General features: G+C 42.3%; 1 protein-coding gene across 1 annotated transcript; it reads left to right on the top strand.

The window, feature by feature from the left end:
- Window positions 1–39,916: 39,916 nt before the first annotated feature.
- LOC111749628 (laminin subunit alpha-3-like) lies at window positions 39,917–129,606 on the top strand. The gene is made up of 11 exons (XM_023544155.2): window positions 39,917–40,002; window positions 48,604–48,778; window positions 97,554–97,671; window positions 98,378–98,496; window positions 99,647–99,817; window positions 102,939–103,030; window positions 107,358–107,473; window positions 111,778–111,896; window positions 124,995–125,085; window positions 127,335–127,466; window positions 129,536–129,606. Exons 1-11 carry the CDS (start codon window positions 39,917–39,919, stop codon window positions 129,604–129,606), a joined length of 1,290 nt encoding a protein of 429 aa, XP_023399923.2.
- The last annotated feature ends 7,391 nt before the right edge of the window (window positions 129,607–136,997 follow it).

Genomic DNA, 136,997 nt, shown 5'->3' with positions numbered 1-136,997 from the left:
CAACCCTTTGCTTTACCAAGCATGATGTCCTTCTCCAGGAACTGGTCCCTCCCGATAGTATGTCCAAAATATGGTGGACAATCACACAATACTGGGAATCATGGACTAGCCAATTTGACACATATTTTGGGGGGACACAACTCAATCCATAACAATGACTGTCTGTAAGATCAAAACTCACCAGTTGCATGTAAGAAATTCAACTGTTGCAGAGAGAACTGAAACTGTGTGAAGCAATACACGGTATCCTCAATAGTATCTTTGCGGTGAATACCTTGTTGCATTACACAGAGCTATTTTTTTTTTTTTTTTTTTTTGAGGACTTCCCTTCATGTAGGCTGACAAGCTAACATCAGCGAGATTCAGAAAAACTCAAAACAGGGCAGTTTAGGTTTAGCATCTGTGGGACTGGCTTCTAGAAAAATTCATCGACTACTGACTCTTACATGGTCCTCTATAAATACCATTTCTCTTAAGGCATTGAAGAGCTCAGAGTTTGAGGTTTGAGGTTCATTCTCCAGCAGGTACTTGGAGCACAGTTTGCTTAAGTGTGAAGTCAAATCTTGAAAACAATTAGTAGAACTGGCAATAGGATGATACTCCCCTAGTATAACAGTTAAGGAGCCTGGCATTAGCTTAAGCAGGAGACCACCCATGCCACCAGGAAGTAGGTCCCAAAAAGAACCCAAGGCAGGATGCTCCAGAGTACTAGTAGATGTGGAGTGCTTGACTACATACAGGACATCAAGTAACCATATGGCCATCAGGTCTCATCATAAGGTAAGGTGGGCCCAGCAACAATCCATCATAAGATGGAGGTGGTGCATCTGGGATCAAATATGAGCAGGATCGGAGGACACGTGCAAGCCTTCGTGAGCAGATGGTGCAGACCTGCATGTCGTCCTCCGCTTTCACACAAGCAACTCTCCCTCCGCTCACATCTGTTGTATGGGGAATCCCTCAGGGCAAGCTGATGGAGAAGGGAAAAGCTTGAGCTTGGTTCATGGCCTTCCAATTAGAATGGATTACATTAAAAATAATAATAATAATTTTTTTTTTTTTATGTATATGGGTGTAAGCTGAAAATGAATGGTGGCTGCACTACTATCCCACTCATGGGTGGCCTTGAAAAATAGAGCTTCAGGTGGAGGACCTGAGCATTTACTTTGTATAGAAAGAGAACTGGCCCAAGGTTAGACTACATATGGATTCATAGGCAGAGGTAAATGGCTTGACTTGGTGGTAAGGTCTTAGGAAGGAGAAAGATTGGAAGACTGGGGACAAGGAGCTCTGGTGTATAGTCATGCATGTAGACATATGGGTGTATAACTGCATCACCATTGTATTTTGGAAGTAGATAACTTGCATTCTAGGTTTCACAGGTTCACAGATGGAGAAGAATTTTTCCCCAGGATGGAATATATCCAGATTTGCACTCATGTCTGATGTGTAAAAAAAAAAAAAAAGGCCCCAGGGATCCCACCAGTGTGGTGGTTCGGACCTGGGAAGCAGTTCCCCAGCCAATCAGTGTTTCACAGCCTGTCAAGGAGAAGCAAAGATGGCACACAGGGCCAGGTATTTGAGAGAAAGGAGGGGGAGGATGTGAGAGATCGAGAAGAAACCAAAAGAAGTCAAAAAAAGCAATATCAGCAACAAAGAAATGGCACTGAAGGAGCCAGCTGGTGTGGACAGGGCAAATCCAAGGGGCATGAAGCTGGCGCCTCCTAAACGAGTGACTGTGGTCTGCTGGGAAGCGGTAGAGGCCAAGCAGGGGGCAGGAGGGTGGGGGGTGGGAAAGTGTGTATCACTGGTTACTGGGTGCTCTGTCTCCTGCTGGGAGCTCCGTGAAGCTGCTTTCCTGTACTCCCCTTCCGCAGCTCTCTGACAGGAGTCCAATATTTAGATAAGATTTTTGACTTAAAGTTGATGCTGGAATGAGTTAAAACTTTGGGGGTATTAGCGTTGAGTGAATATATTTTGCATGTGAGAAGGACATGAGTTTTGGGGGGACCAGAGTGTTACGGACTGAATTGTATTCCCTTTCCCCAAGTTTATATTGAAGTCCTAACCTCTGGTACCTGTGAAGTGACTTTGTTTGGAAATAGGGCTTTTGAAGATGTTATCATTTGAGTTAACATGAGTACTGGAGTAGGGTGAGTCCTGATCCAATCCGAGTAGTGTCTTCTTAGAAGAGGAGAAGAGACACAGAGAGACAGAGGGAAGAGCGAACGCATGTGATAACTAAGTTATACTAAAGCTGCATGTCAAGGAATGTCTGGGCTACCAGAAGTTGGGAGAGATGAAAAAAGGATCTTCCCCTACAGCGGATAGAGAGAACAAGGCCCTGCCAACACTATGAGTTTGGACTCCTAAAAAAAAAGACTCCTAGCCTCCAGAATTTTGACACAATAAGTTTTTGTTCTTATAAGCTACCCAGATCGTGGTATTTTTGTTACCGTAGCCCTAGAAAATTAATACAGATTTTGTAATACAGATTTTGTATTGTATGTTAATGTTCTATGGAGAACATCCACCACAAGAGAGGCACTACCAAATAGACAAAACAACCCAACCAATTGACATCAACTAGTCTCTGTCACCAGCCTCCCCAGTGCTGGCATGATGGGCACATGGGTGATGTCACGATGATGGCAGGGATGGAGGTTATGAATGGGCCCAACAGCATGGGCTCCCGCTTACCAAGCCTGATTTGGCAACTACTGTCACTAATGCCTAACATGCCAACAAAAGGGACCAATACTGAGTCCCCAGGATGCTATCATTCTTCATGGAGATCACCTGGTCACCAATTTATTTTGGCAGGAATAGGCACATATTCCAGGTGTGGGTTTGTCATTCTTGCCTGTGGGGCCTCAGCCAACGCCATTATTCAAGGGCTTCTGGAGTACAGAATCCCAAATAACATTGTTGCAGACCACAGGAGGCTCACGATCATGGTATCCAATGGTCATATCTTATACCTCGTTACCCAAAGCTGGCAACCACTTGAGTGTTGGAGCAGCCTGTTGAAGGCATAGCTAAAGCATCAACTTGGAGATGATATTTTAAAAGCACAGGGTACAATCCTCCAGGAAACAATAAAAAAAAAAAACTAGTACACAATCTAAATCAAAGACCTCTCTATTGTTTTCTATGTCTCAGACAGAAGAATTATGGGGCTGGGGATTAAAAAGTAGAAGTAGGAGTGGTCCCACTTATCATTACTCTCAATGATCACCTTGGGGAATTTGTATTTCCTGTTCCTGGAACTCTAGGCTCTCCCAGTTTAGAAGTCCTGGTTCTCAAAGGAGGAACACTTCCACCAGGAGACACAGTAATAGTCCAATTGAACTATAAGCTATGGCTGCTGCCTGGGCACTCTAGATTCTTTGTGTTTAGAGGCAGCAGGTGAGAAGAAGAGCCACCATCCTGGCAGAGTAATTGACCAGTTGATGCTGATTATCAGGAGGAGGTAGGGCTACTCTTGTACATAGGGGTAGGAAGGAATATGTGTGGAACTGAGATGCTCCATTTGGTGCCTCTTGGTATTTTCTTATCCATTTTTTGAAGGTAAATAGACAAAGGAAGCAATTGCAGCCTGAGAAGTACATAGTGACCAGGGCTCAGACCCGTCAGTGATAAGGATCTGGGTCACTTACCTGATAAGCCTTTGAGATGCGCGAAGGTGCTAGTGGTGGGTGAGGGAAATCTGGAATAGATAGCTGAGGAGCGAGATGGTGAGTACCAGCTGCAGCCTGAGACCAGCTGTAGCAGTGGGACTGTAGTAGGTGCTACCAACTTTCCTCTTCTAAGTTCCCCCTGAGAAGAGGGGCTCACCAGAATCTTAGAGGAGCTGCTCCCAGCACTTGATGAAGAAGTGGTTCTAAGTGTGCAAGGGGTAGACTGTGGGGGACACTGGGGTCCCCCGACCAGACTCTCCTTCAGAAGGATTTGTTATCCCAGCCACATACGCTTTTGGTAGATAACTCAGTTGCTAGGCCCTCCAAGGATTGCCTCAGCTGCAGAAAGCCACCTCGCCCAAGGTCATACTGTCTTCCCAGAGCCCATATCCAATGACTGGTTGACGTGGGTACAAAGGCTCAGCCTGCTTGCCCCTACTTGATACTATTCTGAAGGATCATAGTATCAGAAATGCACCTGGGGGCATCTGAGGCTATTGTTGGGTTTAGGCTACATCCCAACTTTCTCTATGCTCAATCCTACTTCCTTCCTTCTACGGTATGAATCCTAAGAGCAAGCCCTAATAAACAACTTGCATGCTAACCTCTGTACCAGAGTCTTCTTCCCAGGGAGCCTAACCTGCAATAACTTCTTTCCAGAAACCGGACACATATCTCAAGTTTAGGTCTCACTGTGTAGTAGGTCCACACATTGTAAGTTTTCTCTTATAGAAATGACTATTACATTTTAAATGTTCAAATATAGCAATTTTTATTCTAGATGATTGTCATACTCCAGAATATACCCCAAGAGGCCTTAATGACATACTCCATATAATTCAGACGTTTTAATTTCCCTTAATAACAGAAATGTGTGCCCCATATATAACACTTTGAGAGGGCCAGGGTATCACAGAACAAAGGAAGCTAATAACCACATGCTGCAAGCGCCAAACTTTGGTGAAACCTTGCTGTTGCCTGGGCACCTCCTCTGCTCTGAACACAGAGCGAGGCTCAGCAGCTGTAGGGAATACCAGGTCTGTTTAACGGGTCCACACCATAAAACTTCTCACAGTTGGCAGTTTATGTTCTAGAATCCCAGGAAGGGAAGAGCAGAGCTCTTCCAAGGCACAAATACAAAATTTGGGGGATAGGATGTGCCTAAGATCGTGGTATCTGTTCTAGGCTGGAGCTGGGTTTGTTTCAGGGAGGAGCAAGGAAAACAAGAACAACAGCAGCAGTAACAACTGCAATAACCACCACAGTGAACTGAAACAACCAATGTGCCAAAACACAAATGTAGTTTTATGAGAAATCTGGAGCATCATTACCTATAAAAAAAAAAAAAAAATTTTTTTTTTTTTTTTAGCTTAACAAAACTACAACAGAACCCCCCAGATTATCTTATTTGATATGGTAAACAGGACAAGGGAGAATCAGCAGATAATAATTACAAAATATTATCAAGCATGTCTTAAAAGCATACTGTGAGGCAACCAGAATGTTCCTTAGAAGTGAGGATGGTGAGACTTCAGCTTGTTTACACTGGACACACCATCGGGAAAGACTAATTGCTAGAAGAGGACCTCATAGTTGGTACAGTAGAGGGCCAACAAAAATGGGGAAGCCCTCAATGAGATGAACTGACACAATTACCTCAACAATGAACTCAAACATACCAATGATCATGAAGATGGTGCAGCTCTGGGCAACATTTTGTTCTGTTATACCTAAGACTGCCATGAGTTGGAGCTGGCTCTATGGCAACTAACAAGAACAAATGGATGGTTAACCTCTTCCAAAATAAATCCATCTGTGCCTCCATTTCCAGAACCTGCCGTGGTTCCTGGTATATGATAAGCATTAGGTGTGTTGCCAAGTTAAGAGCATGGACTTGGATTTCAGGCTGAATGGGGCTGGATCCCACACCTACCACTTACCAGCTTCCTAATCTTGGGTGAATTATTAGGTCGAGCCTATTTTAATTGACATTTTTGCAGGTCAAAATTGTGTACATATGAGCAGCTTCATATGGCTTAACCTAATACTTAACCTCTCTGAACTTTCGTTTCTCATCTGTAAAGTGGAAATAATAATATAATCTTCGTTGTTGCGTTGGTGTGATAATTAATTAATTTAATGCACGTAAAGCCCATAACATTATGCCTGACACGTGGTAACTAGCAGTTAAATGCTCACTATGATGATGACAACGATACACATTAATTGAATGAATCAGTGCATCTTGAATGGAAAACAACTAAAAATGAATGACATTTTTACCCTGACGAAAAGAACTCACTGTAAAGTTTTATATGTGATATTAAGGGATGACATAGTGCTGTTGATTCAGCTACTTTTTCCTCTGATATCTCAATCCATTTTTAGTCTCCTCCTTTGACAATCTATTCTTCTGCTGTCATATCTTTGGGAAAGAATGTTCTTTTGGAGCTCACTTGGGAAATTGTGTTTTTTTCCAATTGCTCATTGATTAATTTATAATAGTTGTGCATATCCTCTGCCTGCTTGCAGAAGCACTCTTTCTCCGTTTTTGAGTGGGGTATCAGGATATTGATGTCAGGCGGGGTACCTGGAGTAGGGAGTCCTTGTCTGGGTGGTTCTGTGTGAAGACTTCACTGCCCTCTCTTTCTCCAGGGAGGAGGGCCACACTAACATAGAGGAATGTTGCAACTACCCTCCAAGCAGCAAATAACCACTGGTTACCATTGAGATTTCGACTCATGTGACCCCTTGTGGGCCAGAGTAGAAATGAGCTCCATAGTGGTTTCCATGACTGACTGTTTGGAAGTAGATCACCAGGCCTTCCTTCCAAGGTGCCTCTGAGTGGACTTAATCAGCCAATCTTTCAGTTAGCAGCTGAGCGCATTAATCATTTGCACCACCCAGGGACTCCAGCAAATAACCTTTCATGCCTTTTTTACTCTTTGGATTTCCATGTGCTCAAGTAATTTTGCTTGTATTAACCATCATGGTGATTTAACAAAATGTTAGATTTCCTCCACCTCGGTGTTGGCACTGGCCCATTAAATGTTTTGTGGTTTAAAACTCGTAGTGAAGGAACAGTGGACTAACCACTGGCATAATGACGCCAGCCTTGGGAGCCTTAATCATCACCTGGTCAGTCATCTCAATCTTTGCCTGAAGTGTTTGATTTTCACTCGGATGTTTAGCATTATTGTGTAACTCAGTTTCCTTACCTTCCAACATTTGTTTAAGGAGAGTCTGGGTGAATAATTGGAAAGTACCCTTTCTTGCATCTGGCACTTGGGAGTAAAAACATCTATTATGGATTGGCTAAGGAGAGATGCATCGTAACCGAAGCTGCCTCTAGCATTCTGCTGAGTGTTTAAATATCTACGCAAGAGAATTCACTCTTAATGTACTTGGGACTCCAAGTGCTGACCAGCTGAAATTTCAGCCCTTCCGTTTTATGACCAGGCAAAAGTGTAAGTCAGCACATACGCACAGACTTAGTTCTGATTTGCAAAGCTGGCACTTATTTTGCTTAATCTCCAGTGGAGCCAAAACCATTTAAAAGAAGCTAGCTGAGTTTGGTCCTTAGGGAAAATGCAGTAGAAGACTCCCATGCTATGGAAATATTCTCAGAGCCTTACATGGGAATAAGAGTAGAATTCAAACTTAATTTTGTTTGTGGAGAAAATAGATACTCTTCCCCGGTGGGAAAAGCAGAATATAATAGTACTTTTATTGACATTTGAATCTGGGGGCCCTTGATTGGCGATTATATAGTAATGTATCAAACTATATCTCGAGTATATTCCAAGTGTCACATGAGCCTTATCCTTTTGCTGAGCGTTCCTTGGCGAGCTTCCTACAGCTCAGAGGTAAGATAGCAGCCTGGGGTTACAGGAACTCCAGTGAAGCTGAACATTAGATTGTGAGCCACATACAGTGAGAAACCATGTTTGTCTCATTGGCTCTGTGACCCCAATGCCAAGCCCAGCGCTTAGCATATAGTCAGTGCTCACAGAGTATTTTTGAATGAATCAGTAAATTCTCACAGATTATCTGAGGATCCAAGAGCTTCTCAAATATGGAATCAATCCTTCTGATGCTCTTTAATAAGATTGGGAGTGATGTTTATGTGGTTATTCTCTTATTCAGGAATCTCAGACAGGTGGCCACTAGCTTGTAAGTCAGGCTATTGGGCAGGCAATGATAAAGAACATAATCCTGTTTTTGCATGAGGGTTACTGCCTTATGGAGCAACCATGGTGGCTTCACTGAAGGCAGAGCCTCCCCACCTCATCCTCCAAAGACCTCTCATTACTTGTTCTCAACATGTGGTGGAAGTACCTGAAGGGCCTGAAAGTTATTGTTAAGGGATCATGACTCCACCTTTGTGTGTATCTGTGTATGTTTTAAATTAACTGATACTCCGTATGTGTGCGTTGGGGTAAATGGGAAGGGTTCTTTGATTTTTAAGTTGAACAAGAGAACTTGTGCTTGCATAGGACACAAAGGTGCAGCTCAAACTAAGCTCCCGTCACAGCCCTTCATTGTGCTCTACTGGACTTTTATGTCATTGCAGAATTCCCAGTTCCCTTAGCAAGTGGAATGGAGCTGAAAAAGGAACCATGAACCAAAACTGGAAGGGTGTTGGAGAGAAGTCCAAGTGATTCCTTTGAAAAGAGAAATATCAGCAGAAGCTCAAAGAAGAGCCACAAGCAAACATGGCTCCTAGATAAACCAGTTCTTTCTCATAACATCCACCTACAGGAGATGCCAATATTATGACACCGTGGTGATGTGCCAACCCCAGGAAGGGTTGTTCCATAGGCAAGTCCTGTCAGCACTAGGGCTCAGAAGGTGGCCTAAGGGCCAGACCCAACTGACTCAATCCTGGGCTAGTCAGGCTCACTGAGGGGAAGGGATCTAGGGAGTTCCCAAGAGGAAATGAGAGGAAGAAGCCCAGAGGCAGGTGCTGTGTCCAGGGGGTCTTGGGGAAGACAGTAGATGGTGGCCGGACAGACTAGAGGAACAGAGGAGCTTAGGGGCAGGGAGAGTTTCCTCCCAGACTCCTCATAGGCCTTCTAAGACCCCAGGGCTCTGGTAAGGTTAGAAAAAAAGTGGGCAGTAGGGAGCTCTGTGTAGCAAAGGAGGTCAACAGGAAGAAGCTGAGATGCATCACAAAGGACTGATGCTTAATGGTGAGAGTAAAGCAAGATTTCAGGTTTTGAGAAATCAGGATCTTAGGCAGGCTTGTGGTCAGGAATCCAGGCACAATTGGTCAAGACCTGTTACTAGAGCTGGGACATAAAAAATAACAACAGTTAGCTTTAATTGGAGACATGCTGTGTGTCAGCATTGCATTGGGTCATTTGGAATTATAACTTCATTCAGTAGTCACAAATCTTATGATATGGGTAAAATTAGCATCCCAGTTTTTCAGATAAAGAAAGTGAGACTGAAAGCGGTTAAGTATTTTGCCCAATGTCACAAGGTCACAGCAGCTAGTAGGTGGAGGAGATGGGGCTTGAACTCAGGTTTGCAGCTTTAGAGGCTGCCGGCTTAATCAGGGAGTCCTGGCGGTGCAAGTGGTTAAGCGCTCGACTACTAACTGGAAGGTCAGCAGTTTGAACCCACCAGCTGCTCCAAAGGAAGAAGATGTGACAGTTTGCTTCTGTAAAGATTTACAGTCTTGGAACCCCTGTGGGGCAGTTCTTCTCTGTCCTATAGGGTCGCTATGAGTCAGAATCAACTTGATGGCAATGGGGGTACTTGATGGCAATGGGTGTACTCCGTGGCAATGAGTTTGGTTTTGGTGTTTTGGGGCTTAACTACTGTGCTGCACTGCATAGTGGAAGCTTGGTTCCGACAGCGTGAGGGCCAGGTGAAGGGAGGTGTACTGAGCACCAACTGGGAGTGGGACCATCCTTGTGGCAGACACTTCCACGTACATTATGTCATTAATCTTTGCAATATCCTTATCTTCATTTTTTTTTCTGTTGAAGGATCTGAAGCACGTACAGACTAAGTACATTGCCTAAACTCACACAGGAAGGAGGCAATAGCCCAACTTAATGGGACTGGAGCACATGTTGGAACAAAATGAGCGGGAAGATTGCCCTGAGGCTGATGTGCCATGGGGAAGAAAGAGGCCTAGGAATTAAGGATGCGACACCTGCTATACATCCAGGTTTCCATAATTCAAAATCCTAGTTAGTAAAGGTCCTCTAAGAGAGAAATTTTGAAGATATACAACTTCAAGCAGTATTATTTCCTGACAAAGTTCAGGGAGTGGTTTTTTACCTAATATGACCCAATGATACATTTATCCTTCATAATGGATGACTCACGGATTAGTCCTTATAGTGAGTTCCTATTATTAAACCAACTACAGTACTTTGCATCCATCTCTCTGTTCAGAAGCATCTAAATCAGTAGGCCCTATAATGGAGTACGTGAAAACTAATTTTCACTTTAGCGTATGTGTCACGCCTTTAGAGTTGTCTATATTTGGGTACGATTACTCATACCAAACCAAAGGAATTAAGCAGGTTATTTCATGCCCTTTTTAAAAAGGTTTTAAAACTCTAACTTCTTCATATTTGTTACATGCACAGTCTAGTGAATGGTAAAGATTTAACATAGTATTAGGTCACCATAGCATTATCAACTATCAAGTCACAGGAAACCCTGGCAGTGCAGTGGTTAAGAGCTACAGCTGCTAACCAAAAGGGCAGCAGTTCAAACCCACCAGGCACTCCTTGGAAACTCTATGGGGCAGTTCTACTTCCGTCCTATAGGGTCGCTATGAGTCGGAATTGACTCCACGGCAGCAGGTTTGGTTTATCAAGTCACAGCCAGTGACAGATGTTTTTTGAGCATCCACACTACCTAAGTTCTGAGGTTGGACTCGTAGGTCATTTAGAAAGGTCATTTAAACCAATGTTTTTCTAACTTTCTGTGAAGAAGGACCATGCAAAAAAAATTCCAATCCATTGTTGAAGCATATTTTGTAATATACAATATGTTCACACAGTGACACATGGTTGGGTGTTACCGCAACATCAAATTGCTAATAAAGTCTCTAAGATTTTCTAAATACAATAGCCTCAATAATGGACTCAAACATCCCAAGATCATGAAGATGGTATAGGACCAGGGCACATTTCGTTCTCTTAAACATAAGGTTGCCATGAGTTGAAGATGACTCAACAACAACTAACAACAACAACCAAGTCTCTAAATACTCTCAACTTTTGTTCTTTTGTGATTGCAGCAGTAGTCCATGGACAGCAGGTGGTCTGAAAACCACACTTGGAGTAACACTGATTTAAACAAGGCAGGACCACACTCAACAGATGAAAAACTAGGTTTTGCTGCTTTTTCTTTCAATTTTTTATTCCTTATGCTTATCATGCTTGTGGATATACCTGATGAAACTACTAAGGAAGCTTTTTGCTTCAAGGTAAACCATGCTTTACTCAATTTAGAAACAAGGGAGAAATGCTTCCTTCAAAGGCCAACCTATCAAAGATACATAAAGAATGAAAGGAGAGAATATAACATATGACACCAAGCTGAGGGGGAAAAATAATGAGGCCAAGTCTATGCTTGAAAGTGAGAGTCACAAATGGTGAAAATGCACCTTCTCATAAACCTACGACTCTCACAGATGTCTACAAAAGAAGTATCTGACTGTAGAGTTCACATAACTATAGACCGGGAAAATCTATTTTTGTAGAATTGTCCTTTCTGGCACTATTCTTGATGCCGTGGCAGAAAGCATATTCACAGGAAAAAAAAATTTTTTTTCTTGGAATGAAGTTAACAGAGCACCTAGGCAAGAGTAAAAAACAGAACTTGAGACTCAAGAGAGCAAATTTCATTTTTCCCTAGATACTTATCCAGGACCAAAAGCCAGAAAAGAAGAAAAAAAAGAAGAGATAAGCTTAATTTTGTCTTCTTAATGACATGAAGTCAGGTTAGGAGCCCTGGTGGCACAGCTTGGCTGCTAAGCGAAAGGTTGGCAATTCAAATTCACCAGCCGTTCCTTGGAAACCCCATGGGGCAGTTCTACTCTGTCCTATAAAAAAAATTTTTTTTTTTTTATAGGATCTCTGAATTGACTATACGGCTATGGGTTTTTTTTTTTTCCTTCTTATTAGGACGCTAAACCAAAACCAACCAAACTTATTGCACTTAAATTGATTCCAATTCATGTAGACCCCACATGGTTCAGAATAGAACTGCAACCCACAGAGTGTTCAATGGCTGGGATCATACAGAAGTAGACCAGCATACTTTTCTTCTATGGCACCTCTGGGTGGGCTTAAAGCACTAATTTTCAGTTAGTAGCCTAGCACAAACTCTTTGTGCCAGCTAGGGACCTTATTAATATTATTAGTCCTGCTAAACCCAAGAAAACCCAAGGCAATATTCCAACATAATTGTAAAATAAAATCAGTCTACTTATGCTCTGAGAGGAGAAGAGTCAAGGCTTGTCAAGATACATGACCCATATAATAGATTAGTTTTAGGGCTTTGGTTAACTTTCTTCTTTACCACTGAAAAATTCATTATGAAGGTCTTCTTTCTCTTTCCTTATATCTAGAAAAATTACAACAAAAATAATTCTATCAGATGTATTAGTTAAGACAGCACTGCTGTTGTTTGGTGCTGTTGAGTAGAATTTTGACTCATAGCAACCCCATGTCACAGGGTAGAACTCCCCCACAGGATTTTCTAGGCCATAATCTTTACCAAAGCAGATCTCCAGGTCCTTCTCCCAAGGTAACACTGGCTACTTTGATAGATAGCTCCCCAAATCTCAGTAGCTTAATTCAATGAATGCGTATTTCTCATTTACCTAACAGTTCAATACAGGTATGTGTGAAGTAGCCTTTCACATGATAATTCAGGGACCCAGACTGGGTCCAGCTTGTGGCTCTGCCATCTCCTAGGGCCTTGGAGTCCTTTACCTCCAGGCAGGAAAAGAGATAAAGCATGTAGTATCACAGAAGAGGTTTTTAATGGACCACATCTTCTCAATTTTCATTGGCTCAAAATCAGTCACATGGCCCCATTTAGATGTAAGAAAGGCTGGGAAATGCAGTCCTAGGGCATGTAGGAACTGCTCAGGAATAACTTTACACTATGGGAGGGGAGGGGAGTACCAGTCCTTGGTAGGCAGCTAATCATTTTGATCACATTAGGCTAGATTAAGACTTTTCTGTATTTCTTTTTTTTAAATCTTCTCAAATTATTTACATACTGTTGTCTCTGAGGGAGTCCCTGGGTGGCATAAACAATTAAGCACTAGGCTACTAACTGGAAAGGTTGGCGGTTCAAATCTACCCAGACGTACCTTGAAAGAAAGGCCCGGAGATCTGCTTCCAAAAGATCACAGACATTGAAAATCCTATAGAGCACAATTCTACTCTGAAACACATGGGTTGCCATGAGTTGGAATTGACTGTTTCACTCCCATCTCCCACCACTTCCTCGGGCTCCACACAACTAGATGGTGTCCAGTTACCACCACTTACTGCTCTGACAGGGATCACAAGACAGGGTCCTGGGTGAAGCTGGAGAAAAATGTAGAACAAAATTCTGACGGGAAATAAAAAAAAAGACCAGAGTTACTGGTCTGACAGAGACTGGAGAAATCCCAAGAGTATGGCACCCAGCCATCCTTTTAACTCAGTAATGAAGTCACTCCTGAGATTCACCCTTCAGTCAAAGATTAGACTCAGTCTGGTGGAGGCTGTAGTACTTGTGGTCCATCAATCTTTTGGACTAATCAATCTTTCCTGTATGTCTTTGGTTTTCTTCATTCTCCCTTGCTCCAGACAATGGGGGACCAGTGGAGTATCTTAGATGGTCGCTCACAAGCTTTTAAGACCCCAGATGCTACTCACCAAAGTAGGATGGAGAACATTTTTTTAATAAACTATGTTATGCCAATTGAGCTAGAAGTTCCCCGAGATCATGGTCCCCAGCCTTCTGCCCAGTAATTCAGTCCCTCAGGGAGTTTAGATGTATCTCTGGAGCTTCCATGACCTTGGCAGTACAAGTTGTGCTGGCTTCCCCAGTATTGTGTACTGTCTTAACCTTCACCAAACTTACCATGTATCTATTGTCTGGATAGTGTTTTTCCCTCCCTCCCTTCCCCTCCCTCATAAAGGGGTGACAATTGGTTTAAAGTGACTTCAGAAGACAGCTTTAGCTCAAGAGTTGGTTAATTGTTTAATTGCCTTAAAGTGACTTCAGGGGATAGCTTTAATTCAAGACTAGAAGAGCAACTCAGGGCCATAGTCTTGGGACTGCCCCAGACTCAATAGGTCTAGTAAGTCTGAATTTTTTTTTTTTTTTTACAAATTTGAAGTTCTCGTTCACATTTTTCTCCCTTTTTATCAGGATTTCTCTATTATGTTCCTGATCAGAATGTTCAGTAGGTAGCCAGGCACCGTGTAGTTCTTCTGGTCTTGAGGTGGAGGAGGCAGAGGTTCACATAGGCCCTTAGTCCTATAGTCCATTTCCTTCTCTGATTCTTGGGTTTTCATCTTTCTCTTTGGTTCCAGATGAATAAAGACAAATAGCTGTATCTTAGATGGCTGCTTGTAAGCTTTTAAGATCCTCAACACTAATCACCATACTGGGAAGTAGAACATAAACTTTAAGAACTATATTATGTCAATCGACTGAATTGTCCCATGAGACCACAGCCCTAAGGCCCCAAGTCAGGAGAACTAATTTCATGATTTGACTGGTTATTTCTAATTAGTATCAGTATCTGTAGCCCCTCTTTTATTTGGTTGCTGTTATTGTTGCAGAAGCGTACACAACCTAGCACTTGCCCATTCATCCCTTTTCCCTTCGTACAGCTTATTGACATCAGTCATGCTGTGCAAACTTCTTCCATATTCAGTGCCAGCTTTCCCATTTCTATAACAAAAAGTGGCTACTACCTAAGGAGAACTTCTCTCTCTTCCCCTCGACCCCCAACCCTGGTAACCACTAACGGACGTTAGGTTCTGTGTACTTACCTATTCATGTCATTTCATGAAAGTGAGAACATGCAATGTTTTTTTTCTTCCCCATTTTTTGATTGGGTTGTCTTTTTGTTGCTAACTTGTAGAAGTTTTATGTATATTTTGGATATTAGATCCTTATCAGATATGTGATTCCCAAAGATTTTTTCCCAGTCTGTAGATTCCTTTTAATTCTTTTGTTAGTCGTTTGATGAGTACAAGTATTTACCTTCCGTGAGGCTCCAATCATCTATTTTGTCTTCTGCTGCTCGTGCGCTTATTGTTGTATTTAATCTATCATTAAGAAAGCTACTACATAGGGTTTTCAATGGCTTATTTTTTTGAAATATATTACTAGGCCTTTCTTTGTCATGACTCTGGGTGGACTCGAACTGCCAACCTTTCATTTAGCAACTGAGCATACTAACTGTACCATCCAGGGACTCCAAAACACTGTATAGTGGCATATGTTTATACTGTCTTTATCCTGCTACCTTTTGTGGTCATGGAGGCTATTAAACGTGGTTCGTATCCTTAAACTTAGGGGGACCAAAAAGGGAGAAATGCCAAAAGAATTCAAAATTATATTTTAGAGGCTGCTTTCTAATTTCTACTGCAAATCCCTGCCAAATGAATTACCAAGCTTCATGTCAAGAGATGAAGGCTCTATTCCTTAAATCCCCTCTAAGCCTGAGCAAGATGATTTAATTCCTTGCTCCTTATTTTTGCTCATTCATGAAATGAGAATGGCTTTCACCCACTTAGTACAGAGAGTAACTTTGGATTGATAGGAAAAAATTTCATCATAAAGGAAAGGTGCCATTACACAGCTGCAGGCTTTCTTTTATCCTAGCACTATTGCTTGTAGCAACACACACCTTTTGTGAAAGAAAAGACACCTCCTAATAACAAATGTATAAAATTACCTGCCCTGCCCAGTTGCATATTTCACATAAAGGCCGAACAGGAGTATATGAAGCAAGAGTTGGAGAGGAAATTCATGCAGATGGAATGTGAATTCTTCGTAGGGTCATTGGCAGACCGGAGTACCGGCAAGTGCCCTAATGGGAGAGACCAGGGAAGGTTCCAATCAAACGTGAGATCTCTCCGTAGTAAGCCCAAACACTGCATATAACCAGGCTGAGAATTCCACTCAGTTTTGGTTAACACTGAGGATTCAGAGCTCAGAAGATGAGCCAGAAACAGGCTAACAAGACAAGTGAGCAACACTACTTTGCAGACAGCCCTTAGCTCAAGAGACCTGGAGTTCAAGGACCCACAGGACCTGGAGCAGGGGGGCCACAGAGGAAGGGAATGGGGGTGAGGTACATTGAAATGCCCCATCAGGCACAGGGTTGGATTTTGGGTACCGTTTGGTGGTAGTGAGGATTTGGGCAAGCCCCTTAACCTTGATTTCCTTATTTATAAACAAAAGTGAGTAAAGTTAGATTTGGGTTTCATGATGCCCATTTTTTTTTTTTTTAGGGGCATGGGGTAAGTTTCAGTTTTTCAGAGTAACTAATGGAAACCAAACCAGCTAAACCCACCGAGTCAATTCTGACTCATGGTGACCTCGTGTGTTACAGAGTAGAACTGTACTCCATAGACTTTTCTTGGCTGTAATCTTTACAGAAGCAGACTGCCAGGCCTTTCTTAAGACCATGGCACTGCTGGGTGGGTTCAAACCACCAACTTTTAGGTTAGTCATTGAGCACAAACTATTTCTATCACCCAGGGACCCTAATAATAGAAGCCCTACCTTTGTTTAGGGTATGACAACTTAGGTTGATAGAAGCACGGTTTCTTCACTTTGGGCTAGAATGATTTCGGCTCAGCGTGGTTGTGAAGTTCTATAGGTCTTTAATAACATGGAAGACTATTTGTTAAGAAACACAGTTGGTGAAATTTTTTCAAAGCAGCAGGTCCATAGGAAAAGAGTTAGAATTTTTTTGATGATAGAATGGTTGGGATCTGAAAGATGCTTTTGGTCTTGTGGTTTTCAGTGACACTAACCAGCTGGGCAGCCGAACTTTACTTATTGTCTAGTTCCCCTGGTTTTCAAGGGCAAAGCCTCACCAGGAGTGTGGTATTACAGTAAGTAGAAATGCCTTTAGCTTTCCTCTTTATTTTTCTATTTTTTTTGGCATTATTTTTGTTGCCATTTGTGATCCACATAAACCTGTTGGTCTAGAACAGCATCATTATTTTCTCCGTGAAGTGATGATGAAAGAGAAAAACTTCTGCAACCTACTTCTAAAGTGAAACCAAGCCAAAGGCAAGTTGCAGTTTAACAACACAATTTTAAGAAAAATAGTACTAATAAGCAGGCCTCAGGACTTCTGATGAACAGAAGGAAAAGCTGTCATATTGGAGAGGGTGTATAAATAGAAGGAGAAGGGAAGAGAAACCCATGCTTTCACTTCAAGGACCGTCACCGTGGGTATAATGTTAGGCCCATGACTGTACTAGAGAGGCATTCTCGGGTTTGATTATGTTCTTACAAGACATAGTGGGTTTATCACCCTGGCATGCCTGGGCTCTTGACTCTAGGGCGATTCTTTTCAACAATGGAGTGGCAAGCTGTGTTTCTGTCTTAAGATCTAAAGGCATAGTGATGCATGAATCACTTCTGAAGTATTGGGAGGCCAGCCAACACCCAAATTCATTTGTGTGAGTTTGGGTTTGTTTACATCTAATTTTGCACGTCTGTTGCACCCACCTCTCTCCCCTTAACCCTTTGCCATCGAGTCAATTCCAACTTATAGTGACCCTATAGGACAGAGTTGATCTGCGTCATAGGATTTCCAAGGAGTGACTGATATCTAGGGCTGAGTAAATCAGTAGCCCCTCTTGTGCTCAGGACATTTCTGCAGCTGTCACACCACAGGTGGCCTCATTCAGGTGACTTTTTCCTCTGTTCCCCCAGAATCCTCCCAGGAATATGAACTGGGAATCAGAAGTCCTGCAACCTGCTTATTAATCCAATGCCTCTTAAAATGTGGGCAAGTAATTTAATTTCTTTAAACATCCTTGTAACCTGCCATTGGTCAGAAAAGACTGCCTTAAACTAGCCCAAGCCAGATTTGGCCTACCCCACATGCTCAGAAGGGCCACTTGTGACCATTAATTGACCTCAACAGAAAGCACAGCAACAGGTGGAATGAATCAGAAGGAAAATCATCACCCGGACCCCATTCTGAAGCAAGAGGTCCAACAAGAACCACGTCACCTCCTGCTTCTTGGCCGCCCTACGCATTCCTTCTAGAATTTTCCCTTCCCAGTACATCTGCACGGCTGCCATCTTGATGTCCAAATCACATATAAGCCCTGCTTTTTTTTCTCCCCATAGCTCAGGGAGTCGGATCTGAGGAACTTCCTCCTGGCTCCTTGCTCTGCCCATTGCAATGAAGTTACTTTTTCTTTCTCAAAGACAAGTGTCCAGATTTTTGGCAGGTCTGAGCACACCAGACAAGGACACACCTTCCCGGGTTCAGCAACATCTTCTTCCACGTTAAAACATAACAGCACCAATCTTCCTTTAAAAAGACAAATGTGCCTTATATTTGCATCTTGCTTTAGTGTTTAAAAGCACTTGCTCATACATTCCTTCATTTAAATCTGAGAGCAGCATTCCTCTTCCCTGCAAAGTATCGTTCTTGCCATTATTAATCTTTATATCTCCAGTGTAAGCCTGTGGAGGGTATGTGCTCCCTGGATGTTTGTTTCGGATACACAATCTTTAGAGAGATAACTTTACTGGTAATATTACCTTCAGATATGTAGTTTTTATTTGCTCATCTTTAATGCTGTTCTAAGTGGGCAAACACACTTATTCCTCTATGACATCACAAAGTTATTTTTAAACTACAATTATGATGCGAAGTCATCTGACTAGGGAATGAAATAAACACATCAAAGAGAAATATAGTTTTGTATGATAATGTAAATTTGTATGCTATGCTATTGAATGTTGCCTTTTACAGCAGAATACAAAGTGCTATAAGGAAAAAATCTTGATTTGACTCTCCAGATGGTCAGCTAGGCCTCTGCAACTTCTGATATCATTAGAATATTTGAATGAAACGGCCTGGCATTGTGCAAGAGTTACTTTCATGTTTGCGTATTAATGACATAATTTTGGAATCTTTGCCATTTGTTGAATGTTTTCCTTCAAATAATCTTGGGTTTGGAAAGACTTTGAAAAGTATGTAAATCTGCCTTACTCACATTGTCTCAATCTTCTTTCTCCAATTTATGAAGGACTACCTGAACTTGGGAAGCCCTGGTGGTGTAGTAGTTAAGAGCTACGACTGGCCGATAATCAAAACATTGGCAGTTCAAATCCACCAAGCGCTCCTTGGAAACCCTATGTGGGGGTTCTACTCTGTCCTGTGGGATCTCTATGAGTTGGATTCACCTTGACAGCAATGGGGTTGGGTTTTTTTTTTTTTGGTTTTTATCTGAACTCAGGCAGGACTATTCCAAGTAGTGCTGGGCTTTTGGTCAGTTGATTTATTAAAATATTAAAATAATTCTTATTAGGGCAAAAGCAGTATAGGTTCATTACTGAGAAATTAAAAAAATATAAATAAACAGAAAGGAGAAAATAAACAAATAAAAATATCCCCTCTCTTCATTCCATTCATTGACTCTTGAACATCTTGGTATAAAGCTTTCAAAATCTGCTTTCATACACACACACACCCACACCCACAACCCACACCCCCACACACCCCCACCCACACCCACACACACACACACCCACACCCCCCCACACACACCCCCACACCTGCACCCACACCCACCCACACCCACACACATACCCACATACACACCCACACACCCACACCCACCCACCCACACCCACCCACACACCCACACACCCACCCACACCCACACCCACACCCACACCCACACCCACACACTTAGACACCAGTTCATATATGCTTTTTATCTTTTCAGAATCAATTCAACAGCAACTGGTTCTGGTTAGTTTTTGTTTTTTTTTTTCAGTTCTTCAAAAATCTTTTTTATAATAGCTTTATTAAAAGATAATTCACATGCCATGAATTCATCCTTTTAAAACTTACAATTTTTAGTACTTCACAGAGTTTTACAACTATCACCCCTATCTAATTCCAGAACGTTTACATCAATCACTTTCCTGTGGAAAAAAAAAAAACATCAAAAAACACCAACGTCCATACCCATTAGCAGTCGCTCCCCGTTCTCCCCTCCCTCCCTCCCCTGGCAATCACTAATCTACTATGGGTTTGCCTGTTCTGGACATTTCATATAAATGGAATGTGGCCTTTTGTGTCTGGCTTCTTTCACTTAGCATAGTGTTTTCAAGATTCATCCACATTGTAGCGTTTATCAGTATTTCACTTGTTTTTTAAGGCCACGTAATATTCTGTTACATGGATATACCACATTTTGCTTATCCATTCATCAGTTGATGGAAATTTGGATTGTTCCCAATTTTTGGCTATTATGAGTAATGCTGCTATGAACATTCATGTACAAGTTTTTGTGTGTATGTATATTTTCAATTCTCTTGACGATATACCTAGGAGTAGAATTGCTCAGCCACATGGTAATTCTGTTTCATTTTTTTGAGGAACTGCCAAAATATTTTCCAAAGTGGCTGTGCCATCAACAAAGTACACTGTTTTTAGGTGTGTCAAGTTGGTTCCGGCCCTATGCAAAACAGAAAGAAACACTGCCCAATTCTGTGCCATCCTCACAATCATTGCTATGTTATAGCCCATTGTTGCAGCCACTGTGTCCATCCATCTCATTGAGGGTCTTCCTTTGTTAATTCGACCCTCTACTTTACCAAGCATGATGTCCTTCTCCTATGGTCCAGTTGTGAAGATTTTTGTTTTCTTTATGTTGAGGTGCAATTCATACTGAAGGCTGTGGTCTTTGGCCTTCATCAGTAAGAGCTTCAAGTCTTTTTCACTTTCAGCAATCAAGATTGTGTCATCTGCATATCGCAGGTTGTTAATCAGTCTTTCTCCATTCCTGATGCCACATTCATCTTCATACAGTCCAGCTTTTCAGATTATTTACTCAGCATGCAGATTGTATAAGTGTGGTGAAAGGATACAACCCTGACACACCTTTCCTTATTTTAAACCATGCAACATCCCCCTGTTCTGTTTGAACCACTGCCTCTTGGTCTACGTACAGATTCCCATGAGCACAATTAAGTGTTCTAGAATTCCCATTCTTTGCAATGTCATCCATAATTTTTATGATCTACCCAGTCGAATGCTTTTACATAGTCAATGAAACACAGGTAACCATCTTTCTGGTATTCTCTGCTTTCAGCCAAGACCCATCTGACATTAGCAGTGCTATCCCTTGTTCCAAATCCTCTTCTGAATCCAGCTTGAATTTCTGGCAGTTCTCTGGCAATGGACTGCTGCAACAAAGTATGAGCGTTCCAGTTTTTTCACATCCTTACCAATGCTTTTCATTATCTAATTTTTTTGATTATAGCTGTCCTAGTGTGCATGTAAAATGATCTCTCATTGTGGTTTTGATTTGCATTTCACTAATTTCCTAACTATTGATGTTGAGAATTTTTTCATCTGTTTACTTGTCATTTGTATATATCTTCTTTGGAGAAATGTCTATTCAAATCCTTGTGCATTCTTAAAATAGTCATTTTATTGTTGAGTTTTTAAGAGTTCTTTATATATTCTCAATATGTCTCTTACTGGATGTATGATTTGTAAATATTTTCCCCCGTTTTATGGATGTTCTTTCACTCTCTTAGTGGTGTCCTTGGAAGCACAGGAGTTTTAAATTTTGATCAAGTCCAATTTAATTTATTTTATTGCCTAATCTAAGGTCATGAAGATTTACTCCTCATTTTCTTCTAAGAGTTTTATAGTTTTAACTCTTACAAATAGGTTTTTGATAGATTTTGAGTTAATTTTTTGTATATGGTGTGAGGTAAGGGTCCAACTTCATTCTTTTACATGTGGATATCCAGTTTTCCTAGCAATATTTGTTGAAAATGTTCTTTCCCCATTGAACTGTCTTGAAACAAATTGACTATAAGAGTATTATTTTTGGACTTTCAATTCTTTTTCACTTATCTGTATGTCTATCCTTGTGCCAATACAACACTATCTTGATTACTGTAGCTTTGTAGCAAGTTTGGAACCCTGATGGTACAGTGCTTAAGTGCTCAGATGCTAACTGAAAAGTCAACGGTTTTTGATCCATAGGAGATCAAATGTGGCAGTACACTTCTGTAAAAAATTACAGCTGTGGAAGCCCTATGGGAAAGCTCTACTCTCCTATAGTGTTGCTATGAGTTGGAATCAACTTTATGGCAATGAGTTTTTTAATTTTTTTTTTTGGTAGCAGGTTTTGAAATTGAGACATATGGGTTCTCCAACTTTATTCTTCTTTTTCAAGATTGTTTTGACTATTCTGGGTAACTTACATTTCCATATGAATTTTAGGATCAGCTTGTCAATTTTTGCAGAAAAGCCAGCTGAAATTTTGGTGGAAGTTATGTTGAATTTGTAGATAAATGGAGTATTGCCGTTTTAACAGTATTAAATCTTCCAATCCATGAACATGGGATGTCTTTCCATTTATTTAGGTCTTATTTAACATCTTTCAATGATGTCTTGTAGTTTTTAGTGTACGAATCTTGTATTTATTTTGTTAAATTATTCCTATGTTTTTTATTCTTTTGGATGCTATTATAAATGCAATTGTTCTCTTAACTCATTTTGGATTATTCTTTGCTAGTGTATATAAATACAATTTGCTTTTGTACATATATATTATCCAAGAACCTTTCTTTTCCTTTAAAATATTGTAGCTTTCTAAGCCAAAAGAATACACTTCTGTAACATAATTTTAATGGCCATGTAGTATTTTACTATGTGGATACACCACAATTTATTTAACCAGTCCCTTATTATTGGACATTAAGTTTCTCTTAAACTTTTTTCTTTGTTATAATAGCTGTGATAAGCCCTTGTAAATATCCCCAACTTTTTTCCCAGATATAAATCCTTACTAATGGAATTATTGAGATAAAGGGCATGCACATTGTGAGACTTCCACTAAACACTGAAAAATTGCCCTTTGGAAAGGTTATACAATTTTTTAATCATTTTCTATAGTGGTTGTACCATTTTATATTCCTACCCACCAGTAGTGCATAAAAGGTAATATGGTTTTCTCTCCTACCAATATTATAATACTAAATTTTCTGAATTCACTTTGACCTTGAGTTTTATCACACACACAAAAAACTATGCCAATTTGATAGGCGAAAACTGAGTCTTTGTTGCTTTACTTGTATTTCAGTTACTAGGAAGGTAAAACTTGAAAAAAATGTTTATTAGTTTTGTGTCTTTGTTTTTCTGTGACTTGCTTATTAGGGTTCTTAGCCCTATGTATTCTTCTTTTTCTCAGTGTTTTATAAAAGCAAAGCTTCTACTCTCCCATTTGTTTTCTATTTTTGTTTGATATGGTAGTTTTTGATGCATAAGCTTTTATTTTAATTTTTATGTAATCAATTTTATCAGTCTTTATGGTTTCTATTGGTGTTGTGCACACAAACTATCTTTTTATTTTTGAAGATCAAATGGAAGATTAGACAGTTTTTCCTGTAACATATTCCAGTGTTTAATAAATATACCAGTTTTGTCTGCACTGTACAATTTTATCCCTATCTCTGTATCTTTACTCAAGCAGTGCTCACATTCTCCCTCTTTTTTCCTTCTCCAGCCTTCAAAGCTCAAGTTCTACTTCCTCTGAGGCACTTTGCCTGGCCGTCTTGGCCTGCAGCAATGGCCAACCAGTCGCTAGGCAAGTGCACTTCCACTTAAGGTGACCCCATGTCACCTTTTCAATAGCTGATTTTTTTTTTTTGAAAGTAGATAGCCAGGACTTTTTTCTGAGGCCCCTCCGGGTGGACCGGAACCTCCATCCTTTGCGGTTAGCAGCCCAGCCTGTTAAACATGTGCACCAACCAGGGACTGCAGCAATGGCAGCTTTCCTGTAAATGCTTAGAGGATCTTTATGGTTCTGTTTTCGTGAGGTAGGACCAAGCCTCAGCCTGGGGAAGTATCCTCTGCCCTGATACCAGCGTGGAAGCTCGAGTAAGCAGGCTGGGGATCTAAAGGATTTCCTCCAAGGTACCTTTCCAGCTTAGCAAACCACAACTTGTACAAGATTTTTTTTTTTAATGTGTAAAGTTTCGCCACTCCCAATTTCCTGAGACCTCCTTTTACCCCAATATGTGGCTGCAGTGCCATAAAGATCGTTGGTGCACTGTGTTTGAGAATTGACCAATCAATACTTTTTCGGGAAATCACAGTGTCTTTGATATTTTTTTTGATATAAGTGTTGCAGGCAGTGGCAGTTTCTTCTGCTATTTTACCCTCTTCTGCTATTTTACCCAAATTCGCTGCAAGCCTCCTTCCCGCTCGTCCGGGGTCTGGAGCTGCCTTTTCTGACCAGTCTGAGGCCGTGAGGAAAAATATCTGAGTTCTGCCCTGGCCGTGGGAAGGTCTGGCGGTCGCATTCCCCGCTTCAGCCGCAGGAGTGAAAGCGGGGAACGCCTTTCCCCTTCCCCGCCTGCGAAGTTTCCAGCGCGCAGAGCGCTTGCAGGAGACGACGTCTGCTGGCCAGGGCTCAGCGCTGTCAGTTCCTGATCGGGCGGGTGCCAGCTCCAGCTGCCGCAGGTTTTCCGAGCGCGAGCAGCCACCCCACGCCGCAGGCGCCAGGCGCGTGGAGCTCTGGAGGCGCGGCTCCGCGCCGCCCACACCCGGGGCTGCGCTCGCTCATTGCGGAGCGGGCTTCGCGAAAGGCAAGCGGAGAACCGCAGCCGCTTGGACGCTGTGCCGCCGAGACCCCCGGCGAGCGCCAGAAGCGCGCAGACCCTGCGGGTGGGATGGCGCCGGCCACGCGCGCGCCCGGCGGGGTACCGCGCTTAGTCCCGCTGTTGCTGCTGGTCTTCTGCGCGGCGGCTCGGGACCCCCGGGCCGCGGCCAGGCTCAGCCTGCACCCGCCCTACTTCAACCTGGCTGAGGCAGCGAGGATTTGGGCCACCGCCACCTGCGGGGAGCGGGCGGCCGGCGGCGGGCGACCCCGGCCAGAGCTCTACTGCAAGTTGGTGGGGGGGCCCACCGCCCCAGGCCGCGGCCACGCCATCCAGGTGAGATCCTGGGAGAGAGCGGGGCCGGGACAAGACGGAAGGGTTGCGTGCTGGAGACCGCCGGCGACGGGCGCGGCGTCCTTCCCCTCGGGTGCCACCGATCCTGGGCGACGGGGGCGGCCCTTCCCCACGCGTGCCAGCGACTCCGGGCGCTGAGTGTGGGCTCCCTTCCTGCGCATGCTAGTGACTCCGGGTGACGGCGGTTGGCTCGCCCCAACAATGCGTGCCAGCGACCCTGGCTGACAGGGAGGACTCCCTCCACCCCCGCGCGTGCCATCGACCCCGAGGGGGGCGCAGTGCGCGGGGAGTGGGCCTGCGGGTACCTGAACCTTGCTAACACGCAGCCCAAGGCGAAGGTGGGAAACGCACGCGAGGCGAGTGAAGGATGTGGTCAGGTTTGGGCAAGTAGAGAAGGTCCGAAGCTGAGCTCAAAGGCTGTAGGAAACTGTCTCTTGCCTCCATCAATAGAGGTGGCACCCAGCCAGGCCCCTGAGACTCCCAGAATTTACAGGCGCGCCGAGTTCGAGGCTGTTGTCTCCACGACCTCATTCGGAGAAGTTGGCCGCAGTTACTTTTGTTGTGTGTTTTTTGGGGGAGCTTCTAGGTTATCACCAGTATCAGTCCGATGTCACTGAAAAGATTACTTCGCTCCACAGCCTAGATGGCCACCTTCCAGGGACCTTAAATGGACATAGATAGACCTGGATCTCAGAGTCTATTAGGCTTTTGGCCACCCAAATCCTGGTGTAAATGACAAGGCTGCTGGTACTGAATCAGCCTCCTGCAGTGTGCCAGGCCCGCAGAAACAATCCTGGTATTACCACAGCTGCGAGGTGCTTCAGGTGGGGAAGTTCACAAATTTCCCTAAATCAGAAGGTGGGGCAGTCTGAATTTGAATCCAGTGCTGTCCTACGGGACCCTTTATAATTGTCTTCCTCTGATTCTAAAAGGGAAACCCTGGTGATGTGGTGGTTAAGAGTTACTGCTGCTAACCAAAAGCTTGGCAGTTCGAATCTACCAGGAGCTCCTTGGTAACTCTATGGGGCAGTTCTGCTCTGTCCTATAGGGTCAGTGTGAGTAGGAATTGACTCGATGGCAATGGGTTTGTTTGTTTCTAAAAGAGATCCAATAAATATTGCTAAGAAATTTTAAGTGTTGCTGGAAAACCAAGAAACAAACCTGTTGCTGTCAAGTCGATTTCAACTCACAGTGACCCTACAGGACAGAGTAGAACTGCCACATAGGGTTTCCAAGGAGTGGCTGGTAGATTCAAACTGCCCACCTTTTGGTTAGTGGGCAAACACTTGTTGACTACTACCTTACCAGGGCTCCTTAAGTGTTGCCAGAAGAGGGGGTAATTTTGGACCTTGAGCTCCAAAAGGGCCAGGTTGTCACTGGGAGTCTAGGCCAGTGTTTTAGAAACTATTGACCATTCATCTCCACAAGTGAAAGTTGTATACCATGCAGTGTCAATATATGTTTATTTATTTATAAATTATGTGCATGTATTACTTTATTAAGGTAGTGTATATGTTATAAAACATGCAAAAAAAAATTAAAAAGATAAAGTAACTGGCTAAAATGCTTTTTAATTTTCATTATCTACAGCACCCAAATAATTTTGCTTTCTCTAAATATTTTATTTGTGATTGTGTATAATTTTTATTAATATACAAATATACAAATGTAATTATGTGTATACTTATTTTTTGATGAGTTTAGCATTTATAATACAAACAATTCAAAGTTGATTTTAATACTTGATTTTAGTGGTTGTCAGACCTGAAAAGATACCTTGAAAAAAATGTAGATTCACATGGTAGAACTATGTCGGCTATAGAGTTTCAGTACTAGTTCTGTTCTGACTGAGTTTCTAATAGTGTATATAGGTCATTAAACTTGGGTTCACAATCCTAGATAGAGCAGGAAGTGGCCTTCTGAGGACGCTCATCTGACTGTGTTTCTAGGCCAGGGTGTAGCCTGTAGAAAGAGAATGCTATCTGGTATAATGCCTGGATCTCTCCTGAAAGGGAACCCTGGCGGCATAGTGGTTGAGTGCTATGGCTGCTAACCTAAAGGTCGATGGTTCAAATCTGCCAGGCGCTCCTTGGAAACTCTATGGGGCAGTTCTGCTCTGTCCTATAGGGTCGCTATGAGTCGGAATCGACTTGATGGCAACAGGTTTGGTTTTTTTTTTTTGGCTCTCCTGAAAATAAGGGGTGAGCAGAAGCCCTGCAGAACAAGGCTTTCTGCTTTCACAGTTGAGGTCTCAGAAAATGCACTCATTCCTGATGTGAGAGGTTCTCACCTAATGAGGAGAGATACGTGTCAGGGACAAGTGGGGGAAGCTGAGTTCCAGAGGCCAGCCTATTGGACTTCCTTCTAGGAACAGCTGGCACAGACTTGCCTTTCAGAAATGCGAGGGGTGATGGGATATGAGTGGGAAAAGGGAAGAGAGGTAGTTATTCACTTGGTTGTACCTAAGTGATGGTTGTCTTGAGTTTACTCTTGTACAGCTCAAAATGGGAAGTGGAGAAGAATTAACGAAAATATTTCTATTTCTTTGAGCTTTCTAAAAATCTTTGAGGTCAGCCAGGATTTAGAATTTCAGGCCAGTAGGGTTTCTCAAAAAAAAAAAAAAAAAGTAAAAATCATATCTTAGAATAAAACATGGATTTGTGGTAGTGATTCTATAACAATAATGCTGATACTTGGATGGTATCTTGTATCAAAAAACAGGGCCTTTTAAATGACTGAATTTTGTTTGTTGTATGAAAAATGTTCACTGTAGTTTCTCTGGACTTAAAATTCATTAAATAAGCTTTTATATTCTTGTTACTCCTCAGACATTAAGTTTTGATATCTGAGGGCTCCGTGATTCAGGGATCCTGTCTGTCTTGTTCACATCTGTATCCCCAGTGCTCACTAAGCACAGTGTAGGTGCTCAGAAAATGTTGAAAGAAGGAATGGCTGAGTGAAGATAGAGTTAAAGCCTGTGAATAATCAATGTAAAGAGTAAATGAGAAAAATATGGAAGTTAATTCTATTCTGCTGAAAAGTATGTACAATTAAAATAAGTCACACTTTGGTCTCTAATTTAAAATCTTTGCTTACCTATGAAATATAAACATTATCACTTACTAAGACATCTGATAAAAGTGATGATAAAGTGGAAGTTAGACAAGGCTGTGTTTGGTTAGCTTGGCATGAACACTGTACTCGTAAGGAATAAATGCACACATGTACCAAACATATGATCTCGATTTTGTATAATAATAGTTCAACACATCTTTTATACATATTTTCATTACCCTTGGATTTATGAATAATCTGTTGTTGTAAAGTCAATTCTGACTCATGGCGATCCCATGTCATAGAGTAGAACTGCTCCGTGTGGTTTCCTTGTTTATAATCTTTACAGAAGTAGATCTCCAGGCCTTTCTTCCACGGTGCCACTGTATGGATTTGAACTGGCAACCTTTATTTATGTATAGGAACGTGTATCTAGCCTGTATGGTATTGGTAGAGAAACGCACACACTATTTATAGCTAAGAGTGAGAGTGCTTGCTCTAAGATATAAAGCAGTTCTTCACATTTGTATGTTTGTGTAACTTGGGCTAATGGCCATAAACAGGAAAGTCAAGTTCACTAAGGTTCTGTTTATAGAACTATTGTGAATGAAAAGCACTGGTTAACTTCAACCAGAGCCTTTTTATTTGTGAAAGTGATGTGAACATCTTGAGCTGGGAAATGTAAGATATTTACTATGGTCATTGATACATTTGCAACAATTATTAATGATAAGAGTTATTTTGAGACAAATGACTATAGTCAGCAATTTAAGGGTAAATGATTATTTTTTTTTTAATATGGTTTTCTTAATTGTTCCCTGTTTATGGACATTTGCCAAAGTTCAGCAATGAAAGTTTATATACAAAACACTTCAGGAAGGGAAACGTAAGTGTTTTCCTTTGGAGAGCCAAGTTCACTCACCAGCTAAAAAATACAACATGGGTCCACACAGCAGACTCACAGGAATTTAAATTTGTTTCTCAACGAATTACAAATTGCTGGAGCTCGTGGACCTTTAGGGTTTCTGGTGAATAGTTGGAGCCCTGAATGTCGAATCCTTGAATTGCAACATTTTACTTCATTCTCTGAATTGCTGTTGCCATTGAGAAGCTGGATCCTTTATTCTGGGAGAAAGAAATACACAGCCATAGGGAAAGGGGAGGACAAAAAGACTTCTTTCTTTACAGCCCCTAATGTGTAGGAAGACTACCTAAACATTCCAGAAAGATAACTGTGTATGTTGCACATCTCGAGTTCACGTACGAATGTGAAAACGACATGCTTTCTTCACATCTTTTATCAAAATTAGGTTGAAGCACGGAAGCCACTTTTTAACAGCTTTATTGAGACACAGCTTACGTACCACAGAAGGCACCTATGCTGAGTGCAGAGAGAACCCAGTTTTAGAACATTTCCATCATCCAGAAAGTTCTCTCATGCCTGTTGCACTTAATGCCTGCACCCATCGCCAGCCCGTGGCAAGCACTGTTGTGATCTTTGTCTCTGTAGATGTGCATTTTCTGGAAATTTCATATAAATGGATTATGCTATGTAGTATTTTGTGTCTGACTTCTTTCACTTAGCAGAATGTTTTTGCGGTTCATCCACACTGTTGCATGATTAGCACAGTTCAGTCCTTTTTATTGCTGAGTGATATTCTGTTGCATGGATATACCCCGTTTAGTTTATCTATTCGCCAGTTGATGGATGTTCTGGATTGTTCTCAGGTTTTGGCTGCTACGAATAATGCTCTGATGAGCATTCATGAACAAGCCTTTGTATAGACACATATTTTCAAATTTTTTGGGTCGATTTCTAGGAGTAGAATTGCTGTTTAACATTTGAAGGAACTGCCAGTCTGTTTTCCAAAGTGTTGCACATCTTTAGTGTACATGTGAATATGAGCGAGTGGATGTGAACGTGGGTGCCATTTTACATTCCCATCAGCAGCGTATGAGGGTTCCACTTTCTCCTTATCCTGCTAACATTTGGTATTTCAGCCTTTTTTATTATCGTCATTTTAGCGGGTATGTAGTGATATCTCATTGTGGTTTTAATTTGCATTTCTCTGATGACTGAGTCGTAATCTACTCGATGGCAACGGGTTTGGTTTTTTTTTTTTTTGGTTTAATGACTAAGGATGTTGAAACATCTTTTCATATGCTTATTGTTGTTATGAGGTGCCGTCCAGTTGTTTTGACTCCTAGCGACCTCATGTGGTGGAGTAGAACTGCCCCATAGCGTTTTCTTGGCTGTAATCTTTACGGTAGCAGATTGCCAGGTCTTTCTTCCATGGAGCCACCAGATGAGCTCAAACCACCAACCTTTGGGTTAGTAGCTTATCTGTTTGCGTCACTAGGCCTTGTTATATAATTACTGGCCACTCATATATCTTTTTTTGGTGAAATACCTATTCCGATCTTTTGCACATTTAAAAAAAAAGCTTGATTGAGTTATAATTGACATGATAAGCTTCAGATATTTAAAGTTACAATTTAATAAGGTTTGACCTATGTATATATATCAGTGCAACCATCGCTACAATCAAGTGAACATACCCCTCATGCCCAGAAGTTTCCTTGTGCTGCTGTGTAACCCCTCTGCCTTGTCCCTCCCGTTACCAACCCTCTGCAGGCCAGCACTGATCTGCTTTTTGTCACTATGTATTAGCTTGCATATTCTAGAGTTTTATATAAATGGAATCATACAGTGTGTATTCTTTATTGTCTGTTTTGCCCATTTTTGAAAATTGGCTTGTCTTAATTTTGAGTTGTAGGAGTTCTCTGTGTATTCTGTGTACAAGTTCTTCATCAGATATGAGATTTACAAATATATTCTCCCATCTCTGGGTTGCCTTTTAATTTTCTCAATTGTGTCTTTTGATGTACAAACATCAGTCACGAAAGGACAAATATTGTATGATCCCACTTACATGAAATATCTAAAATAGGCAAAGTGTCTAAAATAGGTTACTAGGAGTGGGTAACATAAGGCATTTATAAAACCTATGTTAACTTTTGCTGAGCTGTCTGGAACCATCTGCCTAGTGAGGTGTACAGGGTGAAACCTGCCTTGGGAAAGCCAGCTCCTATAACCCCATGTGCCTTACAGTTTCTCAGCGTCGTACACATATTGTATCCCTTCAGTGGTTTTCACATCCTAGATGCTGAGAAAATACATGCGGAATTAATGAATGAATATTAGCTAGAGAGAAATATGGGTTTTAAGTATTATCTATGTATATTTAAACGGTGAGAGATGAGGATATGGAGCAGTTGATTATCCATTACTTTCAAGTTGCATGAGCTATTCCATGTATACTCTGTCTACAGAGTGATACCACAAAGGGGGGGCAGAATGATGCGTAGGTAGAACAGGCTAGAAACCAGGGGCGTCGCTCCCCTGCCCAGTACAGTGTGTTAATTTAACACACACTTACGTAATACTTACTGGTGCCATTCTAAAGCACTTTACACATATTGTAATCCTCACAACAGTTTATGAAGGGGGTACTATTAACATGCTCATTTTACAGATGAAGAAACCAAAGCACAGAAAGGTTAAGCCATTTATCCAGGATCACACAGCTAGTATGTGGTGCTCTGGCTGCAGAGTTTATGCTCGTGCCTGCTATGCTGTGCTGCCGCTGCTGAGCTAACCATTCCTTCCTCGGGATTCCAGGCAAACTTGGCATCGCCTCACTAACTCTACTCATCACCTTGGAGACGTTCATTTTCACATCTGTCTTTGAAGTAGACTGTGAGCTCCCTGAAAGTGAGGCTGTGTCTTCCTGCTCATGTCTTTCTCCCTTGTGTCAGCTTGTAGTACACACTTCATTGATGGTTTCTGAATAAACGTTCGGAGGGCAACACCATCATAAAATTTTTCTACCAAGGCAACACCCTGATGGAAGTGCTACTTAAAAAAAATACCTGACTTACAACCTTCTGGTTTTTGGAAGACAGAGTGTGGCTCTGATATGATGAATTTTAATCAGAGTAGAGGTATTTGAGGCAGTGGCTAAATCCAGTCCTTAACGATGGCCCATTTGAATTTGTCACAGACATCATATCCAACTGCTTAAAGCCTGAAATTAGTATCCTGCTTTTACATGTACTCAGCATAATGCAATTATAGAGAATCACACATAATAGGAAGTGGCCAGTCTTCCTCTCCCTCTCTTTACAAATTCTCATCAGTACCTACTATTTATTAGATTTTTATCAATGCAGTAGGTGTGATTGCAGCTGGCTGGACCTACAGGGTAGTCTGTCTCATTTGAAAAATGGCAGCACATTTATTTCATATTCTTTAATTTTTATTGTGCTTGAAGTGAAAGTTTACAAATCAAGTCAGTCTCTCACAAAAACTTATATACACCTTGCTAAATACTCCCAGTTACTCTCCCCCTGATGAGACAGCCCACTCTCTCCCTCCACTCTCTCTTTTCGTGTGTATTTCGCCATCTTCTGACACCCTCCACCCTCTCATCTCTCCTCCAGGCAGGAGATGCCAACATAGTCTCAAGTGTCCCCCTGATCCAAGAAGCTCACTCCTCACCAGTATCCCTCTCCAACCCATTGTCTAGTCCAATCCATGTCTGAAGAGTTGGCTTTGGGAATGGTTCCTGTCTTGGGCCAACAGAAGGCCTGGGGGCCTTGACCACCGGGGTCCTTCTAGTCTCAGTCAGACCATTAAGTCTGGTTTTTTTATGAGAATTTGGGGTCTGCATCCCACTGCTCTTCTGCTCGCTCAGGGGTTCTCTGTTGTGTTCTCTGTCAGGGCAGTCATCGGTTGTAGCTGGGCACCACCTAGTCCTTCTGGTCTCAGGATGATGGAGTCTCTGGTTCATGTGGCCCTTTCTGTCTCTTGGGTTCGTAATTGCCTTGTGTCCTTGGTGTTCTTCATTCTCCTTTGATCCAGGTGGGTTGAGACCAATTGATGCATCTTAGATGAACGCTTGCTAGCGTTTAAGACCCCAGGTGCCACTCTTCAAAGTGGGATGCAGAATGTTTTCTTAATAGATTTTGTTATGCCAATTGACTTAGATGTCCCCTGAAACCATGGTCCCCAAACCCCTGCCCCTGCTACACTGGCCTTCGAAGCATTCACTTTATTCAGGAAGCTGCTTTGCTTTTGGTTTAGTTGAGTTGTGCTGACCTCCCCTGTATTGTGTGCTGTCTTTCCCTTCACCTAAGGTAGTTCTTATCTACTATCTAATTAGTGAATGCCCCTCTCCCTCCCTCCCTCCCTCCCCTCCTCTCGTAACCACAAAAGAATGTTTTCTTCTCAGTTGAAACTATCTCTTCGGTTATTATAATAGTGGTCTTATACAATATTTGTCCTTTTGCAACTGACTCATTGCACTCACCATAGTGCCTTCCAGGTTCCTCCATGTTATGAAATGTTTCACAGATTCCTCACTGTTCTTTATCGATGTGTAGTATTCCATTGTGTAAATATACCATAATTTATGTATCCATTCATCCATTGATGGGCACCTTGGTTGCTTTCATCTTTTTGCTACTGTAAACAGTGCTGCAATAAACATGGGTGTGCATGTATCTGTTTGTGTAAAGGCTCTTATTTCTGTAGGATACATTCCAGGAAGTGGGATTGCTGGATCGTATGGTAGTTCTGTTTCTAGCTTTTTAAGGAAGCGCCAAATCAATTTCCAAAGTGGTTGTACCATTTTACATTCCCACCAGCAGTATGTAAGTGTTCCAGTCTCTCCACGGCCTCTCCGACATTTATTATTCTGTGTTTTTTGGATTGATGCCAGCCTTGTTGGAGTGAAATGAAATCTCATTGTAGTTTTGATCTGCATTTCTCTAATGGCTAATGATTGTGAACATTTCCTCATGTATTTGTTAGCTACCTGAATGTCTTCTTTAGTTGAGTTTTTGCAGTATCATGTAGATTTTAGAGATCAGGCGGGCAGCACATTTATCGTCTAGAAATTTTAGCCCCAAAAGTTACTAAACATTCTATTTAAAATTTGTGGAAGTTTCTTACTGGAGAAATCATGTGCTTTTTGAAGAAATGGGCTTCTCAAGCCAGAGATGACTTAGTGGATTGGGTTGTCTGTCTCTTCTGCAGATTCCTGTTTCATGTTCTCTTCCTGGGCAAGCTCATTCACTTGTTGTTGTTGGTAGGTGCCATTGAGTCAGTTCCAACTCATACTGACCTTACGTACAACAGAATGAAACACTGCCAGGTCCTGCTCCATCTTCACGATCGTTGCTACGTTATAGCCCATTTTTGCAGCCACTGAGTCAGTCCATGCATTGAGGGTCTTCCTTTTTTTCGCTGACACTTGACTTTACCAAGCATGATGTCCTTCTTCAGGAACTGGTCCTTCCTGATAACATGTCCAAAATACATGAGACGACATCTCACCATCCTCAATTCCAAGGAGCATTCTGGCTTAACTTCCTTCTAAAACAGATTCATTTGTTCTTCGGCAGTCCATGGTTTATTCAATATTCTTTGCCAACACCGTAATCCAAATGTATCAATTCTTCCTCAGTCTTCCTTATTCATTGTCCAGCTTTCACATGCATATGAAGCAATTGACAATACCATGGCTTGGTATTCACTTATGTGACTTCAAATATCGCACAATGTTTATGCAGATGACCTTGCTTCAGTTCCAGTGCAGTTAACTGTTGAGCTCATTTTGGATGTTTATATACAACTCAAACTCCATATATCAACCTTCCCCTGAGTCTGATTCCAGACCAAATCCTATGTGGGATCTTTTAGGCCCCAACCACAGGCAATTACAAGACTTTGCCTGCCACCCTCACAGGGGAATCTGTCCTCCCCACCCCAGGCTTGGTGGACAGTCAGTGCACTGCAGTTTTCTGGACAGAATTACAGCCTACAACTCAGGGCCCCTGGACCAGGCACGCTTGTATGCACATTTGTATTCCTAGCCCAGGTGCCTTCCTATCAGGGGCCTTGGCTGAGACACTTACCAGGCACCTCTGCTGAGACCGCTTTTTAAGAGAACCTTAGCTGAGACAGTTTTCCCCACTCTGACTCAGTACTTTTCTACTTTTAGCCCATCCTTCCTGTCCCCCAGGTCCATAAAAAGCCTTTTGTTCAGGGCTTCTCTGAAGTGAGACAATTTTCCCTGTCTGCATTGCGTGTTATATGACCTTCACCTGGTGTCACTCCATGGGGGAAATTGGGACACTGTCGTTTGCCTCGTGCCTGCATTGTTGCAGTAAGTAGATAAAGGTTTGATTGTTACTTTCAGTTTGCCTCCTTGTCCTGATTGACTGCAACATCTGGAAGCTTACTAGGGGCTGGTAGAATGTCTTTCGATGCTGATCCTTAAAGCAGATTCATGTCGTCTCAGGAAACAACTGTGCTACCTGGAGATGGATTTGTATGTGTAATTGTGTATAATATTCATCCTCTCCTGTGTTTAACAAATATTTATTGAGATCTTCTATGCCAGGCACAGAGGATGGGCATACAATGTGCTGGAAGCCATTCAGAACAAAGTAGGACCGTTGTCCTTAATGGTGCTAACATTCTATGAGGAGACTGCAATCAATGAGTAAGCAAATAAAATAATTATAGATTATTATTATGCCTTGGAGACAATAAACAGGATTCTGTGATAGAGATTAACGGGGAGAAGCTTTTCTAGGCTGAGTAGACAGGGAGATTTTTTCTGAGGAGGTGGTGTTGGTGTGGACCTGAGTGTGGAGAAGAAGCCAGCCCTGTAAAGAGGTTGAAGAGTGTTCCAGCAGATACAAGGGTCCTGAGCTGGGAACATGCCCTATGTGTTCTGGGAACTCAGAAAGCAGTGCTGTCTTAGTTGTACGTATTTCTAATGTTACCGCTGAGTGAGATCTTTCTGTTCTTTCCAGAATCTATAAATACTTCATTTTATTTTTGTGTGTATTTATCCTTATTTGGTCCTCAGAAGAGTTTAGGTGACTGATAAAATTAACAAATGATGAACAGAAGAACTAAGGGAATTGGGACAATGGAAATAAATCAGGGAGAAGTGTAATTATTTCATGAAGAGATTAAAATAATGACTAAAAGGGAGCTGAGAAGGAAAAACCTGGTTTGAGGAATGAGTCAGGTCAAGGTCAGACTGTCTCCTTGAGGAGAGTGCCTGGCTAGGTCAGTAGGTAAGCAATTGATGATTGAATGAATAAATTCTCAACGTAGATCAGTTTTCAATAAATCTAGACTTGGGGATAAAGCTCTCAAGAGGGCAGGCGTAGATGTGGCCTAGCCCACCTTGTAAATTTGAGTTTCCTTTAGAGTGGGCAGTTTCAACACAGCCACTGTTACCAAGTGACTCCTTATGGCCAGTGACATGCCAACACAAACATCACTTACTCACCTACGGACCTAGCCAGACACTGTCCTCAAGAGAATGGAGGGAGAAGTGGAAGGAAGAGGGCCATGTGGAAACCGTTTAAAAAGTGGGTTCTAAAACTTTCAGAAAGATCCAGTTCTTGGGTTCTTTCAAAAAGGGAGCAGTTGGTACTAGAAGCCTAAAGTAGATTGTACAGTGTTATAATTAAGAGCACCGACTTTGGAATTAATAGAGCTGGCTTTGAAAGTATCCCTTTCTAATGATGTAATCTTGAGTGAGTTCTTTAACCTCTCTGAGCCTTGGTTTCATCATCTATAAAATAAAAGGTGACACTAATACCTCTTAGTTCATACGGTCATACTAAGGAATTCATGAGGTAAACCACAGTGCACTTGGAGCATAGTGTTTAATAAATGGTAATGCAAATGGCAAGTTATTGGGAAACCTATTTCAGTAAAAAAGTCAAATGACAAGGCATGATAAAGGGATCAGATGTGATAGGGTGGAGCGGACTAGGAGAGGGAGGCATAGTTGCCTGGAAACCCTCTTTTTGAATGGAAAGAAATCCCAGTGAAGAAGTATGTTGTAGCCACAATAAACCAAAAACAACCCAAACCTGTTGCCATCAAGTTGACTCTGACTCACAGCAACCATGTAGGACAGAGTAGAACTGCCCCACAGGGCTTCAAGGTGGATCCTAACCGCCGACTTCTGGTTAGCAGCCGAACTCCTAACCGCTGTGCTGCCAGGGCACCAACGGTGACCATAATCCATTGTCACTGAGTGGATTCCAACTCAGAGCAACCCTGTAGTGACCATCATTTTCTTTTCTTTCTTTCTCATTTGCCCATCACGGAAAGATAAGCAGTGAAGATCTGAGAAGTCTCTGAAACTGGTGAGACTCCTTCCAGATCCGGGAGAGCTGAGTAGAGTGTGAGTGGTGCTTCTGACCAGAGCCGGCAAGGCAAGGCAAGGGCTCAGAAGTTAGGAGCTGAGACTCGGTTCTGGGGAGACCTTGAGGGAAGGAAAGATTTTTATTAGTGTAGGAAAAGCAAGTCTAGATTGAGTTAGCCTGTGCTTTCTTGCAGCTGAGTTTAGTGACACAGGTGGTGGTGTTGTTGTGTGCCGTTGAGTTGATTCCGACTCAGAGAGACCCCATGTGGCATAGTAGAAGTGCTCCATAGGTTTTTCTAGGCTGTAATGTTTACAGGAGAAGATCTCCAGGACTTTTCTTCCTTGAAGCTGCTGGGTAGGTTTGAACCTCCCATCTTTGGGTTAGTAGCCGAGTGCTTAACCATTGCGCCGCCAAGGATCCTTACTGACACAGGTATCAGTCTGCAGTTTCTTGTTTTTTTAAAGTCAAGAGTTCAGCTTCTGGCATTAAAGGCAAAAATGCGCACACACCCGCACACACACCCCCCCACACGCACACATTTATTTCTCCAGGGAGAAAGAGGGTCCGTGGCGTTCATCAGATTTTCAAAGGGGTGTGGGATCACTTCCTCCTTACCCAAGGTTAACAATTATCACTTGATCAGCTTTAACTTGTTTGTCATTTTCTAGTATATTTTCTGAAGTGAGCAGCTACATAGTTTATGCCACTTTAATGTATTAGTTAAATCGACAAATATTAAGTGTCTACCCTATGCCAGGCACAGTACTAGGTTTATAGTAGTGAACAAGATTGACAAAGTCTCTGCCCTCAGGACCCTTGTAATCCAATAAACGTGATAAAAAACTAAACCCCATTGCCTTTGAGTTAATTCTGACTTACAGTGACCCTATAGGACAGAGTAGAATTGCCCCATAGTGTTTCCAAGGAGTGGCTGGTGGATTTGAACTGCTGATCTTTTGGTTAACAGCCATAGCTCTTAGCCACTGCACCATCAGGACTCCAAAAAAGATGACCAAACCAAAAAACCAAACCTGGTGCCATCAAGTTGATTCCAACTCATAGCGACCCTATAGGACAGAGTAGAATCCCCCCATAGAGTTTCCAAGGATCACCTGGCGGATTTGAACTGCTGACCCTTTGGTTAGCAGTAAACCACTAGGCCCCCAGGGTTTCCAAAAAAAAGACCGTAAAAAAAGCAAATGAGTGATAACTGCTAAGAGGAAAAAGAGGGTAAAGGGGAAAAAAAGAGATGGGAGAGGCCAGCATTACCTTAGGTAAAGTTATTAGGGACGATCTCTCTGCAAAGTGATTTGACTTAAGTCTAGGAGAGGCATGTCCCAGGGAGAGGGAACTGCAAGCGCAAAGACCCTGAGGCAGGAACATTCTTGGAGCGATTGAGAGATATTGTGGGTGAAGTGAGTGAGTGAGGGTAAGTGGGAGGTTGTTTGTTTTAAATATGTTTGTTTATATCATGATGGGAATGATACAGTACAAAATTATTGCCATAGAGGGGAAAAATTGAGAGGGAGAAGTCTGTGTGGGTGGGTATAATTGCAGATGCAAAGTCCTTGAGTAGGCAGCCCATAGGCAGGAGGGATGGAATTCAGTGTGTGTGTGAGTGTATGCGCGTGTGAGTGTATGCGCGTGTGAGTGTATACGCGTGTGAGTGTATGTGTGTGTGGCCTCTGGAGCACAGACGGCTTCTCCACTGCAAGGAGGGAAGCGGGAGCCTATGGGCACAGATGCAGGGAGGTTTTTAGAGCAGGACGATGAGCAGGCTTAGTAAGGTCAGCAGGTGGAGGGAAGTGAGAGTGAAGGAGATTTGAGGAGAGAAAAGAATTAGTGAAGTAACAATTTCAGACAGAATGAGGGAATATAGTGAAAGATCCTATCTAAGCGGAAAGAACACAGTTCTCAGCTTTTCGTGGATGGAGCTAGCCTAAAAGCATCTTCCTTAACTGGTCATACCTGATTCAAGGGCAGGCAGCACCTAGCAAGAGGACACACATTTATTTGGCCAAGTCCACATCTCTGTGGTGATGGCAGATTCTGATACACACTGTTGCTACTACTAGACTGCTAACCCCCTTCCCGCCTTCCTTCTTCACTCCCATCCCCGTGGGTCATCAACACAGTTTTTGAGTTATATGTTGTAACTCACATGTATGTATGCAGACATTTACTTCTCTGCTTTTTTAAAAATACCCAGAACCAACCATGGGCCCTTGTTTTATATCTCCTCCACATCTCTTCACCAGAAACCCAGCACACTTGAGAGGCAATGCCCTGCCTCTGGGTACCACATAGCCTTTTATGTGAATACCGTAGATCTGGGCTGAGCTCTCTGTGTGCTGTGCAGCCTGCCATTCAACCCGTTGTGTACAAACATGCAGACATATGGAGGAAGTTCACAAAACACTTGTCCTGATCATCAGGAACCATGCCCATGTACTGAAAATTAAGATGACTTGAAGGTAAAAGATCATAGCCTTCAGTGTGGATTATATCTGAATTAAAGAAAATGATAAGGTTTTCACTGGCCAATTTTTTTCAGAAGTAGACTGCCAGGTCTGTCTTCCTAATTTGGAAGCTCCGCTGAAACCTGTCCACCATGGGTGACCCTGCTGGTATTTGAAATACTGGTGGCAAAAGCTTGCAGCATCACGGCAACATGCAAGCCACCACAGTATGACAAAATGATAGACAGGCGGCAGACCTTGCTTGCTGGGGGTGAAGAAGACTTGAAGCACTTCCGGATGAAGATCAAAGACTACAGCCTTCAGTATGGATTACATCTCAACATAAAGAAAACAAAATTTCTTACAACTGGACCAATAAGCAACATCATGATAAATATTGAAGTTGTCAAGGATTTCATTTTACTTGGATCCACAGTCAACGCCCATGGAAGCAGCGGTCAAGAAATCAAACAATGTATTGCATTGAGCAAATCTGCTGCAAAAGACTTACTTAAAGTGTTCAAAAGCAAAGATACCATTTTAAGGACTAAGGTGCACCTGACCCTAGCCATGGTATTTTTAATTGCCTCATATGCATGCGAAAGCTGGGTAATGAATAAGGAAGACCAAAGAAGAATCGATGCCTTGAATTATGGTGTTGCTGAAGAATATTGAATATACCGTGAATTGCCAGAAGAATGAACAAATTTATCCTGTAAGAGGTACAGCCAGAATGCTCTTAGAAGCAAGGATGGCGAGACTTCATCTCATGTACTTGTCCCTGTTATCAGCAGGGACAAGTCCCTGGAGAAGGACATCATGCTTGGTAAAGCGGAGGGTCAGCAGAAAAAAGATGGATTGACACTGTGGCTGTAACAATGGGCTTAAGCATAACAAAGATCATGAGGATGGTGCAGGATGGGCAGTGTTTCGTTTTGTTGTACACAGGGTCGCTATGAGTTGGAACTGACTCAATGGCACCTAACAACACCAAAGAAAATGAAAATTCTCACAACTGGACGAATAAACAACATCATGATAAATGGAGAAAAAATTGAAGTTGTCAAGGATTTCATTCTACTTGGATAAACAATCAACACTCATCGAATCAGCATTCAAGAAATCAAACAACGTATTGCATTGGACAAATCTGCTGCAAAAGACCTCTTTAAAGTTTTAAAATGCAAAGACATCACTTTGATGACTAAGGTGTATCTGACCCAAGCCATGGTTTTTTCAATTGCGTCATACTCATGTGAAAGCAGGATAATGAAAAAAGAAGACAGAAGAAGAATTGATGTATTTGAATTGTGGTGTTAGCAAAGGATATTGAATATACCATGGCCTGCTGGAAGAATGAACAAATCAGTCTTAGAAGAAATACAACTGGAATGTTCTCAGATGCGAGGATGGTAAGACTTCATCTTGCTTACTTTGGACACATCATCAAGAAAGACCAATCACTAGAAAAGAGCATCATGTTTGGTAAAGTATGGGTCAGCAAAAATGAGGAAAGCCCTCAATGAGCTGGACTGACACAATAGTTTCAACAGTGGGCTCAAACATCAAAGATCATGGAGATAGCACTTCACCTCTTTGAGACTTCATTTCATGATACGCATAAGATCATCATGAGTTGGAGCCAACTTGACAGTGGCTAACAACAACGTGTGCCTTTTGTGCCTCTCAGAAAGGAGAATGCTCTGAACAAGGTCTTTCCAAAGGAGAAATCCCAGGTTTGGATTGGGTGTGTTCCAGAATGTTCACCACATCAGGGCTCCAGCTGGCTTGGGTTTGTGCATTGAGGCAGTACCTGTAAGGCCTGGTAGAGTCCAGAACCTTAGTGAGTGATGGCTATGAGTAGGGGTTCTTGGCAGCGTAAATATGGCATATGTACCCAGGGCTGTTGATGAATGAGTGTGGTTAAATGCTAGTCTCTCTAGTTTTCTGAGCCTGCCGTAAGGGCGGGCATTTAAACTTTTGCCAGAGGGTTCTTTCCTGAGCTGGCTTTCTTTCCATACATCTGGGAGTGGGCAGGTGTTTGGAAAATCACACAATTGCTATTCCAGTGCTGCTTCACGCTCTGTCCAAATCTACAGCAGGATTTTTTGATGTAGCTCGAGGCCCAGCTATGCCAGGATGGAAAGTGTTTCGTTCATAGGTGTTGTCACCAGACCCACATAGGGTCCTGGTTCCAGCTTGTCTTAGCTGTGTGGTTTGAGGCAAGGCACTTCACTTCTTTGAGACTTTGTTTCTTCATCTTTAAGTTTTGAATAGTTTGATATAAACTACAGAGTTTTGTGAAGATTAGGAAGAGTGAAGTGGCTTAATGGGCATGGGATTTCCTTTTGGAGTAATACGAATATTTTGGAATTAGGTAGAGGTGGTGGTTGCATGAAATCCCTGGGTGGCACAAACAGTTAAGCCTCGGGCTGCTAACTGAAGGGTAAATCCACACAGTAGTGACGTGGAGGAAAGTCCTAGTGATCTACGTCCGAAAGATCCCAGCCATTGAAAGAGCTATGGAGCGCCGTTCTGCTCCGAAACGCATGGGGTCCTCATGAGTCAGAATCTACTCCGTGGCAACTGACCTTTTTTTTTTGTTTTTGATGGTAGCACAACACTGTGAGGGCACTAAATCTCATGAATTTTTTGTTTTAAAATGGTTAATTTTGTTATGTGAACTTAACCTCGGTAAACAAAAAGCACTGTGTGGTGGTGGATTTTCTTCTCATCTCTCCCTCTGTATTTCTTTGGGGAAGGGCCCAACTCTTAGTATTTTTGTTTGCTTGTTTTTTCCAGCGTCTAGCACAGTGCTTTACACATAGCAGACAATTCAGAAAAGTTGAATAAATAAATGAATGAGTGTTCAAATAATAAAATGGAACTTAGGGAACGCAGCTATAATCCACATCTGGTTTCTTAAAACAATAAAAAAAAATTTTTTTTCTCAAAACAATACAGTATTTATATTGTGAGTTCAGTTGCAGAGTATATATGAGAGGCTTTTTAATTCAGGCAAATAATCAAATATGTTAGGAACAAGGAAAGACAGTTTTTTTCCATCTTTCTGAAGAAAGCATAGGCCACTCCACGGGCCTCTGGGAAAACATTGGCTTATCCCTTGGGGACTGTCAGCTTTGGATCTCAACTCTGTTTAGTTGTTTATTTGGATACCCTCATCTGCTTTTTTTCTAGTCCCTTCTATTAGATTTGCTATTTCCCATGTGATTAGGCCAATAATAGCCTAGTAAGTAAGCACCTTGTCCTGTTTATCTTTCTTTATCCTTACCTCTCTGTCTGGAATAGTGTCTGGTACAGAGTAGGTGGTCAGTACAGGTTTGTTGCATGGGTGGATGAATAACTGAACACCAGGGTGTGAGAATCCTCTTATTCTCTCTCTCTGCCCACCTCTCTTGACTGCTGTTAGTTTTTGTCCTGCTTTATTTAAGGTTATTTTTAAAACATTGGACCTCAGGTACAGAGTTGGATTAAGGATTAGTCATAACTCTTAGATTTTGACATGCTCTCCTCATTGGTCTGTGCATGGCCTGCTTTAATGTATGTATAGATGGGCAGGCACATACAGGGAAGCAGCCATCGTTGAAGACTGTTTACTACTTGTATATTGTATCTTTCAGTTTTTAACTTTCCATTCACTTCTTTAAGGTATGTTTGGTAAGCCAGAACTCTTAATTCTAATATAGTAAAATTACCCGTCTCTTCTTTTATAGTAAATGTTTTCTGTATTTTGTTTAAAAAACTCTTCCTTGCTCCAAGGTCTGAAAGGTGTTTGCCTTTGTTTTCTACTAAATAGATTTAAAAATTTTATTCTTGACATTTAAGTCTAAAATTCATCTGAAGTTGATTTTTTTTTTTTTTAATGTGGTTTGAGTAACCCAACCCTGTTGCCATCAAGTCTTTCTGACTCATAGAAACCCTATAGGACAGAGTAGAACTGCCCCATATAGTTTCCAAGGAGCACCTGGTAGATTCAGACTGCTGACTTTTTGGTTAGCAGCCTTAGCTGGTAACCATTATGCCACCAGGGTTTTCGTGGTTTGGATAGGGATTGGATTTTATCATTTTCCATATGGCTGTAGAATACCCCTTTTTTCCCACTGCTCTGACATGCCACCGCTGTTAAATACTAAAAAAAAAAAAAAAAAAAAAATACTAGAGTTTCACAAATACAAGGGTCTGTTTTTGGGTTCTCTGTTCTGTTCCATTGGTCTGTTTTGTCTCATCTTGCCCTGTCTTAATTACTAAATCTTCATAATAAGCCCTATATCTTGCAGGGAAAGACATCTGCTTTCCTTCTTTATCAGTATCCTGGCTTTTCTTGGTCCTTTTTTTCTTCAATACAAATTTTAGAATTATCATGTTCCATGAAATTCTCTATTGACTCTATAGATCACTTTGTGGAGAATTGACAAGTTTTTGATATTATTTTCCTATCTAAGAAAATGGTACCTTTTCATTTATTTAGATTAGAAAAATCTCTTAATAAAATTTTATAATTTTCTAAGCTTTTTAAAGTTTTTATTTATTCAGTTTATTCTGAGATACTTGATATTCTCTGACACTCTTGTAAATGGTATCTTCTCTTCAATTACATTTTCTAGTTGTTTGCTGCCGTTGTACAGAAAAGCAATGACTTGTGTATTTATCTTATATCGAGTCACCTTACTAAACTCTCCTGGCATTGGTAATATATTTTTGTATAGATTGATTTGTGGTTTTAATGTAATTTTATCATTCACAAATTATAACAGTTTTATTTCCTGTATTCTGAACATTATACTTTCTTTTTGGTCCTGCTTTTAAAACCCCCTCCTTATTCTTGTCTCTTGCCCAATTTACTTTTTATTTTTTTGTTAAAAACAGCAAGTAGAATCAGAGATGGCTGATACTTATAGAGTCATAAGCCCCCCTTTTTTTTGTGTATCCACACAATGCATTAAAGTTAGTGTCAATATCTACTGGAATACGTGGCTACAGAAAAAGTAGTTGTGGTCTCTTCCAGTGATAGTCATTGTGGCCTCTTCCAATAGTAACCATAGGAAGGAACAGGCTGCCTGATGATCTTCCTGGCTAGGAAGGCCTTTGGATTCTTTTCAGCTCTGATTTACAAATTCTGTTTTAAAAACTGTTATCAGTTATTGCATTTTTAAAAGGCAGCGTTATGTTATCTTCTCTCCAAACCCTGCTTCTCAGTCCCAAGGCCCTAGTTTTAGAGGTTGGTCATAACTTTGGCCTCTCTAGAAGGTTCTTCAACCTCAAGTCTAATCATCCATGTAACAGTTGCTCATAGGCTTAAATCTCCATGAAAAAAGATTTGGAAGCCTGGATAGAGTTTCTAACATTTTAAAAAGGCATGTTTCTGATTCTTTTCACTTCTATATCCATAGTCTCATTTCCTCCAGGGTACTATTGAATTCTTAACCTAAGCTGATTTGTATTAAATATTACATTCGAGATGTAGGGTAAAAATCACGGAAACTTCAAGAAGATAATAAATGAAAGAAAAGACAAGAATATTTTAATAAAAATATTTGAAGAGAAAATTCTCACACTGACCATTTAAAAGTAATTTTAAGACACCAGACTTTCTAATTATTAATTTTTTAAATTAATTTCATTAATTAAGTTTCAGAATGAATTTTTATTTCTTTTTATTTTTCAAAGAAAAAGTATATAATTTTGCTTATTAATATTTAACTTAAGCTAATGGAATTTTTATTAGAACTTATTTTATCTGGCAAAAGAAACTATCACCTAAACTTTGCTAATACAGTTAATCTAGAAAAACCATCATCCCTGGCTTTCCTAGATTGATAAGTTATTTCTATAAACTTTCTGCTGTGAAGGTTTTTTCTGATGACACATGCACAAATAAACAGAAAGTTTGACTCATTTTTATTGCCTGGGCAAAGCTCTCCACTACTAATTCACCTTTAGCTTGTGTACCTATTATAGCAGTTAACCTTCCGAATGTCAGTGTTGATACTAACTTGGATTATTGACATGCTCTTTTTGCCTCTAAATTTATTATTTTTAAAAATATGTGCATTCACCTTATTGATTTTCCACACTCAGACCTCATATTGAAGCAATTAGTCTTTGACCACACAATTAGTAGTTACTAAGTTCCACAGCCTGTGTTCTTACCCAGTATGATAAGTGATATGAGCAGTTTTATTTGGAGTAGCAGAAGGACTAGGCTGTCAGCAGAAATGATGAGATGATTTCAAGTGAAAGAGACCGTGGAACCACAGCCCTTAGCCTTGTGAAGGCTACCATTTAGGACTGTTGTTTTTAGTTGCCTTTGAGTCAGTTTTGACTCATGGTGATCCCACGTGTGCAGAGTAGAACTGCTCCATGGGAGTTTCAAGGCTGTGATATTTTAGAAGATCTCCAGGCCTGCCTTTCAAGGCAACCTTTGGGTGTGTTTAAACTGCCAACCTTTTGTTTAATAGTCAAGTGCTTAACCGTTTGCACCACCCAGGGTCCCCATTTAAAACTAATTATAGGAAACACTATATGTTACTGATCCAAAGAATGGCTTATAAAGCAAAATTGTAGCCGCTAGGTAGGGGACGACAGTACAGGGTGGCGATTATACATGTCATCTTTAGGGCCCTGGGCTCATGGCCTGGTTTACCATTTACCAGCTGTGTGATTCTTGGGAATTACACTTGTTTAAGCTCTCTGTTTCCTCCTGTAAAATAGAGGTGATAATAATAATCTTGGGATGTAAATGTGAAATGCATAATAGGTGCTCTATAAATGCTACGGCTGCTAACAAAAAGGTTGGCAGTTTGAATCCACCAGTCGCTCCTTGGAAACCTTAAAGAGCAGTTCTACTCTGTCCAATGGGATTGCTACAAATTGGAATCTACCTAACGGCAGCGGGTTTGGTTTAGTTTTGGTATAAATGCTCACTTTAATAATTATTATTATTTTGAAATTGAGAATCACCATAACAACACACACACAAAATCTCCATTCCTCATATCTACACTGCAGAGATAGAGAACAAAGTAGGTCATAAGTGTCTTCATTCTTGGAAGAGATTTGCTTCTAACCGGATATAAATCTCTTAAACTTTGAGAAGTTTTAATTCTCTCATCAAATAATTAAACTGGTAAAATGTCCTCTGGGGAAAAAAATATGAAAATTGAAGATCATTAAAGTGAAAAGTACTAATAAATGTTTAGGTATCCTAGCTTAGTAACTAATTATGCCTTTTATGATGATAGGAGCCCTGCTGACACAGTGGTTAAGGCGCTTGACTGCTAACCGGAAGGTTGGCGGTTCATAAACCACCAGTATCTCCACAGGAGAAGGACAAGGCAGCCTCCTTCCGGAGAGATTTACAGTCTCGGAAACCCTACGGAGTCATTATAAGTTGCAATTGACTCTGGGGCTGTGGGTTTGGTCTTTTTTTTTTTTTTTTTAATTACGATAATAGAATTTTATAGAAAGAACCCAAAATTTATTTGAAAACTTGTTGGTTGAATTATTCCTTCAGGAAATATTTATGGAGTTTCTAGACAGTGTGCTGGACTGAAGTCATATAGTGGAAAGTAAGACATATATAGGATCTGACCTCATGAACTTAACACTGATGGGGTTACATACCCCCAGGTGCTACCTCTGAGCTGCATAGATATCTTTGTAGAATGTTGAGATAAAGTTTTCATGAGTTACATCACGATGTATGGAAGAACCAGCAACTAGAAACTAGCTGGAAACATTTAGTCATACATTTGGTCACAGCCAGGATTGAATTTGTCTTTGAACATTTAAGAATTAACTTCTAAGGTGATAGCTGGGGCAGAGCCATCCCTTTGTTACAGCACGTGTCTGGGGAGAATGTGGGTATTAGTTGGCTTCTTTGTCCCTCTCCTATGCAGTGGTTATGCTCTAAGATAGTTTAGTGTAGGAGCAGAGTAGTTCAGTAAAGTCTACCACTGGGTAAACATGATCTTTTGACCTAATTTAAAATGTATTTAATGTATAAGAAAAGCCCATGTTCAACTTTTTAGCTTGTAATGGCTGTAGAATTATTCATTGCAAAAAAAGAATAAAAATAACCTGCCTACCAACAACGAGTAATTTAGTAAAACGTTAAAGATTATAATACCAAACAGATGATCACCCTAGTAAAACTGGACTCCCGTTTACATACTGAATTAACTCTCAGCTTCTTGCTCTGATATTCACAGCTCAGCCACATCTCCCCGTTTACAGCCATCACCTGTCTTTTAATGTTTATGCTGTTGTCAAACTGGCCTACATGGCCTCTGTGCCTTGGTCCTCCACCTGAATGCTTTTCCTATTTTCCACTAACTGCTGCATATCAAAGTCCTATCCATCCTTCACAGGCCAGCTTAAATTCCCTGTCTTCCACCCCGCCTTTCCTGAGCTCCATGGAACATCTACTGTCTTTGAGCCTCAGCACTCTGTACTCTCCTAGGGCACTTCCCTTACCACACTTTCTATGGGTATTTGTATACTTAATGCCTCTGCTGAGACGCTGGGCAGGGATCCTCTTTGTTCCCTAATGCCTGACATGGACTTGCCTAGAGCAGGTTTAAAGAGTAAAAAACAATTTGTCAAAGTGAAAACATCTTTGCATCCCAAGTCCAAGAGGCTTGTCTTCAAGTGTCACATAGGATAAGAAAAACATAGCTGTAAAGATGGAAGATAAATATAATCTATATCCTAGAAACATGATAAACAGGAGTATAAACAAGTAGTATGGTTTCAGATTAAATGAAAAAGGGAGAGCCTTACAACCGTCTTCAGAATACATTGTGATGAATTTCAATAGCTGGCATCTCTAAGCTGTATAAAAGTCTTTGTTTTGGTTACCTCTTTTACTAAATTGATAAGAAAAAAATTACTTGAAAATGAAGAGAAAAACTTGTTTCCTCCCAGGGCCAGTTCTGTGACTACTGCAATTCTGAAGACCCCAGGAAAGCACACCCAGTCACCAATGCCATTGATGGAACCGAACGTTGGTGGCAAAGTCCTCCTCTTTCCTCAGGCACACAGTACAACAAAGTCAATGTCACCTTGGATCTAGGGCAGGTGAGTTATGCTTTCAATTGAATTGGAAAAAATTAGTTTGAATTGTTGGTTTTGTGATGATTTCTGATATAACTGTCATTATTTTAAAAAATTAGTTTGAATTCACTAATCCTTGTTAAACTTGCACCATTAATGTTTGCTTCCTTGAACACCCACCATAGTGCCTGTCACAATGTAGCTACCTAGACCTGTCTGTGAAATGAGCTAAAAGATAGTTGTAAATAGTTTAATTGGCAAAGATATTTTTTAGAGCATTCTATTTCCTAGAAATCCTGATTCCGTGAACACTGACTGCCATAGCTTTTGGCCTGTTTGCCCAGACTTTTCCTCCTGTGGTCAGCAAAGATGGCCTCCCAAGGGGCCTGCCCTGTGGTGTATACACCCTATATAATCCCCTCCCCCTGGAGTATCACCAGTACCGTGAATATGATGGATTTTACTACCAGGCATAGGTGGCATGACATGACAAAGAGATTTTCAGATGTATTTAGGGTCGCTATGAGTCGGAATCGACTCGATGGCACTGGGTTTTTTTGGTTTATTTAAGGTCCCAAGTCAGTTGATCAAAAAGAAGATTGTCCTGGGTGAACCTGACCTAGTTAGGGGAGCTCTTGACCCTTCCTGAAGGAAGAGATTTGAAGCATGAGAAATTATTCTGCTGGCCTTGAAGGGGAAAACCTGACATGTTGTGAACTGCATCAGAGGATGGCCACATGACATAGGACCCCAGAGCAGGTTCTAGGAGCTGAGAGTGGCCCCAGCCAACAGCCAGCAAGAGAGCAGGGACCTCAGTCCTATGACCACAAGGAACTGAATTCTGCAAACAACACGTGGGAGGTTGGAAGTGGGTCTTTCCACACATCCAGCCGACACCATGATCTCAGCCTTATAAGACCCTGATCAGAGAACCCAGTCACACTGTGCCCAGACTGCTGACCTCAGAACTATGAGATAGTAGATGGGTGTTTTTTTAGGCTGCTAAGGTTATGATAATTTGTTATACAGCAATAGAAACTAGTATACCTTTTTATTTCCTCTTTGAGACCTGGTAGTATCTCCCATCTATTTCATTCTACTCATTTAACAAACATTTATTGAGTTCCTTCTATGTGCCAGGCACTGTTCTAGGCATCTGGGATAAATCAGGGAACCAAATAGATGATAATGCCTTTCCTCATGGCACTTTCATTCCAGTAGGGAAGATAGACAGTAAAAATAACTGTATATCGTATGTTAGAAGCTGATACGGGCTATGGAAAAAAGAAAAAGTAGAGCAGGGTAAAGGGGTTCATGAGTGCCAGGGACAAGGGTAGTCAGGAGAGAGCTCATTGAAAAGGTGAGATTTAAGCAGAGACTTGAAGCAGGTGAAAAGGGTTAGCCATGCAGATACCTATCCCCCAGACAGAAGGAACAGCAAAGCCCTAAAGTGGAACTTGTCTGGAAAGTACAAGGAGCAGCATAGAGGCCAGTGTCACTGGAGCAGAGTGAGGGAGCAGGAGAGCAGTGGGAGAGCAAATCAGAGCAAGAACGGATGGGGCCTGATCGGGTAGGGCCTCATAGGCCATGGTGTTTAAGTGAAGTGGAAGCCATTACAAGGTTTCAAGCAGAGGAATGACATGATCCAACGTACCTTTTAAAAGAATCTCCCTGGCTGTTTTGCTGAGGATTGTAGAAGGGTAAATGTAGAAGCAGTGGTGGCAGGGAAGTGAGACAAATGATTCGATTCCAGATAGATTTTGAAGATAGAGCTGCCAGGATTTCTTAATGCAATGAATGTGGAGTGTGAGAAAAGAAAGGATTCAGGGCTGACTCCCAAGACTTTTGGCTGAGCAACTAGAACTGCTATTTACAGAGATGGGGCCAGTGTGGGAGGAGCAGGCTTGGAGGACACAATGAGAGGAGTTAGTTTGGACGTGCTAAGTTTGAAATACTGTTTGGACACCCAAGTCGAGATGATGATTAGGCACTTGGACATATGAGTCTGGAATGCTTTGTGAGCTGGAGTTAGATGTTTGATGTGGATTTTGTTAGGTTTATCCTATTTGGAAGGAGCCCTGGTTGCACAGTGGTTAAGTGCTCGGCTGCAAACCAGAAGGTCAGTGGTTTGAACCCACCAGTGGCTTCACGGAAGAAAGACATGATAGTCTGCTTCCATAAAGATTACAATCTTGGAAACTTTATGGGGTAGTTATGAGTTTGAATCATGTTGATGGCAATGGATTTTTTTTTTTTTTTGGTATCCTATTTGAGGTTCCCTCAGCTTCTTGAATCTGTAGCTTTATGTCTTTTGGCAACTTTGGGAAGTTTTCAGCTACTATTTCTTCAAATACATTTTTAAGCCCACTCTCTTCTCTCGGATTCTGATATATAAATGTTAGACCTTTGTCCCAAAGGCCTGGAAGAATCTGTTCCTTTTTTTTTTCCCCTTCAGTTGATTTTCTGTTTTTTAGATTGGGTAATTTGTAATGTTGTATCTTCAAGTTTACTGATTCTTTCCTCTGGCATATTTATTCTGCTGTTAAGCCTATCTAGTGAGTTTTTTTATTTTGGTTATTATGTTTCTCAGTTCTGTAACTTCCACTTGGTTATTTTTTTAATGCTTTCATTTTTGGTGAGATTTTATATATTTTCATTTGTTTCAAGAGGGTATGTAATTACACATTTTTGTGACTGCTGTTTTAAAGACTGTCAGATAATTCTATCATCATCTTGTTTTGTTGTCTGTTGATTGCTTTTTCTCATTCAAGTTTAGATTTTCCTGGTTGTTGAAGAGTCAGGTCAAGAGAAACACTGATTAATTAATGAACTACTTACTAACTTAATTAAAGATGGGAGAGATAGTAGCATGCTTTTGTACAGGTGGTAATACAAACAGGATGGAGAGGACTGCTGCTGTTACTACATGAGTTTGCTAGGTACTCACAATACTAATGCTAATACTAGTATTCTAATCTTTTTGCTGGCTAGGGTTGCATACAGACTATAGTTCATATAATGCTTCTTGAAAGAAATAAACAAGGGAAATGCACCTCACAACCTGGAAATAGAATATTACTGAGATGTCTTCGAATGAATGTGTTATCTCATCTTTGGTTGGGAATAGTTTTGTGATAGAAGGTTTCCTGTCTCTTAATATCTTTAACCAATATTTTATGCTCCATTAGGGCTCTCCTGAGAATATTTTCACCATCAATTTGCATCTGAAATAATTCAGGGAGATTTGTCATGAATCGAAAGACTCCATAACCCCTCTTTCTACTACAAATTAGTCTTATCTATTAGCTAACCTCCAGCATTAATTCTGTAGATTTTGCCTGAAATGACCAGGATTTGCTTATTATGTTACTTATTTTAATGAGGATTTCTGTAGTTAATAGGGAATTTTACCCCACCAAAATGATCTGGATTGAACATACCATTGCCTGCTGGACTTACTCTTTTTCTTTTAAAGCTCTTTTTTCTTTTGTCGTTGTTGAGAATATGCGCAGGAATATATACACAGTTTCTACATGTACAATTCAGTGACGTTGATTACATTCCTTGAGTTGTACAACCATTCTCACTCACCTTTTCTAAGTTGTTCCTCCCCCATTAACATAAACTCACTGATAAAGTTATTTTTTTAAACTTAGCTTTTAAAAGCACTCTTTTGATATACTGAAAAACCCCTAGAATTAAATTAAGAAATTAAGAAAATATCAACATGAGAACAATATAGTAATTTGCTGGTTGCTGGCAAACAGTTACCGTGACACACATATTCACAAAGGTGATGTGTACTCCCATCTCCTTACTGATACAGGAAGCTGCTCTGTGAGGTGGTTGAGTGTAGATTCTAGAGTCATCCTGCCTCTGTGCCTGGCTTCACTGCTTACTCAGTCCATGACCATGGCCAGCGTACTCAATGGCTGTCTGCCTCAGCCCCTTCGTTTATAAAGTGAGATAATAGTGCTTATCTCATGGGTTGTTGTGAGGTTTTAATGAGCTTAGCTGCTTAGATTTTAAAACCCTCTCGGGCAGTGGTAATAATTTTTGTATAATAAAATAAAGTGAACCTTCAATAAACACTTATTATTAAGGACAGACTCATAACTTGTATGCCTCTAGAGGTTGCCGTAGATGATACTGTAGAAAAGGCTCTAGAAAAGTCTAGTAACAGGAAAATCAACGTAAATTGTGTGAAACTGAAGATGTTTCTTTCTTCTTTTATGTTGGCACAAAAAATGCTTTAACAAGCGTGTTTTTGTCTTGTAAGATTCATATTTTATGCCCCATTGGTCCGATCTGTGTTTTCTTCCTTATGGTGGAGTTAACCAGTGAAAGTGTCACTTAGCACTTAAATTTCTTAATTTAATAGTAACATGAACTTAGATTTATGGAAATGTGGATTTTGATGCATGGCTGGGAAATAAAATACAGATCTAGATTATAAACTTGTTGTTACCAAATCATATTTTTTCTATCTACTGAGGAACGAAGTTTGGTTTTGATGTGCTATAGTCAGTTTGACAGTTTACATTGTGATGAGATGGTCGATTTTCTTTGTCTCCTTTCAGACTAGGCATTGGTTATTTTTCTTGGCTAACACATTTTAACTGATAAAAAGATTTCCTTTAGGTCTCCATCCTTCAGTTTTCCATTTACAAGGTGCCAAATGTAGGAAGGTTTTGTGATTCACTAGAGGAGGCAATGTTATTTTCTGGGTTAATTTGATTATATATTATTCATCAGTTTCAGACTGTGGAAGTAGAACATGATGTCTTACAGGAAACTTTAATATCATCTGGCTAAGTATAATGAGTTCATTTTTACATCGCAAGCAAAATGTGGACGTCAAATTTTAAAAGGAGAGTCGTGGACTATGGAGCCATTTATTTCTTTCTGGATTCTTGATGGGGCAGGGCCTCTGGAGATCTCCCACTGTGAGATAGAAAGGTATAGCAATGGAATCTAGGTGCACATCCTGGACTTTCCCGCAGAATGCAAAGAAATCTTACTCTATGGACTCAGCCCCCCCTACCCAGCCCCATCCCTATGTTTACCTTCATCCTTCCTCCTTGTATTAGTTTTCTAGGATTGCCATAACAAAAGTACCACAGATTGGGTGGTTTTAAACAAAAATTTATTCTCTCACAGTTTCTGGAGACTAGAAGCCTGAAATCCCTTCTGAGGGCTCTGTGGGAGGATCTGTTTCATGTCTCTTTTCTAACTTCTGGTGATGGCCGATGGTCCTTGGCTTGTAGATGCATCATTTCAATTTCTGCCTTCGTCTTCACGTGGAAATCTCCCTGTGTGTCTGTCTGTTCATGTCTCTTCTCTTTTTGTAAGGATACCACTCATATTGGAGTAGCATCCACCCTACTCCAGTGTGTCCTGATGTTAACTAATTATATGTAGAAAGACCTATTTCCAAATAAGGTGGCATTCACAGGTACTTGAACATATAATTTTTTGGGACAAAATTCAACCTATAACACTCTACCAGGGCGAGCTATAAGGGGAAAGGTTGTGATAGAGTATTGTCGTGGTCACTTGAAGTCAAGGAAGGCTGGAGGGTGGAGGGGCTGGTTCTCAGGTGGGAACAAACTAGTGTGAGGCTAAGACAATGCAAACCTCATTCATTGTGCTCCAGGGAACAACAGGAATATCATTTCGATAAGAATTGTAAAACTTCTTTGCAAGTTGTAATGTCCCCAAGATTATTATTGTTACCCTGTCAGTAGTAAACAAGCAAGCAAGCAAGCAAATAAAAGCAAGACGAACAACCCCAATAAAGCCTCAGAAGGACTGAGTGTTTGCCTCAGAGGTCGGAGGTGTGAAGAGAAAAAGTGGAATTGTGCTGTGCTCTGTAGGGTTGCCAGGGGAAAGAGTCCCGGATAAAATAGATGGTGGTAGCCTTTGTTAGAAGAGACTGTCGTTTGAGCCCTGTAGAGGTGAAGGCTTTGATGCTGAGGCTCATTATCTCCCTGGTCCCACTCTCAGTGGGCAGACATGGTAGATGGTTAATGGATGGTTCCTGTGCCTTTCCCAGCATCCCATCTTGAGGGCCTCCACCTGACTCTGCTTTCTGCCTGAGGGTTCTTTCCAGGGGCCTGGGAGCTTTCTTAGCCTGCGGGTAGAGCAGCCTGGAAGTCCAGGATTTAATGCCCCTAAGGGCAACTCTCAACCCAGGAGGGACGGAAGCTGGCAGAAAAATGCCCCATTTCCCTGTCTCTCGACGGGACAGTTCTGAGGTACATGCTACTTAATTCTTCAGTGTCCCCAGTGGATTGGACCTCAGTTGCTCCTGGTAGTGGACTGCTCATTAAGACACCAAAAACCCTTTCCTGTGTAGTCGATTCTGACTTGTAGGGACCGTATAGGACAGAGTGGAACTGCCCCAGAGGGTTTCCAAGGAGCAGCTGGTGAATTCGAACTGCCGACCTTTTGGTTAGCAGCTGTAGCTCTTAACCACTGCACCAGCAGGGCTCCAATCATGGTTTTTCTCCTTTCCTTGTCCCCACACCCCTTCCCTCCAATTTGGGCTTCTTGAGATCAACTCCGAAATAAACTATCTCTCTTACCCAAGTCGTTTTTTGTTGTTTACCCAAGTCCTTGTCTCACGGTTGGCTTTAGAGAGGACCCAAACCAAGATAGGGAAGAAAGGGGTGGAGATTGAAACCCTGAAACCTCCCTCGGTGTTCACATAGAGAAACACTATGAAAAAGTTATATAAATTGCAATACATAGAAAATCCAGAAAATATTTCTAAGACTTTGAGATTAAGGGCAATAGAGGAAATAGTATTATAACTTTTAAAGAAAAACTTCTCATTACTTTACCTCTCTATTTTTTCATGAACTTGCCATAGATAGTGAACCCGCTAGAGGTCAGATGCAAATATCGAATCCAGCTATCTGAGATTGAGTTTAGCATTTAGACTCCTTCTAGAATCTTTTTTTCTGATCCTCTATAACTTTTATGAGACTTTAGTGCACGAATCCAAGACATTCTTTGTAGTCCTTGTCTGTTCTGACTCAGGCCGGGTGGGAGGCCTGGGCCAGTTTCCGATTCTTCCTGGGCATGAGTGCCTTGGAGATGAAAACTGTTCTGGGGATTCTTGGCAGATGAGGTTACCAAGGAGTCTGACTCAGCTGGGTCCCTGGGTCAGTTTAATCCAATCCAGAATGTAGAATGGCTCTTGGTTTTGACCCAATCTTTCTGTTCCTCAGGAATTCTCTAGGTTACGTGCTTCAAGAGGCCAGGGACTGTATCTTCATTTGTTTACTACATGATGTTTGTTTTTTCCAGCATGTTATATACACATAGTAGATTCTCCGTAAACGTTTACTGAGTTAATGTCGAATGAACCAAGGCTGACTCAGGGTCAGTCTGGGTTTTCCTAGGGGGAAGTACTAGTGGAAGCGCGTTGCTGTGAGATTAAACCTCTGGGTGAAAGTGGACCAGCCTTAGCTCTGTGATTAGTTAGATGGCTGTTTCCACTTGTACACCTGGTTCTCTATGAAACATCATTTAAGTATTTTGTAGCTATAACAAAATAAGAAGATACAGAATATCTTATTCAGAGAATATATATTATTAATAAATCAGGTATTAATAAATATGCTATCATCCAACATGGAGACCTGATGGTGCAGTTGTTAAGAGCTCAGCCGCTAACCAAAAGGTTGGCTGTTTGAATCTACCAGTCGCTCCTTGGAAACCCTATGGGGCAGTTCCGCTCTGTCCTATAGGGTCGCTACGACTTGGAATCGACTCGACAGCAGTGGGTATCATTGAACATACAGTCATGAAACTCAATCCTTGAGAGTAAATAATAAATTGGTGGGTAGAAAAATAGGTACCAGTAAGATTTCCTGGGCTACTGGGGATGCAATGTTATCCTGTAGTAACCAAAGAGTATTAATTTGCCTTTGCAGTTCCTTTTAAGTGATTTATGCATTAGGAAGAATCTGGCAATCAGACATTTTCTATTTACACATGAAAACCTCAGGGAAGCCGAGTGGACCCAAAGCAGTAGACTGGAACCCCTGAAATGTCAAATTTGTTTAGTTCTCTGAACAGCTACCCAAAACATCATTGATGACATAGGCTAGTAAATAGATTTTGAGATCTTTAAACATTATTACAGAAGGTGTGTCTGGAAAGTAGTCTTTGACCTAAAAACTCAACTATACATTTATGGGCAAACTGGTTCTTTTCCAGCATTCTCTTTCTCTATTGATGTATTTTCCATCATCTGTTCATTTCCCCATGCCATAAAATTGAGTCACCGTTTACTTCATTTATTGCCTCTGATTACGCTGGCTACTGAAACAGATAAATCCTGAACTCTCAGTGGCTAAACACAATGCAAGTTTATTTCTCGTTCCTATAACAGCCCCAGCACAGCTGATCCAGGTAGCTCTCCTCCAAACAGTGTGGTTCAAAGATTTAGACTCTTTCCATATTATGGCTCCAACATCTTCAACACGTTGTTCCCAAGGTTACCCTGAGGGCCGTCTCCACTCCACCCAACAGAAATGAGAAAAGAACAGGGAGGATTATAGGTGGGAGGCTTTTATGGGCAAGGCTGGAAGTGGTATAGTCTTATTCTGGAAGTTCTTATTCTTTTGACTGTGATTGCATCACATGATACCACCTAACTACAGGGAAGGCTGGGAAATGTAGTCTAGCTGTGGACCCAGGAAGGGAAGCATGCTTTCTAATCAGCTGAGCACTCCATTTCTGTCACCCCCTTCACTATTTAATTTGTCATTACATCTCGCACCTTAATATCTTCAGAGCCCACCTTCTCTTCTCCGTGGACACCACGCTTACCTAATTTGGGTAGCCCTTGACATGGAAATAAAGTATTCCTGTGGTTAGTCCACTCATGTCCTGACTGATTTCGATCCTCTACTCTCAGCTTACTTTGGTTTGCAGTGAGCCTGAGAAGGACAGAATCACCAGTGATGAAATGAGAAAGATAGAAACAATTGTGGTTGGCAGCCTTCCAAGGGTCCACTCATCAATCTTTCTCATTGGTTTCAGGGTGGTTACAGTGAAACAAAAATTTGAACATATCATTCTCCTTGATTAGCCTCCTTTATTGGTTCTCTATTACTTTCAGAATAAAGTCCAAGTTTCTTAGTAACCCCTTTACAATCTAGCCTCTCCCTTTTTTCCAGCCTATCTCTAGATGCGACTTTCTCCTGAAACTCCATGGTCTATCACCAGGGACCTAACTGTAATTCCCTAAATACACCATGACGTGTCCTGCCTCCATGCCTTGTTTTGGTGCTGTTCACGGCTCCTAGGTTACCTTCTTGCTCTGCCAGGTCTGGCTGCCTCCTTCCCAAAACAACTCAGGTATCATCTTCTGGAATCCCTTCCCAGCTACCCACTTACTTCTGGGTTGTGTTGAGAAGCCCTCCTGTTTACTCCAAGGCACTTGCTATGCTGGGTTGTTGAGGCGCCGTAAGGTCAGAGGCTGTGCATACAGTATTCTTCTTTGTATCCACAGGGCTTAAAAGTACAGGAATGTACTATGTCCTACATAGATGTTAAGTTAAATGGAAGTAATATGTTCTTTATATATTATTCCACTTTTCTTGTTACAACCATCCACAGCTCTACTTTATTATTTTTTTTTAAGATCCCTAACATTTTAATTTCAGTTTTCTTGTAACCAGCACCACAAATATACCAGACATAACAGAAAGTGAGTTCAATTAAATATGTTTCCTTCCAAGAACACCCAGCAGTCTGTAGGCAGACAACATAAATCCAAGAAACAGAAGCAGGAATAGAAACTATACTAAGAAGCAGCAACACCAGGAAACAAAAAGCATTTCTTCTGATATTTTCTTCCAGACTCTGTACAGATAGAAGTTAATATTATAAAGTCATAAAGTGAGGTCACCATGACCTCTTTGGTGGCTCTTACAAGGCAAGGTAACCCTGGGTTACATACTATTATTCCTTGGGCATTTGACTACACCCTAGAACTAAGGCCATTGTAAAGTTGTCAGAGGGATCTTTGTCATCATGAAGGTGGTAACCAGGATTTGGCATTACATGGGGAGGCGATGCCTGCAGTCCAGGGAGAGGCCCAGAGGGGTGGACTGCCCGCTGCTGAAGCAGTCTGCGCCCTGTGCACCCCTCAGATAGGTAGAAGCCAACTTTATTTAAACCAATTTCATTTCTTGAGAACTTCTAAGATCGTGGCCCATGCTGATGAGCAAAAACGAACAGAAACAAAGCCCTTGGTGTCTGTTAGAAAAGGTCAATCCTGTTTCTCTGGGGGTTGTCCACACAGTTAAGAAAACAGAAGTCACATGGCTTACAGGCATTCCCTGGGTTGCAAACAAGACCCATTCCTAAGTCTGTCTTTGAGTTGAATTTGTAGGTAAGTCAAAACAGGTACATACAGTTCTCATATAGCGTCAGTTAGTCAAATGTTTGTCTTAGTATATAGTATATATCTTGCCTTTCTATGCATATAAAGGAGCCCTGGTGGTGCAGTGGTTAAGAGCCCAACTGCTAACCAAAAGGCTGGCATCCACCAGCTGCTGCTTGGAACCCCTAGGGGGCAGTTCTGCTCTGTTGTACGGGGTCACTACGAGTTGGAATCAACTCGATGGCAACGGGTTTTTGGATGCATCTAAAACACTTAAGAAACACTTCCAAACCATGCAATATTTTCCACGAGTGCCGCGAAGTAGTGCGTGTGTTCATTATTATGAGCCGTTGTATGTATTTAACTCAAATTTTTAATATAATAGTCTTCATGGAAGTCCATTCTTAAGTGCGAGTTATTCGTAAGTCAGACTTTCATAACCCCGGGACTGTCTGTACCGACATACTGTCAGTGAGCTATGTCGTGGTTGGGAGTTGACAAGGAAGGAAAGGCACTGTGTCTCCTTGGCCTGCTGGGCCAAGCTTTGTTTATATGTGGGTGTCGGGGGGAGGGAAAGAGATTGAGGCCTAGGAACTGGGGCAGGCTGGGTCAGGATATTGACAGGCTGGTGGCGGGCTTATGGGGACAGTGGTGTTTCAGTGGTAGAATTCTCGCCTTCCACGCAGGAGGCCTGGGTTCGATTCCCAGCCAGTGCACCTCATATGCAGCCACCACCCCTCTGTCAGTGGAGGCTTGTGTGTTGCTATGATGCTGAACAGGCTTCAGCGGAGCTTCCATACCAAGGCAGACTAGGAAGAAAGTCCTGGTAATCAACTTCCAAAAAATCAGCCAATGAAAACCCTATGGATCACAGTGGTACGGTCCCATTGTGCAGGGGGTCACCATGAGCGGGGGCTGACTCGTGTGAACAGTGTGTATAAATGTGCTCTGACCATTGTAAGGCACTAGACAAACAGCAAATATTATTATTACTTGGAGAAAATGGTCATTGCTGCCCTCCTCCACTCTCTTTGCCTTCTTTCTAGGCGTCCAGTGAACTTAAGCTGCCTTATCTCTTCTAAGTGAGTGAAGTACCTATAGACACACTCACACTAATGTTCTGTTACGTCTTCCCAGAATATTTGCATTTTAAAAGATTACTATACATCTTTGATGTGGACTAGTACTTTTAGGAATTTGTCCTTTTTTTTTTTAATAGACCAGAAAGAAAGGCCTGGTGATCTACTTCTGAAAATCAGCCAGTAAAAACCATATGGATCACAGTGGTCTGGTCAACATGGGGACGGCGCAGGACCGGGCAGTGTTTGTTCCCTTGTGCATGTGGTCGCCATGAGTCGGGGCAGACTTGATGGCAGCTAGCAACAACAACAAGAATAATTAGATACATGCTGAAAATGTTTGCTCAGAGATATTCATTAGAGCATTTTTCAAAATAGTGTAAAGTGAGGAGCAATCTCATGTCCAAGGAGATTAATTCATTTAGTGGATTAATAGCTGATGCCATGGAGTGTCTTTATTGACATGACATATGTCTGGGCTATATTGTGGAGAAAAAAGTGAAAACTGTATGTAAACGATACATACAGTTTGGTTTCACCATGTTTTGTAGTAAAACATGTGCGTATATGCAAAGAAAAATATCAGCAAAGATAGACACTAAAGTGCTGAGAGTAGTTCTGTCTGGATGGTGAGATTGTCAGCAATTTTTATTTTCTTCTTTGTATCTCGTTTACAGTGTAATTAAGACCCCTGGCTCTGGATGAATACTTAGGTACAAATTTGTGGCCCAAAACTACCTAACCATGTGACATTGGACCCTCTAGTTAATGTCTAGGGGTCAGTTTCCTCATCTGAAATATGGGAATGAATCTAGTACTAACCTCATAGAGCTAATACATAAGATAATACAGAAAATGAGTAATTTCTATGTAAGAGTAATATAGTTAAATAAGATAATACAGAAAAAGCTCTTAGAAACGTGTCTCGCACCCTGTAAGTACTCAGTACACATTAGCTATCATGTCTGTATGTTTTATAAGAACATGTGTTGTTTTTTGGAAACCCCGGTGGCGTAGTGGTTAAGTGCTGTGGCTGCTAACCAAGAGGTCAGCAGTTCGAATCCTCCAGGCGCTCCTTGGAAACTCTATTGGGGGCAGTTCTACTCTGTCCTGTTGGGTCGCTATGAGTCTCGAGGACAGTGTGTTGTGTGTATGTGTGTGTGTTGTTTTTAGATTCAGGAAAGCTACTTTCCTTTTGGGAAAAAAGAAGAGTTCAGTAGAGAGGGCAGAAGGAGCAGTCACTCATGATGGGATTGGAGGTCTTGATGAGAGAGTTTCCTTGGGGCTTTCCTGGTAACCCCCTGCCCCCAGTACAAGCTTCTGACTGTTTCATCTCGGGATGAGGTTGGCCTGCAACAGAATCTAAAAGATGCCCAGTAAATGGAAATTGAATTTTTAAAACAGCATATTTTATTTTTTAGTTAATCTTGAACATTATATGTTTCTTCCCTTGTGAACCTGGAGATTTCAGATTATTTTGGCCTTAAATCAAGGCAGTTTTCCTATTACTATAAATGGTAAGCATATATAAGGAAAAGCTGAGTTTCACAAATTCTTCATGATGGTTCCAGTAAAATCCTCGGTTAAATATAATATCTCTGGGGAGACCTTCAGCCCTGGTGTCTTTCTCCTCTCCTCTGCCTGCTGTCTTCCAGGGCGCCCTCCCCAGACTCCACTCACCCTCTGTACATGTATGCCTGGGTGACCCTGGAGCCTTCTCATCCCATCATACTCCCTTCCTTTTTTCTCCCTGATGCCTCTTCTTTCCCTAGTCCAGGTTCTGTGATTCTCTTCTCTTTTGTTTTTCCATTCTTAAAAAAAAAAAAAAAAAGAACCAAACCTATGAGTCAGAATCGAGTTGATTCTGACTCATAGTGACACTGTAGGACAGGGTAGAACTGCCCTGCAGAGTTTCCAAAGAGTAGCTGGTGGATTTCGACTACTGACATTTTTGGTTTGCAGCTGTAGCTCGCAGTAGCTCTTAACCACTGCACCACCAGGGCTCCTTCCTTTGGGGCGGTGGCGGGGGGAACACCTCAAACCACCATTTTTAAGTAACCCACCGTTTTTTCTTGTAGTCACTGCCAGCCTTCAGCAGGGTCGCTGTGCTGTGTCCCAGCCCCCAGAGTGGTGGCCTACTGAGAGTATCAGGAGGGTCAGTGCTCCCCAAGAAGGACTGGATCCCCCAGGACCAGGCTCTTTGCCTGGCTGTAGGCCCACCTACCACGCCCGCCCCCAAGTGGTCTCAAGGTGTAGACAGTGTGGCGTTCTTTGTCCCCAGGACTCCTGAATGCCCTCTAGACAGTAGGGGGCCAGGTCCAGCAACTCCTGGCACTCTTCCTCACAAGGTTCCCTTTGACCATATGCCTGCAGACGAGGGTGCTTCATGCTCCTGGTCTGTCCCCAACTCAAGAGCACGTGCTATTTGCACTCCCCTCTTTGACTCTCAAACCATTAATGCAAACATTCTACAATTTAGGAATTTCAGATCCAGTACATCATGTGTGACATAGTCTGTTCCATATGTTTTATGCACCCTGAGTGATTGAGATGGTGTGTTTATCTTCACAGTTCCTCAACATTACAGAACAGCCAGCCGAGAACATTTGGTTCTTCTCTTCCCTCTCAGGTGTCCTGGCCCCCCAAACTTGCGCCCTCCCTTGTATACCTGTTAAAACTGCGGGGTGATGGAAGCTCCCAGGGACAGAGGGAGCGAGGAAGCCTGGGAACTGGGAGATACAGAGCACTCTTTTTGTTCCTGTAGGATCCATCTAAAATCACCAGATCCAGGAGGGCCCAGGCAGCTGGAATTTAGGCTGGTGTCTCTATCGGAGGGTCCAGGTGAGGTAGGCAGAGCAGGTGAGACAGCATCAGAGTGAGAGAGCAGAGTCAAGAATAGGCCAAGGTGAAGTAAAGGACACAAAAGCAAAGCCCAGCCTCCTCATCGTGGAGGGAGGCAAGGGCAGGAGACTGTGTGAAGGGCAGCTATTTTGCAAATATCTGTGTTTCAGGAGAAGGCTATTGCCCCAACACTGCCAGTCCTGGCTCTCTCTTGACTCAGGCCCTGGGCAGGGCTGTGCCTGAAGTTACCTGGCACTAGAACAGGTAGGTATGACACCTTACTGGGTCAGCCCCTGGCTTGCCTCAGTTTATAGGTTGCTATGGCTTTCACACAAACCTCCCCCAGACAGTCCTTGACCCTTTTCAATTCCTTCTGTGAAAATAAGGGTGGTATCTGACCTCCGCCAACTCTATAAGGGGAAAGAAGAACCAAGATCAGCAGCCCAAGGCTGATTCCTATGAGGTGGAGGTCAGACATACCTCCTCTCTTGGCCATCTTTACCAACTGTGACACCAACCATCCCTTCCATGACACTCTACTTCTCTGCTGGGTTCGATAATTCATTGTAATGGCCACACAGAACTCATAGACCATACTTGAAGTTATGGGGTTTTATTAGGGAAGTAACAGGTTACAATTCAGGCTGAGGAACACTCAGGATATACTTCTTCCATCAGGACAGCCTCTTCCCAGCCGTGCTCACAGGCACGCCTCTCCCTGGTCCTAGGCCTCTGCCCAAATGTACTCAGCTTTCTCTCTTCTTGGGCTGGGAAGCCCACCATGCTGTCTCCTCCTGCCAGGTCTCTGCTGCCACCGCTTCTCACTGTCTTCAAGGTTACAGCTTGCTCTCTCTCAGTCTTCCGCTTCCAGGAACTTCTCAGCACAGGGATCCCGAGTGCAAAGGACACGCTCTCCACTCCTAGCTGCCTTTCCTTGGTGGTGGTACGATCCTCCTCTCTGCTCTGGAATTGGCGCACTGTTAAGGCAAAATGGACAAATTCACTTGGTAGGCCACAGTTACCCTATCACACAGACACATGGGTGGGAGTTTTAAGCCCATGACTATGAAGGCCACACACAGAAGTAATTAACTGCACTGCACCTTGCTTTGCCCGTTTCTGCTAGTCCACATGCTGCTAGTCTCCCTGTCCCCCAAGGCTACATGAACCAGTACCCAACCCATATAGAGGTTTCCCATCCCTGTACCTGAAACCCTGCTCAGTGGCAGCCCGGGTGGCTCTGGACCCCTTTAGGTCAGCAACATTGGCATCCCCTGGGGGCCTGTTGGAAGTACAGACTTCTGGGTCCCCCTCTGGACCTGTCGAGTCAGAACCTGCAATTCAGCAGGTAAGATGTGTGCCCTAGGATCCGCCAGCACTGCTCTAGACCGTGCTCCTCAAACTATTGGTGACAAAGGGCTTATTTTAAAAATTCCTAATCTAGAGACAGGAACCTTAGGCGGCAGTGAGTTTATGTTAGTGGAGGAAGAACAACTCAGAAAAGGAGGGTGAGAATGGTTGTACAACTTGAAGGATGTAATCAGTGTCACTAAATGGTACATGTAGAAACTGTTGAATTGGTTTATGTTTTGGTGTATATATCCTCAGCAATGGCAAAATTAATAAAATTAAAAAAGATTTCTAATCTGTCAGAGACCAGTACTATTGTGAGATAAAGTAAAAATGAATTATTAGGAAAATGAAGTGAAAAATAAAACAGAAAAAGGCATATAAAATGCAAGCCTCAGTTTTAGAAATTAGGTTCAGCTGACATCAACTTACTTTCTCAAATTGTTGTAAGTTTCTAAACACTTAACTCTCAGTTTCTATACTTATTTCAGTGTGGATGAATGACCACCAGTTCACGGACTGGCGCTGGTCCTCAGATCACATTTCAAGTAGCACTTGGCTACTCTAGACTTCATCCTGTAGCTTCAAAGTCGCTGATGCCCAGGTGTTCACCCTCAGGAGTCAGCCTCTGACCGTCATGCTTCTTCTCTGGTTCAAGTTTGGTTGTCCAGGTCAAATACGCTTGTTGATTATTTAAAACTTTAAATGGCCCCAAGCCCTCTTGGAACTGAGAGGGTCCCCCCTCACCACCTCCATCCACTGCCTACCCTGTGCAGTGCCCAGGTGGCAGACTTCGTGGACGACATCACAGGGCCCTTACCCTCAGGCTTCTGGTGGGGTTTTCCCAGTGGAAGGTCCCGGCAGGCTCTCAGTGGAAGAGTGACAGGGAGGATTTATGCCCCCAGCTCCCCCTGCTGGCCCATGGGTTGCAGTGTTTCAGTTCTTTTCTCAAGGGCCTTGGCTCTTGGTGGAGCCCTGGTGGTGCAGTAGTTAAAGAGCTAGGCTGCTAACCGAAAGGTTGGCAGTTCGATTCCACCAGCCACTCCTTGGAAACCCTATGATGCAGTTCTACTCTGTCCTATAGGATCGCTATGAGTTGGAATTGACTTGTCTGCAATTGGTTGGCTTTTGGTGGGCAACCTGCTTCTATACCTAAGGCTCTGCCCGTTGCCCTCCAGGCCTGGGGTGGGAAAGACTCTTCAGATGTTCTTAGCTCTGAGGTGCTTCACTGTCTGGAGAAGGCTTCCCTTCCCCCTTCCCCCTTCCCCCTTCCCAGTCCTTTGTGAATAGTTGTCTTATTAAACTCCCCTCAAATACTTCATTCTAGAAGGTTATCTGTTTCCTGTTGGGACTCTGGGTAACAGCCAGGACTCTGACTTCTGAAGGATTCTCAAAATTTGCCAAAATTCCCCACTTATCATCCCTGAAAGAATGAAAGGAAGTTACTGAGGAGGTCACTAAATAATCAAACCAGTTGCCATTGAGTCACTTCCAACTCGTGGTGACCCCGTGTGTGTCAGAAAAGACTGTGCTCCTTAGGGTTTTTAGTAGCTGACTTTTCTGAAGCAAATCGCCAGGGCTTTCTTTCAAGAGTCTTTGGGAGGACTTGAACCTCCAGCCTTTCAGTTAGCAGCCGAATGCATTAACTGTTTGCATCACCCAGGGACGCCAGATGACTAAATAGAAGTTTTTTTTTTTTAAGTACATTCAATGTGAGTATATTTATGTAGGTGTGTGTGTGTCTGCCTGTCCATCTATATATGATCATGGCAAAAGAGAAAACACAGATTTATAGTAAGAGGGAGTGGGATGTATGTGTGTGTGTTTAACAGAGCAAGGGTCAGTCAACAGACAAATATTTATGAGGGTCTGTTGTTTGCTAAGCACAATTTTAAATGCTGAAGATACAGTGATAAGACAAAGTTCCTGGAGCTGTGAGCATGGTAATTTGATCCTGTGCTCCCTATCTCTTATCAAAACAAGAGAAAGTAGGATGAACTTCAGCATGAGAGCCTAGAGATAAGGATTGAGGGGATCTTTGCAAATACTGAGAAATGTTGCAGGAACACCTTCTGAGATCTTTAACCCTAGGATAGTGCCTCATTTCTTTCTGATGATTTCCGTATATCTGACACGTTTCATTTTGGTGCTGTTAATGTTTGAACCCAGGAAAGACTGACAATGAGAGGAAAGGAGATAGGGTTAGAGTAAGTAGGGAGAGATCTATGGGGAAAAACATGAATTTCTCCATGGTCATTTTATTTAATCCATTTTCTACATTGGGTTGTTTTCCTAAAATACTCATGTGGTCATAAATGATATTTTCTCAAGAGTCATTGATGATTCTCTTGCGCAACCCTGTGAAAACACTAAAAACCATTGAATTATTTACTTTAAATGGACGAATTACTGATATATGAACAGCATCTCAATAAAAAAATTAGTGGTGATTATTGGTGGTTGCTGAGACAGGAGTGTGAAGCCCACACTTCTAAGCTTGGCATCCAAGTTCCTTCTGGTCACACCTTTCCTGCCACACCTGCTGCCAGACCCTGCCACATACCATGCGCTGAAGGACCTGAGGTTACTCTGTGGTCTTCATATACTCTCTGTACTTTTCTTGCTTCTTTGTCTTTGCTTTGCTGTTTTCTCTGCCTGGGATGCCCTTCTTTCCTCTGGAATGGCATTCAAAGCTTCCATGACCACCCCAGGCAGAAGTACTCTCTTCTTCTTTGATGCTCTCACAGGGCCTTGTTGAGCCTGCTGTCTTGGCACTTACCGCATTAAATTGTATGTGTCTGCAGAGATAGATATATAGATAGAAATAGCTCTCAACGGAATTATGACTGTGGAGTGAAGAACAGCGTTCTGTTCCTTTTTATATCCTCAGCACTTAGGGGAATGCCTGGTGCACAGAAATAATTCAGTAAATGTATGCTGAATGTATGAATGAAGGAGAGTGAGAGAGTTCCCTACTTCTGTCTTCCCAGTTTACTTCTGTCCGTCACATACCAAAAGCCATAGATATGTGGTGGATAGCAAAATATTTGTTACTTGTAACTTGGAATATATTGAAGACATAATGGAGAGGTTGGCCTGTTGGTCATTTTTTACTTAGAATATTGATTTAAACGTTTAGAAAACTAGATCTAGGAAGAAGATATGTCGCCCTTTTCCATGTGGAAGACAAGCTTATAATTCTTAGAATATTCTTCAACATCTGCCTCAAAAGATAATCAACTTAGAATTTAAAAACCTAAGTTAAATGGCGGATATAACACTGATTTTATGTGAACATGGTAATTTACTGTAGTAGAAACTGCTTCTCAAGCGCTAACTCATTTAACCCTCATTACGACGTTATAAGGCAGATCCCCGTGTTATAGAGCGGAGGCTGAAGCCCAGAGACACGGTGTAGCCTCCCCTGGTCACGGGTCAGCGGGGGTAGACTCAGGGTCTGCCTGGCAGTCTGGCTCCAGAGACACGGTGTAGCCTCCCCTGGTCACGGGTCAGCGGGTAGACTCAGGGTCTGCCTGGCAGTCTGGCTCCAGAGACACGGTGTAGCCTCCCCTGGTCACGGGTCAGCGGGTAGACTCAGGGTCTGCCTGGCAGTCTGGCTCCAGAGACACGGTGTAGCCTCCCCTGGTCACGGGTCAGCGGGTAGACTCAGGGTCTGCCTGGCAGTCTGGCTCCAGAGACACGGTGTAGCCTCCCCTGGTCACGGGTCAGCGGGTAGACGCAGGGTCTGCCTGGCAGTCTGGCTCCAGAGACACGGTGTAGCCTCCCCTGGTCACGGGTCAGCGGGTAGACGCAGGGTCTGCCTGGCAGTCTGGCTCCAGAGACACGGTGTAGCCTCCCCTGGTCACGGGTCAGCGGGGGTAGACTCAGGGTCTGCCTGGCAGTCTGGCTCCAGAGACACGGTGTAGCCTCCCCTGGTCACGGGTCAGCGGGGGTAGACTCAGGGTCTGCCTGGCAGTCTGGCTCCAGAGACACGGTGTAGCCTCCCCTGGTCACGGGTCAGCGGGTAGACTCAGGGTCTGCCTGGCAGTCTGGCTCCAGAGACACGGTGTAGCCTCCCCTGGTCACGGGTCAGCGGGTAGACGCAGGGTCTGCCTGGCAGTCTGGCTCCAGAGACACGGTGTAGCCTCCCCTGGTCACGGGTCAGCGGGTAGACTCAGGGTCTGCCTGGCAGTCTGGCTCCAGAGACACGGTGTAGCCTCCCCTGGTCACGGGTCAGCGGGTAGACGCAGGGTCTGCCTGGCAGTCTGGCTCCAGCGCTGGCCCTAGACGCTGTGCGCTGGTAAAGTACAGGATGCTCTTGTGCTGCCTGGGCTCAGGCTCCTGTGAAGCTCTTCTGGCCAACGTGGGTCTTTGATGATAACTGCTGTCTTTCTCTCAGAGTGTTGTCATGATGCTGTTCATTATCTTCCACAGCGTTCCCTGTGAAGATCCGTGGGGGAATTGCCCCAGTCCCAGGAATACTTGTGATTCTTTGGGGGCATTAAAAAACCAAACAAACGAAACCACCGTATGGACGCGGGAATTGCGTTTCCCTCTTTCTGTTGGCTATTGGAAGCACAGGGTCAAGTTTATGGCTCCGCAAGCAAGTGTATAGAGCTTCATTGCCAGCATTTTGTGGGTGAAGTTCACTTTGGGCTCAACATTTTATCCCTACGTATATTTTTACTTGCACTCCGTATTTTATTTTGAGTTTTGGTAATGCCATTTTAGTGTTTTCTCTGTATCCTCGTAGCTTTCCTTATCAGTTGTCATTGAGTCAGTTCTGACTCATAGTGACCCCCGTGTGTGTCAGAACACAGCTGGGCTACATAGTGTTTTCGATGGCTGGTTTCTTGGAAGCAGATTGCCAGGCCTTTCTTCTGAGGCACCGCTGGGTGGATTCAAACCACCAAACTTTGGGATAGCAGCCAAGTGCATTAACAGTTTGCACCACCTGGGGACTCCTTTATCCTTCTAAGTTTGGAAAAAAATAAAAGAGATTTAGATGAATACAAGCAATACGTTGATGAAACAATAAAATATGATCATCGTTTTCATTTCATCCATATATCTTGTTGCCATTTAGAGTACATTCTTAAGACATATATTTTACCTTACTTTACAGTTATTCTAAGCCTAAACAATTTATATAATCATATAGAAAATTTTCTTATTTTATAGTATTAAATGATATTTCTGAGTCATTTTAAGGAATATAGTATAATTCTTTTTAAAATTAAATATATATATTATGCTTTAGGTGAAGATTTACAGTACAAATTAGTTTCTCGTTCAAAAATCTATATATAAGTTGTTTTGTGACATTGGTTGCAATCTCCACATTGTGTCTGCACTCTCTTTCCCGTTCCACTCCAGGTTGCCCATGTCCATTCATCCAGCTTTCCCATCCCTTCCAGCCTTCTCATCTTTGCTTTTCAGCAAGTGTTGCCCATTTGCTCTCGTATACTTGGTTGAACTAAGAAGCACGCTCTTCACATGTGCTATTGTTTGTTTTATAGGCCTACCTAATCTTTGGCTGAAAGGTGGACTATGGGAGTGGCTTCAGTTCTGAACTACTAGGGTGTCCAGGGGCCAAAGTCTTGGGGTTTCCTCTAGTCTCTGTCAGATCAGTAAGTTCTGGTCCTTTTTTTGTGTGTGTGTGGATTTGCATTTTGTTATACATTTTTTGTCCTACTCTGTCTGGGACCCTCTACTGTGATCACTGTCAGAGTGGTGGGTGGTGGTAGCCAGGCACCATCTAGTTTTTCTGGGCACAGGCTGGTAGAGGCTCTGGCTCATGTGATCCATTAGTCCTTTGGACTAATATTTTCCTTGTGTCTTTGGTTTCCTCCAGATGGCATGGGACCAATAGATGTATCTTAGGTGGCTGCTTGCAAGTTTTTAAGACCCCATATGCTGCTCACCAAAGTAGGATATAGAACATTTTATGAACTATGTTATGCTAGTTGACCTTGATGTCCCCTGAGACCATGGTCCCTACTCCTCAGCCCCAGTAACTTGGTCCCTCAAGGTGTTTGGATGTGTCTAAGAAGCTTCTATGACTTTGCCTTGGCCAAGTTGTGCTGACTTCCTCTATATCAAGTTGTCTTTGCTTTCAAAAAAGTTAACACTTTTTACTATCTAGTTAGATTTCCCTTCCCCACCCCTCCCCTCCTTCATAACCATCCAAGATTTTTTTTTTCTGCATGTAAACCTTTTCTTGGGTTTTCATAATAGTGGTCTCATACTATATTTGTCCTTTTGTAATTGACTTATTTCACTCAGAGTAATGCCCTCCAGATTCATTCATGTTGTGAAATGTTTTGTGGATTCATTGTTCTTTATCATTGCATAGTATTTCATCATGTGTATGTACCATAATTTGTTTATCCATTCATTAATTGATGGGCTTATAGGTTGTTTCCATCTTTTTGCTATTATGAATAGTGCTGCAATTAACTTGGCTGTGAATACAGTGTAATTCTTTAGGAAACACTGAAGCTTCTTAAACTGGCTATGGCTTAGTTCTTAATTTTGCGTCTTTCTAAGTGGATTGTCACAGAGAAGCTTAACATCAGGCAGAATGACTGAACATCAAAGACTATCTGAAGAGTGTACCAGTTTATAATTTTCCCTTTACAAACCATAACGGACAAATAATCTGCTTTTCCTCAACTATTTCCTTTTCAAATTGATTTGAAATTTTGTTCCTTAGAGCAAATATACCCTTCAATTATAAGATCTCATTAGCTATTGTACCATTTCATTAGCAGCTATTTTTCTTTTGCTCCTAAATGTTTCCAGTGACAGTAACACAATAATCTATGTGTTGGTGGCTGAGAGTGAGCTCAATTTCTAAATATACGGGGGTTCATCCTCTGTATTCATATCATGACACATACTCTCTAGAGGCATTCTTCTAAAAAGACCTGTTCCCACCCACGTCGTCCGTCTTCCTAGCCATTATTTCTCCTCTTGTTTGGAGTTATTGCTTACTTTGTGTGAGGACAGTTGGAGCTTAATAAAACATGTTTTATACGGAAATTTTTTTGCTCCAAGTAGTATCCCTTAGCAGATGTTGTTGTTAGCTTCTCTTGAGTCGGCTCTGACTCGTGGCAACCTTTCATCCTGTTACACGTCTTATCTTCCATCTCGTGTTCCAGCACTATATCAGACAGTATTTTGTTCTGATCATTAGGGCTTTCACTGGCTAATGTTTGGAAGTAGATCTTCAGGCCTTTCTTCCTAGTCTGTCTTAGCCTGGAAGATCTGTTGAATTCTGTCCACCGTGAGTGACCCTGGTGGTATTTGAAGTACTGGTGGCATAGCTTCCAACATCATAGCAACATGCAAGCCACCACAGTACGACAAACTGACGGATGGCGATTTAGCAGAGAGACTTGCACAAATCAATTGTAACTTGACAACCAGAAGATGCTTATTTTGTCCCCCAAACTGGTCTGTAGTCGTTGCATGGAGAAGACATGTATTCCACTGGCAGGAAAAGCAGGGTCAGCTTTCTAAATGGCTTGGCAACTGTTTTCCTGGTGTAATTTTAGCATGTAGAGCAGGCCGCCCACCGACAAGGCTATTAAGCTAATGTTTTGGGGAGAGGCAAGTCACTGGCATAAAGCTACACTTGAGACCAAGCTTCCACAGGAGAAAGAAGAGCACTGATAATGTGCTTCTAATGGAAAAAGTATATATATCATGGGCTACACTAGGGCTTCTCAGACTTTAATGTGTATCTGAATCATCTATGAAAATGACGATTGTGATTCAGATGGTCTAGGGTGTGGCCATAGATTCTCAATTTCTAAGAAGCCCCCCAGTGATGCCAAGGTTATGGGTCGAGGGGCCACACTGAGCAGCAAGGGGCTAGAAGGAACTGTTACCGCTCTTTGGGAACTGAAGAGCGAAGGCGAGGGTGGAGGCCAACAGCAGGGCAGGCAGTGGAGAAGAAGCAAGAATTTTGGTACACGAAGTTGAGGTCAAGGGGGAGGGATGGGCAAAGCCTCTCAATCCACCTTGAGAGTGATAACGGACACAATATCCTAGGGTCGCTGAGATTGGGGCAGAACTTTACCCAGCCGGGCAACTCTTTATATTGCTCCTGTTTTATCCATAAACAGACGTTGGTTTTCTTGGGCACGGTATGCACGGGGCTGGGAAACCAGGCAGTGCAGCAGCTCTGCCCACCGCAGAGCCGCATGGGGAGGAGGGGCTCCTTGGCAAAAGGCCCTGCAGGCTGAGCAGGTTTCGCATCCAACTCCCCTGCGCTGGCCCCGTCTGACCGTGTGGCTGTCTCAGACAGCAGGATGGCTAATCGCTGAAGAGCACGGGCTTTGGAATTAGACAGAGCTGGGTTCGAGCCCTTGCTTTGTTACCTACTCGCCGTGTGATTATAGACAAGTTTCTCATCTTCTCCAAACCTCAGTTTCTACATCTATAAAATAGAGGTACTAATAGTACCGACATACTAGGGTTGTTGTAAAGGCTAAAGAGCATGTAAACATTAGTACCTGACATGTACGAAATCTTCAGCAAATGCTGCTTCTCTTCCTCCTCCTCCTGCCTATTACTTTAGTAATTCTGCTTGACTAACCCTTCTTGCCCAGCACCTGTCTGTCAGTTTGTTGTACTCTGGTGGTTTGTGTGTTGCTGTGATCTGGAAGCTGTATCACCGTATGTCAAATACCCGCAGGTTCATCCCTGGTGGACAGGTTTCAGTGGAGGTTCCAAACTAAAACAGATTAGAAAGAAAGGCCTGGCAATCTACTTCCAAAAATGGTTGTTGTTGTTAGTTGCCATCTAGTTGATTCTGACTCATGGTGACCCCATGTGTGCAGTACAGAACTATGCTCCATTAGGTTTTCAAGGCTGTGAACTTTCAGAAGCAGATTGCCAGGCTTGCCTTCTGAGGCATTTCTGGGTGGGTTTGAACCGTAAGCCTTTTGGCTAATAGTTAACCGTTTGTGCCACCCAGGGACTGAAAATTAGCCAATGAAAACCTTATGGATCACAACACAATATTACCTGATATAATGCGAGAAGATGAGCCCCCTAGTTTGGAAGGCATTCAAAATACACAGTGGCTTCCACAGTGGAATCGAGCATACCAATGGTTATGAAGATGGCACAGGATTGCGGAACATTTTCTTCTGTTGTACATGGGGTTGTCATGAGCCAGAGCTGACTTGATGGGAACTAACAACAACAAGAGCAACCCTTATTGCAGGTGCCACCTTTTTCTCCTCTCGTTTGGCCACCGCAGCCATCTGCCCAGTTTCCCTATCTCTTAGTCCTACATTTCCTCAAGCTCAGGGTGCCACTCCCAGCCCTGATGCCTGTGGAGCAAAGCAGAGGAGCCCTAGTTCTGGCTCAGTGACAGCATGTCGCTGGCCTTGAACTGACCTAGGGCCTCATTGCACCAGGCCCCTGTGCCACACCTTAGTAACTGGGTCCTCTCCACCCTTGCTCTCCTTCCCTGCTATTTGTGTCAGGGTCTCTGTCTTCTGAGATTTCACGATCTTCTGGGGGAGTCAAGTGCATGCGTAAAGAATTAGGATGCAGCCTCATCCCGGTGGAGGGAGGCGTTCCTTCTGCTTGAAAAGCTTTCACAAGGAAGCAACCTTTCCATTATTCTTTCAGAGATAAATAGGAATTTGTTGAGGCAATATTAACCCTAGTCACAGGGTGATCAACTGCCCCAACTGGCCTGGGACTGAGGGGTCTTCTGGAATGCAGGATTTTCTGTGCTAAAACCAGGACAGTCCCAGGCAAACCGGGATGGTTGGTCAGCCCACCTAGTCTATCATAATCATCTGTCCGGATGATGTCTTGTTTTCTTTTTGCCAGTCATCCAGGAGCTTGCAGTCTTGTGGCTGGGACCCTGAGATCTAATTCTAGAGCAGAGAGCAACTTCCCACCTAGAGCAGTGCTGCCTAGCAGATCCTCCACCCTCTCGTCCTGGGAGACCTGTTGTTAGGTCCATGTTTCTCAAAGTTGATCCTCGAATCCCCACACTCAGGACCCTGTGCTTGGAGTTCGATGCCGTCTTGAAATTTTTAACAATTTTATCTTTGAGTTTGTGTTTTGAAGTGAAATCCAGTGGGACAGTGGAGCACGTGCTGGGGGCTTGGAGCCTGGGCTTGTGTGCCATCCTACCTCCCACTGCCTCCTTGGTACAGGTGCTCAGTCATCTGCTTTCCCAAACCCTGGCACGCTGAGCCTCTCTTAGCCTCCTCTGCCCCGTCTTCACCCAGTGACCAGTGCTGCTCTTTGTCACGGTGGGGGTCTGGGTGCAGGTGTGGGAAGGGTCAGGGTTAGCTGCGTGCGTGCCATGGCATATGAGAGAGGGGCATGACAGTGGCTATCCCTGTCCCTAGCTGGCAGCGCCATGGCACATTTGATGGGTGGCTTTGCAGGGACGAACTCATTCCCAAACCAGATACTGAATACGTTTTAGTGTGGAGGCTGCAATCCCTTGGGGGTTGCCCATCTGCATGGGTTGGGATGGTGGGCCCCTGGCCAGGGCAGGTGGCCCGGCAGCTGCTGGGAGGGGAACCCTTCATGCACGTGCCCAGCGAGCAGGCGACGTTGCCTGTGGGAGTCTGCACACACTCAGCGAGGATCCCCTTGCCTGCATTTTAACACACTCCCCAGGGGGTTCCCCTAAATCCTTGGCTTGAGGAGGCTGTGGTATTGTTTTTCCCCTCCCTCAGCTTGAAAGACACTGTCTGACCCTCTCTTCTCTCAGCTACAGTCATCCTGTGTGGCCAGCTTGGGGAGCAACCAAAAAAAAAAAACCAAACCCGGTGCCATTGAATCGATTCTGACTCAGCTTGGGGAGAGTGGGTGAAAAAAGAAAACCCAATATATCTGAAATCTCAACTTCTACCACCGTTGATTTCTGATTTTGAACTTACTGGAGGAAGTGGGCAAATTGGTGTGAAAGGGGTTCTTTAAGCATCAGTATCTGTGTTCCTAGCAAAAGACTCTGCTCAGCAGGATTTCTAGTTCCACCTCCAGGCTCCAGGTAGGGCTGCCCTTCTTATGTCTTTGAAGTGAAGCAGGGTCACATGACTTGTTTGGGTACACAGTGCGCCATGCTTCTGTCCCCACTGCCTCAGTGATGTGCAAACACTAGAGGCTCCATCAGTTGGTGTTCCTGGGTGAGAAGGACCGGGAGCAGAGCACATCCCCAGTAGATATTAGCAGAGGTGAGAGGTGCACCTTAGTTGTTTAAGCCGCTGAGATGCTGGCGTTGATTGTTACACCAGTGAAATCAGCCAATCATGATTGACACAGGTTCTGTTTGAAGCTGTGTGACCCTCTAACCATCCTCAAGTCCTTGGACGTAGAGCAAAAGGCAGGCACGCAGAACTCCCAGACTGACCCCCTGTAATGAAGCAGAAAACAACAGACTTCCTTTTAGGATTCTAACTAAACTGTGGTGGCCATCCTCAGACCTTTTGGAACCGGCTGCAACAAAGTTTTAAGAAATGAGCAGTTTTAGGCTTGGCTTATAAAAAAAAAAAAAAAAAATTAACCAGATTGAAAAAACAAAGCAAAGAAACAAAATGCCAAGAAGGAAGCAGCCAGAGGGCGACAAGGTCATGGGGATATAAGGCAGGACCAGCAGAGGCAGCAGAAATCAAGCCATCCAAATGGATATTTTAAATCTCTGAAAATATCCCCAAATTAGGAGTGGGTTTATTCCCTGGGATGCTGGCAGTTGGATTATGATTCACGTTGAAGCTGTGCTTTCCTTGGAAGTCAGGCAAAGCTAATGTGCCCATGTCTCTTAGTCAGTAGGACTGAATAAAGAAAAAAAAAATTCAATTACTGGCTGCCAAAACCACAAGAAGAGAATGATTCTTTCTAAGGTGCGTGTGCTTGCTTGTGTTTGCATTTACGAGGCTTGCCCTAGTCGTGCCGTATTCCCTCCTCTCTGAACCAAAGGCGTCTCCTGCTGCTGGCCTGGAACCAGTAAAAGCCGCTGATGGATGTCTCCGCTGGTTCCCTGGGACTTTTGCCAAGTCACTTGACCAGAACACGTGGCAATGTCTATTTTGGGATTATTAAAGATTGGTGTTCTAGTTAGTGTTGAATCTTTCTATCTCTTCCTTGTTGTTAGTTGCCATCGAGTCAATTCTGACTGATGGCGACCCCATGTGTGCTGAGTGGAACTGCCCCATAGGGTTTTTTTTGGAGGCAGATCACTACACCTGTCTCCCAGGGCACCTCTGGGTGGATTTGGACCATCAACTTTTTGGCTAGTTGTCAAGCGCCTAACCATTTGCTCCAGCTGGGGATTCCTTATATCTCCTTCGGGAGAAGTTATTAGAGAACTTTAGAGACATGGGTCTCTCCCTGACCCCTGATTCAAGGAGATGAGCTAATTAACTCATTTAATTAATTTATCAGTTCACAGCACATTATCGTCTAGTCCACGCAGAGCCCTCTCTTGCTTCAGCAGGATAGCTCTTGCTGTTGTGGAAATGGTCCCCCTGCCAGTCCCCTTCTCCCCCATGAGAAGTGTGGAGAACGCTCCCCCAGTACCCGCTGGGCCTGCCTGGATCAGGTTTGCTTCGGTTTGCTTGCTAAACCCATACCTTCTGTGGTGAATTTTTCTGACCACCCTGCCCACTTCTCTGCTTCCAGCTTCCCTTTCACTTCCCCTTTGGGGCAGGCTTGAATTCTGCCTGAGTTCCAAACAGTGTCCTGTCCCAGAGCTGGATTTGAGGTCACCGATGCTTGGAGAAGTTCACCTTACTCACCCATGGTCACCTGGCCAGTGCTGAACTGGACACAGAGCCCAGTCCTCCTTATATCTGTCGGGCACGGAGCCTCCCGGGCCTCACTTCACTGCCTGCCACCTCCCCCGACCTCACTCCACCTGTAACCCTTTTCCTCCTGCTCCTCCCCCGGGCCTTCCCACACCCGGCAGGATCACTCTTTTCCACATTTGTCCTCTGCGAAGGATGCTCGCTGAGGTGCCTGTGGAGCCCGAGCGTTCAAGTGGCAGCATTTGGAACACCAGGGGAGTTCTGCTGTCCAGGTCTGATGTTCAGCTGAGGATGCACCTTTTCATCGCAGTGGAAGGGACTTTGAGCTGTCTTGTTTTATGCCAAGTCACTGCAACCCTTAGGCTTTTGGCCAACTCCCAACATCACCCTCATCCAGACAAAATGAGAGTTTGACCCTGGCTCATGGCTGCACGTTGCCCAAGTATTTCTGTTACACTTCATAAGTGGGCAGGAGAATCAAGCATGCATCCTGTATTCACAAGGTCATGTGCACCCTAGACATGAAGACTTATTTCAGTACTCTTGTGATGAGTATTCTAAAGGAAAAGCAGTGTTTCATGAAGCATAAAATGCAGACAGATAACCAGAGACAGTGATACGGAGTTGAGACCTAAAGATTAAATAGGAGTTAGCAGACTGTAGGGAGCTGGTATTTGGCTGCATTGTGGGGATCTGTGGAGTCCCTGAGAGGTGCAAACGGTTTATGTGCTTGGTTTGAGTCTGCCCAGAGGGTCCCCAGAAGAAAGACATGGTGATCTACTTCTGAGAGATCGGCCGTTGAAAACCCTGTGGTGCGTGGTTGTACTCTGACACACATGGGGCCCCCATGGGCTGGGACTGACTCAGGGAAACTGGTTTTTGTTTTTTGTGGGACCTTACAGAATTTTTGTAGTGGCATACAGGGACCTTCAAAATCATTGGTGTACTGGTAAAGCAACTATTTGGGAAAAAAAAAAAAAAAAGCCCAGATATGTACCGTTTGCTGATTTCCATGGTATAGATACTCCAAAGTTTGGGTTACATTGAGTTAAGGTGGGTGCAAGGTATCTCCAAATGGAGATACCAAGTAGGGACTTGGAAATCTGGGTCCAAAGTTTATGTGAGAAGTCTGGGCTTGAGATATAAATTGGGAGCTGTGGTGTAAGATGGAAATAGAGTGTGGAATGAGGTGAGGAAAGGGCTAAGACCTGGCCTCTGGGTAAATTGGAGGAGATCTGGGAGTGAGGAAGAGGAAGGAGCTAGCACTATGACCTTGTGGGGAAGTGTGGCTATGATGAGGAGAAGACAGATGGAATGGAAACTAGAAGAGGGTTGTGATGGAAGTAGAGGCGTTTTCTTTTCGTTAGGATGGGGAAGTATTTTTATTTATTTCATTGTGTTTCAGGTGAAAGTTTACAGCTCAAGTTAATTTCTCATTCAAAAATTTATACACATATTGTTTTGTGACTGGTTGCAATCCCTGCAATGACAGCACACTCCCCGTTTCCTCCTTGGATTCCCTGTGTCCATTCGACCAGTTCCTGTCCCTTCCTGCCTTCTTATCCTGCTTTTGAACAGGAGCTGCCCATTTGGTCTAGTATATCTGATTGAACTAAGAATCACGTTCCTTATGTGTATTATTTTTTGTTTTATAGTCCCGTCTTATCTGTGAAGAGTGAGCTTCAGGAATGGTTTCAGTTTGGGGTTAACAGAGTGTCCAGAGGCCATAGTTTCAGGGGTTCCTCCAGTCTCTGTCAGACCATTAAGTCTGGTCTTTTTAAATGAAATTTGAGTTCTGTTCTACACTTTTCTCTTGTTCTTTTTGGGACTGTCTGTTGTGTTCCCTGTCAGGGCAGTCATTGGTAGTAGCTGGCACCATCTAGCTCTTCTGGTTTCAGGCTGGTGGAGTCTCTAGTTCATTTGGTCCTTAATCCTTTGGGCTAGTGTTTTCCTTGTGTCTTTGGTTTTCTTAATTCTCTTTTGCTCCTACTGGGATGAGACCGATAGGTGTATCTTAGATGGCCATGTGCAAGCTTTTAAGATCCTAGATGCCACTCACCAAGTGGGATGTAGAACATTTTCTTTATAAACCATGTTATGTCAGTTGACCTAGATGTCCCTAGCATGGGAGAAATATTTAAAAGCTGATGGGAAGGCAAGAGGGGAATGGGATGCAGGGCACAGAGGGAGGGATTGGCTTTTGATGAGGAGGCTTCTCCCTCCATTGGCCCAGAAGGAAGAAGAAGACAGTGCAGACGCAGGATATGTTCACAGATTTGGGAAGGTATTTTTTCCTTTGGGAGGATTATTCTTCCCCTTTGGTAGTTTTGATTTTACCAATGAAAGGGAACAGGTAACCCGTGAGTGTGGAAGGAGCAGGGCTGGGGTGAGGAGTAGGGGTTTGAGGAGCATGGAGAATCAGGCTTAGAAAATGGGCAGAAGCAAAGGAGGCTATGTAGCTGGAACCACAGAGTGAGCCTGCGGAGGCCACCTCGGTGGTTGGATGGTGCTGCTGTTGAATGATGGCTGCTGCAGCCATAGCCGACAGCCCGGTCAGCACCACACACTGGGCCTTGGACTCGGTACTCCCCTGCTGCCTTCAGCGACTGCCTTTGCAGGCCAGATGGTGCTGCTCTCTTTGCTGCTTCCGGAAAGAATTCTTCAGTGTCCCTGCCTTTTGGTGTCAGTTGCTCTTGATGGGAAATCTCAGAAGGAGACATCGATTTACTGAGTCCTGGTCATGTGCCCTTGCTGCCTTAGCCACCCGGGGAGCGGAAAAGCTGGTCTTTTCAGCTTCTAAAGTTGGAGATGGATTCTGTTCCCAGCAAGATTCATTAGATGGGAAGGGCATTCAGCTCCTTGACAGAGAAACAAGCAAACAAACGACAAACACCTCCAGCATGGGCTATCTCTCCAGCCATACTCTGGACAGCAGCCTCAGGTCCCTTGTGTCTGGTCCAGGTTCCCAGAGAGCAGACCCTTAAGCCTGGAATTGAGCTGTGGTCTTTCTCAGAGTGCAGATGTGTGGACTTTACCTTATTTGGTCTTGTCTTTCTGACAACCACGAAAACATCTTAAATTTTCCAAACTCCCCAGATGGTAGTACCGCCCCTTTTGAGAGCTGACACATGAAGGGATGTAGTGTTCAGGAAGTAAGGACACCTTTTGGCCAAAGGGCCAGTTTTAAGAAGAATAATTTATCTGTAGCCTTGTTGATTTGAAATGACACTCTAGCTTTAAGTTCATCTCCACAATGAACGTGATGACTAATGTAAATGACGGTGCTGAGCCACTTTAAGTGACCATCATTATGCCTTGCAGACATGCACAGCTGTGGTTGGAAAGGCCTCTGAAGTGCCCTGTCATTGGAAACAAACCAAAAGGATAATTTTAGACTTACATAAAACTCTGATTTCACTATGGATGTATAGGGTCGCTATGAGTCAGAATCGACTGGATGGCACTGGGTTTGGTTTTTTTTTTTTTTTTTTTTGTGGAACCTTAAGAAAGAAGTATACCTGGAGAAAATAATAGATATGATGATTAAAATTGGGAAAGGATCATTCTGAGTATAGACCAGAAACATGTATAGTTGTCAGATAGGAGGATGTTGGCCAAGAGGAGTATACTTTAACATTATGGACGGTGTGAACTTATTTGTGAAAAATGACAGTAACATAATTTGGACTCTGATTTAGGACAAATAGTCATCACTGAGAAATATTTTGTTGAAGTCTACCATGGAGTTAAGTCAATTATAGAAATTAATATACTTTTAGGAGTTGTTTAGTCTAAAAAATATAAATAGATTCAAGGAAGATTGAGATAACTTGGTTGCTGGTTATTAAATGGGAGTTAGTTATATCTCTTTGCCTTGAGATAACATGACTATATGGTTTTCCTTGTTCTGTATAGCTTGTCAGGCAAATTCTTAGGCTACTTACCAACTTTTTTTTTTTTTTATCACCAGATGTCATACCTAGTTTTCTTGTAAATTAGCAAAGCATTGTAAATAAGAAAAAGTGAGCTTTACAAGGAGACGAACAAGGAGCCCTAGACAAAAATATTTTCTGACAGGTGAAAGTAGCTACACAGGGTGGGATTAAATGCAAGACTTAATTATGAGCTCAGAGTTCTTGAGTTCCAGTGGGTTTCAGCTTACTTAAAATCATCATCAAATCTATTTGTAATGTGTTAGTTGTGGATAAAATGCTCATGAGTAATGTATTTTAGTCTCAAGTTCTACACTTTGAAAAAAAAAACTGGATAGGAATAATTTAGAGAATAATGATTAAAATCTGCAAGAACTAAAAATTATGCCTTATGTCAGTAGTCTTCCTCCCTCCCTTTTTTTTCCTCCAGAGTTAAAAATTCATCAGTTAAAATACAGACGCAGGTGTTTCACCTTCCCCCTGTCCTTCCACTTTTTTTTTTTCCTTGAAATCTCTCATTAAACAACAGTGGGCTTTTCATTTTCCAGGTTATTGTAGTGGTTCAATAACGTAGCCAGAGTTTTGGTTTAGGGGTTTTATTTGTTTTTTTTAATCAGGAAGGGGGAGACTTTGATTCTCTGATTTTCCTCTCCTTTTCTGTTCCTACCCTAATCTTTACCTCCCGCTGACTTGAAGCCTAGAGGGATGTGGTGTTGGTATTTAAATATAGGGCAGGTGTCACTTGAGATAAAGAATAGAGATTTGTGCTGCTCCAATGGATAAGAAGAGGACTAATGAGAGAAATTTTTTGACAAAACACTGAGGAAACATATAATAACTAGAACTTGTCAGCAGTGCAGTGGGTTTTCTCTCAAAAGGAGATGCTAGGGTGAAGGTTCTTACCTGCGGTGAGAGGCAGACCTTTGGAGTCCCTTCCTGTAAACTTCTAGAATGACTACCTTCCCTTCTCACAGGTGAGCATGTGTTCCTGGGACCAGTAAGAAAGAACGGAGGAGCTGAAGGACAAAGCAACTTTCCTCCTTAGTTCTAAACCAAGCACACCCTTTCTAATGGTTCCAGGGATCAGGTTTTACAGTACAGGGCAATGATAAACCCACAAGACAGACGTGCCCTTGCTGAGCCACTGGCTGATGTGTTCTTTGGATCAGGATTAAAGGGATACTTTTTCAGGCCGCTGAGTTGTATTTCATCACTAGCTTTCATTGTTTTTGTGAGGATTGTACCTCATTTTGTAAAAAGTTTCCAAGCAAGATTACTAAAATGAAGTTAAATTCAACTCTATCTGCATCTTTCCTTCTCAATTAAAAAAAAAAAAAGTCTATAAAATTAACTAATTGGAAATGTCCTTCAATTGAGCATCAACCACAAAGTAGTTTTGATTGTTTCCATATCGTGTGACTTATTTTCATGACTTATATTTACATTTTGTACATGGATAGTGGGGATTTTTATAATTTAGTTCATAAAAATAAATGTTTCAAAATGTCTCTCCACAGGTTACTGATTAATTGTAAAGGTAAAAAGGTAACTTTGCAATAGGGAAACCTGGTAGGCATCTCCTTAAGCATGTGACCAAACTTAGCATCACTGAAAGTAGGACAACCTGGCTTTGTGTGCCTCCTGATGTGAGGCCCCGAGAAGGATGTTACCCAGGTAGTGCTCCTGCCAAAAATGCTAAACCTGAATCACATCATGAGAAAGTAATCTGACAAATTCAAACTTCAGGACATTCTTTGATATAAAGGACCCGGACCCCTCAACATATCAGTATCAAGAATGACAGAAAAACAAGGTGGGACTGTTCTAGATTAAAGGAGACACAGGAGACTTGACAACTAAATGCCATACGTAACCTTTAATTAGGTCCCTGGGTGTCGAAAACAGTTTGTGCTTGACTGCTCACCTAAAGATTGGAGATTCAAACCTACCCAACAGTACTGTGGAAAAAAAGGCCTGGCAATCTGGTTCTGTAAAGATTATAGCCAAGAAAATCCTATGAAGCCATTCTACTCTATAACATGTAGGATTGCCACGAGTCGGAATTGATTCCATGTCAACTAACAACAACAACCCTTGATAGGATCTTGGATTAGAAAAAAAATAAAATGGCCTTATTAGGACAATCAGTAAAAATTGAATATGGACAGTGTTTTAGATAAGATTTTTTTGTATAAATGGTCTTAAAATTTCTTGGATATGAAAACCTTGAGTTTCTGAGGAGATACGTGGTGAAGTATTTAGGGGTGTAGTGTCATAATGGAAACCCTGGCGGTGCAGTGGTTAAGAGCTATGCCTGTTAACCAAAGATTGGCAGTTCAAATCTGCCAGGTGCTCCTTGGAAACCCTATGGGGCAGTTCTGCTCTGTCCTATAGGGTTGCTATGAGTCAGAATCGACTTGATGGCAATGGGTTTAGTGTCATGATGTCTGTAACTTACTTTCAAAGACTCAAAAAAAGGTGTGTGTATGTGTGTGTGTGTGCATGCATGCGTGTGTGTGTAAGAAAGCAAATATGGCAAACAATTGTTGAGCCTAGATGAAAAGTGTATGGGTATTTAGCATACTGTTCTTTGAGCTTTCCTGTAGGTTTGGAAATTATTCAAGATAAAAGATGGCAAAATAAATTAGAAAATGCTGCTTTGTGAATCAATATGTTTATCTAATTATAAAGTTATTAATAGCCTGACTTTCTCTTTCATTATAAACTTAGACTTTTTTTGGCAGGTGTACTATTTACTTGAGCAAGAATCTTATTTTGGGGTGATTTTAGATACATTTGCATATTATTTTGTACTTTTACATGTTGCGTTTATTCATTTCAATTCAACAACATTTATGAAACATGTCTCCTGAGGAAACAGAAGTGAATAAGGCACTTAGAGGCCACAATTTGGTGGGAATGATGGATGAAAACAAATACGTGGCATGAAGCATGACAGTGCTATTGTGGAAGGAGAATATATCGTGTGTATGAAGCAGATATTATTGTTCCTCAGATATCTTTTGTGATCATTTTATTATTTATGGGCAAGAGAATAAAATCTCAGAGTGGTTAAGTAATGTAGTTAGAGTCACACAACTAATGAGTGGCAAGCAAGGATTCAGACCCCAGGGAGTTGATTCTGCTACACTCTTAGCTGTCTACCCCCAAACTCAGGTGCTAGGACAAGGTCATCCTGGGCTGGACTCTGTCTCCGAGCCTGCCAACTTGTGCTCGCTTCTTGAACTCAGTGCAACCATGCAGCTTTCGTAGTCATTCATTCATTCATACATGCATGGCATTTATTGAGCACCTATTACATGCAATCCATCAAGACCCTAAATGAATAGAGGATGGCCTGTAGCAAGATGTAATTTCAGAAGCTTCAGAGAGATGAGCATTGAGGAGACAAACAGGCCAGACGGTCCTGTCTCATCTCAGGTACTCACCTGGGAGCCTTTTGAAGTCATAGTGCCTCACAGCCCACCGCTTATGATTATTATCTGCTTTATTAAAACATTTTAACCATAAAAAAGTGATGACTTTAGCTGCGTGCTGCAACATGGATGAACTCTGAAAACATGACGCTGAGTGAAAGATGCCGAACACAAAAGGACAAATATTATATTTATATGTATTCCATTTAGTGTATTCATGTAAATGGAAATACAGGTTCCATTTATATGAGATGCCTAGAATAGGCAAATTCATAGAGACAGAAAGTATATTAGAGGTTACTAGGGAATTGGGTGGGGAGGACAGAGGGGAGTGACTGCTTAATGGGTACTGAGTTTTCTGTTTGGGGTGATGAGAAACATTTTATATAGCATTGTAAATGTAACTAATGCATCTGAACTGTACAGGTAAAATGGCAAATTATATATACATATATATATATATTTTTTAAATATATTTTGTGTGCATATATGTGTGGTAACTAGATACAGTGTAATTATTAATCTGCCAGGATTTTGACCTCAACCAGGATTAAACCAAAAAAACCAAACCCGTTGCCATTGAATCAAGTCCAACTCATAGCAAACCTATAGGACAGAATAGAACTGCCCCTTATGGTTTCCAGGGAGTAGCTGGTGGATTCAAACTGCTAACCTTTTGGTTAGCAGTTGTAGCTCTTAACCACTGTGCTACCAGGGCTCCCACCCACCAGAATTAAGGGATATATTTTTAGATATTTGCTAAGTTTGTATCTTCTTGGTGGATTGTCCCTTTAATCATCATATAATGTCCTTCCTTAGGTTTTGTGGTGGATTTCGCCTTACAGTTTATTTTGTCTGAGATTAGTATTGCCATTCTTGTTCTTTTTTGGTTACTGTTTGCTTTCTCTCTCTCTTTTTTTATTGTACTTTAGATGAAGGTTTACAAAACAAACTAGCTTCTCATTAAACAGTTGGTACATATATTGTTTTATGACATTGGTTAACAACCCCATGAAAAATCAACAGTCCCTTCTTGCCCTTGGATTCCCCATTACCAGCTTTCCTGTTTCTCCTGCCTTCTAATCCTTGCCCCTGGGCTGTTGTGCCGCTTTAGTCTCGTTTTGTTTTATGGGCCTGTCTAATCTTTGGCTGAAAGGTGAACCTCAGGAGTGACTGCATTACAGAGCTAAAAGTGTGTCCAGGGGCTATACTCTCAGGATTTTTCCAGTCTCTATCAGGCCAGTAAGTGTGGTCTTTTTTCGTGAGTTAGAATTTTGTCCTACATTTTTCTCTAGCTCTGTCTGGGGCCCCTGTTGTGATCCCTGTCAGAGCACTCCATGGTGGTAGCTGGGTACCATCTAGTTGTACTGGACTCAGTCTGTTGGAGGCCATGGATAGATGTGGTCTGGTTACTGCTTGCTTTGATATATTTTTTCCATCCTTTGATTTTTAATATATTTATGTCTTTGTGTCTAAGGTATGTTTCTTGTAGACAGCATCTTGATGGATCATGTCTTTTTAATCTGTTCTGCTATTCTCTGTCTCTTTACAGGTGCATTTTTAAGCCATTTACAATCAGTGTGATTATCGATAGGTGTGAGTTTATTGCTGTCATATTGTCGTGCTTTTTTTTGTGGCGCTGACATTTTCTTGGTTCCTCTTACTCTCCTGTGCTGAGTTCCTTTTGTTTGTGGATTTTCTTTTCATTTATGTTGTGTATATATATATATATTTTAATATTTTACCACATTAAAAAAATGGTTTAAAAGACTACTTTGTATCTCTACCTAATAGATCATCAACAACGTTCAAGCCATCTTTGGTTCGTATTGTTAGAAAAATATGCGGAGAAAAGATTACAACTCAACCTTTCTCATTTGCTTTTTTTTTTTTTTAATAACTTTTATTAAGCTTCAAGTGAACGTTTACAATCCAATCAGTCTGTCACATATAAGTTTACATACATCTCACTCCCTACTCCCACTTGCTCTCCCCCTCTTGAGTCAGCCCTTTCAGTCTCTCCTTTCTTGACAATTTTGCCGGCTTCCCTCTCTCTCTATCCTCCCATCCCCTCTCCAGACAAGAGTTGCCAACACAATCTCGAGTGTCCACCTGATATCATTAGCTCACTCTTCATCAGCGTCTCTCTCCCACCCGCTAACCAGTCCCTTTCATTTCTGATGAGTTGTCTTTGGGGATGGTTCCTGTCCTGTGTCAACTGAAGGTCTGGGGACCATGGCCGCCGGGATTCCTCCAGTCTCAGTCAGACCATTAAGTTTGGTCTTTTTATGAGAATTTGGGGTCTGTATCCCACTGATCTCCTGCTCCCTCAGGGGTCCTCTGCTGTGCTCCCTGTCAGGGCAGTCATCGATTGTGGCCGGGCACCAACTAGTTCTTCTGGTCTCAGGATGATGTAGGTCTCTGGTTCATGTGGCCCTTTCTGTCTCTTGGGCTCTTAGTTGTCGTGTGGCCTTGGTGTTCTTCATTTTCCTTTGCTCCAGGTGGGTTGAGACCAATTGCTGCATCTTAGATGGCCGCTTGTTAGCATTTAAGACCCCAGACGCCACATTTCAAAGTGGGATGCAGAATGATTTCATAATAGAATTATTTTGCCAATTGACTTAGAAGTCCCCGCAAACCATGTTCCCCAGACCCCCGCACTTGCTCCGCTGACCTTTGAAGCATTCGTTTTATCCCGGAAACTTCTTTGCTTTTGGTCCAGTCCAATTGAGCTGACCTTCCATGTATTGAGTGTTGTCTTTCCCTTCACCTAAAGCAGTTCTTATCTGCTGATTAATCAATAAAAAACCCTCTCCCACCCTCCCTCCCTCCCCCCCTCGTAACCACAAAAGTATGTGTTCTTCTCAGGTTTACTATTTCTCAAGATCTTATAATAGTGGTCTTATACAATATTTGTCCTTTTGCCTCTGACTAATTTCGCTCAGCATAATGCCTTCCAGGTTCCTCCATGTTATGAAATGTTTCAGAGATTCGTCACTGTTCTTTATCGATGCGTAGTATTCCATTGCGTGAATATACCACAATTTATTTACCCATTCATCCGTAGATGGACACCTTGGTTGCTTCCAACTTTTTGCTATTGTAAACAGAGCTGCAATAAACATGGGTGTGCATATATCTGTTTGTATGAAGGCTCTTGTATCTCTAGGGTATATTCCCAGGAGTGGGATTTCCGGGTTGTATGGTAGTTCTATTTCTAACTGTTTAAGATAACGCCAGATGGATTTCCAAAGTGGTTGTACCATTTTACATTCCCACCAGCAGTGTATGAGAGTTCCAATCTCTCCGCAGCCTCTCCAACATTTATTATTTTGTGTTTTTTGGATTAATGCCAGCCTTGCTGGTGTGAGATGGAATCTTATCGTAGTTTTAATTTGCATTTCTCTAATGGCTAATGATCGAGAGCATTTTCTCATGTATCTGTTGGCTGCCTGAATATCTTCTTTAGTGAAATGGGTGTTCATATCCTTTGCCCACTTCTTGATTGGGTTGTTTGTCTTTTTGTGGTTGAGTTTTGCCAGAATCATGTAGATTTTAGAGATCAGGCGCTGGTCGGAGATGTCATAGCTGAAAATTCTTTCCCAGTCTGTAGGTGGTCTTTTTACTCTTTTGGAGAAGTCTTTAGATGAGCATAGGTGTTTGATTTTTAGGAGCTCCCAGTTATCGGGTTTCTCTTCATCATTTTTGGTAATGTTTTGTATTCTGTTTATACCTTGTATTAGGGCTCCTAGGGTTGTCCCAATTTTTTCTTCCATGATCTTTATCGTTTTAGTCTTTATGTTTAGGTCTTTGATCCACTTGGAGTTAGTTTTTGTGCATGGTGTGAGGTATGGGTCCTGTTTCATTTTTTTGCAAATGGATATCCAGTTATGCCAGCACCATTTGTTAAAAAGGCTATCTTTTCCCCAGTTAATTGACACTGGTCCTTTGTCAAATATCAGCTGCTCATACGTGGATGGATCTATGTCTGGGTTCTCAATTCTGTTCCATTGGTCTATGTGTCTGTTGTTGTACCAATACCAGGCTGTTTTGACTACTGTGGCTGTATAGTAGGTTCTGAAGTCAGGTAAGGTGAGGCCTCCCACTTTCTTCTTCTTTTTCAGTAGTGCTTTGCTTATCCGGGGCTTCTTTCCCTTCCATATGAAATTGGTGATTCGTTTTTCTCTATCCCCTTAAAATATGACATTGGAATTTGGATCGGAAGTGCGTTAAATGTATAGATGGCTTTTGGTAGAATAGACATTTTTACTGTGTTAAGTCTTCCTATCCATGAGCAAGGTATGTTTTTCCACTTAAGCATGTCCTTTTGAATTTCTTGTAGTAGAGCTTTGTAGTTTTCTTTGTATAGGTCTTTTACATCCTTGGTAAGATTTATTCCTAAGTATTTTATCTTCTTGGGGGCTACTGTGAATGGTATTGATTTGGTTATTTCCTCTTCGGTGTTCTTTTTGTTGATGTAGAGGAATCCAAGTGATTTTTGTATGTTTATTTTGTAACCTGAGACTCTGCCAAACTCTTCTATTAGTTTCAGTAGTTTTCTGCAGGATTCCTTAGGGTTTTCTGTGTATATAATCATGTCATCTGCAAATAGTGATAACTTTACTTCTTCCTTGCCAATCCGGATACCTTTTATTTCTTTGTCTAGCCTAATTGCCCTGGCTAGGACTTCTAGCACAATGTTGAATAAGAGCGGTGATAAAGGGCATCCTTGTCTGGTTCCCGTTCTCAAGGGAAATGCTTTCAGGTTCTCTCCATTTAGAGTGATATTGGCTGTTGGCTTTGCATAGATGCCCTTTATTATGTTGAGGAATTTTCCTTCAATTCCTATTTTGGTAAGAGTTTTTATCATGAATGGGTGTTGGACTTTGTCAAATGCCTTTTCTGCATCAATTGATAAGATCATATGGTTTTTGTCTTTTGTTTTATTTATGTGATGGATTACATTAATGGTTTTTCTGATATTAAACCAGCCTTGCATACCTGGTATAAATCCCACTTGATCAGGGTGAATTATTTTTTTGATGTGTTGTTGGATTCTATTGGCTAGAATTTTGTTGAGGATTTTTGCATCAATGTTCATGAGGGATATAGGTCTATAATTTTCTTTTTTTGTAATGTCTTTACCTGGTTTTGGTATCAGGGAGATGGTGGCTTCATAGAATGAGTTGGGCAGTATTCCGTCATTTTCTATGCTTTGGAATACCTTTAGTAGTAGTGGTGTTAACTCTTCTCTGAAAGTTTGGTAGAACTCTGCAGTGAAGCCATCCGGGCCAGGGCTTTTTTTTGTTGGGAGTTTTTTGATTACCGTTTCAATCTCTTTTTTTGTTATGGGTCTATTTAGTTGTTCTACTTCTGAATGTGTTAGTTTAGGTAGGTAGTGTTTTTCCAGGAATTCATCCATTTCTTCTAGGTTTTCAAATTTGTTAGAGTACAATTTTTCATAATAATCTGAAATGATTCTTTTAATTTCATTTGATTCTGTTGTGATGTGGTCCTTCTCATTTCTTATTCGGGTTATTTGTTTCCTTTCCTGTATTTCTTTAGTCAGTCTAGCCAATGGTTTATCAATTTTGTTAATTTTTTCAAAGAACCAGCTTTTGGCTTTGTTAATTCTTTCAATTGTTTTTCTGTTCTCTAATTCATTTAGTTCAGCTCTAATTTTTATTATTTGTTTTCTTCTGGTGCCTGATGGATTCTTTTGTTGCTCAGTTTCTATTTGTTCAAGTTGTAGGGACAGTTCTCTGCTTTTGGCTCTTTCTTCTTTTTGTATGTGTGCATTTATTGATATAAATTGGCCTCTGAGCACTGCTTTTGCTGTGTCCCAGAGGTTTTGATAGGAAGTATTTTCATTCTCGTTGCTTTCTATGAATTTTCTTATTCCCTCCTTGATGTCTTCTATAACCCAGTCTTTTTTCAGGAGGGTATTGTTCATTTTCCAAGTATTTGATTTCTTTTCCCTAGTTTTTCTGTTATTGATCTCTAGTTTTATTGCCTTGTGGTCTGAGAAGATGCTTTGTAATATTTCGATGTTTTGGACTCTGCAAAGGTTTGTTTTATGACCTAATATGTGGTCTATTCTAGAGAATGTTCCATGTGCGCTAGAAAAAAAAAGTATATTTTGCAGCAGTTGGGTGGAGAGTTCTGTATAAGTCAATGAGGTCAAGTTGGTTGATTGTTGTAATTAGATCTTCCGTGTCTCTGTTGAGCTTTTTACTGGATGTCCTGTCCTTCTCCGAAAGTGGTGTGTTGAAGTCTCCTACTATAATTGTGGAGGTATCTATCTCGCTTTTCAATTCTGTTAAAATTTGATTTATGTATCTTGCAGCCCTGTCATTGGGTGCATAAATATTTAATATGGTTATGTCTTCCTGATCAATTGTCCCTTTTATCATTATATAGTGTCCTTCTTTATCCTTTGTGGTGGATTTAAGTCTAAAGTCTATTTTGTCAGAAATTAATATTGCTACTCATCTTCTTTTTTGCTTATTGTTTGCTTGATACACTTTTTTCCATCCTTTGAGTTTTAGTTTGTTTGTGTCTCTAAGTCTAAGGTGTGTCTCTTGTAGGCAGCATATAGATGGATCGTGTTTCTTTAACCAGTCTGAGACTCTCTGTCTCTTTATTGGTGCATTTAGTCCATTTACATTCAGGGTAATTATAGATAAATAAGTTTTTAGTGCTGTCATTTTGATGCCTTTTTATGTGTGTTGTTGACAATTTCATTTTTCCACATACTTTTTTGTGCTGAGGCATTTTTCTTAGTAAATTGTGAGATCCTCATTTTCATAGTGCTTGACTTTATGTTAGTTGAGTTGTTACGTTTTTCTTGGTTTTTATCTTGAGTTATAGAGTTGTTATACCTTTTTGTGGTTACCTTATTATTTACCCCTATTTTTCTAAGTAAAAACCTAACTTGTATTGTTCTATATCGCCTTGTATCACTCTCCATATGGCAGTTCTATGCCTCCTGTATTTAGTCCCTCTTTTTGATTATTGTGATCTTTTACCTGTTGACTTCCATGATTCCCTGTTATGTGTATTTATTTTTTTTTTTAATTAATCTTAATTTGTTTGTTTTTGTGATTTCCCTATTTGAGTTGATATCAGGACGTTCTGTTTTGTGACCTTGTGTTGTGCTGATATCTGATATTATTGGTTCTCTGACCAAACAATATCCTTTAGTATTTCTTGTAGCTTTGGTTTGGTTTTTGCAAATTCTCTAAACTTGTGTTTGTCTGTAAATATCTTAATTTCGCCTTCATATTTCAGAGAGAGTTTTGCTGGATATATGATCCTTGGCTGGCAGTTTTTCTCCTTCAGTGTTCTGTATATGTCGTCCCATTCCCTTCTTGCCTGCATGGTTTCTGCTGAGTAGTCTGAACTTACTCTTATTGATTCTCCCTTGAAGGAAACCTTTCTTTTCTCCCTGGCTGCTTTTAAAATTTTCTGTTTATCTTTGGTTTTGGTGAGTTTGATGATAATATGTCTTGGTGTTTTTCTTTTTGGATCAATCTTAAATGGGGTTCGATGAGCATCTTGGATAGATATCCTTTCGTCTTTCATGATGTCAGGGAAGTTTTCTGTCAGGAGTTCTTCAACTATTTTCTCTGTGTTTTCTGTCTCACCTCCCTGTTCTGGGACTCCAATCACTCGCAGGTTATCCTTCTTGATAGAATCCCACATAATTCTTAGGGTTTCTTCATTTTTTTTAATTCTTTTATCTGATTTTTTTTCAGCTATGTTGGTGTTGATTCCCTGGTCCTCCAGATGTCCCAGTCTGCATTCTAATTGCTCGAGTCTGCTCCTCTGACTTCCTAGTGCGTTGTCTAATTCTGTTATTTTATTGTTAATCTTTTGGATTTCTACATGTTGTCTCTCTATGGATTCTTGCAACTTATTAATTTTTCCAGTATGTTCTTGAATAATCTTTTTGAGATCTTCAACAGTTTTATCAGTGTGTTCCTTGGCTTTTTCTGCAGTTATCCTAATTTCATTTGTGATACCATTAAGCATTCTGTAAATTAGTTTTTTATATTCTGTATCTGATAATTCCAAGATTGTATCTTCATTTGGGAAAGATTTTGATTCTTTTGTTTGGGGGGTTGGAGAAGCTGTCATGGTCTGCTTCTTTAAGTGGTTTGATATGGATTGTTGTCTCCGAGCCATCACTGGGAAACTAGTTTTTCCAGAAAATCTGCTAAAAAAAAAATGCAGTCAGATCCCTATCAGAGTTCTCCCTCTGGCTCAGGCTATTCGGATGTTAATGAAGCCGCCTGGGGAGGGTGGGGGAGGGAACAGAGAGATAGGAGAGTAGCACCTCAGAATATAGCCAGAGTTGCTTGTCTTGCTTGCAATGACTATTATATCTGAGATTCTCGCGGGCTCGTCGCCTATGTGTGCTGGCTGTGTGGAGATTGCCCCCGGGGGGTCTGGCCCACTGGAGTCACGGTCAGATCCTCCGCTTCCAGCCCCACGCCCAGCGTCAAGGCTCCCCTACTGGGACGGTGCGCTCTCGACTCCAAAATCAGTCGCTGCCTCCCGGGGACTTCTCGTCCCTCCAGCCACATGGCCGTGCCGCCTCCGAGAACCAGTTGGGCCTCCTCCCAGGGTTAGTTCAGATGGGTGGAGCAGCTCCCCATGCTTGTGCCGTGACCGAGTGTCCCGGCTGGGACGCTGTTCTCCCCGCTCCAATACCAGTCGCTGCCTCCCGGGGACTTCTCCTACCAGCTGCGTCCCACGCCGCCCGCGCGACCCGGCTGGGCCCCTTCCCGGGTTAGTTCAGGGGGGTGGAGCAACTCTCCGTGTTTATGCCGTACCTGCGTCCAGTCCAAATCCCTGCAGGACGGTTCCCCGGCTCGGACGCTGCTCTTTCTGCTCCAAGACCAGTCACTGCCTCCCGGGGACTTCTACCGGCTGCGTCCCACACTGCCCGTGGAACCGGCTGGTCCCCCTCCTGGGGTTAGTTCAGGGGGGTGGAGCAGCTCTCTGTGCTTGTGCCGTACCTGACTGGTACGCTGGCTCCAGGCTCTGGAAACAATTGCTGCTTCCCCGTATTAGTTCGTTCTCCGTCTCTAAATCTGTGTTTGTCGTTCAGGGTTCGTAGATTGTTGTGTATGTGATCGATTCACTTGTTTTTCCGTGTCTTTGTTGTAAGAGGGATCCGAGGTAGCGTCTGCCTAGTCCGCCATCTTGGCTCCGCCCCCCCTCATTTGCTTTTTGAGCCCTAAATATTATTTCTTTGACAATGCACAACTTTCCCTTTGCTAGTCTACTTATAGTGACTCCATAACCTGCCACTTTTTATTTTCATAAAGAACCCTTGTTTATATCAGTAAATCACAAAGTGTTGCTCAGACTTGCTTTGAAGTATTTTGAGTGGTCAAAGAGCAAGCAAAAGTAACTGATAATAAGGAGTTTAACACAAAGAACCATTTAAAAGGTCTATAGTTTGGAATAAGGAGCCCTGGTGGCATAATGGTTAAGCAATTGACTGCTAACAGAAAGGTTGTGGGTTCGAACCCACTCAGCAGCTTCATGGGCGAAAGACTTTGTGATCTGCTTCTATAAAGGTTGCAGCCAAGAAAACCCTGTGGGACAGTTCTACTCTGTCACGTGGGGTCACCATGAGTCAAAAATCGACTCAGTGGCACCCAACAACAACAATAGTTTGGAATTATCAAACAGAAAAGAATAACTTCAGACCAGTTGGTTTGGCAGGCATGAGCCAGGCTCTGAACCCACTTTGGACACCACTTTCTCTGCCTCACAGGGAGGTTTTATTTTCCTTGTCCCAATTTTTTTTTTAATTATCACAGAAATGTGCATAACAAAACACTTGCCATTTCAGCCATTTCAGCATATATAATTCAGTGTCACAGGGAGGTTTTGAGTCTGCAAGTCTCAGAGGAGATTTGCTGCTGAGTGGAGCACTTGGCAAGAATCCTCTGCAAGCCACATAGCAGGGTTGGCAGTCGGTAAAGCATACAGCTTGCAGTGCAAATGGAATTGGGAAAAGCGAAGTGCAGCCCCACCAAGATTCAGGGCACACGAATGTCTGCTGGAACCTCACAAATGAGTTCCTAAGACAAAAACGGGAGGGAAAGATTTTAAAGTGGAATACCCTGTCTGATAGGTGCTGAGAGATGGGTGGCGGGCCCAGTGGGGCTGTTGAATTAGGCCGGGTGGCAGACTCATGGAATGAGTGGGGAGGCACTCTGTGGCATGTCTCCACCTGCTTCTAGAGTTTGGGTGTCTCACCTCCATGCTGCTTCAAGGGGATCACACGTTGCCTTGGAACAGGATGAGGCTAAATAGAGAGGCTCCCTTCTGAGCCCTCTGAGGCTGTCTCATTTGTTTGGATTTTTAGTGACAAGAAGTACAATTTTGAAAAACCCACGCGCTCAAATAACCCTCCAGATGTATTATAATGTAGCCCCTCGCCCCCAGGCTCCCTGTGATGGAATTTTAGCACATTTGGAAATAATGATGTTTGGAACTTCTCTGACTATTTCCCCCAGGATGAAACAGGTCGGATGTGAGAACCTATAAGATCCTGTGGCATAGCTAACGCGCTAATTAATACTCAGTGAGCGGGATACTCGCAGGCTCAGGGTTTTGACGCCTGCGTGCTGTGGGCTTGTTTTTTAACTGCTCGAAGCCACACTTTCCTCAGCTGTAAAGTGCAGTTAATAAAACACCACTTTTTATGGTGAGGCCTAAATGAGAGAAGGTTAGTGAAGCGCTTATGTTGCCTGGAATGTAAAAGTTATCAAATCATAAACTACTATGAAAATAATTTTTTCTGGGGGGTGGGCGAGTGTGCTATGATTATGAGGTTTGTTGGAAAAGGTTAAGAATGTCTTGAATTATTCCCATATCCCAAAATGTTCCGGTTACACCCTATCCTATTTGCGTGGCTAAGAGTGGTCTTATTTCAGCATGACACGAGAGGGATGTACAGCTTTAAGGGAAATATATTTGCTCTAATTTTTCAAACTGGAAGTTCTTGAATTTCCTATGAATTCCTTCACTATGTCATAACAATATGTCTTTGGAAATTATTAACACCTTTCTTTATGTATTGCTCTGTGGTTTTCGGAATACCTTGTAATTCCTAATTAGTTTTTCTCCATGAGGTTAGATCAGTTTTTCCAAGTGTTGGTAGATAATCTGGGAGGGTTCACCTGAACCCAGGTAGGCAATATTTTCAAGATCAAAGAGCAAGTGTTTGACTGGGACAGAACTTGCTGAACTTAGGTGTGAAAATTCTTCCTTTTGCAGTAAGCAATAGGGTTTCTTAGTGCAAAGAGTAAATCACCATGACATAGAGCAGTGGTTCTCAAAGTATCGTCTGAGAACCCATGAGGGTCCCTGAGGCTTTGCCGAGTGTCCTCTGTTTTTCCTTACCATGTGTCCATGTGGGGCCAGATTTTCTTTAAATGTTGCAACCAAAACAGCATATATTCAGAAGCAGGTATTGGACTACAGCTGTCTTCTATTAAGCCAAATATTTAAAGAGATTTGCAAAAAAAATATAAAGCAATGCCACTATTCTAAGTTTTTTGCTTTGTGATATGAGTAATTTTTCATAAAAATTTACTTCATGTTATTTTTGGTAACTTATAATAGCTTTTTTTATTGTTATTTTAAATGAGTTAATTAAAAAAACTTCATTGCCATTGAGTCAATTCTGACTCATAGTGACCCTGTAGGACAGAGTAAAACTGCACAATAGGGTTTCCAAGTCTACAGAAGCAGACTGCCACATCTTTCTTCTGTGGAACAGCTGGTGGGTTTGAACCACAGACCTTTCGGTTAGCAGCCAAGTGCTATAACCACTGTGCCACCAGGGCTTCTTCATCTGATACCTGTTTAAAGTCACTATTAAATCTGTTACCTGGAGGTTAGGAGGTGTGGAGTGGGGATCATCCTCTCATTAACACAGTAACACAGGTTGTTTAATGGTTGTGTTCATTGTCATACGGGGGTCTTTGGGAAACATATAGACCTTAGGGTTCAAAATTTAAGCCAGGTAAGTTTTGAGAGAAGGGGATAGAATAGACTGCAAGGAATCCTGGGGGTCCACTATGGAAGGCATCTTGGGGTTCAAGAGTGGGAGGATGAAGAAAGCAGTGCCAAAGGCCCACGGCATTTCTTTCATGATTTTTGGTGGACGTGGTCCTTGGGTGGTACAAACAGTTAACGTACTTAGCTGCTAACCAAAAGGTTGAAGGTTCAGGTCCACCCAGAGGTTCCTCAGAAGGAAGAGCTGGCTATCTACTTCCAAAGAATTGACAGTTGAAAACACTGTGGAGCACAGCTCTACTCTGACACACATGGGGTCACCATGAGTCAGAATGGACTTCACGGTAACTGGGTTTCTGGGTTTGGGGCCATGGGCAAAAGAGTGATGAGGGTGAATAAGAATATTAATAAGAAGGAGAGTAATCAGGAGAAGAGAAGGACAGTGGAGATGGTGCAGGGGAAGGAGGTGCTACAGCTCCATCAGAGAGCTGCTCAGGTCCCAGTTCTGCAACTGTGATCTTGCCGATGTCTGGAACCAGGAGTCATGGTGCTCCTATTCTATTGGCTCTTGGTCCTGAAACCACATGATTACTATTGCTTGACCCTGGAATTCTCTGTACAGACCGCTGCTATGTAGGCAGTTGAAATTCAAGGGTATACTGGCTAAGGTGTGAAGAAGATGGTGGTTAATGTGTAGATCTGGTGGAGAAAGAAAAATTGTGTTTATTTCGAATGCAGTAAACTGGAGAGGTTGCACCCAGGTGGTGATGTCCAGGAGACAGTTAGAACAAAGGATCTGGTTTTTGGGAGAGGGGTTGTGGCTAGATGTGCTGGTTTGGGAATCACCATCACATAGAGGTGGTCCAAGCTGTGGACAGACAAGGTGACTTTAATAACTGTAACTCTTTTCCTTTATCAGCTCTTCCATGTGGCCTATGTCTTAATCAAATTTGCAAATTCTCCTCGCCCTGACCTTTGGGTCTTGGAAAGATCTGTGGACTTCGGAAGCACCTATTTACCTTGGCAATATTTTGCTCGTAAGTAACCTTGTCTACCATGTTAAGAGGGGCTTTAATTATTTCCAACAGATCAGGACTATGGGTCTAATTAGAAATTTAAGCTCTCGATGTTGCTAGCTAAAGGCTGGTCGATTTTAACCTTCTAAGTTACTCTCAGAATAGCTCCATTTCTTAAGCATGTGTACATTTATTCCAAGAATACCACACACAGAACTGAGGTTGAAATGCCTTTATGGTAACAGTTCTTGCAGTATTTGCAGGGAAGCAGCATGCCTATAAGTGGACCGTAGCTCCAGTCCTTAAATTTTTATGTAAAAGTAGGAACCAAGTTCCATCATTACAGGGCTATGTTGTGCATTACTTACCTTGACTCTATTACCTTTATTAATGAAGAATATCAATGTCTCTGTACCTTATGATGAATTGAGGTGGACAGGAATTTTGCTTGCAAAGGGCTTAAATTTTCCACGAGAACGCCGCAGAGCATAAACTTGCCTGATGGGGTATGTAGATTTAGGACCTCGTCTCCAGATATTGCCACTGAAAGTTATTTCTTTCAGGAATGAATAACTTCATCCTAAGCTATTATCTGTAAGTCTTAAATGTTTCTCTGTTCTTTCTTTTCTTTTTTTGTTATTTTCTTAAAGAAACATAAGGCTTCTTAAGAGATTGACAACAAGGTGATAATACTTTGTCTTACAATATTAAAATTTTTTCTTCCTAGATTCTAAACTAGACTGTGTGGAACAATTTGGGCAGGAGGCAAATATGCCTGTGACTGGGGATGCTGATGTCCTTTGCGTTACTGAGTATTCCCGTGTTGTTCCTTTGGAAAATGGTGAGGTAAGAAGATTTGGGAGCTTGTGAGAGAGAAGGTTCAGAAGTGAACACGGCCGTTTAACATAGAGCAAGATAGAGACCAGTGCTTAGGACTGAGTGATAAGTGAATCAAATCACGGGTTCCCAGAATGACTTGGGTTGGGTTGGGAATTCTGTTTAGGGTCTTGAATTCTCCCTAGGAGGCCAGGATTCAGGATTCAAGATCCATGAGCCTTGAACTGTCCTTTCTGGTGGCATATTTAGCAAGTGGGTCGTGAGTGCTGACCCCTCCCACCTCTTCACAAACACATTATCCCCTGTAACAGTGAGGAGATGAGGGCAGGTGGCCCCACTAATCCCGATTCCTTTTGGCAGGATAGGCGCCATCTGTGAGGGAGAAAATATTTCTGGGGAGAAAAAAATTGAGGTTGCTTTTGGCCCTCGGGAGTCAGCCAGGCTGTTGTTAGGGAAGATGGGAAAACAGAGGTGGGGAAAAACAGGTTAAGAATTCCAGAGAAGTTGTGAGGCCAAAATGAACATGACCTGAGTTTCAGGTAGACTTCCTCAAAGGGCGTCAGTCTCCTCCGTTTCTTTAAGTGGGGGAGATCTTTCCTGAGCAGCAATACCCAGTGTCTTCTGACAGTTGGTGAGTGGTTCACGTTCCAAATGGTTGCAACTCTGACTTCTCCACCTGAGGCTTCAAGACAAAACCCGCTTGTGTAGAGATTGCTGTGTTTCTGGCACTGTCATCTTTATATCCAGAGACTTTCTTTTTTCAGCCTCATTTAGATTACTTTAGCTTTGTTTCTTTGATGTAGTTTGACAAGTTTGTTTCTTTTTATGGATATTAAAATACTATATTCTCAGTATTTCATAGCTGTACAGCCCTTCAACTATACTGATAGAACAAAGGGTTTGAAAATGAAATGATAACACCTCCAGGGAGCCCAGGTTTTGCGGACATGTTGCCAGACCTCGGAACTAGGAAGGAAAGGGAAGATGAAACTGCAATGATGTTTTTAGACATAAATAAGATCCAAGGCTAGGCCACCTACAAACATCTAGTGGCTCAAAGAAACCAAGTGCTTTGGGGCGTGTGGGTTAGTTTTAGTTACTTGCTGCTGAATTTAGATGAAAGGAATTTTTTTTCTTTTTGTGTATGTGGTTATTTTAGGTCGTGGTGTCCTTGATAAATGGCCGGCCAGGTGCAAAAAATTTTACTTTCTCTCACACCCTGAGGGAGTTTACCAAGGCAACAAATATCCGCTTGCGTTTTCTTCGAACCAACACCCTTCTTGGACACCTCATCTCCAAGGCACAGCGAGATCCAACAGTCACACGGCGAGTGAGTAGTGGTTTTCAAGTGCATAGTCAGCAGCTCTTACTACTGGTTTTGTTTGTCAAATTAATTGCCTTGAACCCTTTCAAGTAACCTTTATATAGCCAGTTCTTCTCTGAAATACTAGATGCAATTAGGAGTTTGGTTGCTTGAAGAAAAAACATTACACTCAAAAAAAGATAAATGCAGATGATTTTAGCCAGCCTTAGTAGGCTATAATCTGAGTAGTATAATAATAATAGTCTGGGTAGGCTACTTGGTGTTATAATACCAACTTCTGAATCTCAGAGACTTGGCAAAATAAAGGCCTCTTTCTTGCTTAGACCACAGTCTAGTGTGAGTCAGCAGGTGGGATCTGCTCTATGCTGTCTTTCAGGACCCCAGACTCTTTCTATCTAGAGGTGTAGCCATTCTGTAAGGCCTCAGAAGCTTCCTCTGGACTCCCCCTGTGTCTGGTCAAAAGATGAGGGAAGAGAGAGGGCCTAGAGAAGATATACCTGTTCCTAACTGCACAGATCACTTCCACTGGCAAGAACTGGTCATCTAGTCCCACCTAATGCAAGGAGGTTGGGTAATGTAATCTAGCTGCGTGCCCAAGAAGATACAGAGGAGGACATAGATACTGGTGAACACCTGAACATCTCTCACTTTCAGGTGTCAGGACAGTTCCCCTGTCTTCAGGAGGGACCCAACAGAACAAATGCCCTGAGCTCACTCTTCTTCCTCTGTCTGATTTCCTGCCAGTGCCTCCTATTGGCCAAACCTGACGGGATGCCAAGGGCAAGACAGTCCATTGCTGTAGTCCATGAAGTTCAGGAAAAAGAGCAGGGTGGAGAGTGGACCTGGGGAAGTGGATAGAAGATGCCCAGGACACCTTGTAGAGTTTGGCTTTTTATGTAGGTAACATTACAGCACTGGGAAAGGAAGGGAAAGAAAACAATTTTTTTTGTTTCAGTTTTGAGTGCTTTCAAGAAAAAGACCAGGCACCTTGGGTGGAGGTGGCCTGTCTTATGCATTTTCTGCCCACTTAGCCCTCTCTGAGCTGCCTCAGAGGTGGCGACTGCGTTGGATCAGAGGATAGATAGTTACATGTGAGAGCTGAACTTTCTGATAAAGCTACTGCCCCGTGCATTTCTACTTCTCCAGGTGCCCTTGCCACAGATGCACCTCACTGCCTTCTTTTGTCTTTTTGGGGGTTGCAAGATTTGCGGTCATCCGTATGTGCATTTTCATAGCCTATGTGAATGTAGGCTCTTCTATTAAATGATTTTGTGGAGTGTAACACATACAACCTTTACCCGCCCCCCCAAATCTAGGATGCTTCTTTAAATGGAGGAATATAATACTGATGAGCCCTGGTGGTGCAGTGGTTAAGAGCTCAGGCTGCTAACCAAAAGGTCAGCAGTTCGAATCCACCAGCCGCTCCTTGGAAACCCTATTGAGCAGTCCTACTGTGGGTGACTCTGTCCTGTACGGTCGCTATGAGTCAGAATCGACTCAACAGCAATGGATTTTTTTTTATCCTCTCACGCTGTCAGTGGAGGCTTTTGTGTTGCTATGAAGATGAACAGGCTTTAGTGGCACTTCCAGACTAAGGTGGACTAGCAAGAAAGGCCTGGTGATCTACTTTGGAAAATCAGCCAGTGCAAACTGCAGTGATCATGACGGTCCGATTCATAACCAGTTGTAGGGATGGTGCAGGACCAGGCAGTATTTCGTTGCATTGTGCATGGGGTTGCCAAGAGTTGGGGCCAAGTCGCAGCAGTTAACAACGATCCTATCACACAAATCACATGTGCTCCTGGGGTAAGTGCTGATCTAGTCATTTTCCATCTTATTACTCTAGCCGTTAACACTGTGGAGAGAGAAGCCTCTGTATTGATCAGCGTGAAAGCCCTATTAATACTGAATGTATCCAGAATTAACAGGAGGGGTTGTTAGTGTCTCCAGACGAAGTAAGAGTTGAAGTAGGAAGCCTTGACACTTTAACAGTTTTTAATTAGGAAACCAGAAGAGAACCCTGACATCCAATGTATGGAGTTCTTTAAGATGAATACACTCAACAAAAAAAGATACAAAAGAGCTCTAGTCCTTTTGAATTCAAAGACTCCCTCACTGACAGGTATTCTTCTCACTGGCAGCATGACCTAAATGACAGATTGCTCCACAGTCCCCACATTCCTCCCTAACTCTCACGCAGTCTTCTGCCAAGCCTGAGAAGTAAGAGAGCTGGCAGAATTTGCCACCTAAAGGAGAGACCGCCGACATACTGCAGATGTGCCTAGTGAATGAGATGGCAGGCACACATTTGTGGCCTGGATAAGGGGACAGTTCTTGGCTGGGTTTACAGCTTGCTGTGTGGCCTTGATGGACCTTGAACCTCTGACTCTGGTCTTATTCACAGAGCTAGCAAGGCTACCACAACTGCGGGAGGCCCTGCCGGTCTCAGGCCTGTATCTGACTCATCTTAGTAAATATCCTCTCCCCTTCTCAGAGCCTGGGAAAGTATTCTGCACATAAAACCACCAAAACCATTGCTATCGAGTTGATTACAACTTATGGAAACCCCATGTGTACTGAGTAGAACTGCACTGCATGGCTATGACCTTTTGAGGGCAGATTGCCAGGCCTTTTTTTCAAGGCATCTCTGGGTGGGTTCAAACCGCCAACCTTCGGTTACCAGCTGAGCAGTTAACTGTTTGCACCACCCGAAGACTCCTATTTGCACATAGTAGGTACAGAGTATACTTTTTTTTGGCAAATAAATATATTTGCTTTATAAAAACCCAGAAAAAACAAACTAGGAAGATGTCAATCCCTTTTCAAAAGGCCGTGGGATACGATTCTTTTCCAAGGCAATTTCACTCAACACATTTAAAGCACTTGATTTTCAAAGCTGGACAAATTTGGCAGCATGTAGTTAAATTCGATTAAGGAATGCATCTATTTTGTAAGGCAAATTACAATCGATTGTGGCTCCTTTATGTTGAAGTAGGCAGGGAGAAGTGGCTCAGGAGTACAGGGAAGAAGGGAAGCAGGGTAGATACAGACACGGGCTACAGATTAGGAAGGCAAGGGCTATGTTGCTGTTCCGTACCGCTGACATGCTCTGTTTCCCGTTGTATAGTATTACTATAGCATAAAGGACATCAGCGTTGGTGGGCAGTGTGTTTGCAATGGCCATGCTGAAGTGTGTAATGCAGACAATCCTGAAAAACTGTAAGTACGTGTACAGATGTTTTTAGCCTTGCTGTGATCGTGTCTAATTGTTTCACTGGATGTGTCCATATCATTAAGTATTTCTAGGTTCCTACCCTCAACAGGAATTTTTCAGGGTCAACAGATAGGTGGCAGGTGTGCATAGCAGAGCTTCCCATACGGCCCACTGCAGACGTGGCTGATCATAGATGATCTAGGCTGCAGCCACAGAATCCTCTCCAAGATGGTGCTCTGGGCAGCCACTACGTAATAATTGATTAGGGTTGTCATGAGAAATGAACCCGTCTGTCATCCCTGGTCTAATGGGAAAAGAGATACATGTTCCAAATCTTTTTGTTTTTAATTGAGGTATATTTTACATACAATAGACGCATGGATCTTAAATGCTAAGTGTTTGGCAGTTGTATATGCTTGTGGTACTCCTGCAGGAGGGCTGGTTTTAAGGGTTGGAAATTACTGGATACTAGATATAGTAATAATTTTCTCTCAGTGTTTCATTTAAAGTCTACAGTTCCCCATGAGCAGCATTTACTAGAGACAGATTTTACTTTTCATCAGATTCAGGTTTGTATGTCTTTAGGCCTCACTTTGTGTTCAGGCAGAGTCTCCAGCTGTCAACTTAAGTGGTGCGCTCTTTTCCTGACCAGCAACGATCCTTAATGTTGTCAGCCCTTCTTCAGGTTTCAGAGGGTGCCATCCCAGAGAGCTTATACACCAGCTAACTAACCTTTCATTGGCAAGGACTTGTTTAATAATGATTACGTAATCTGTTACCATCATGTAGCCTTCTGGAGAGTAGGCCTGAAGACCCTGGAAGTCAGGTCAGATAAGGTCAGGTAAGCAGAGAGAGGGGAGAGAAGAGGTCGGACTAGTGTCCTTGAGCCTGGGACAAAATCGCGCCATGTGGGAAAGGATGGCTGGATAGTGGTGCGTCAGCATGAGGGCACCAGGAACCTATCTTTCCTGAGGGGAATAGGAGAAGCCACTGAGGGCGAACTCTGCCCATCCCTTTGCATAAAGCTAACCCTGAATATATAAACTGCAGTATTCATTATTTTCACTATCACTGGCTATGCATGAGTTGTGGGGTTTTCTAAAAATCATTCATTCATTCAAAAAAAAAATTCCCCAAGTGCCTGCTCCTACTCCCTTGATAAACAAGGAGGACAAGAATCCCAGTGGGGATAATAAAGTACGACAAGTGTTTTGCACGGTGGCGTGTTCGTGGTAGAGAAGATTAACAGCTCAAAACCCCGTAGAGATATCATAGCACATTTGAGGAACTTGTAAATTCTTTCCTCGTTTTAAAGCTTTCATTTTCTAGTTTAAAGGTGACTTCAATCTATGGGTTATTGGATTAGGGTTTTCCTTTCCTAATTCTTAGTTTAGGAAAGGCTTAGCTGACCAAGAACTGTCACCAGCATGCTGTGGTATGAAGTCTGCCCCTCGGCAACTTGTGTTCATACCCTACGCTTTCATCTCATTCCCTACCTCCTCGTTCCCCATCCCGAATACTCCCGCAGGGACTCCCAAGCCCCCTAGCGTATGGTATTAGAGAGTATGTAGTAAATTATTTATGCCAAAGAAAATTTCTATCTCATTTTATTCTTAGCTCTTATTTTCTGCCATCTATAAAATGCATTTGTTGTGTTCTCCCTGGATTTGGCTACTCTATTTCCTAAGTACCGATTGCCAATAAGATATCTTAGTTTGTATTTCGTTGTTGAAATTACTGTTACTTTAGAATTGTGCAGCTTACAATGATCTATAAATTGATTACCAAAAATATTCTGATGTTTTAAAAGCTGCTATTTAAATATAATACAAACATTATATACAGAAAACTCTTTTTTAATGGGATTCCTTTTGATAGAAATAACAGTTTTAAGGAATGCAACTATGTGCCTCCACCTGAACCATGAAATCGATGTGACGTAAAATGGATGGCAGCAACCCCCAACAGCTGAAACTTACTTTTACCAAATGGGCACCAACCTAGTATTGCCGTTCTTTTTCTTCTCTCTCTTAGTGGGTGACTCTATCACCTGTAATCTATCCCCCCATTAGTTTACTTCATGCTAGGAAATGAAGGATTTTCTGACTTCTCACCCATCATAGCAAAGAATTATTCTGGGGAAATTGCCAGTTTTAATTTTTCATAGAATCTCTCTCTCTCTCTGTGTATATATGTCCATATTATCTTACAGCATGTTATAGTTTCCAAAGCACATCTATCGCCATTTTATCCAGGAGGCAACTGAGGATGGGGATCAAAAAGGTTAGGGGCAGAGATAAGAGAACTAAGTTTTAGTCCTGAGCGGCAGATGCAAGGGCAAGTTTCCCATATCAGCTATTCAGCCTGGGCTGAGAGAGATTTAGGAAAAGCAATGGTTTGGAGTTACCAATATGATTCAGACAGGTCCCAGACACTGTTTTTTCTATACTCAATTTTAATGGTGGTGAAGTGGTTAAGAGCTCAAGCTGCTGACCAAAACATCAGCAGTTTGAATCCACCATCCGCTCCTTGGACACCCTATGGGGCAGTTCTGCTCTCCTATAGGGTCACTATGAGTTGAAATCTACTTGACGGCAAACAACAGCATTAGAATACTTGGGAGTCCTTGGGTGGCACAAATGGTAAGAGCTCGACTATTAGCTAAAAGGTTTGTGGTTTGAACCCACCCAGAGGTACGTCAGAAGACAGCCTGACAACCTGTTTCTGAAAGGTCACAGCCTTGAAAACCCTATGGAGCACAGTTCTGGTCGGCACATACTGGTTCTCTGTGAGTTGGAACCAACTCAGTGGCAACAATGTGAAAGTAACTGGACTACATGTTCTTCAGATGGTCCTCCCTGAATATTCTTTCAGCCCTGTTTGTGCCAAATATTTCATGGCAACAAGCTGAGATGGCCTCCCTGACAAGTGCCCATTTGGACTCCAGCTGGTCTGTGAGGCAGTTAAATCTGTGTCTGTGTGCTCCCACAGGTGGTTGAGTGGAAGAAGGATGGTGCCTCCCCTTAGGAGGGTAACTGAATATTTGCCATCCCATCTCTCCTCAGAGAAGAGTGGAGCTTTCTTCGGAAACTGTTTTGAATCCTCTTTCAAGCACAGATGTGTAAGAGATCAAAGCCCGGTGTTCTCGTCCAGTGCTATGGCTATACCCTTTCATTTTAACATGGGAAAATTTTCCGGCAGATGCCTAAGCCTTTGAACTTAAATTTTGAGAGCTTTACCCCTTTGCCTCACTGAGTAATCTCCTCTTTTGGCCCGGTGACAGAGCTGTTTGTTGGAGCTGGCACAGCCTCGGGGTGTGGTATTCTCTGAGATCTAATTATTAGTCACAGCCCTTGGATTCTGTGAGTCTCTGTGCTGACCCCAGTTGGAGAGCAGGACTCTTGAGCAGACCTTTCTCACAGGGCTATTCCAGATCTTTGTGAACAGATTCCTTTTTTTAAAATTGTTGTGAAGATATATATAGGACGGTATTTGCCAGTTCAAGATTTTTCTGTGTACAGCTTAGTGACACTAATTAATCCTGTTGAGCAACCACCACCAACATCCGTTGCCAAATGTTCCATCACTGTAAACAGAAGCTCAGTGCTTCCTAAACAACGATTCCTTCTTTCCTCCTCTGGTACCACTAGTAAACTTTGGTCTCTATATAGTTGCCTACTCTAGATATTTCATGTAAGTGAGATCATACAGCATTTGTCCTTTCATGATTGACGTACTTCACTCAGCTTAATGTTTTCAAGGTGAATGGATTCTTAACACATCCTAATGGGCTCAGCACTGGCTTACTTCTTTGCTCATTTATTATAACCAGGCCTTCGAACGGGTTCATTCCAGCTGGAAACCCTGCTGAGAGTTTGCATTTCCACCTCCAGATATACTGAATCAGAATCTACAGTTTAATGAGATCTTCCGATGCAGTATATCTGGGATGGAAATGCAGATTCTTAGTGGGGGTTCAAACCAGAATGAACCAGTTCAAAGCCCTGATTGTAATATGGGGCAGTAGAGAAGGAAGAGACCGGGGCTTTGGACAGACTTAGGTTTGAAATATCACCATGTGACCTTGGCAAGTGTTTCAGTATCTCTGAGTCTTAGTTTTGTCATCTGTAAGATGGAGCAAATGAGCTTGATTTTGTAGGATTTGGGGAACTTGAAAAAATATAAGCAAATGCTTCGTTCTCATAACTGCTCAACAAATGGCACTTGCTGGGGTGACCATGATGATTGTATTCATGTGCCAGTTTTTCCCACAGGAACAACTGATCTTCAAACTTTTCAAATAACTGACATGTGCTTCACCCACATGGCCAGGTTTCGATGTGAATGTCAGCACCACACCTGTGGGGAGACGTGTGATCGCTGCTGTCCCGGCTATAATCAGAGGCGGTGGTGGCCTGCCACTTCGGAGCAGAGTAATGAGTGCGAGGGTGAGTGTCTGGCAGGGGACTGGGAAGCAAGGCTCCCCACAGGCCTCTCTCCCCATTTCTACCTAAGGACTGACGCCATGTTTCCCACGCTTACAAAGAGTCTAGGATCATGTCCATCTTAGGAAGTCAGATCTGTCTGTTGTAATGAAGAAAATCACAAACTGGAGGTGAATCCAGATATAAATATGGGCACAAAATGAACAGCAATAATAATCATTAGTATTTATCAAGCATTCATGATATGCCAGGATGGGGGCAGTGGAGGCTCAATGGGCAAATTCTCACCTTCCATGTGGGGGACCCCAGTTGGATTACAGCCAGCGCACCTCATGTGAGGCTGCCACCCGTCTGTCAGCGGAGACCTGCCTGCTGCCGTGATGCCGAACTGATTTCAGCAGACAGAGCTTCCAGGCTAAGATGGGCTAGGAAGAAAGGCCTCATGATCTACTTCCGAAAATCAGCCCATGAAAACCTTGTGGATCACAACTGTCCCATCCTCAATGGATCGTAGGCATCGCAAAAGGCTGGGCATTTTCTTTCCATTGTGCATGGGGTCACTAAGAGACAGGGCCGGCAGTGCCAGCTAACAACCACAACAATACATGCAAGTATTGAGCCGAGTGCTTTAAACTCTTGCCATTCCTTGGGCTATGATGCTGGATAGAGTCGTAGCTATTTTGAGGACCAAGGTTCAGAGAAGGTGGCAAGATTGATGTCTAAACAAGAATTGGAGGCACTGAGGGAGGAGGGAGAAGGGATGGGAGGAGCAGTATAAAAGGAATGAGGCAGGTGGAGGATGGAAGGGGCAAGAGAAGGAAGTAAAAGACAGGAGGCTGCTTTTAACTTACGGGTAAAATATAAAGCAAGAAGACTGTTATTTTTAACAAACAAGCCCTAACTAATATATCCAACTGAAGATTAGATTTTATACTCATCTTCCTGGGAAGCTACATATTTATTGCAATTGCCAGAAACATTTTTTATAACTTTTTGGTATCTGCTTCAGAGACTTTCTAAATTTTTCTAAATATTCTTGGCATTTGAAGATGGATTTTCTTTCTTTCTTTTTTTTTTCCATTAAAAACAGGTCAACATGACCTTTATTAATGAAATTAAAAAATTTATGTTGCTTTAGGTGAAAGTTTACAGCACAAATTAGTTTCTCATTCAAAAATGTATACACAATTTGTTTTGTGACATAGGTTGCAATCCCCTCAATGTGTCAGCACTCTCCCCCTTTCCACCCCGCGTCCCCTGTGTCCATACGTTCAGTTTTCCTGTCCCTTTCTGCCTTCTAGGCTTTGCTTTTGGGCACATGTTGCCCTTTTGGTCTTTTATACTTGGTTGAACTAAGAACCACATTCCTCACATGTGTCATTGTTTTATAGACCTGTCTAATCTTTGACTAAAAGTTAGTCTTCTGGGATGGCTTCAGTTCTGAGTTAGTAGGGTGTCTGGGGCCCGTAATCTCTGAGTTCCTTCAGTCTCTGTCAGACCAGTAAGTCTGGTCTTTTTTGTGAATTTGAATTTTGCTCTACATTTTTGTCCCGCTCTGTCTGGGACCCTCTATTGTGATCCCTGTCAGAGTGGTGGGTGGTGGTAGCTGGGCACTATCTACTTCTTCTGGGCTCAGGCTGGTGGAGGCTGTTGTTCATGTGGTCCATTAGTGCTTTGGACTAGTATTTTCCTTGTGTCTTTGGTTTTCTTCATTCTTGTTTGCTCTGGACAGGATGGGACCAATAGATTTATCTTAGATGGCTGCTCGCAAGCTTTTAAGATCCCAGATGCTACTCACCAAAGTAGGATGTAGAACATTTTCTTTATAAACTATGTTATGCCAGTTGACCTAGATGTCCCCTGAGACCATGGTCCCCAGCCTCCAGCCCTGGTAACTTGGTTCCTCAAGGTGTTTGGATGTGTCTAGGAAGCTTCTATGAGTTCACTGTGGTCAAGTTGTGCTGTCTTCCCCAATATTGTGTGTTGTGGATTTTCTTTTTGGAAATGGCCAAAAAGCATATGGAGCCAGATTTGTTGAATAGTTGGGTAAAAATCTGTACTTTATACTTTTTGGCCAAATATTTTTTTGTAACTTTTAAGAGATAGGAGTCCCTGGGTGATGTAAGTGGCTAACGTGCTTACCGAAATGTTAGAGGCTGGAGTCCACCAGAGATGCCTTAGAAGAAAGCCTTGGCAATCTATTTCCAAAAAACCAGCCATTGAAAACCCTGTGTTCAGTTCTACTCTGACACACATGGGGTCAGCATGAATTGGAATAACTCAGCGGCAACTGGCAGTAAGAAATAAGACTGATGATCTCATCTGACCAGTAAACTTACTCAAAAGCATTTCCAGTGAAGAGTTCCAAGAATGTTTTGAGAGGCTAATGTTGTTGGAACATGTTGGTAGCTGCCTAAGGCAGGTGGATGCCTAAGCCCAGATGCGTTACATAGATGAACTTTATAGTCGAAGCAGACAGGTTCCTTCTCAGAGACTTCCCCACTCCCCAATCCTGAATAATGGGACAAGAAAGAAGGAAAGGTGATGATAATCAGGCATCATTCCTCCTACTCCTTTCCAGTGCTAGTTTTGAATATTTTGCTTGATGGATGTTGATCCCATGAACTCCATCCAACATTTGCAATTTGGTTAGTTTTCCAGACTAATGGAACCATTTATTGAATAACATATTTCAGTCCAACACATATGAAAAATAAATTAAAAAAATTTTTCTCACATGAGTTTTTAACCTTTTAAAATGTGAAAATGGGTAAAAATAACAAAAACAGTTTATGGAAATCAGACTTATTTAGATCCATTTATTAGGTGTTTTCTAAATTTAATTTTAATTATTCAGTTCAAAATTGTAAAGGTAGTAAATATAATTGACTTGAATTTTTTGTCATGGAACCAAAATGGAGACAAAAATAAGTGTTCAGCCTGTAAAAACAGGGAGACTTGCCTAATTTCTAATTCAGTATTCTTTCCCGATAAATTCATCTGGCAACTTGATTAAAAATTACCAGTTGCTAGCAAGACTTAGAAAATTTGATCTAGGTAGAATACTATAATGATATATTCTGCTTAGGGAAGAATTTTACTCATGTTAATTTTTTTCATCTTGGGAAATTGTATAATTAGAGATGTATTATATATTACTTGTAGTTAATTTGGCAGTTATAAAAAAGAGAGAAAATTAAAGTAACCAATAGCTTTACTATCCAAAAAGAGCTACTATTAATATTTTATTAGATATTTTAGTTTTTCCATGAATATTTTAAATACACAAGATTATATTATTTATACAGTTTTAATCCTAATCTTCTCCATTTGACTTTTCAGATTTTTTTCATGTTATTAAGAACTCTTTGACATCAGTTTTGATGGCACATATTATTGTCATCCCATAGATTCAAGTCAATCCAACAAACATTTTTTTAGAACCCACCGTGTGCCGAGGACTATGCTCTATTGTGAGCAAAACACGTGTAGTCTGTGCCTTCACAGAACTTACAGTCAAGCAAAAATACAGTTGTTTATCCATGCTTAGCCATCTCCCTATAATTAAACATTAAGGTCCTTTCCAATTTATTGCTATTATGAATATTACTGAGGTGAAAAACTTAGGGTATTGGCGTAGAGTACAGGGTCTTGAGTCAAACAAAGACAGGTCAGAATTCTGCCTCTTTTACTTAAAAGCTATGTAACTATGGGCACATACCTAACCTTTCTAAGTCTAACTTCGGTATCCGGGCTATGAGGGGAATGGTACTTACCTTAGAGTGTTATTGTGCAGATTAAATGAGATAATACAGGTAAAATGCTTTTTACAGAATACCAAGAGCTCAATTACTTTTGTTAGGAGTGGTAATACCAGGAGTAGTAGTATTCTCTTTATGCATAAAGCTTAATTGGCATTCTGGTTTGTCTTAATCTGTTGTAATTCTATATCTTATTTTTTTAAAAGAAACATCTCCCACTTAATATCAAACGAAAGGAGCTATCAATTGCATATTATTGTAGGTAGGTCTTAAACCAAACAAAAACCCGTTGCCATCGAGTCAATTCCGACTCATAGCAACCCTGTAGGACAGAGTAGACTGCCATGTAGGGTTTCCAAGGAGCGGCTGGTGGACTCGAACTGTTCACCTTTTGGTTAGCAGCCATAGCTCTGAGTGTAAAGTTTAAAGATGTTCCGGAACGCACTTTACTGTAGCTCAACGAGCAGTAATATTATCTGGGGGCAATTACTGCATGTCTCATAGTAATGATGGAATATTGATATAAATATGCTTTTTTTTTCCCAGCATGCAACTGCCATGGCCATGCCATCGACTGTTACTATGATGCAGATGTTGAGAGGCAGCAGGCAAGCTTGAATAGTCAAGGCATCTACGCAGGTGGAGGGGTCTGCATTAATTGTCAGGTGAGGCACTATTAAAACCAAAGTGGGTGCGTCATCATAGGGAATGAGCTTTCAGTAAGCACGGCTCCCAGAGAGATGTAGAGAAGGTGATGTGCAGTTGAAGGTATTTTCTGAGACCATTTCTCCACTTTTGTCCACAAAAGGCTTTGTTAGCTGGACGTAATTAAGGGATTATAGTGAAAATGGACTGGAAGAGATCCATATTTATGCCCATTCCCAAGAAAGGTGATCCTACTGAATGTGGAAATTATTGAACAATATCATTAATATCACACACAAGCAAAATTTTGCTGAAGATCATTCAAAAGCAGCTGCACCAGTATATCGACAGGGAACTGCCAGAAATTCGGGCTGGATTCAGAAAAGAAGTAGAACCAGGGATATCATTGCTAATGTCAGATGGATCCTGACTGAAAGCAGAGCATACCAGAAGGCTGTTTACCTGTGTTTTATTGAGTATACAAAGGCATTCAACTGTGTGGATCATAACAAATTATGGATAACATTGCAAAGAATGGGAATTCCAGAACACTTAACCTGTACATAGATCAAGAGGCAGTTGTTTGGACAGAACAAGGGGATACTTCATGGTTTAAAGTCAGAAAAGGTACGCGTCAGGATTATATCCTTTTACTATACGTGTTCAATCTGTATGCTGAGCAAATAATCCGAGAAGCTGGACCATATGAAGGAGAACAGGGCTTCAGGATCAGAGGAAGACTCGTTAACAACCTGCGTTACGCAGACAACACAACCTTGCTTGCTGAAAGTAAAGAGGACTTGAAGCACTTAGTAATGAAGATCAAAGACCACAGCCTTCAGTATGGATTACACCTCAACACACACACACACACACACAAAACCAAACCTGTTGCTGTCGAGTCAATTTCAACTCATAGCAACCCTATAGGACAGAGTAGAACTGCCCCGTAGAGTTTCCGAGGAGCATCTGGTGGATTCGAACTGCTGACCTTTTGGTTAGCAGCCGTAGGTCTTAACCACTATGCTACCAGGGTTTTCCCTCAACATAAATAAAACAAAAATCTTCACAACTGGACCAATAAGCAACATCATGATAAACGGAGAAAAGATTGAAGTTGTCAAGGATTTCATTTTACTTGGATCCACAGTCAACACCCATGGAAGCAGCAGACAGGAAATCAAAAGACGCATTGCACTGGGGAAATCTGCTGTAACAGACCTCTTTAAAGTGTTGAAGAGCCAAGAAGTCACCTTGAAATCTAAGGTGCGCCTGACTCAAGCCATGGTATTTTTCAATCACGTCATATGTATCTGAAAGCTGGACAATGAATAAGGAAGACCGAAGAATTGATGCCTTTGAATTGTAGTCTCGGCGAAGAATATTGACTATGCCATGGACTGCCAAAAGAACAAACAAATCTGTCATGGAAGAAGCATAACCAGAATGCTCTTTAGAAGCAAGGATGGCGAGACTGCGTCTTACATAGTTTGGACATGTTGTCAGGAAGGATCAGTACCTGGAGAAGGACATCATGCTTGGTAAAGTACAGGGTCAGCAGTAAATAGGAAGACCCTCGAGATGGATTGACACGGTGGCCGCAACAATGAGTTCAAGCGTAACGATTGTGAGCATGGCACAGGACCAGGCAGTATTTTGTTGTGTGTTACATAGGGTCATATAAGTCTGAACCACCTTTATGGCACCTAATAACAACAACAACAGTGAAAATGGAAAGACCCCTGGTGGCGCAGTTGTTAAGTGCTTGCCTGCTAACTGCAAGGTTGGTAGTTTAACCCACCAGCTGCTCCTTGGCAGAAAGATATGGCAGTCTGCTTCCCTAAAGATCACAGCCTTGGAATGGAATTCTAAAAAATGTCAAAGAATCCAAAAGAAGGGAAGAAAGGAGAAACAAAGGAACAAAACACACACACCTTCCCAAAATAAAGGGAGAAACAGAAAAAAAAAATGCAAAAGATAGGCCTAAATCCAACCATATGGATACGTACGTTAAACGTTAATGGACTAAGCACTCCAATTCAAAGGCAGAACTTATCTCTCTTTCTATATATAGACGCTTCCCTGGTTTTGCTTCTGTAGAGAACCCAGCCTAAGACATTTGACCCCACTCCCAGTACCAAATGTCTTAGGCTGGGTTCTCTAGAAAAGCAAAACCAGCAAAGTGCCTGTATGTATGTAGACATATATATGTATATGTGTATATACAATATATATATAGAGAGAGAGCGAGAGAGATTTATATCAAGGAAATGGCTCACGCAGTTGTAGAGGCTGCAAAGTCCCAAGTACCTGGGTCAGGCAGAAGGTCCACATAGCTGCAGGGGCTGGCGAACCCAAGATTGGCAGGTCAGACAACAGGTCTCTAGCTCATAAGCTGTAGAAGCTGACAAATCTCAAGATTGGCAGGTAAGCTGGCAGGCCAGTTGCTCACAGACTGTGGAGGCTGATGAATCCTAAGATCTCTAGGTAAGCGATCAGAGGTCAGATGAACACGAGCCAACTGCAGGATCCAGAGTGAGCAAAAGCCCCGTGAGCCTTGCCAGAAAGTCCTCTTACATTGGATGCAGGCCACACCCCCAAGGAAACTCCGTTTCAACTGACTGGCTTCTCACAGCAGATTCCATCATGGAGGTGATCACAGTATATCAGATCTGGTCATGGAAGTGATTACATCATTATATGACTGCCAAACTACATTATTACTGCCAAACTACTGAGAATCATGGCCCAACCAAGTTAACAAACAACCTTAATGATCAAAGTCCACCCCTTGTCAACTTGGCACCTGTACATGTCTCTGTAAACCATACGTAATCTCTGAATAAAGAGAAATTATATAGTCATACTTGCACCTAACATGATACCACTGAAAACACACTAGCCCTGTTTACATCTTATATTTTATACGTGAAGAAAACACAAATATTTGATGCACACATACAAGGAAGAAATACTTTTAAGAATTATAGTCTTCATTTCTGCAACTGGTCACGTGGTCTTAACTCGTATTTAGAACTACTGTCTTCCTTACCCATTCCATATTCCCTTTGCTTTTTGCAAGTACCTCAGCTGGTTGTGGTCCTTTGCCTGGTGGGGTGACCCAAGTCTTCAGTCTTGAAGGGTCTGGGCCATTAGTAGTCATGTCAGAATTGAGTTGCTGTAATTGTTCATTGACTTTAATCACAGGGCATGGTAGTACTAAGAGATGCCGTAAGGGATCTCCTGCATTACCTTCCATTATGTAATATCAATCCAATTTCCTCTTGGTAATCAGGATCAGTCACACTAGCCAATATGGTAACTCCTGTCTTTGCCATTTGATCCAGAAGCATAAGGAGCCCAAAGTGGCCAAGTGGCATTCTTAACTTCCAGTTCAGTGGAATCAGTGTTTTGTCTCCAGGTAGGAGCATTTCTCCCTTTGGAATTACGACCTCTAGATTCGCAGAGCATAGGGTCCCGGGGACAGGAAGCAAAAATTTTGTGAGTAGGTCACTAAGGGTAATAGTGAATGGTGCCACTCATTGTCCCAGCCTGAGACAGTTGGTGATTAATTTTTCCATCTTGTTAAACAATGCTGTTGAAATTTGGAGAGGGATTGCATTACCTGTAGTTCACTTTGGGTAGATGTCTTAAGCTGCGTTCTCTAGAGAAGCAAAACCAGTAAAGTGTATATGTATGTGTATATATATGTATACAGAGAGAGAGAGAAAGAGAGAGACAGATTTATATCAAGGAAATGGTTCACGTGGTTTTTAGAGACTGTAACATTGCAAGTCATTGGGGGCAGGAAAGAGGCCTTTCCAGATTTCGTGCAGCCGCAGGGGCTGGCAAACCCAGGATTGGCACCCTGGAAAGCAGGGCTGTTGCAGGCTTCTGCTGATTCAAGTAGCTGCAGGGACCGGCGACCCCAAGTTTGGCAGCCTAGAGAACAGGGCTATTGTCGACTGTAAAGATCAATGGATCTCAAGATTGGCAGGCGAGATTGCAGGTAAGCTGCTAGCTCAAGTCCCAAGAACCAGAGGTCAGATGAACAGGAGCCAGCCGCAGGATTTAGAATCAACAAAAGCCCCAGTAGGGACAGCAGGAAGGACTAGGCAGTGGAGGGTGGAGAGATGAAGGCTGAGGGGGCAGTGAGCCACCACAAGCCCCATCCTGCTGGTACCACTCACATCAGATCCCATCATGGGGGTGATCACATATCAAATCTCAACAGGGTAGTGATCACAATATTACATGACTGCCAAAACAGTGAGACTCATGGCCCAGCCAAGATGACACACAACCTTAACCATCACAGTAGAATGGACGTTTTCACAATGTTAAGTCTTCCTATGCATGAGCATGGTATGGTTTTCCATTTATGTAGGTCTCTTTTGGTTTCTTGCCACTAGCGTTTTGTAGTTTTCTTTCATAGGTCTTTTACGTCACTGGTTAGATTTTATCCTAAGTATTTTATCTTTCTAGGGGCTATTATAAATGGTCTTATTTTCCTGATTTCCTTTTTGAAGTTCTCTTTTTTGGTGTATAGGAATCCAACTGATTTTTGTACGTTTATCTTGTATCCTGCTACTTTGCTGAATCTTTCTATTAGTTCCCATAGTTTTCTTGTGGAACCTTTGGGTTTCTCTATGTATAGGATCGTATCATCTGTGAATAGGGATAGTTTTACTTCTTCTTTTCCAATTTGGGTGCACTTTATTTCTTTTTCTTGCCTTATTGCTCTAGCTAGGACTTTCAGCACAATGTTAAATAGGGAACGGTTATAAAGGGCATTCTTATTCCCATTCTCAGGGGGAATGCCTTCAGTGGTAGGCTGGTGGCTCTCTATCCATGGCGGCATAGTGGGGGCTGGCAGGAAGAGGGGGGAGATGGTGTACCCAGTTTGGTGGGAGGTAGAAAGAAAGAGCAAATTTTAAAAAGTAGAAAAAGAAAAAAATGGTGACACGGTGGGGGCCGACAAGTAGGGCAGGGTGGACCCAAGGGCCAGTGTGAAGGGAGGGGAGGTGATGTTCTGGTCTAGATGCGAGAGAGAAAGAAAAGAAAGAAAAAAATTGTGATGTGGTGGGGGCCAGTGGGTGGGGGCAGGGCATGGTTGGGGCAGCAGTAGCCCTATGTGCCAGTGGGTCTCTAGCCACTGGGGTGGGACTTGGGCCTGTGGGAAGGGGGGGAAGGTGGCATATGGGGCTAGTTGGGAGGAAGAATGAAAAGGAAGAAAGAGGAAAAAGTAAAATAAAAAAATAAATAAAAATAAAAAAACTGGTGGTGTGGTAGGGGCTAGTGAGTGAGCGGTAGGGCAGATTCAGGGCTGGTAGGAAGGCGGGGGTGATATAGGGGCTAGGTGGGAGGGAGAAAGAAAAGAAAAAAAAGCAAAAATGGAAAAAAATGGCAGCGCTGTGGGATATGATGGGTGAGGGCAGGGTGTACCCTGGGTGGCAGCAGATTGGTGGCTCTCTAGCCATGGTGGCATGGTGGGGACTGGTGGGAAGGAGATAGGTGGCATACAGGGCTAGGTGGGAGGGAGAAAGAAAAGGAAGAGAGTTCTTGTTGGGAGCTCCATGAACTGTTGCCTTCCCATACTCTGTACAGGGTCACTGCTGGCTGAGTTCCAAGATGGCAACGCTGTCCATATTAGTTGGCAGGGGACCTCCGCTCCATACCTCTCCTTGTTCTCTGTGTTCCTTCAGTTTCTTCTACTATTTGGAGTTTGTCTGGTTATTCATCCCTTCGTTTGATGCTTAGGGTTCCAGGAACGATGTTTGTATCTGTTTTACTTAGTTTTTCAGGTCTTTGCTGTGGAGGAACAGCATAGTGTGTCTGCCAAGGGCACCATGTTGACCCCGTCTCCTCAGACTGCATGCTTTTTACAAGTGCATGTGGTACATTCACCAATATACACCGTGATACAAGCCTGGACCATAATACAAATATAATTACATTGAAAATGATTGAAATCACAGAGTTACAGAGTATGTTTTCTGACCATAATGTAATTAATTAGAAATTAACAGCAATAAAAATTCTAGGAAGACTCTAATATAATCCATGGGTCAAAGAAAAAGCCACAAAGATGAAATCTTAGGAAAGGTTTGTCCCCATTTTTTATTGAGGTAAAATTTACATAACATAATTAGCCATTTAAAAGTGTACAAATAGTGACATTTACACATCCAAAATGTTGTGCAACCACCATCTCTATCTAGATCCAAAACATTTCATCACCGCTAAAGAAAATTCCATACCCATTAAGCAATCACTCTTCATTGCTCCCTCCCTTCAGCCCTGGGCAACCACTAACCTGTCTTCTGTCTTTATCAATTTATCTGTTCTGGGTATTTCATATAGAGGCATACCTCAGAGACATTGAAGGTTTGATTCCAGACCACTGCAATAAAGCAAATCACATGAATTTTCTGGTTTCCCAGGAGCCCTAGCGGCACAGTGGTTAAGAGCTTGGCTGCTAACCACAAGGTTGGCAGTTCGAATCCACGAGCTGCTCCTTGGAAATTCGCGGGTCAGGTCTACTCTGGCCTATAGGGTCGCTATGAGTTGGAACCGACTTGATGGCAGTGGGTTTAATTTTAGTATCGTGTCTGAAGAAATAGGGAGGCCTGGAGAGGGAGAGAGATGAGAGAATGGCCTGTTATTGCAACAGTCAGAACACAGACAACATTTGTAGGTTAAATTCGCCATCTTATATGGGCGTGTTTTGTGGTGCCCCAAAACAATTACAATAGTAACATCAAAGATCACAGATTACCATAACAGATATAATAATAATGAAAAGTTTTGAAATATTGCGAGAATTACGAAAATGTGACACAGAGACATGACATGAGCACATGCTGTGTTGCTCGACACAGAATTGCCACAAACCTTTTGTAAAAATCTCAGTACCTGTCAAGCTCAATAAAGCAAAGCGCAATAAAACAAGGCAGGCCTGTGAATGGAATCATACAACATGTAACCTTTTGTGTCTGTGTTGTTTCATTTAGCATACACATTGCTGCAATTATAGGTACGTCATGCTTTTTGTGACTGAACACTATTCCACTGTATGGATTTACCACATTTTGTTTATCCACTCATCAGTGGATGAACATCTGGGTTGTTTTAACTATTTTGAATGGTGCTGCTATGAACATTCGTGTACAGTATTTGTCTGAATACCTGTTTCAAATTCTTTTGGTATACATCTAAGAATAGAATTCCTGAGTAATTATATGTGTAACTGTTTGGGAAACTATCAAACCATTCATTTCCTAGAAAATATTTTAAATTGAATAATAATGAAAACACAATACATAAAAATTTGTGGGGATATAGCTAAGCAGTACTTAAAGAGAAATTCATAGCTTTAAATGGTTATGTTAGAAAAAAAAGTCTGAAATCAATGACCTAAGATTCCACCTTAAGAAGCTAGAAGAAGAGCAAAGTAGACCCAAATAAGTAGATGAAAGAATAAAGGTAAGAGCAGAGTTCAACTTAAAGAGAAAACAGGGAAACAATAGAGAAAATGAACAAAGCTGATTTTCTGAAAAGGCCAACAAAATGATAAACTCCAGCTATAGTGATCAAGAAGAAAAGATACCACAAATTACCAATATCAAATAAAACAGAGTTTATCACTTCAGCATTGACAACAACCTACATTAGATTAAATGGACAAATTTTTTGAAAACTACAATTTTCTAAAACTGATACAAGATTAGGCAGAACATCTGAATAGCCCTGTATCTGTGAAAGAAATTGAATTCGTTATCAAAACTTTCCCACAAAGAAAATGCCAGGCCCAGATGGTTTCGCTGGTGAATTCTATTAACCATTAAGAAAGAAACAACATCATTCTTAGATTCTTTCAGTAAACCAGAGCTTCGAACCGGTTCATTCCACTATGAACCCCTGCTGAGAATTTTTATTTCCACCCCAGGTGTACTGAATCAGAATATACATTTTAACAAGACCCTCAGATGACTCTTGGGGATCTTGTTAAAATGTAGATTCTGATTCAGTATATCTGGAGTGGCTTCAAGTCCTGCAATAAACAGAGGGGTAGAGAATCTTCCTAATTTATTTGATGAGGCCAGCATAACCTTAATACCAATACATGATAGGTATTACAAAAGAGAAAATTGCTGACCAAATATCCCTCTTGCACATCAAGGGATGTTTAGATAAGTAATTATGGAATAAAGCAAGTATAGTAAAATGTTAATAATAAAGTTTAGGGTAGATAGATATTCACTGTAAAATTTTAAAATTTTGTAATAAAACATCAGGAGAAAAGAGCAAGGAAAGAATAAGGGAAGGAGCACATTTTGGATTGACTCCTTGATTTCTTTCTCTTCAGTGAAACCTTGATGTCCTCTATTGAGATAGAAGATTTCCCATGTTGTTTGAGGCGATGCTTGAAGATATTTTATCTCCATTAACTAAAACAAAGTCTTTAGCCTCTTTCCTGGAGACGTGACTTCTGATCTAAATCATAAGCTGTTTGTCTCCTTAATGCATTGGTCTTACTATTTACAAACCGTTTTTCTCACATAGACACATAGACCACAAACAGCAAAAAGATGGAATCAAGAAGCAGACCAAGTACATATGGCTACATTCTTACTTGCAACAAGTCCCACAAAATGACAGAAAAGATATTTAAAAAGAAAAATGCTCCCTGACTCCAGAATCCATAATAGCATGGAAAAATAAGGCTGTCATCAACAGACTAGGAATCTCAAGAGATTCCAGAAAGACAGAAAGCAGAAACATGTACATGCAGGAGAACACAGCTGTGAGTGCTGAAGTGGTTTGGAGATGCAGCATCCCAAGAAGCAACAGATAGAAGAAATTAACTGGGAAGCTGCATTCAAACCTATAAAACTTCATCGACATTTATAAAAGAAGACCTATATGGAGAGGCATAATGTGTTTCTAGACTCAATATTATAAATATACCATATCTCTGAAATGAATCTGTAAATTCAGTGTGATCAAAATTTGTATTTCAACAGGATTTTAGAATCAGTGACAGCCTGATTCTAAAGTTCTTGCAGAGAAAAGAATAGCTTAGAAAAGATGAACGATTTATGGGAGAAATTTGTCTTTCCTATTTTGTGGAATTTTCAAGAAGTCTCTTTACGTAGGCAAGGTTTTTCTGTTCTTTACTGTTTTTTGGCCATGAGGTTTCCATTCACTTTTACAAAATAAACTCAGTTACTGTCTTAGGCTGGGTTCACTAGAGAAGCAAAACCAGTAAAGCATATATATATATATATGCCAAGTTGACCAGGGGTAGACTGTTATGGTTAAGGTTGTGTGTCAACTGGGGTGGGGCATGATTCTCAGTGGTTTGGCAATTATATAATGATATAGTTTGTGTATATATATGTATGTATATATGTGTGTATGTATATATGAGATGTATTTTGAGGAAATGGCTAACGTGGTTATAGAGGCTGGCAAGTCCTAAGTCCATGCGACAAGCATCAGTCTGGAGGCTTCTCCTGACTCATGTAGCTGCAGGGGCTGACAAACCCAAGATTGGCAGATCAGACGGCAGACTGCTGGCTCACAGGCTGCAGAGGCCAGTGAATTCCAAGATCAGCAGGCAATGCAGTGGGCCATAGGCCCAAGTCCCAAGAACTAGAGGTAGGATGAGGATCCAGAGCGAGCAGAAGCCAGTGAGCTTTGCCAGAACGTCCATGTGTATTGGATTCAGGCCACACCTGTGAGGAAACCTCCCTTAAAACAGATTGGCTGATCACAACAGATCACACCATTTGAGGGATTATATTATATCACAAAATGGAGGATAATTACATCATTACATAACTGCCAAACCACTGAGAATCATGGTCCAGCCCAGTTGACACACAGCCTTAACCGTCACGATTACCATACCATTGGATGTGAAACATGTCTCATTATCTATGAAATATTACAGTATGACTGTAGATTGATAAAAAGAGTTCATGCTGTGAATAAGGCTATATCAAGAAAAATCCTGCCCCAGCCATGGCTGGATATTTTTATCAGACCTAGAGTGCTAAGACCATGTCCTGTTATCATGGCCATTTGCTAACAAATGATGCTTTCGTGGTAAATGAACTAGAAAACTTTATCAAGGAGACTACGGAAAAATATGGAACTTGGTTTTGACTTAGTATCAGACTTCAGAACAAGTTCTAACAATCTAAAAACAAAGTCATGGCCAACTTAATTTTTTATATATTTTTTATAGTGAGTATTATTATACACAATAAATTTTATATGTTGAACAGTTTTACCAAATCAGTTAGGTAGCTGTCTCTTCTCCTGTCTCTCCCTTCTTACCTTCTTAAAAAATAAGATTTTCCCTAATTAGTGCCACTTTCTTCTCCTAAAGACAGTAAGGTGTGATGGTTTATATCCCAAGAGCTGTGAAAATAGCTAAAACAGGTGAGATCAGGTGAGCAGAAGAGTCTAGGTTATTATTTTTACTGTTTGTCACTGTGTAGATCCAGTGGGATGATTCTGTAAGATATGTTCCAGAAGGCACAATAAAGGGAGTCACTGATACCCTGCAAATTCCAAACAGGGGCCATGCGGCAAGTATTGCTAGTGGAGGAGCTCTCTTGGCGGGGGTGGCGGGTAAAGGATGCCCTTCATCAGCAGGAGCTGGAATAGAGGCCGTTTCAGAGAGTTCCTAAGGGGAGGCAAGAAGGAGAATGTTCAGTCACACACACACACACGTGGGAAGGATGGACACTGAGTGACTTCTTGAGGGTCTCATTTTCAGGCCACCCAGCATATCTGTGTTTCTAGATGAGGTCATTCTTGTTCACACATCATATAGTTACTGTGGGTCCGTTACATGTCAGGCACTGGACCAGGCACTGGGGACACTTAGATGAACAGTTATAGTTCCTGCCTCAAGTTCCTTGTCCTAAAGGGAAAGACACATAAAAAAGACATTTCTCTTTCCCCCCTGCCTTTGAGAATCCTTTCCATCCTTTAAGGCCCAACCTAGGTTCCATGTCCCTAGTGCTTGGGGTACACGGGAATGGAAACCAGCAACAGCTTTGTAGCAGTGGTCAAAGAATTGAGATGAGGAAGGGCAGGGGAGAGAGAGAGAGAGAGAAGGAAAAATAAAAACAAACAAATGCAAGTAAGTGAGCAAGGGAGTGATGCGGATTACCTGAAAATTGAAAATCAAAAACCAAAGCCCGTTGCTGTTGAGTCAATTCCGACTTCTAGTGACCCTATAGGACAGAGTAGAACTGCCCCATAGGGTTTCCAAGGAGCGGCTGGTGGATTCGAACTGCTGACCTTTTGGTTTACAGCCAAACTCTTAACCACTGCGCCTAGCACCTTTGAAAGTTCTACTTGGAAGAAACCTGACCTAAGGATTAGTAGAACAGGGCTTGAGACTTCTAGGCAAGCAATCTACAGAAAGTCTCTCTGAGTGGTGGCATTGTGAAGGGAGGAGCTAAGTGTGAGGTGGGCTTACTCTGCATAGATTCCATCAGCACCCACCCCATTCTTGGATAGCTGAGGGTTTCTCATCTTATGTAACAGTGGGTTGTGCAAATGAGACATCAAGCCCCTAATCCTCCTAGCAAGGCTGCTTCCCCAGTCTCTCCAATATAGAAATTTTGGAGTCATCAGTGTCCTTGGTCCTTGACCTGGGCCTTGGTCCGACCATGTCCGTGTTATCTATGGACACAGTGATGCTTGGTCACTCAAGGTGTGGTGCAGGTCCTAGAGAATCACCAGGTATCTGAAGGCCAAGTACAGGCATTATTCCATCTGCAGAGTATTTGTTGCTCTCTCAACTATTTCCCATTCATTGCTGTTCTTTTTGTCTTAGAAATATGACTTGTCTGTGAGAATAGCCTTCTGGAATTTTTTTTCTCACTCAAGTGGCAAGTGCTTCATTAAGTAAATTCTGTGAGGGGGGGAAAGCCTGAACTGCCCACATCAGAGACTTTTTCCTTATTTTCTATCCAATGGGAAAAACTCTACAGCTGGCTGATGTCCTTTCTGTTATGTGTCACAGTGGCAAACAGCAGAGTGGAGGGGTCAGTTAGCATTTAGTGGAAGGGAGGTGAATTACAGATGTTTCTTATTTGCCCATAATGTTTATGCATGCAAATGTGAAGGCAAAGAAATGGCCAGTGAGGTTTTAGACTTTAATGTTAAAATGAATTCAGATTTTAGCCCACAGAACAAGGAGTGGCAGTAATAAAAGCCTGTAGTTAATAAACTCATCTGAAACTGGGGTAAGGATACAAAAAAGGCCTTTGTTCTCCCCTCTGTCTTTCTATGCAGACTCTTGTGTGGGTCAAAGTGTGTTGTATTTGTTCTTTTAACTTCCCATTGCCTTTCCTTTCATTAATGAAAGAACACTGGTTTCCTAGTTATTGCCAAATTGGAGAGAGCAAGCCAGGACTCAGCTAAATTAATGATGTATAGTTCTTGGGAACTGATGATGCGTGTTGGGTAATTTAATTTTGAGGCAATTACAAGCATTAACTATGAAATATAAAAGGCTGCCTCGTATTGTACTTTAAAATGAGCTCTGTATATGAGACTCATGTCTACTTTTTCCATTCATGTAATAGAAATGTTTTGGAAAATGGTTTCATGACTAAAGCGCAGATGAAATTAGAATGAGAGAAGAGGATCTGTCTGTGCTATTTCTTCCCAAATTGGAGAAGATATTAATATGCACATGACCCTTTATTCTTTGAGTTAAACCCAAATATGACTGATCCATTCCTTGGTTCTTTGGAATGAAGCTATGGGGTATAGTCCTCTTGAATTTTTTTCTCACTCCAATGGCAGGTGCCTCATTAAGCAAATTCTGTGGTAGAGAGGAAAGCCTGAGCCGCCCAGTCTGTTGCAATGGGAAAAAATTCCAGAGCCAAAGTTAAGCTGATGTCCTGTGGTAAATCTTATAGTCTCGTGGTCAAGATCAGTGCTTGTTATTTTTTTAGTGACTTTGAAATTACAATTATATATGACAAAATTATACCTGCATAAGCTTATTTCACTGGATGAATAGCACAATCTAAGGACTTCTCTAGTACTTTCTTCTAAGTTTTTTTTTTCTTTCTTTCTAGCATAACACAGCTGGTGTAAACTGTGAATCGTGTGCTAAGGGTTATTACCGCCCTCATGGTGTTCCAGTTGACGCCCCCCATGGCTGTATCCGTAAGTTTCATTTCTGCTTGGTGTATCTGAGACTGGGATCACTGCTTCAGGGGGCCCATCAGGTTAAATTCTGATTGGATAGTAATTCCCTTCATTCCCTGTCTTCGTATTATTGGTTCTGCCCCTTATGAGCCTCAGGCAGTGACATAATCTCTCCAAGCCTCAGATTTCTTATATATAAATAGAAGTGATACCCCTGGAAAGATTGCCCTCAGATCACCTTTAAACCAAAAACCCCCTGAGCTCTTCTTAAAACCAAACAGTAATTTAGCTTAACTAGGGGGAAAAAAAGTCAGCCTTGAGCATTATGTTCTTTTACGAACTGTATGTTATCAAATTGACAGCAGCAACTTGAAAGATTAGATAGGAACCTTAGCTGGGCAGTGAGTTTATGTTAATGGGGAAGGAACAACTCAGAAAAGGAGGGTGAGAATGTTGCACAACTTGAAGAATGTGATCAATGTCACTGAATTGTACATGTATGTTTTGCTGTGTATATTCTCAACAACAACAACAACAAAAATGAAGTGATAATACATTTCTTAAGATTATGTGAAGTGCCATCAAAAGCATCTAGGAAAACACTCAGTGGTGAGCCTGGCACATAAAACAAAAAAACAAAAAAAACATAGTAGGCCATAAAGTTTCTCCATTTTCTGCTGTTTCGACATTTCTAGGGTCTCTGATAGTTACGTAGTTTGTCAGAATTAGCATCAAGACAACATAGTAATGATTTTACAAGGACTTAATAATAGTCATTTAAACTGGTTTATTGAGCACTTGCTATATGCAAAAAAGGCATTGACTAAGTACTTTCAAAGATGTCTTATTTAATTATCACAACAAACCTAGGACACTGTACTATTCTCATTTTAGATATGGGGAAGCTGAAGAAGGGGTCTGAGTACTGAAATATTTTCCCTAGGTCCCAGAACAACTAAATGGTAGGCCCAGGGAACAGCTGATATCTCTCTGTTGCCACTCTACCATACCACATTTGTTACACAGAAAAGTGCCATTGCTCTTCCCCTGTGGAAATACTGGTCATAGCCGAGATTATGGACTTTGGCCTTTATGTAATCCACAACCTACTTAATACCTGGTTCTCTGGTTGTCACAGTTGGAAAACAATTCTAGTTCTTAACTTGGCCTCTGTTCCTATGATCCCCACCCCCTGCCCCCAAATTCATTCATCATATCATTTGAGGACATTGAAGCCCATGGACTGTCAAAATTTTGACTTGTCTCTCTCTCTAGGGCAGCCTTAGTTGTTGAAAATTGTGTTCCCGCTTTTCTTCCCTCTTCCACATCATCCAACAAGTATGTCCATCACTTCTCTCAGGCCCACAAAGAATAGTCCTTGGCAAAGGAAAACAGGACTTTGTGAATGTGCCTCGCTAGGAACCACACTTTTTCATCATTTTTCTAATTTCTGTCTTCTTCAGTGTAATGTTCCCACAGAGGTGTTAAAGGCTTAGCAATAAAGATCTCCAGGACACATAAATTCTAAACAAATTAAGTGAAGGATCCCAGGAGATGCTAGGCTGGGGGAGGCTTGATGCTCACCCTTCTCCAGGCCCCCAGTCCCTCACAGGAAATGCACTCAGATGAGCTATGGCTCTGTGTTCCCTGTCCAGGGTGAGGACCTGCCCAGTCATGGAAAACCACAAATGAGGATTTACCAAGTTTCTAATATCCCAGCTATGTGGCTCTGAAATGCAAGCCTCATAATCCTGTTTGGTTGCAAAAATGGCCTTCAGGAAGCTATGTCACTTGGATCTAACATTGGGCTATGGGTGCAATCTTGCCATGCTGTCTACAGGTCACATATCAACGTTGAGCAACCCCACACTTGTGGGAGCATCACAACTGTGTAAGGATGACCACGTGTGGATGTTCAGTGTTGGTCCTTGGGGAGAAGGGGCTGTGTCCAGTGACCCACCAGGACCTATATCCCCACCTTTCTGGTTTAGGTTTATGCAGGCTTGCCTCTTACCCAGGCTGCTGGGCAATGCTAAATGTAGTGAATTACCTTCTCAAGAACTTCTCATCGAAGCTCATTTCTGAGGCCCCATGAGATTCAGCCAACGAGGACCATCAATTAGGAGCAAAGTGGAAAACAACCCAGACCCCTTCAAGAATAACTGTAGAGGCATGATAAATATTAAACATCGCCCAAGGAGTATTGGGTCATGTTTGTCTTAAGTGCAGTGAAGGGTATATCTGTTGAGCACTTGGATTTCTCTCAGCTTGCAGCTGTAACCCTGAACAAGCGGATGGCTGTGAGCAGGGCTCGGGCCGCTGTTACTGCAAGCCAAACTTCCATGGAGACAACTGTGAGGAGTGTGCAGTTGGATATTACAGTTTCCCGTTTTGCTTAAGTAAGTACATGCTGCAGAACGACAGGCTTCCCTTCTTGTTCCATAGCTGGGCTTTGTGCACTGAGACCTGGGGACTTTTCGGCAGGTTGGGGTGGAGGCGGCAGAAGTGGGGTCAGGTAGCTTGTATATATGTGAAAGCATTTCCAAAAATTTGGAATACAAACTTTGCATGTTTTCTAGTTTATTTAGGGACCCTGGTGGCACCCTGCTAACCAAAAGGTTGGCGGTTCAAACCCACCAACGACTCTGTGGGGAAAAGATGTGGCAGTCTGCTTCTGTAAAGATTACAGCCTAGGAAACCCTATGTGGAAGCTCTACTCTGTCTTTTAGGGTCACTATGAGTCAGAATTGACTCCACAGCAACAGGTTTGGTTTGGTTTTATAGTTTACTTGGAGTGCCTGGGTAGCGTAAACGGTTAAGCACTTGACGACTAATTAGAAGGTTGGCAGTTTGAACCCACCTGGAGGTGCCTTGGAAGACAGATCTGAGTCTGAAAGGTCACAGCCTTGAAAACCCTATGGAGTAGCTCTACTTTGCGTGCATGGGTTACCGTGAGTCAGAATCGACTTGATGGCAACCAGCAACAACAACCTAGTTTTATTTATCTCCAAAGGATTAAGTTATACTCTAGAAAATGCTATTTCAATAGGTCAAAAGGATCAAATATTGGCAATTTCAACTTAATAGAAACCCATGTGCGAAATTTCTCTCCATAGGTAGAAGAGCTTTTATGGGCTTCTAAATTTTTGTTTATATACAAATAATGTGTTATAATTTGGGTGGCCAGGTGTATGTGCTTCTTATTCCCTATTGTACAATGGGCCGAGTTATCATGGGCCTGCACCTCCACCCACTGCAGTGATTGAAGTGACCACCCCTGCATCTCAGAGAAAAATACAGAGATCAGCCAGAAGCACTATGCAACATGAAGCAGAAAAACAAAAACAGCCAACCAAACCAGCCGCCATTCAGTTAATTCTGACTCGTGGCAACCCCACGTGTTGCAGAGTAGAGCTGTGCTTCATAGGATTTTCAAGGCTGTGACCTTTCAGAAGCAGATCACCAGGCCTTTCTTCTGAGGCACCTCTAGGTAGGTTTGAACTGCCAACCTTTCAGTTAGTAGTCCAGTGCTTAACTATTTGCGTCGCCCAGGGCCTCCTACGTGAAACAGAAGAGGGTATGAAATTAGCTATGCAAATGATGACATTTCAGGGTTCTGTTTATACTGCAACACTGTAAAAACTGCACATTTATGTTAGAACACCAACACATTGGCTAAGAAGAGAGCTCCCCCTCTCACTGCAATATTAGTTTTTGCCCATCCAACTCTTCACAACTCCTGCAGATCAATCATGGGAATGTTCTGTTGGGATGAATTGTGGGCATGTGGGGTCAGGACTCTCGTGAATTAAGTGGCTGTATATCAGGGCATACCTGCTGACCCAGGGTAATTACTAGAATAGCTCCCACTTCCACTCTCAGGAGTGTCCTCGTTTGGCTGTTGTATTAGTGATCACCTTATATTGAAAGGAACCAGTGTTTTAAGCCCAAATCGGATGACACTGCATGGTGACTTAATTAGAATCTGTGACTATTGGATAGGGCCTGAGCAAAACTTGGATTTACCTTTTTTAATGAAAAAAGAAACCTGAAGGGATTTTATGGCATAAATACAATTTCACAGAAAACATTTGAAAGAAAATATTTTTAAAAAGTTATTCTCAATTTTACATTAAAAAAAAAAATAAAGGTGTTAATGAAGCCAAGCCCATAGTGTAGTGGGAAACAGGCCATGTTTTAAGCCTAAATACGATGAGGATTGGATTTCTGAGCTATTGTGAGCACAAAAATCCATTTCTTTTCATTAATCTACAAATCAAAACCCCTGACCAATCCTGGCTTCAGTTATTGGACGCTTGAAATAGAACATTGCCTTTCTTTAAATTAGTCTCTGCCTGTTACTTTGCACGAAGTTAGAGAGGGCTTTTTCCTAGTTCAGGGAATTTAATGTTTGACAATACTGTCTCATTAACCATTTTTTGTATTTGTTAATAAACTATTTTTATAGGAATTCCCATTTTTCCTGTTTCTACTCCCAGTCCTGAAGATCCAGTAGCAGGAGATATAAAAGGCAAGTAACCTCTCTTTTGGTTTAAAGTCAATGAAAATGCTAGGCGTGGTGTTCTTTTCTTATTTCCTATGTGCACTGCTATGTCCAGGTCAATCCCTCCTTACTAGAGCATGGTGGGTCCGTTGCAGGGGCACCCGACTGAGCTCCTCACCTCCGTCATTCTCTATTCCCTTCTAGCTTTTGTAATGGCGTTACCTGGTTAAGGAAACTACACAGAGCTGGGATTACATCACCACCCTGCCCCAAAAGCTTCAGTGCCTGCTGGCTGTCTTATTTAAAAACAACCACCACCACCAAAAAAAAAAAAAAACTGGTCACCATTGAGCTGACTTCAACGTGTGGTGACCCCATGTATGTCAGAGTAGAATGTGTGCTTCATTTCAGTGACTGATTTTTCTGAAGTAGATCACCAGGCCTTCTTCTGAGGTGCCTCTGGGTGGGCTCAAACCTCTAACTTTTTGGTTAGCAACTGGGTGCGTTAACTGTTTGCACCACCCAGGGAACTGTACTATCTTATTTAGGACCCCTGAAAGCAGACTTTGAGAAAGGAACTGAGTGTAAGTTGTTTCTTTGGGAGGTGATCCCAGGAAAGGATCAGTAAAGGAGTGTGTCAGGGGGTGAAGGGAGCCATTATAAAGGCTCATCAGCGAGCTAGGCACTACTAGGATGAACGGAGCTCCAGCCCTCTGGGCAACTCCAGGAGACAGTTTAGAACTTGCTCAGAGTTATCCCAGCTGAAGGGGTAACTTCAGCTCTCTGCCATCGCTGGAGGACTGCTTCTGGGCTGGGAACTCTTGGGCACTTCCAGCTTGGCCTGCAGGAAGGTGGAGGAGCTTCTGCAGCCAGAAAAAGACCCTGGGCAGAGAGTAGCAGGGGAGGGGAGTGGCTAGAGGATGTGAGTGCCACACCTACCACCTAATCGTTCATTCTACAGCTATTTCATGATCTCCTTTTGGATCATGAAATGAGCTGGAATCAACTCCGTGGCAATGGATTTTTTATTATGTGCAAGGAGCCCTGGTGCTGCAGTGGCTAAGAGCTTGGCTGCTAACTGAAAGGTTGGCTGTTTGAACCCACCAGCCACTCTGCAGAAGAAAGATGTGGCAATCGTTCCTGTAATGATTACAGCCTAGGAAACCCTATGGGGCAGTTCTGCTCTGTCCTATAGGGTTGCTATGAGTTGGAATCAAGTCTATGGCAGCAGGTTAGGTTTTTGGTTTGAATTATGTGCAAAACGTCCCTGGGTAGTGCAAATGGTTTGCTCTTGACTACTAAGCTAAAGGTTGGAGGCTCCAACCCACCCAGTGGTGCTGCAGAAGAAAGGCCTGGCAATCTGCCTCCATATAGGTTACAGCCAAGAAAACCCTATGGAATAGTTATACTCTGTACCACATAGGGTCACTGTGAGTCGGAATTGACTTGATGGCAACTGGTGGTTACTATATTGAAAATGAATTGTAGGGGAAGAAGAGAAGAAACAGATAAACCTGCTAGGAAGCTGTTACAATAACTTATGAGAAAGAGACAATGGGGGCTTGGACCAGGGGGGTGTGCACAGAGGTGATGAGATGTGGGTAGATCGTGGATATTATCTGAAGGTAGAACTGACAGGATTTGTGATAAATGGCTGCACTGGAAGTGGACTGTGAAAGAAAGAGAGATCCCTGGGTGTGGCCCCAAGGCTTTTGGATTGAGGAAAGAGAAGGATGAAGCTGCCATTTATTGAAGCAGGGAAGACCTTAAAAGAAGGGAAAAACATCCATGGTGGGGCAGGAGGATGCAGTGGTGGGAGCCTGTGGAAGTTCCCTTCTGGCTGCTACTTTGTTCTCTGTGAAATAAGAAGCAAGGTCAGAGGAAGAAAGTGAGGATGGAGGAGGAGGTGTTGGCGTGGAGGAGAGAGAAGGTATGAAAGAGACGCGCCGGAAGGTTGGGAGGGAGTGAGTGAGGGAAATGTCACAGGGCTGCTGGGCAGCGCGGAGGTCAGTGGCCTTGAATGTGATTAAACAATGACGCTGTTCTTCAGCATTTGAAGTCACACCGTGACTCGGCTTACCTTCCTTTCCTTATTTCCTCCTTCTCCCTACCCTTACCTGAGTCCTCTGATCAAGCCCTGGTGCTATGCGTTATTGATGTGGGGTATTGTGCTTTCATCAGACATTTGGTCCCTGCAGGACGGAAGCTGTGCTTGACTTGGCTAGACATCCCCACAGTGCCCACCATGGTATCCTGCCCATAGTGGGTACCAGCCGATGTTTCCTTAAATGTTTGTTAACTGACTTAGAATGGAACTAAGTTTTAGAGACCTGATTACAACACACATCTCTGATTTTCCTCGGCAAGCATGTTTTAGATCTGCTATTTATGGTCTGTTTACAGCAATCCGTTTTTTATTCAGTTGCTTTTCCCCCAGAAGTAGACTAGTGGTGACTTCGGGAAAAGAAATTTAATTGAACTTGAAGGGAAGTTTAGAAGTCTCTTAGAAAATGTTAGAGAAATGTTTCCAGACACAAGGAAAAGAAGTTTCAATTAGTGCAATTAGATTTATTTGGGAATTTGAATGCCCAGATAATCCACTTCAATCTGACCTTCTGTTCATGGATTTTAAAAATATTCTTTTGGGTCCTAACTTTTGGAAGAGGATATTAGAAACACTAATATCTCAACTGCCAGGGTAAGAAAATACACAATGCTGGACAATACTGGGCATTCCCCCCTCCCCACCACCTCTGAGAATTTTAATTTTTAAAGGCCTATTGATGCTTTCATGACCTCTAGTAGAGTGGGTGTGTTTTAGAATCCCTTGCTTTTTCAAAATATCAATTCCTGTGTATCACCCCAGATCTACTGGGATAAAGCCCAGGCTTGTATTTTGAACAAGTTTTCCAGATAGTTCTAATGTATGTCTCTTGTTAAAAACCACTCTTCATCCATCTAAGGTCACCTATCTTTGACAAGGGCCCAAAGTCAAATAGGGTAAAGACAGTCTTTAACAAATGGTGCTGGCAAAACTGGATGTCCATCTGCAAAAAAATATAACAGGACTCATATCTCACATCATACACAAAAACTAATTCAAAATGGATCAAAGACCTAAATATAAAGCTGCAAACTATAAAGTTCACAGAAGAAAAAATAGGATCAATGCTAGAGGCCCTAATACACAGCATTAATAGGATACAAACCATAACTAAGAACATAAAAATTCCAGAAGATAAGCTAGATAACTGGGATCTTCTAAAAATTAAACACGCTCATCAAAAGACTTCACCAAAAGAAAAAAGAGAACGTACAGAGTAATTTTTGGCTATTACAAATCTGACAAAGGTCGAATCTCTAAAATCTATAGGAAAATCCAACACCTCTGCAACAAAAAGACAAATAATCCAATTAAAAAACGGGCAAAGAAAATGAATAGACACTTCACCAAAGAAGACTCTGAGGTGGCTAACAGACACAGGAAATGGTCTTGATCACTAGCCATTAGAGAAATGCAAATCAAAACCACAATGAGATACCATCTCACCCTGGCATTACTGGCACAAATTTAAAAAACCAGGAAATAAATGTTGGAGAGGCTGCAGAGGGAGATTGGAACTCTTATGCACTGCTGGTGGGAATGTGAAATGGTACAACTATTCTGGAAAACAATATGGCGCTTCCTTAGAAAGCTAGAAATACCATAGGATCCAGCAGTCCCACTCCTAGGAATATATCCTAGAGAAATAAGAACCAACACACAAATAGACGTATGCACACCCATGTTCATTGCAGCATTGTTCACAATAGCAAAGAGATGGAAACGACCTAGGTGCCCATCAACAGATGAATGTATAAACAAACTTTGGTACATACACACAATGGAGTCCTTTGCAACGATAAAGAACAAAGATGAATCTGCGAAGCATCTTACAACGTGGATGAATCTCAAGGGCATTATGCTGCGTGAAATCAGTCAGTCACGAAAGGACGAGTATTGTATGAGACCACTATTATAAAAACTCACGAAAATGTTTACACATAAAAAGAAACAATCTTTGATGGATACGAGGGATTGGAGGGGTGGGCATTGAAAAACGCTAACTAGACAATAGCTAAGTGGTAACTCTGGTGAAGGGTAAGACAGTACATAATACTGGGGAAGCCAGCACATCTTGTCCAAGGCAAGGTCGTGGATGCTCTTAAGAGAAACAAACAAAAGAAAAGAATGGGGGAAAAGACACAGAAGTTAAGATGAAACAAAAGAACAGAATAGTTTTGCAGATCATATGACTCCAGATATTATTAGGGTTTTCTGGGTTCAAGTGATCAGCTGTATCTATTTAAGATTTACTGTTGGAAAGTCAATGTATAATACATACATTTTCAAGGGCTCCTTTTCAAAACGACAGCATACCCAAAGCATACACTGTAAGAGGGACACTTGCCCACGGTCATGCTTTCTGTCCCACTTAATTCCTCCAAGTTCAATGAGCAGTGACGAGCAAAATCAGCGGTAAGAAAGACTATATTTTTGGTTGCCATCGAGTCGATTCCGACACACGGTGACCTTTCGGAAGAAGATCACCAGGCCCATCTTTCAACGTGCCTCTGTGTGGGTCCGAACCGTCAACCTTTCAACTAGTAGTCGAGCGCTTAACCATTGACACCACCTAGGCACTCCGCAAGATGAACTGCAGGTGCTTACTTAGTCAAGCAGATTGAGTCTGGGATGATTATGTAAAGCAGCCCCTTTGGCCTGAAGACATGGATGCCCAGTTTTATTCCTTGAGGAGGATTCTTGACAAATATCAAGAAAAGTTTCTGCCTCCCCCGCCCCCACCCCAATCACTTTGTAAGGAGGAGCTACTTGTCACTGCCAGCGTTTTGAGGTCAGTGTTGTTGGGGTGGGGACATGCTAGCAACGAGAACTCTGAGAGGCTGGGGCAGCGGCTGCTGTGTCATGCTTGGCTGGCCGTGTTCCCTGTCCAGGCTGGGAATTTCATCTGCCTGGTAAAGTGGGGCAGCCATTGTTGGCTTGGAGACTCGCAGATAAGGCTTAGAGATGGTCAGACGAATTCTGATATCTCAGATATATTACCTACTCTGTCTAGGTGCCAATGAAATAGAATTTCAGGAATGGTGTTTACCAAGGAGAATTGTACTCTGGAATAGTTAGCATATTTTTCATTCATTAAACTTTTAAGTGTTTACTCTGTACTAGGTGCTGCCAAAGCAACTGCTTGCTACACGCTCCCTGCCCCCAGAGAGCTCCCAGTCCTATGGGAGACACGGACAGGTAGCGAGTTATGACGGCAGGTATTAAGTGCTGTGACAGGGCCAGAATGTGAATCTAGGGAGCCCACAGGAGGAGGAAGGGAGGAGGTGGAGGTTCTGGGAGGGCTTCCCCAGAGCAGGAGGAGTTGGCATCCATGCTGAGTCTCAGAGGATGAAGAGAAGTTAGCCAGGCAGAGGGGCAGCTAAGAGCAGGCATGGGGATGGAAGAGGGGGTGGGCAGGTAGATCATTGGGGCTGGTTCATGGGAAGGGGGAAGAAGTTCAGGGAGAGGAGCTAGAGGATTAGGAAATGACCAGAGAAGGCCTCCAGGCTCAGATACACAGGCTTGCAGTGTACAACTGCCCCTCACCCTGGGGGGGCCCCATAACCACCGAAGACACTGCAGATTTGTGTATTTATTATAACAGTTCTACAGCAGGTGGCAAGAAAGCATCTCGAGGAAGGGGCACTGTTTTCTAGTTTGCACAAAGATGCCACATGGCTCCTGGCAGCCTGGAAGATTTTGAAGGATTTTACTATGTCACACATGTCAAGGACTTTGGATTGTGTCCTGAAGGCAGTGGGACACCTTTGAGGGATTTAGAACTGGGAAGTGATAAGAGAAGACTGGAGTTTTAAGCAGATCACTCTTGACACCAGTATGGAGAATGAATTGGAAGTGGGGAGACTGGAGGCAGAAAAAGCGTGCTAGGAGGTCATCAAAATAATCCAGGCAAACAAGGATGAGGTCCTAAAAGAAGGCTCTGGAACTCTGAAAGGAGAGGAGGGCTCCAGGGACTTTGCTGAGATAAAGTCCCTTTGTACTGGTGATGAGGTGTGGGGAGGTGAAGGTGAGGAAGAAGTGAGGAGCCTTCCAAGGTTTCTGGCTCCATCGCTGTGTGGGGCTATTTGTTAGATAAGGAAGAGGAAATGCTGAAAAGTGCATTTCAGAAACATAGTTTTGAAAAAATGTATAGGTGCTAGAGGTTTTCCTTCTGTTAACAGATGGTTGTAAATCAGGATTCTTTGGAACTCAATACTAAGGAAAAGTCTAAGTTTATAACTGAAGCCCAGTGCTTGGATTAGTGCCAAGTCTGTAGTTCAGAGTAAACCTTTCTCCCTGTGGCTTTCTCAGCTGGCCAGTGCCATGGCATTGGGCCTGGTGTGGTGGTGGTGCTGGAAGGACAGGGCAGAACTTATGCCAACCTGAGTTCAAGCCTCCTGTTGTGATGAATGTGTCCTTGGACACTTCTAATACAATAAGTGACTGTGTTTGATTTGTATGAACAAATCAGAGATTATGCAAAGACTGTGAAGTTGTTCTGATCTGCCATGATTTCTTTTTCTTAATTATTGTATTAGAAAAAAAATGATTACACAACTTGTTATTAGCCTTTTATCTGAAGGGTTAAGGCTTTAGCATAAGGAAGAAGGGGTGGGATTTAACTAATTTTTCATATTATCTATTATTTTAACCAGTGTAGTAAATCTGTCCAAAATGCCTAACACTTCCCTTGCTTAAGAAGTAGGGTGAACTCAGTCCAATCTTTTGAGTTTGTCAGGGTGTTCCCTGTGGTAACATTTAGATGCTAACGTAATTGATAGAAATGTAGGTGTTTTAAATATGAGCAATTGGTTTGGATATGTATACTACTCTAGGACAGTATACATATTATTTTGAAAAATTGAAAGGTGCTTTTAAAATCGTTATTAGCTTGTATTCTGCAATAGAAAGAGCATGGGCTTGGAAATCAGGCAGAGCTGGGTTCAAATCATGACTCTGCAAACCTGGCTGTGTGACCTTGGGCAAGTTAATTAACCTTTCTGAGCATCTTTTGCATCAGCCGTACTATGCATGTCTGTCTTACAGGGCTCTTGCTTGACTTCATTATTTTACTGATCCATTATAATGAAATCAAGCAAGAGGCCTGCATTGTTTTTTAAGTTTTGGTACGATAGATAAAACATAACATTTGCTATTTTAACCACTTTTTTAAAATTTTATTGTGGTTTAGGTGAAAGTTTACAGTGCAAATTAGTTCCTCATTTAAAATTTTATACACAGATTGTTTTGTGATGTTGGTTGCAATCCCTGCAATGTGTCGACACTTTCCCCATTTTCACCCAGGTTCCCTGTGTCCATTTG

Source organism: Loxodonta africana, chromosome 11 (genome assembly GCF_030014295.1).
Source record: "Loxodonta africana isolate mLoxAfr1 chromosome 11, mLoxAfr1.hap2, whole genome shotgun sequence".
NCBI classification, from domain to species: domain Eukaryota; kingdom Metazoa; phylum Chordata; class Mammalia; order Proboscidea; family Elephantidae; genus Loxodonta; species Loxodonta africana.
This window is presented reverse-complemented; position numbering and strand designations above follow the sequence as displayed.

Coding starts and splice junctions, on each gene's coding strand:
- LOC111749628 (XM_023544155.2), top strand. CDS start 39,917: ATGATAGACAGGCGGCAGACCTTGCTTGCTGGGGGTGAAGAAGACTTG. Junction 111,897..124,994: donor GGGTCTGCATTAATTGTCAG/GTGAGGCACTAT, acceptor CTTTCTTTCTAG/CATAACACAGCTGGTGTAAA. Junction 125,086..127,334: donor CGCCCCCCATGGCTGTATCC/GTAAGTTTCATT, acceptor GATTTCTCTCAG/CTTGCAGCTGTAACCCTGAA.